Here is a 133,717-nt window from a genome sequence, read left to right on the forward strand (position 1 = left end):
TGATGAGGTTACACTATAGGACTCCTTATAGCCAGTTAGGAGCATTAATATACAAAAGGATCTTGAGGTGAAGTCCATAGTTCCTTGACAGTGGTAACTTGAGTGGATAAACCTGTCAAGAAGGCATACAGCATGCTTGCCGCCTTCAGTCAGGGTACCGATCATAAAAGTTGTCAAGTCACGTTGCAGCTGCATAAAACTTTAATTAGGCCACATTTGAGGTATTTGGGTGCATTTCTGCTGCCACACTGTCGGACAAAAGTGCAGGCTGTGGATAGGATGTAAAAGAGGGTTCTGACGAGGTTGCATGGATTTGAATATATTAGCTAGAAGGTGAGGTTTGACGAACGTGTATTGTTTTTGCTTGAGTGTTAGAGGTTGAGTGTGGGGTGGGGAGGAGCGGGTGGGTGGTGGGGGAATGTGCGCAGGGAACCTAACAGAAGTATATAAAATGATGAGAGGCATAGATAGGGTGAATATTTGGAGTCCTTTTCCCAGGATGGAAATGGCAAATACTAGGCAGCAAAGGTTTAAGGGAGAAAGTTTAAAGGAAATGTGCAAGGCACATTTTCTCATAGATGATGGTAGATGCCCAGAACATGCTGTCAGGGGAGGCAGTTGAAGCAGATACAATAGCAATGTTTAAGATTTATTTAGACAGGCACATGTACAGGCAAGGAATAGAGGGGTATGGATCATGAATAGGCAGCTGGAATTAGTTCAGAATAGCAACATGGGTACAGTCACAGGAGGCAGAAGGGCCTATCCCTGTGCTGTACTTTTCTATGTTCTATGTAATGTTGCCATGGTTGTGGGTATGTTCACCAAGCTGAGAAGTTGATTTTCAGGTGTTTCGTCCCCTGTCTAGGTGACATCTTCAGTGTTTTGGAGCCTCCAGTGAAGTGCTGATCGACTGGAATTTATTTAGTTCCGTTCCTGCTGCTTCAGTGCCACAGTGCCAGAGACCCAGGTTCGATTCCGGTCTCGGGCGACTGTGTGGAGTTTGCACATTCTCCCTATGTCTGCGTGGGTTTCCTCCAGGTGCTCTGGTTTCCTCCCACAATCCTAAGATATGCAGGTTAGGTGAATTGGCCATGCAAAATTGCCCATAGTGTTAGGTACATTAGTCAGAGGTAAATGGAGGGTAGGGGAATGGGTCTGGGTGGGTTGCTCTTCAGAGGGTTGGTGTGGACTTCTTGAGCCAAAGGGCCTGTTTCCATTCTGTAGGGAATCTAATCTAATTTGTTGTAGTGACCGATATATTGGGTCTATGTAATGTACTCAGACCGTGTGAGGCAAAATACACCTCTGAAGGAGAAAGTGAGGACCGCAGATGCTGGAGATCAGAGTTGAATGTGGTGCTAGAAAAGCACAGCAGGTCAGGCAGCATCTGAGGAGCAGGAGAATCAATGTTTCGGGCATAAGCACTTCATCAGCGAGTCGTGAGTTCATGGAATGCCCTGCCAGTAGCAGTAGTGGACTCTCCCTCATTATGGGCATTTAAGCGGGCATTGGATAGGCATATGGAGGATAGTGGGCTAGTGTACGTTAGGTGGGCTTGGATCGGCGCAACATCGAGGGCCGAAGGGCCTGTACTGCGCTGTATTCTTCCATGTTCTATGTTCTATCAGAAATGATTCAGATGCTGCCTGACCTGCTGTGCTTTTGCAGCACCACACACTCAACCAAAATACACCTCTGGCAACTTAGAACATAGAACATAGAACATAGAAGAATACAGCGCAGTACAGGCCCTTTGGCCCTCGATGTTGCGCCGATCCAAGCCCACCTAACCTATACTAACCCACTATCCTCCATATACCTATCCAATGCCCGCTTAAATGCCCATAAAGAGGGAGAGTCCACCACTGCTGCTGGCAGGGCATTCCATGAAATTACGACTCGCTGAGTGAAGAACCTACCCCTAACTTCAGTCCTATATCTACCCCCCCTTAATTTAAAGCTATGCCCCCTTGTAATACCCGACTCCATACGCGGGAAAAGGTTCACACTGTCAACCCTATCTAACCCCCTAATCATCTTGTACACCTCAATCAAGTCACCCCTAAACCTTCTTTTCTCTAATGAAAACAGCCCCAAGTGTCTCAGTCTATCCTCATACGATCTTCCTTCCATACCAGGCAACATCCTGGTAAACCTCCTCTGCACCCGTTCCAGTGCCTCCACATCCTTCCTATAGTATGGCGACCAAAACTGCACACAATATTCCAGATGCGGCCGCACCAGAGTTTTATACAACTGCATCATGACCTCAGGACTCCGGAACTCAATTCCTCTACCAATAAAAGCCAGTACGCCATATGCCTTCCTCACCGCACTATTTACCTGGGTGGCAACTTTCAGAGATCTGTGTACATGGACACCAAGATCCCTCTGCTCATCCACACTACCAAGTATCCGACCATTAGCCCAGTACCCCATCTTATTGTTATTCTTCCCAAAGTGAATCACCTCACATTTAGCTACATTGAATTCCATTTGCCACCTTTCTGCCCAGCTCTGCAGCTTCTCTATATCCTGCTGTAACCTGCCACATCCTTCCTCACTGTCAACAACTCCTCCGACTTTCGTATCATCCGCAAACTTGCTCACCCAACCTTCTAACCCCTCTTCCAGGTCATTTATAAAAATGACAAACAGCAATGGTCCCAAAACAGATCCTTGCGGAACACCGCTAGTGACGGCACTCCATGAAGAAACTTTGCCATCAACTACTACCCTCTGTCTTCTTCCATCCAGCCAATTCCTAATCCAAACCTCCAACTCACCCTCAATGCCATATCTCCGTATTTTCTGCAGTAGCCTACCATGGGGAACCTTATCAAACGCCTTACTAAAATCCATATATACCACATCTACCGCTTTCCCCTCATCAACCTCCTTCGTCACCTTTTCAAAGAACTCAATAAGGTTTGTGAGGCACGACCTGCCCTTCACAAAACCATGCTGACTATCCTTGATCACATTATTCCTATCCAGATGTGCATAAATCCTATCCCTTACAATTCTCTCTAAGACTTTGCCCACAACAGAAGTGAGACTCACCGGCCTATAGTTACTAGGGTTATCCCTACTCCCCTTTTTGAACAAGGGAACCACATTTGCTATCCTCCAGTCTTCTGGCACTACTCCTGTAGACAAAGAGGACATAAAAATCAAGGCCAATGGCTCTGCAATCTCCTCCCTTGCTTCCCAGAGAATCCTAGGATAAATGCCATCAGGCCCAGGGGACTTATCTATTTTCACCTTTTCCAGGATTTCCAACACCTCTTCTCTACATACCTCAAAGCCATCCATTCTACTTATTTGTGACTCAGTATTCACATCGACGACAATGCCCTGTTCCTGAGTAAATACTGAAGAAAAGTATTCATTCAGTGTCTCCCCAATCTCTTCCGCCTCCACACGCAACTTCCCACTACTATCCTTGACTGGACCTATTCCTACCCTAGTCATTCTTTTATTCCTAACATACCTATAGAAAGCCTTAGGGTTTTCCCTAATCCTACCGACTAAGGACCTTTCATGTCCCCTCCTTGCTGCTCTTAACTCTCTCTTCAGGTCCTTCCTGGCTACCCTATAACTCTCAATCGCCCCAATTGAACCTTCACGTCTCATCTTGAGATAGGCCGCCCTCTTCCATTTAACAAGGGATTCCAATTCCTTATTAAACCACGGCTCCCTCGCATGACCCTTTCCTCCCTGCCTGACAGGTACATAATTATCAAGGACACTCAATAGTTGCTCCTTGAACAAGCTCCACATATCATTTACACTCTTGCCTTGGAGTCTACTTTTCCAGGCCACACATCCTAAGTCATGCCTCACCGCATCATAATTTCCCTGACCCCAGCTATAACTCTTGCCCTGTAGTACACACTTATCCCTCTCCATCACGAGAGTAAAAATCACCGAATTATGGTCACTATCCCCAAAGTGCTCACCTACCTCTAATTCTAACACCTGGCCTGGTTCGTTACCCAGAACCAAATCCAGTATGGCCTCACCTCTTGTTGGCCTGTCTACATATTGTGTCAGGAAACTCTCCTGCACACATTGAACAAACACTGACCCATCTAACGAACTTGAGCTATAGCTTTCCCAATCAATATCAGGAAAGTTAAAGTCCCCCATAACCACCACCCTATTACTGTCACTCATCTCCTGAATCACCTTCCCTATCCTTTCTTCTACGTTTCTAGGACTATTGGGAGGCCTGTAAAAGACTCCTAACAGGGTGACCTCACCTTTCCTATTCCTAACCTCAGCCCAAACTACCTCAGATGGCAAGTCCTCATCCATCGTCCTTTCCACCACTGTAATACTATCTTTGACAAGCAATGCCACACCTCCCCCTCTTTTACCCCCACCTCTGACCCTACTAAAACATTTAAATCCTGGAACTTCTATAATGTCTGTGTTGGGAATGGTACTAATGACAATTTGCTGTGTATGTACCAAACTGGCAGAATTGTGATCTTGATGAGCTGTGCCAGCTAACCTGGCATGCATATTCACGGCTTAGATCACACATATTGGGTTACATGTATTCCTCAAGTCATTCACTTGTCACTCACCAAAGATCATTGCAAGAGCACGCTACCATTGTATTATTTGAATGACTAGGCACCAGACTTGTCGTTTGATGCATCCACTAAATAGCACTCCTCCTCTGCAGTATTGATGCATTTCTACCTGGAGTGTTTTGATGAGCTGATTGAATGAATGCTTTGAAGATTTTAAATATAACATCACTTTACACCCAAGAATAAAACCAATGATTGACCCTTTAGCTAAAGTTCACATAGAACTGAAAGGAAAGCTGGGGAGAGGAAATAGGAATGTAGTACTGATAGGAGACAATATAATTAGTAGATAGATACTGTTCTCTGCAGCCATGGGCAGGAGTCATGAAGGCAACATTGCCTGGCTGGTGCCAGAATTAAGGATGCCTCCTTGAGGCTAGGAAAGAACTTTAGAGGGAAGAATTCAGTTGTCATTATCCACATTAGCAACATTGACATTGGTAGGATGAGAAAGGAGATTCTGTTCAAAGGTTTTGAACAGTTAATAGCTAAATTAGAAAGCAGAACATCAAAGGTAATTAAAAAACTGTGGATACTGGAAATCAGAAATAAAACAGAAATTGCTGGGAAGCCTCAGCAGATCTGGAGAGAAAACAAAGTTAGCATTTCAGGTCCAGTAACCCTTCTTCAGAGCTGATTGTGGCTAGGAAAGGGTTAGTACAAATGTTGAAGATGGGATGGGGTCCAAGGTGGAGGGTGGAGGGAGTAAATGGAGATGAAGCCCAGAGAGAGAAGATAGATGAAATCTGAGAGAGGAAATACCTTGGATGTTCTACTTTCCAATAGGTAAAGGTCATCCTGGGGGCAATCAATAATTAGTAGCTGACAATGAGATTGTTGTGGTAGCATCCATGTGATGACAAAGCCTGGTGTGTGTGGGTTCGGGTAAGGACATGGGAGAAGGTGCTCAAGCCTAAAATTATTGAACTCAACAATCCTGAGGCTGTAGGTTCTCAATGCAGCAAATGAGATGCTGTTCTTCCAATCTGCGCTGAGCATCGCTGAACTTCACTGCAGCAAACCCTAGACTGAGATGTTGGCCAGGGAACAAGATGAATTGTTGAGGTGGCAGACAACAAGGCTCAGTCAATTTTGCATTCAGAACATAGGTTTTCTACAAAGTGGTTGCCCAATCCGAATTTTGTCTCCCCCTTGTAGAGGAAACCACATTGTGAATTCCTGAAGAAGGGATCCAACTCAAAACATCGATTTTCCTGCTCCTTGGTGGTGCCTGACCTGCTGTGCTTTTCCAGCAACACACTCAGGCCAGCATTTATTGCCCATCCCTAATCAATCCCCAGTTTTATAAGTCAACCACATTGTTGTGGATCTGGATTTACTTTTACGCCAGACGAGGTAAGGATGGCAGTTTCCTTCCCTAAAGAACATTAGTGAATGAGATAGTTGTGGGGAAGTGTTGGGAGTAGAGCAGGGGGCCCAAAGGGAACTGTTCCTACAGAAAATTGACAAGGGAGGGAAGGGGAATAGGTGGCATCCTGCTGCAGATGACAGAAATAATGACGAATAGTCCTTTGTGTGTGGTGGTAAATGAAGACCAGGGGACCTTGTTTCTTGTGAGAGGGAAGAGAAGGGGTGAGGCCTATAGTGGGTATAAGGAGATCAGTCAGCTGGACCTCATACAATATGGGTTTGTGATTGGGGCTTTTAATCTGGTCCAATCAGGGAGCCCTGGATGACAAATAAAAAGCGAAGTGTCTATATCCATGCCTGGGTGTCCTAGAGAAGGTACCTCACATCTGCACACATCCAACATTGGTGCTGGGGAAAAAACTAAGCACTACCATTAGGCGGTGGTGTGGGGAAAAGGAAAAAAAATTAAAAAGAGAAGTGTCAGAGATTCTGGCACTGAGTCCTGGCTTGGAAGACCTGTAGTCAAGGACTATTTATGTGTAAGTAAGTCTTTACTCAGAGTAGTAAGGGTATGGAATGCTTTGCCTGCAACGGTAGTAGATTTGCCAAGTTTAAGTGCATTTAAGTCGTAATTGGACAGGCATATGGACGTACATGGAATAGTGTAGGTGGGATGGGCTTCAGATTAGTATGACAGGGCGGCGCATCATCGAGGGCCAAAGGGCCTGTACTGCGCTGTTATGTTCTATGTTCTAAGTAAAGAATAACTTGGTGATTGGACACTGGCCTCTGTGGAAGGTCCAAAGTGCAGGAGATGGGTTGGACATGGCTCGGGGCCCTGTCAACCATGACAGTGAGGAATCTTTGGTTGAGGAAGAGGGTGGATATTTCAGAGGTTCTCTTGTAGATACTGGCATCATTGGAACAGATGTGGCAGAAATGGAGAAACTGTGAGAATGGATAGTCTTTGCAGGAATCAGGGTAAGAGGATGTATAGGCTATGTGATGATGGTGATATTTTTGATCCAAGGTAATAAACTCTGGATCACTGCCTCAGCCAGGGATAAGCTAGCATGGTTCAATACACTCAAGTAGTTATATGCATAGCTCAAAGATTGGTTTGGATGAAATGGTTTTTAGTTAGTCAGGTACAAGTTAGGCACTAAACTTGAAGGGGGCCAAGATTAGAAGAAAAGCACAGCAGGTCAGGCAGCATCCGAGGAGCAGGCAAATCAATGTTTCGGGCAAAAGCCCTTCATTAGGATTGAGGCAGTACCCAACTCCACTGAGCTAAACTTGAAGGGAGCAGTTCTGATGTGAGTGGCTTCACTTGAACCATGCAGGGGCCAGTGTTTTCGTGAATCGAATAACGAGGTCTGCAAAAAGGGTTTAGTACTAATCAGAGAAGCAAGGAGAAATATAGGGTTACAAATCAAGAAGATATGGCAACATTATAGGGCAGCTATTTGGATAACGCTATTTAAAGTGGGACAGGAAGGGACACTGTACAAAGGGTCATTTAACCCGAAATGTTAACTGATTTCTCTCCACAGATGTTGCCAGACCAGCTAACAATTTTTGTTTTATTTCTGATTTCCAGGATCCATAGGTCTTTCAGTTTTTATTCAGGTTTAATTCAGCACTCATAGAACTGCAGAATAATGCAGTTAGAGGCCCTTTGGCCTATCAGTCATAGTCATAGAAATGTACAGCATGGAAACAGACCTTTTGGTCCAACTTGTTCATGCCGACCAGATATCTTCTGCACTAACTCTACATTAGTTGCATTTTTCAGCATTTGGCCCACACCCTTGAATGTTGACATTTCAAGTGCTCATCCAAATGCTTTCTAAAGGTTGCGGGTTTTTTCACCTGAACTACCCTCCCAGTCATTACATTCCAGATTCCTATCACCTTTTGTGCGAAAAGATTTTTTCTTCAAATTGCTGCTCAATCTCCTGCCATTCACCTTAAAATTATGCTCCTTTATTACTGATCGTTCAACTGAGGGGAACAGCTGCTTTCTATCCAACTTATCAATCAGTCAATCAGCACCCCTCTCAGCCTTCTCTTATCCAAAAGAAACACAAGCTGAGCCACCTTCTGTTCATAGGTGAAGTGCTCTGTTCCAGGCAAGATCCTGCCGTTTCTCCTCCAGTCCATTTACATCCTTCCTATATTGTGGTGACTCTAACTACAGGAGAAAGTGAGGACTGCAGATGCTGGAGATCAGAGCTGAAAATGTGTTGCTGGAAAAGCGCAGCAGGTCAGACCTGCTGCCTTGGATGCTGCCTGACCTGCTGTGCTTTTCCAGTGACCCTAACTAGACACAATAATCTAGCTGTGGCCGAACCAAAGCTCTTACAACTCCAACATACCCTTTAAAATAAAATGAAACAAAACTAAAATGAAGCAAAGAACAATGAATGCTGAAATATCTGGAAACAAAACAAATTTCGAGATAATCTCAGCATTTTCACAAGACCTTTCTTCAGAAGAAGATTCATCGGACTCAAAATGTTAACTCTACTTTTCACTGAGTCTTCACATAGTGCTAGACATTTGATTTGATTTATTATTATCATGCGTACCAAGATATAGTGAAAAATGATGTTTTGCATGATGTACAGACAAGTCATACCTGACGTAAGTACATCAGGGTAATAGAACAGAATGCAAAAATATAAGTGTTACAGCTACAGAGAAGGTGCAGCTAAAGATCAATTCTAATATGAGAGGTCCATTCATAAGCATGATAACAGTGGGGAAGAAGCAGTTCCTGAATCTGTTGGTACGTGTTTTCAAACTTTTGTATCTTCTGCCCAATGGAAGATGGTGGAAGAGAGTTTAACTGGAGTGGGAGAGGTTTTTGATTAAGTTACACAGAACATAGAACTCTACAGCACAGGAATGGGCCCTTTGGCCCACAACGTTGTGCTGAGTTTCTGCAGCAATTTCTGTTTCGTTTTAATCAACATAATTTCCTTGCTTTGATACTCTATGCCATGACTGATGAAGGCAAGTACTCTGCACGCCTTTTTTTTTCGCTTTTTCTTTTTAGTTTTCTCTTTTTTATCTTTTTTCTTCTTTTTGCCCTTCCACCCCCACATTACCACCTAACAGCGGGAGTGCTTATTTTGCTCGAGCACCCATGTCATGTGTGTGCAGTTGGAGGAAACAGTGAAGAACAAGTACGTAAATCTTTATTCCACCACCAGGAAGAAAAGAAACACCAGAGTGGCCAGTGACAGGCAGTATCCCTTTCGACAAAGAGTAATGCTGCTTGATCAAAAGGTGATAGGGAGGGCAGGGGTTAAATCAAAATAGAGTTGGAGGGGGAAATAAAGCACTCCACTCCCTGTGGTGCCCACCTCTCCCTGAATAGCTCAAGGGTGTTGGTGGACACTGCGTGCTCCTTCTCCATGTAATCATGGAAGAGGGGCAGTCATAGAGATGTACAGCATGGAAACAGACCCTTTGGTTCAACCTGTCCATGCCGACTAGATATCCCAACCCAATCTGTCCCACCTGCCAGCACCTATCCCTCCAAACCCTTCCCATTCATATACCAATCCAAATGCCTCTTAAATGTTGCAATTGTACCAGCCTCCACCACATCCTCTGGCAGCTCATTCCATACACGTACCACTCTCTGCGTGAAAACGTTGCCCCTTAGGTCTCTTTAATATCTTTCCCCTCTCACCCTAAACCCATGCCCTCTAGTTCTGGACTCCCCGACCCCAGGAAAAAGACTTTGTCTATTTATCCTATCCATACCCCTCATAATTTTGTAAACCTCTCAGCCTCCGACTACGAACCCCTCCACAGCCTGCTGCCTGGACATGCTTAAGGGCAATTTGGCCAGGCCCAGGAACAGACCCATGAGGAGATTCTCTGATCTACTCTCCCCCTCCGCACTGGGTGCTCAAAGATCAGAAGCGTGGGACTGAAGTGCAACTAAAAATAGAGGAGAAGGTTTCTAAGAAAATCAAAAGGCGAATGCAAACGCCCAGCTCTGTGTGCCTTCTTAACTGTACTATTAATCTGTCATGCTGCATTCAGGGATCTGTGGACAATCACAGATAGAAGATATAAGATCCCTCTGTTCCTCTGAGCTTTGGAGTACCCTGCCATTCATTTACAGTTGGTGTGTTGCCTCCCAGGGGCCAGGGTCCGTGATGTCTCGGATCGTGATTTTGGGGTCCTCAAGGGAGAGGGTGACCAGCCCCAAGGTTTGGTCCATGCAGGTAGAAAGAGGGATAGGGATGTAAGGCAGGATTTCAGGAAGCTAGGGTGGAAGCCGAGAGCTAGAACAGAGAGTTGTTATCTCTGGTTTGTTACCTGTGCAATGTGATAGTGAAGCAAGGAATAGGGAGAGATATCAGCTAAACACGTGGCTGCAGGGATGGTGCAGGAGGGAGGATTTCAGTTACTTGGATAATTAGGCTCATTCTGGGGAAAGTGGGACCTCTACAAACAAGATGGTCTTCACTTGAAGCAGAGGGGTACTAATATCCTGGGTGGGGAATTTGCTGGTGCTATTCGGGTGGGTTTAAACTAGCTCAGCAGCGGTTTGGGAACCTGAGGTGTAGTTGCAGTGCACAGGAGGATGTGAGTAGGGAGGACAGGGACAGGATTTCATGGTCACAAGAATGTGCTGGCAGACAGCAAGCTGGTTTGTAGTGTGTCGACTTCAATGCCAGAAGTATCCTAAATAAGGTAGGTGAGCTTGCAGCATAGATAGGTACCTGGGACTTCAATGTTGTGGCCATTTCAGAGACCTGGATAGAGCAGGGTGAGGAATGGATGTTGCAGGTTGCAGGGTTTAGACCTTTCATTAAGAATATGCAAGGCGGTAAAAGAGGGGGAGGTGTGGCCTTGTTAGTCAGGGATAGTAGTGGCTGAATGAACCTTTGATGAGGATTTGTCTGTTGAGGTAGTATGGACTGAGGTTAGAAACAGGAGAGGAGAGTCACACTGCTCGGAACTTTTTTATAGGCCTCTGCAGAGGACGAGAGGATTGGCAAAATGATTCTGGGGAGGAGTGAAAGGAACAGGGTGGTCATTATGGGGGACTTTAAATTCCCCAATATTTACTGCAAATGATGTAACTCTAGTATGTCAGATGGATCAGTTTTTGTCCAATGTGTGCAGGAAGGTTTCCTGACACAGTATGTCAAAGGGCTGACAAGAGGCGAGGCCACAATGGATCTGGTGCTTGGTAATGAATGAGGCCAGGTGTTTGATTTATTTGTAGGTGAGCACTTTAGAGAGAGTGACCATAATTCAGTTACGTTTTGTTTAGCAATGGAAAGGGATAGATACAAGCCACAGGTTAAGAGTTATCGATGGGGCAAGGGCAATTATAATGCAATTAGGCAAGAATTGGGATGCATAGAATGGGGAGCAAAATGCAGGGGATGGGGACAATGGAAATGTGGAGCTGGTTTAAGGAACAGATATTACGTGTCCCTGATAGGTATGTCCCTGTCAGGCAGGGAGGAAATGATAAGGTAAGGGAACCGTGGTTTATTACAGAAATTGCAACTCTTGATAAGTGGAAGAAGGAGGCTTATGTGTTGATGAGGCAAGATGGTTCAGATGAGGCAATGGAGAAATACAGATTAGCTAGGAAAGATTTAAAGAGAGAGTTAAGGAGAGCAAACAGAGGACATGAGCAGTCTTTACCAGGTAGAATAAAGGAGAACCCTGACATTTTCTATAGTATGTGATGAAAAAAAGGATGAGGTAGGAATAGGGCCAGTCAAAGACAGAAGTGGAAAGTTGGCCAGGAACAGACCAATGAGGAGATCCTCTGATCTACTCTCCCCCTCCGCACTGGGTGCTCAAAGATCAGAAGCGTGGGACTGAAGTGCAACTAAAAACAAGAGTTGCACTTGGATCCTGTGGAGATTGGAGAGGTGCTAAACAAACATTTCTCATCGGTTTTCACTCAGGAGAAGAAGAATATTGTGGAGGAGAAGAATGAGATACTAGATATTAGACTAGAAAGGATCGAGGTTAGTTATGAAGAGGTGTTATCAATTCAAGTATGAGTGAAAGTAGGCAAGTCCACTAGGCCGGATGGGATTTATCCAAGGATTCTCTGGGAAGCTAGGGAGGAGATAGCGGAGCCTTTGCTTTGATCTTGGAGTCGTCATTGTCTACAGGTTTAGTACCAGAGGACTGGAGGATTGGAAATGTGGTGCCCTTGTTCAAGAAGGCCAGTAGAGATGACCCAGGTAATTATAGACAGTGAGGCAAAAGTGAGGACTGCAGATGCTGGAAACCAGAGTTTAGATCAGAGTGGTGCTAGAAAAGCACAGTAGGTCAGGCAGCATCTGAGCAGCAGGAAAATCAACGTTTTGGGCAAAAGCCCTTCATCGGGAATGAAGGCAGGGAGCCTCAGGGTGGAGAGATAAATGGGGGGATGGGGATGGGGCTGGGGAGAAGGTAGCAAAGAGTACAATAGGTGAATATGGATGGAGGTGATAGGTCAGAGAGGAGGGTGGGGGAAGGTAGCAAAGAGTACAATAGGTGAATAGGGGTGGGGATTGAGATGACAGGTCAGAGGGGAGGGTGGAGTGGATAGGTGGGAAGGGAGATAGGCAGGTAGGACAGGTCATGAGGACAGTGCTGAGCTGGAAGGTTGGAACTGGGGTAAGGTGGGGGGAGAGGAAATGAGGAAACTGGTGAAGTCCACATTGATGCCCTGGGGTTGAATTTGTTCCGAGGCGGAAGATGAGGTGTTCTTCCTCCAGGTCAGGTGGTGAGGGAGCGGTGGTGGAGGAGGCCCAGGACCTGCATGTCCTTGGCAGAGTGGGAGGGGGAGTTGAAATGTTGGGCCACCTGGCGGTGGGATTGATTGGTGCGGGTGTCCCAGAGATGTTTCCTAAAGCGCTCTGCTAGGAGGTGTCCAGTCTCCCCAATGTAGAGGAGACTGCCTCGGCAGCAACGGATACAATAAATGACATTGGTGAATGTGTAGGTCAAACCTTGATGGATGTGGAAGGCTCCTTTGGGGCCTTGGATGGAGGTGAGGGAGGAGGTGTGGGCGCAGGTTTTGCAATTCCTGCAGTGGCAGGGGAAGGTGCCAGGACGGGAGGGTGGTTTCTTGGGCGTGGACCTGACCAAATAGTCACGGAGGGAACAGTCTTTGTGGAAAGCGGTGAGGAGGGAAATATATCCCTGGTGGTGGGGTCCGTTTGGAGGTAGCGGAAATGTCAGCGGATGATGCGGTTAATGCGAAGCTTGGTAGGGTGGAAAGTGAGGACCAGGGGGGTTCTGTCATTGTTACGGTTAGAGGGGTGGTGTTTGAGGGCGGAGGTGCAGGATGTGGATGAGATATGTTGGAGGGCATCTTCAACCAGGTGAGAAGGGAAATTCGATCTCTTAAGAAGGAAGCCATCTGGTGTGTTCTGTGGTCCTCCTGGGAGCAGATAGGGTGGAGGCGGAGGATTTAGGAATACGGGGTGGCATTTTTGCAGGAGGTAAGGTGGGAAGAGGTATAATCCAGGGAGCTGAGGGAGTTGGTGGGTTCGTAAAAAATGTCAGTATCATTTTTACCGTTGGTGTCAGTGTCACCTCCTCTCACAGCTACCTGGATTACACCTCTTCCCACCCTACCTCCTGCAAAAATGCCATCCCGTATTCCCAATTCCTCCACCTCTGCCATAAATGCTACCAGGAGGACCAGTTCCACCACAGATCACACCAGATAGCCTTCTTCTTTAGAGATTGCAACTTCCCTTCTCACCTGGTTGAAGATGCCCTCAAATGCATCTCATCCACGTCGTGCACCTCCGCCCTCAAACCCCACCCCTCCAACTGTAACAAGGACAGAAATCCTCTGGTCCTCACTTTCCACCCTACCAACCTTCGCAATAACTGCATCATCAGCTGACATTTCTGCCACCTCCAAACGAACCCCACCACCAGGGATATATTTCCCTCCCCCGCCCATTTCTGCTTTCTGCAAAGACTGTTCCCTCTGTGTATTTCTGGTCAGGTCCACGCCCCCTACAACCCACCCTCCCATCCTGCCACCTTCCCCTGCCACTGCAGGAATTGCAAAACCTGCACCCACACCTCCTCCCTCACCTCCATCCAAGGCCCCAAAGGAGCCTTTCCCATCCATCAAAGTTTCACCTGCACATCCACCAATGTCATTTATTGTATTCGTTGCTCCCGATGCGGTCTCCTCTACATTGGGGAGATTGGACGCCTCCTCGCAGGGAACATCTCTGGGACACCCACACCAATCAACCGTACCACCCTGTGGCCCACATTTCAACTCCCCCTCGGAACACTTCAACCCCAGGGCATCAATGTGGACTTCAACAGTTTCCTCATTTCCCCTCCCCCCCCCTTACCCCAGTTCCAACCTTCCAGCTCAGCACCATCCTCATGACCTGTCCAACTTGCCAATATCCCTTCCCACCTATCTGCTACACCCTCCCCTCTGACCACATCCCCATTCACCTATTGTACTCCTTGCTACTTCCCCTCCCCCCCCCCCCCTCCCCCGTTTACCTCTTCACCCTTGCGGCATCCTGCCTCCATTCAGCCTCTCCCTATAGCTCAAATCCTCCAACCCTTGCAACATTCTTGTAACTCTTTTCTGAACCCTTTCAAGTTTCACAATATCCTTCCTATAGGAAGGAGACCAGAATTGCATGCAATATTCCAAAGTGGCCTAACCAATGTCCTGTACAGCTGCAACATGATGGTAAAACTTCTATACTCAGTGCTCTGACCAATAAAGGAAAGTATACCAAACGCCTTCTGCACTATCCTACCTACCTGCGACTCTACTTTCAAGGAACTATGAACCTGCACTCCAAGGTCTCTTTGTTCAGCAACACTGTCGGAACTTCCCATTAAGTGTCCAAGTCCTGCTCTGATTTGCTTTTCCAAAATGCAGCACCTTGCATTTGTCTAAATTGAACTCCATCTACCACTTCTCAGCCCATTGGCCCATCTGATCAAGGTCCTGTTGTACTCTGAGGTAACCTTCTTAGCTGTCCACTACACCTCCAATTTTGGTGTCATCTGCAAACTTACTAGGTTCACATCCAATTCATTATATAAATAATGAAAAGTTTTGGGTCCATCCACTGGTCATAGGCCTCCAGTCTGAAATGCAACCCTCCACCACCACCATTTGTCTTCTATCTGCAGGCCAGTTCTGCATCCAAATGGCTAGTCCTCCCGTATTCCATGAAATATAACCATGCTAGGAGAAAGTGAGGACTGCAGACTCTGGACATCAGAGTTGAGAGAGTGGTGCTGGAAAAGCACAGCCGGTCAGGTAGCATCCGAGGAGCAGGAGAATTGACGTCTTGGGCATAAGCACTTCATCAGGAATGAGGCTTGTGGGCTGGGGGTGCTGAGAGATAAATGTGAGGGAGTGGGGCTGGTAAGAAGGTGGCTGAGAATGCAATAGGTAGATGAAGGTAGGGGAGAAGATGATGGGTTGGAGAGGAGGTTGGGAAAGGCAATAGATAGGTCAAGAGGGCGGTGCTGAGTTTGAGGATTGGGACTGGGATAAAGTGGGGGAAGAGGAACTGAGGAAACTGGTGATATCCACATTAATCCCATGTAGTTGCAGGGTCCGAAAGTGGAAGATGAGGCATTCTTGCTGCAGGCGTCGGGTGGTTAGTTGTTGTCGATGGAGGAGGCCCAGGACCTGCATATCCTTGGCAGAGTGGGAGGGGGAGTTGAAATGTTCAGCCACGTGGCAGTCGGGTTGGTTGGTGCAGCTGAAACAATCCACAAGTTGGCATCCAGTCTCCCAGATATAGAGGAGACCACATTGGGTGCAATGGATTGAGTTGATGACATTGGTAGAGGCGCAGGTAAATTTCTGTTTTGTGCTTCCTGCAGTGGCGGGGAAGGTGCTGGGAGTGGGATGTGGGCTGGTGGGGGTGTGTGGTTCTGACGAGGGAGTCGCGGAGGGAATGGTCTCTACGGAATGCTGATAGGGGTGGGGAGGGAAATAGATTCCGAGTTGTGAAGTCTGTTTCTAGGTGGTGGAAGTGGCAGAGAATGATGCGATGTATACGGAAATTGTTGAGGTGGAAGGTGAAGGATGGGGAGTTCTATTTTTGTTGCGTTGGGAGGGGTGGGGTGCAGGAAGTGGAGGAGATGCACTGAGGGCATCGTTTACCACATGAGAAGGGAAATCGTGATCTTTGAAGAAGGAAGCCATCTGGGACTCCTTTGAAGAATGAGGCCATCTGTTCCCAGGATGACCAATTCCACCTTAGACGTTGCATCTGTTCCCAGGATGATCAATTCCACCTTAGAGTCCCTGTACACATCTATCTGCCATGACAAAGGGATCCAAGCCCTCTGTTTCTTCCTCTCACGCCATCCTATTCAGTACCTTTACACTGACACCGTCATCCGTCTGGCTGAACTGGTCCTCACCCTTCTCCTTTGAATCATCCCACTTCCTCCAAACCAAAGTGGTAGCCATGGATACCTGCACAGCTGCAGGTTTGCCTGCCTCTTTATCGGGTATGTGGAATAGTCCATCTTCTGCAGCTATACCGGCACCATCCCCTACCTTTTTCTCAGCTTCATTGATAACTGTATCGGCACCACCTTGTGCTCCCAGGAGGAGGCTGAACACAGTCCGCCAATTTCTCCTACCCCCCCAAACTCTGCCAAGGCCATGCAGGTCCTGGTCCTCCTCCATCAACAAACCCTAACCTCCAGATGCCTGGAGTAAGAACGCCTCACCTTTCACCTTCGGACCTTGCAACCACACGGGATCAAGGTGGATTTCACCAGTTTCCTCAGTCCCCCTCCTCCCACCTTATCCCAGTCCCAAGCCTCAAATTCAACACCGTCCTCTTCACCTGTTCATCGCCTTTCCCATCTATCCGCTCCACCTTCCTCTCCAATCTGTCACCTCCTCCCCCACCTTCATCTACCTGTTGCATTCCCAGCCACCTTTCCTCTAACCCCATTCCCCTCCACTTAGCTCTCATTCCTGATGAAGGGCTTATGCCTGAAATGTTGATTCTGTTGCTCCTCGGACACTGCCTGACTGGTTGTGCTTTTCCAGCACCACACTCTCTAACCTAACTTTGCTAACCAGTATCCCATGGGGAACGTTGTCGAATGCCTTACTGAAGTTCATATAGATCATGTCCACCACTCTACCCTCATCAATCCTCTTGGTTACTTCTTCAAAAAACTCAATCAAGTTAGTGAGACATGATTTTCCACACAAAAAGCCATGCTGACTATCCCTAATCATTCCTTGCCTTTCCAAAAGCTTATCATCCCCCAGCCTTCTCACCTATATTGTTTATATATTTCATGAACCACAGGTGACTTAGCACTGATTCCGGTGGTATGCCACAATCAATCAGATGTACTGCAGATACAGTCACACAAACAGCCTTCTTTACCACCCTCTATTACACATCACTAATCCAATTTTGGATTGAACTCACCAAGTTATCCTAGATCCCAATTGCTTATACCTTCTTTGTCAGTCTCCCATGTGGGACCTCATCAAAGTCTTTGCTGAAAACAATGAATCAACATCAACAGCATGACCGTCATTTATTCACCTGATCAACTCCTTATAAAAATTCAGTCAAATTTGTTCGGAATGAGCTATCTGTGACAAAGTGATACTATCCCTAAAATGCACCTTTCCATATGGAGAATAAATCTCCCTTTCAAAGTTTTCTCCAATGGATTCTCTACTGTTCTTCTGAGATTCACTGATTCATAATTGCCTGCAAGATTTATCTTCACCATCCTTCTTGCAGAATGGCACTCACATTAGCTGTCCTCCTGTCCTCTGTCATCTATGCTGTGGTTTAAAAAATTGGTTCATAGTCTCTGTAATCTCCTTCCTTGTCTTTCAAAACACTCAGGCCCTGAATTTCTGGTTGCCTGCTGCTTTAACACACCAGTATTCCCTGGCCAACATCTCTGTCTTGGGCTTGCTACAGTGCTCCAGTGAAGCCCAGCTCAACCTGGGAGAATAACACCTCATTTTCCACTTTCTGCATACAATATCGAGTTCAATAATTTTAGAGACTGAGCACATTCTTCCATGGCCTGACTCCAAACCCACATACCGGCCTTGTTATCACATGGACTGCTACCACTCTCAGGCTGACCTTTACTCCTTCCTTTTTCTGCCTAATCGGTTTTTCCTCTCTTTGGGATCCATTTCAACCTATCATTTACTCCTTTCCCCTTCACTTATCACTTCTCTAGCTTATGTAGCAATTTTTTTCTAGCTACAATCAGTTCTGAAGTAGGATCATTGGACCTAACATTAACCCTGCGTTTTCTCCACAGATGTTGCCAGACCTGCTGAGTTTTTCCAGCTATTTGTGGTTTTGCTTCTGGTTTCCAGCATCCGCAGTTCTTTGTTCTTTTTTATGGATCAATTGATCATTCAGTTTAAGAATAAAAAACTGTGTTGAAAACAGCTGTGCTAAACTTAAATAATGGTAATCACAAAGGAATGAGTGTAGAATCGGCTGGAGTTGACTGGGAAAGGAGTCTAGTAGAAAAGGCAGTTGATTAACAATGGCAGACATTTTGGAAAATAGTTCACAACTCAGAGCAAAAGATATATCCTAATGAAGAAGCAAGATTCTGGGAAGGGGATAAACCAACCTAGGTTAACCAGGGAAGTTAAGAAAATATCACTTTGAAAGAAGAAACATGCAATATTGCATAGATTAGAGGTTGCAAACTAGCAAGTAATATAACAACAGATAGTAAGAGCTTCTTAAAATATATAAAAAGGAAGACAGAGGCATCAGTGAACATTGGGCCCTTCAAGTATAAGGCCACGAAACAATTATGATGAACTAGGAAATAGCAGAGGAGTTGAATAAATACTTTGCATACGGTCTTACAGTAGAGGATAGCACAAAAGTAGGTGGGGAAAAGGTTATTGTGAGAATTACACAAGGGCTCTGTGGAGGGATATAGAGAGGTTAATTAAGTGGGAAAATGGTTGACAGATGAAGGAAAATGTGTAATATGCATTTTGACAAGAAATATAGAAGAGCTGAATATTATTTAAATGAAAAAGGATTCCAGCAAGCTGTAGCAAAGTGGGATTTGGAGGTTCTATGGGATGAATCAGAACAAGCTAGCATCCAAGTTCATTTGGTAATAGGGAAGGCAAATGGGATGTAGATCTTTATTTCAAAGTGAACTGAGTTTCAAAATAGGTAGGGTTTGGCAAAAGTATACAAGGTATTGGTCAGTCCACAAATAGAAGACTGAATAGTGTTGGTTCCTTATTTAGGGAACGATTCTGGCATTGAAGACAATGCATAGAAAGACCACAAGTTGACCCTAGGTTTAGAGGGATTTTGTTCTGAGGAGAGGATGAATAGGTTGGGCTTGTACTCATTGGAATTTAGAACAATGAGGAAAGACCTTATTGAAACATACAGGGTTCTTAGGAAACTTGATAGGGTAAATATGGAGAGGTAGTTCCCTCTTGTGTAAGAGTTTATGACCACAGGGCATAATCTGACATTATGGAGTCACCCATTTAAGCAAAGATAAGGACATTTTTCCCTGTCAGAGTGTAGTAAATCTATGGAATTCTTTATTGCCGAGGATTGTCAAGCTGTTAAGCATATTCATAGCTGAGCTAGGCAGGTTTGTCATTGTTGAAGAAATCAAGGATCATGGAGATAAGGCAGGAAAATGGAGTTGAGGATTATCAGTTCAGGCATGAATGGTGGAGTAGACTCAATGGTCTGAGTGGCCTAAACTAGTTGCTTAAATCTGATCTACTATGTGCAATGCATTTCCTATTTTAAGTTGTAAGATTGCATGGTTTAACTCTGTAAATAGAAGATTACTATTTAAAAATCCATAACTTTTTCACTTCAGCTTGCAAAGGATTGTATAGACAAAGGGAGACATCTCAGCTGTTCTTTGCAAACATTGAACATTCTTCAACGAGCCTGCAGGAATGATGTTTGCTGGTGAGTTTGGAGATTTAAATTAGAAGTGGCAGGTATACTGTAATGTAATCTCTATTAAATAAATTTTAAGTTCAGAGGAAAGAAAGAAGTTGTATTTCGAAGCACCATTCATTACTTGACGACGTGCTAAAATGTTTCACAATAAATTCCTTTGAAATGTATAAATCTAGGAAAACATATTAGCAAATTTGGAAACAGTAAAGTTTCACAAATGTGAATGAAATTATTAATCAGATAAGCTGCTTGAGTGATGTTAATGAGATACAAATGTTGATTAAGATACCAGATAGAGCCTCCACATTTTTCTTTGAATAGTGCCAAGTGAACTTTTACATATACCTACAGGAGTAGATGTACCTTGCTTTAATGTCTCATCTGAAAGACAGCACCTTCTCAACACTGCTGTGAGCGTCATTGCATTATCTGGAGTGGATCTATGAATCCACATCCCACAGAGGTGAATGATCTACAGATAGCTCAGGCTGACATCTTGTTAAATTCATCATAACCATAACAAACTGCTTGTGACAATATATCCATAGTAATTATTATAAATAATGCTGCTTTGGAAATTTTACTACAAACACTATAAGCTAGAAGGTAGGGAATTCCATGATTTTGACTCAGCAACTGCGAAGGATTGGTAGTACCTTTCCAAGTCAGGATGGAGAGGGGCTTGGAGATAAACTTGCAGGTGATAGTGTTCCCATGTACCTGGTGCCCTTGTCATTCCAGGTGGGTTTGGAAGGTGCTGTCTAAGGATCTTTGGTAAATTTCTGCAGCACAAGAAGGTTTCCATTTTTTTTGATACAGCAATTGACAACACATATATACAAAATTGAGCAAATTTAATTTCATCCAGTAGGAAACATATGTTAATATTCATGTAAATATATTAGATTTAGATTAGATTAGATTACATTACAGTGTAGAAACAGGCCCTTCGGCCCAACAAGTCCACACCGACCCGCCGAAGCGAAACCCACCCATACCCCTACATTTACTCCTTACCTAACACTACGGGCAATTTAGCATGGCCAATTCACCTGACCCTGCACATCTTTTGGACTGTGGGAGGAAACCAGAGCACCCGGAGGAAACCCACGCAGACACGGGGAGAACGTGCAAACTCCACACAGTCAGTCGCCTGAGGCGGGAATTGAACCCGGGTAAATATATTAAAATATTGCATAGAGGAACTTCTAATGACTGGGTAAGCAAAATTTAGAGTCAGAAGAGCAGCTCTGTAGAGCTAGTACAGCAATTATCAAACTGACAGATGCTATAATTGTAGACTGCCTAACATTTGAGGACCATTGGTGAATGCCCCAAGTAATGACTGGAACGTATGAAGCATGTGACAGCATTGTACAATTGCATGTTGATTAGTCCATAGGGCTTTGCTCACCTTTTCATTTGCAAGGAAAACAGGAGATAAAGGCAAAAACAAAAGTGACTACGAATGGGAAAGAAACAGAAATAGTGAAATAAGCTGAAAATAAGGGAGAGCAAAAATAGAAGAAAAGAGAGAGACAATGATAGACAAAAACAAAAATGAAATGAACATCAAAAATCAAGTAGAAAGCAAAAATATAAGTTGTAGTGATTGTTATGTGTCAGCCAGCTGGACTTCATAGAATATGAGTTCCATGATTGGAGCTGTTAATCTGGTCCGATCAGGGAAACCTAGCTGACATAAAAGGATGAATGCTAGGGATATTGAACCCCCTGAATGCCTGTGTCATTGAGAGGCTGTTCCATTGTGAAAGGATTTGCATTTGTAAATAAAGGGTGATTGGTGATGGGATGTCAACCTCTGAGAAGTTATTTCAATGGTGACAAGAGTAAAGTACTATCCTTTTAACAAAGCTAAATCTTGACCAAACAGTTACAGTTTCCTTCAGGATCCTGCCTGGTAAGACATTTTATTTGTTGTTGATTTGCAATTTGGGATAGCAACAGAGTCCCACTAGCTTTAAATAGAGTAAGATAACTCATAGGTCCGTATTCGGGAGGTGTCCAGGAAAGTTCATACCCTGGAAACTCCACCTGCATCTTGTTTGGAATAATTAAATTGCTTAGCAGCATCCAAATCAGAACCAGTCAAGATAGACAGTCTGGTTATGTGGTCATTTGATTCTAATAGAGGTTGTAATTTGTGCAGCCTTATCAGTGATCGCGAAGCAGTTTTTAACAAAATTCTCTCTGGACCCCACCCGTTAAATTTGCACAAATCTTCAGCAAGGCTGAGAACCAGTAATGGGGAGCTTTTGCAGATGAAGCGTACAACCTCTGTTCTGGTCTCTTATGAAAAGCAGCTGGTTCAATTACCAGTGATTGTAGTAAAAGGCTTGATGCCCAAACTTGATGGGGAAAGATTGATTGCAAGAAATTCAAAGAGACTGGCTCAACACTTTTTCAATTAGAAAATGGCTGCCTGAGTGAAGTCCTAATTAAATACCCAGAGGTTTTCCAGGAAGGTCTCGAGATGAGCAGAGGAACAAAAGCAACTTTGCATGTTGATCAGGGAGCAATTCCATGATTCTGAGAGATCTTATGGGCAAAAGTAGAAGCAGAACTCAGAAGACTGGAAAGTGAAGGAATCATCAAACCAGTACAGTGACACAAAAATTGGTGGTATAGTGGATGGTGAAGAAGGTTATGTAATTTAAAAAGAGAGCTTGATCAGTTAGGTAAATGGGCTGAGGAGTAGCAGATGGAGTTTGATATGGGTAAGTGCGAGATATTGCATTTTGGTAATAAAACAAGGACAGAACTTATACAATTAATGGTACGGCCCTTGGTAGGGGTTCAAGTACATAATTCTTTGAAATTTACATCACCGGAAGGCAGGGTGGTTAATAAAACATTTAGCATGCTTACCTTCATTGCTTAGACCTTTGAATACAAGGAGTTGGGCCATTATGTTGAAAATATGGGTTATTGGTGAGGTCTCTTCTGGAGTACTGTGTGTAGTTCTGTTCCCTCTGTTACCAGAAGGATATTATTAAACTGGAGAGGGTTCAGAAATAAAAATTATCAGCATAGACTGGAAGGACTGGGACATTTTTCAGTGGAGTGTAGGAGATTGAGGGGCAACCTTATTGAGGTTTATAACATCATGAGTGACATTGGTAAGGTCATGACAAGGGTCTTTTCCTTCGAATGCAGGAGTTCAAAACTAGCCAGCATATTTTTAAGGTGAGAGGTAAAAGATTCAAAAAGGACATGAGGGGCAATTTTTTTATACAAAGAGTGGTTTGTCTGTAATGAACTGCTAGATACAGTTACAATGTTTAAAAGACATTTGGATAAGGTCATGAAAGGAAATGTTTGGAGGGATCTGGGCCAAATGCAAGTAGATAGTTTGGGGACATGGTCAATGTGGACTGGTTGAACCAAAGAGTCTGTTTCCATGCTGTATGACTTTATGACTCTGTAGTCAATACCCATAAGGGCTTGTACCAATGTAAAGATTGCCATTCAGGGTATTGTCAGTCTGTTCAAATTTTTAGTACACGAAGAGAAGTACACGATGAAGTTCTACCTCAGGTTGCCATTTACTTAGATGATGTCCTGATAACAACAGGGAAAGCTAATAAAGAACTCTGAGAAAGCTTGGATATAGTCTTAAGACATTTTCCCAAGGTAGGTGTACGGCTAAGTGGGAAAAATGTGTGTTCCTGTCCCCTCAAGTGACCTACTTGAGCCTCACCATCAACAGGGTTGGGTTACACCTGTTGGATGACAAAGTAATCAAAGGTGCCCTGCACCCATGTTTGTCCAGGAGCTTACCATTTCTGGATCTGGTAAATAATTACAGAAAGTTCATACATATCCTGACATCTATCCTGGCACCATTGCATTAACTCATTAAAAGAAAAGTCAGACTTGAAAATGTCTCTTAGACAGGCCCTAGCTTTTGATGAAGTAAAGAATTAACTATCATCCTCTAAAGTGTTGGAGCACTATGATCCCAAGAAAGATCGGGTACTGATGTGCAATGCCTCCCTATATGGCATCAGGGTGGTATTAACTCATGGGTGGACCACTAGAGAAGAATGCCCAATTGCTTGTGCATCCAGGACTTTGGCTTATGCAGAGCACAAATATGCCCAAATCAAAAAAGAAGGATTGGCAGTCATATTTGGAGTCAGAAAGTTCCACCAATACATTTATGGTCAAAAATTTATAATCATCATAGACCACAAACCCCTGTTTAGTCTGCTTAAACGGGGCAAGGTGGTGCAGCCCTTAGCTTTGGGCAGCAATCAGCAGTGGCTTCTAATATTAAGAGCTTAACATTACAAATTAGAACACTGTCTAGGATACCGAGTTGCGAATGCGGATGCATTGAGCGGCCTTCCTTTAGCAGATATATTACCCATGGTACCCCCAATGGAAGATTCAGACATGACACTGAATTTTCTGGACACTGAACCAGTCACAGCTAATATCAAACTTTGCTCACAAAAGAATCTGGCCCTTTCCAAATTGAAACATTTGGTATGAGTGGGAAAAACCAAAGGGTTGTTGCAACTAGAATTGAAAACATTTTGCACAAGGAGAAACCTGCTTATGATAGAGAATGGCATATTGTTATAGAGCACAAAAGTGATTGTCCCAAGCAAAGGTTGCCATAAAACTCTGACTGAATTCCACCAGGGTTATCCAGGGGCCTCAAATGTAATTGTTGATAAGTACATAGAACAGAGATAGAACATAGAACAATACAGCACAAAACAGGCCCTTCGGCCCATGATGTTGTGCCGAACATTTGTCCTAGCTTAAGCACCCATCCATGTACCTATCCAATTGCCGCTTAAAGGTCACCAAAGATTCTGACTCTACCACTCCCACAGGCAGCGCATTCCATGCCCCCACCACTCTCTGGGTAAAGAACCCACCCCTGACATCTCCCCTATACCTTCCACCCTTCACCTTAAATTTATGTCCCCTTGTAACACTCTGTGCACCCGGGGAAAAAGTTTCTGACTGTCTACTCTATCTATTCCTCTGATCATCTTATAAACCTCTATCAAGTCACCCCTCATCCTTCGCCGTTCCAACGAGAAAAGGCCTAGCACTCTCAACCTCTCCTCGTACAACCTATTCTCCATTCCAGGCAACATCCTGGTAAATCTTCTCTGCACCCTCTCCAAAGCTTCCACATCTTTCCTAAAGCGAGGCGACCAGAACTGCACACAGTACTCCAAATGTGGCCTAACCAAAGTCCTGTACAGTTGCAACATCACTTCACGACCCTTGAATTCAATCCCTCTGCTAATGAACGCTAATACACCATAGGCCTTCTTACAACCTCTATCCACCTGAGTGGCAACTTTCAAAGATCTATGAACATAGACCCCAAGATCCCTCTGTTCCTCCACCTCACTAAGAACTCTACCGTTAACCCTGTATTCCGCATTCTTATTTGTCTTTCCAAAATGGACAACCTCACACTTGGCAGGGTTGAACTCCATCTGCCACTCCTCAGCCCAGCTGTGCATCATATCTAAGTATCTTTGCAGCCGACAACAGCCCTCCTCACTATCCACAACTCCACCAATCTTCATATCATCTGCAAATTTACTGACCCACCCTTCGATTCCCTCATCCAAGTCATTAATAAAAATTACAAACAGCAGAGGACCCAAAACTGATCCCTGCGGAACTCCACTTGTAACTGGGCTCCAGGCTGAATATTTGCCATCTACCACCACTCTCTGACTTCAACCGGTTAGCCAGTTTTCTCTCCAATTGGCCAAATTTCCCTCTATCCCATGCCTCCTGACTTTCCGCATAAGCCTACCATGGGGAACCTTATCAAATGCCTTACTAAAGTCCATGTATACTACATCCACTGCTCTACCCTCATCCACATGCTTGGTCACCTCCTCAAAGAATTCAATAAGACTTGTAAGGCAAAACCTACCCTTCACAAATCCGTGCTGGCTGTCCCTCATCAAGCAGTGTCTTTCCAGATACTCATAAATCCTATCCCTCAGTACCCTTTCAATTACTTTGCCTACCACCGAAGTAAGACTAACTGGCCTGTAATTCCCGGGGTTATCCCTATTCCCTTTTTTGAACAGGGGCACAACATTCGCCACTCTCCAGTCCCCTGGTACCGTTGACAGTGAAGACGAAAAGATCATTGCCAACGGTACTGCAATTTCCTCTCTTGCTTCCCACATAATCCTAGGATATATCCCGTCAGGCCCGGGGGACTTGTCTATCCTCAAGTTGTTCAAAATGTCGAACACATCTTCCTTCCTAACAAGTATCTCCTCTAGCTTACCAGTCCGTTTCACACTCTCCTCTTCAACAATACGGTCCCTCTCGTTTGTAAATACTGAAGAGAAGTACTCATTCAAGACCTCTCCTATCTCTTCCGACTCAATTCACAGTCTCCCACTACTGTCCTTGATCGGACCTACCCTCGTTCTCGTCATTCTCATGTTTCTCACATACGCATAAAATGCCTTTGGGTTATCCTTGATCCTATCCGCCAAAGATTTTTCATGCCCTCTCTTAGCTCTCCTAATCCCTTTCTTCAGGTCCCTTCTGGCTATCCTGTATCCCTCCACGCCTCTGTCTGAACCCTGTTTCCTCAACCTTATGTAAGCCTCCTTCTTCCTCTTTACAAGACATTCAACCTCCCTCGTCAACCAAGGTTCCCTCACACGACCATTTCTTTCCTGCCTGACAGGTACATACATATCAAGGACATGTCGTATCTGTTCCTTAAAAAAGTTCCACATTTCCACGACATCCTTCCCTGACAGCCTATGCTCCCAACTTATGCTCCTCAGATCCTGTCTTACAGCATCGTAATTACCCTTCCCCCAATTGTAACACCTACCATGTTGCACGCACCTATCTCTCTCCATAACCAAGGTGAAAGTCACAGAATTGTGGTCACCATCACCAAAATGTTCACCCACTAACAAGCCCATCACTTGTCCCGGTTCATTACCGAGTACCAAATCCAAAATGGCCTCCCCTCTGGTCGGACAATCTACATACTGAGTTAGAAAAGCTTCCTGGACACACTGCGCAAACACTGCCCCATCCAATCTACTTGATCTAAAGAGCTTTCAATCAATATTTGGGAAGTTGAAATCGCCCATGACTACTGCCTTGTGGCTTCTGCACCTTTCCAAAATCTGTTTCCCAATCTGCTTCTCCACATCTCTGCTTCTATTGGGTGGCCTATAGTAAACACCCAACAAGGTGACTGCACCTTTCCTATTCCTGACTTCAGCCCATACTACCTCCAAAGGCAGATCCCCCGCGAACTGCCTTTCTGCAGCCGTTATACCATTTCTAATTAGCAACGCCACCCCCCCCCTCCTTTTTTACCACCCTCCCTAATCTTACTGAAACATCTGTAACCAGGAACCTCCAACAACCATTCCTGTCCCTCTTCTATCCACGTTTCCGTGATGGACAAGTAGTTGTGTCTAGAGGCCAGGGTTGAACGCAGACATAGCTGTTTTGGTGGGACAGTGCCCAGAGTGTCAACAAAGACAAAATTTACCACCTACAGCTTCCCTACATCCCATTGGGAATGACCAGATAAAAAGACAGTGAGTGGTAATGGATGGAAAGTATTCCGTCTGGAGGTCGGTGACCAGTGGTATCCGGCAGGGATCTGTTCAAAAACCATTGTTGTTTTTCTAAGTGACTTGAATGAAGAAGTGGAGGGGTAGGTTAGTAAGTTTGCCGATGACACAAAGGTCAGTGGTGAAAATAAATAGTATTGAGGGCTGTTGCAGGCTTCAACAAGACATTGACAGGATGCAGAGCTGGGCTGAGAAGTGGCAGATGGAGTTCAATTTCGATAAATACAAAGTGATTTATTTTGGATGGTCGAATGCTGAATACAGGGTTAAAGACAGGATTCTTGGCAGTGTAGAGGAACAGCAGGATCTAGGGGTCCACGTACTTAGATCCCTCAAAGTCACCAGCCAAGTTGATAGGGCTGTTAAGAAGGCATATGGTGTTTTGGCTTTCATTAACAGGTGAATTGAATTGAAGAGCCACAAGGTTTTGCTGCAACTCCATAAAACCCTGGTTAGACCACGCTTGGAATATCCAGTTCTGGTCACTTCATTACAGGAAGGATGTAGATGCTTTATTGGAGGTGTTGTGGGGAAAATCACCAGCCTTTGAATCAGAGTCAGGGTACAACGACAGAGCTTATTGTACAAGGAAATACTAGAGTTCCGGGAAGAGAAAAACACCAAACACACAGTGGTCAGCTGCGAATCTTTTCTCAACCCAGAGCACATGTCAAGATACTTTTATAAGTTTTGTGATGTGATAGGTCAGTGATGAGGTTATTATCTTTGTAACGTAGTTTGTTGTAAACATTGCAGAATCGTTGATAGTTTAGATGCAGTCATTGTCAGTTCCAGCGCAACCTTTGTTAATTTCAGCGTGGTTGTTGTCAGTTTCAGCACAGACATTGTCAGTTTCAATGTCTGTGCAGAAGTCCCTTGCTGTAGAAATGGGTACTGATTGCTCTTCCTGAGAAGGATAGTTACTGCAGCCCTGGCTATTAGCATTTTGTATTGAGTCAGTATCAAACAGTTAGCATTTCTATCAAAGGTGTTGGCTGGACCCAGACCCCAGACACTTTGGCGGGCAGTATATGCTACTCATGTGTATTCTCTTCCTCCCCCACCCCCCACGCCTTAAACTGACAACAACCACGCTGAAATTAACAAAGGTTGCGCTGGAACTGACAATGACTGCATCTAAACTATCAACGATTCTGCAATGTTTACAACAAACTACGTTACAATGTGAGTGCATTGTGCTGGCATTCTGATGGCCCCAGGCAGTATCTATGTTTGCACTGTTGTCTCTCTCCCTATTGTGGTCCGGCGGCCATCATGTGTGTCAAACGGCCAACTTATGGCTCAGTGGCCATCTTGTGTGTCTGTGTGCCTAGTGTCACCCTGCCCATGCGATCTCCCAGTTAAGAGGGTGCAGAGGAGATATACCAGGATGCTGCCTGGATTGGAGGGCTTGTTTTTAAAGAGAGATTGAGTAAGTTCGGGCTTTTCACACTGGAGAGAAGAAGGAAGAGAGGTGACTTGATAGAGGTGTACAAGGTAATGAAAGGCATATATAGAATAGATAGCCAGAGACTTTCCCCAGGCCAGAAACGGCTGTGACAAGAAGGTTCTGTATGTAGATTTGCTCGCTTTGCTGGAAGGTTCATTTCCAGATGTTTCGTCACCCTGCTAGGTAATGCACTGCGAATGGTGATAGTAGAGTCAGAGACATTAGGGACATTTAAGTGACTGCTGGACTAGCACATGTATGGCAGTAAATTAAGGGGTGCATAGGTTAGGTTGATCTTAGATTAAGATAAATGAAGGGCCTGTACAGTGCTGTACTGTTCAATGTGCTATCTATGTTCGATGTAAACCTTGGACTTGGTTGTGGTCTTTTCATGGGTGCAATTATATTAGTCATTATAAATGCCCATTCAAAGTGGTTGGATGCACTGAAGTCCATCCATCAAGCAGTGGAGCAACATAGAGAAATTGCATGCACCTTTTGCAACACCCAGAGTCTTGGAAGAAATAGTCACAGATAATGTGGGATGGGATGGTGGCTCAGTGGTTAGCACTGCTGCCTCACAGCACCAGGGTCCCAGGTTCAATTCCTGCCTTGGGCAACTGTCTGTGTGGGTTTCCTCCCACAGTCCAAAGATGTACATATTAAGTGAATTGATCATACTAAATTGCCCATAGTGTTTGGTGCATTAGTCAGAGGGAAATGGCTCTGGGTGGGTTACTCTTCAGAGGGCCAGTGTGGACTTGTTGGGCCGAAGGGCCTGTTTCCACACTGTAGTGAATCCAATAAGCTATCGTTTACCAGCAGAAACTTTAGTTATTTCTTAATCTATAATTCTGTGGTTAAATTTAATGGGAATTCAAAATTCTAAGATCGTTCCATCCCACCTAACATTCAATGGCCTGTCTGAAAGAATGGATCAAACTTTGAAGGCTGGAATGATGAATAATCTCACTAGATATCAAATTGTCGTGTTTTTGTTGATTATAGTACCACCCCATTGCAGCTACAGGAATAGCACCAACAGAGTTGGTAATGGGAAGAAGACACCCCACCAGCTAAATCTGATATTAGCAAGTTTTGACAAGATTTGTAGCTCAGGTTGAGGTTCTGTATGTAGGTTTGCTCGCTGAGCTGGAAGGTTCATTTCCAGACGTTTCATCACCCTGCTAGGTAATATCTTCAGTGGGCCTCCGGGCGAAGCACTGTTAATAATTCCTGCTTTCTATTTATATGTTTAGGTTTCTTTGGGTTGGTGATGTCATCTCATGTGGTGACATCATTTCCTGTGGTGATATCATTTCTAGTTTTTTTTCTCAAGGGGTGGTAGATGGCGTCTAACTTGATGTGTTTGTTGATCGAGTTCTGGTTGGAATGCCATGCTTCTAGGAATTCTCGGGCGTGTCTGTGTTTAGCTTGTCCTAGAATGGATGTGTTGTCCCAGCCGAAGTGGTGTCCTTCCTCATCTGTATGTAAGGATACTAGTGAGAGAGGGTCAATTGTTTTGTGGCTAGTTGATGTTCATGTATCCTGGTGGCTAGTTTTTTGCCTGTTTGTCCAATGTAGTCTTTGTTACAGTACTACATAGTATTTTGTAAATAACATTAGTTTTGCTTGTTGCCTGTATAGGGTCTTTCAAGTTCATTAGCTGCTGTTTTAGCTAATGCTTGCAGACAACACATATTCAGAAACCCTATTCACTCTCCTCTACATCAAAGACATCTCGGAAATGACTGCCTGACTACTCGGACCGCTTGACATCATGGTAGTCCACAAACCATCAACACACTAAAATATTGTCCCAGGTTCGATTCCAGCCTACGGCATTTTTTTGTGTGGAGTTTGCACATTCTCCAGGTGCTCCGGTTTCCTCCCACAGTCCAAAGATGTGCAGGTTAGGTGAATTGGCCATGCTAAATTGCCCATGGTGTGCTAAGTGCATTAGTCAGAGGGAAATGGGTCTGGGAAGGTTGCTCTTTGGAGGGTCAGTGTGGACTGGTGAAGGGCCTGTTTCCACACTGTAGGGAATCTAATCAAAATCTTTAAAAAACACAGGAAATTACATCACCAAGGAAATGATGTCACCACAGAAAATGACATCACCAACCCAAAGAAACCCAAACATATAAATAGAAAGCAGGAATTATCAACAGTGCTTCACCCGAAGGCCACTGAAGATGTTACCTAGTAAGGTGACGCAACGCTTGGAAATGAACCTTCCAGCTCAGCGAGCAAACCTACATTTAAATCTGATATTCCCATACATGGGAGCAAGTGAAACAGCATCAATGCTGAACCTAAGACTTCACCAAACGAGAGTGACGGTTTGAAACAAGGAACAAAATTCAGGGCACGAATCAGGAAAATGGCTACACATAGTCAGAGGATTGATTGACAAGAACTTAAAATCAGTGACTTATAAAATTCGGGTTAGTGTGACTGTCCTGAATAAGCATGTGGGCCATTTGAAAGCTAAAAATTCTCAGGCTCTGCAGGACACAACTTACTCTGTCCCTCAGAACCTGCATCTGTGGACTCAGAGGGAGAAGGATTTGTAAGGTGGTCAGCCAGCTGGACCTCATAAAATATGAGCTCCCTGATTGGGGCTGTTAATCTGTTCCAATCAGGAAGACCTGGCTGACATAAGATGATGAATATTGAGCCCTTGGAATCCCTGACTCAGTGAGAGGCAGTATTATTGTCAAAGGCTGTGCATTTCTAAATAAAGAGTGATTAGTGATGGGAACACAGGCCTCTGAAAAGTTAGTTCAGAGATGAGTAGGAATAAATGTTGAGCATCTGAACTGAAGGATGATAGTGATAATTTGAAGTGAATTGTTAACCAATGAAGGTGGGATAGAGAACAGAAATAAATATTGTGTGGAATGGAGGCCTTGATAAGGTAAGCATACGCAGGCTGCTTCATGGAATCGCCTTTTCTGTGATACAAATAATTATCAGCATGTGACAGATTGAAAAAGCAAGATAATACAGCAGAGGAAATATGATGATGTAATGAATAATAATGAAGTAGTTAATTGATAAGATCAGTGCTATGAAACTGTCTGTACACTGCACTCTTAAGAATAGGCAAAAAATGTTGAACATTCCAGCAAGACCCACTCCTATAAATGAGTTTTTAAAAAATCATTGGACTTGTATTTCAATATTTTTGATTTGTTGCAGGGGTAACGACATTTGTCCAGCACGTTTATTGCTGCTGAGACATTGTGCGGCTGATGAAGCTGATGGACATTTTACTCCAGTAGTGAAGAGTTGTGTGCCAGGTAATTGCAAAACAAAAAGCAAGGACTGAGAGAAGACTATTCTTCCAATCAAACTTATCTCTGAATTACAATCTTGGTTATGTAAACAGTACTCTCTCCATCAGGAGTCTCTTTCCTCTAGTTGCTGAGCCATTAATTTAAGATAATTGCTAACCGTTCAAAAGCAGAAATTTAAGAAAGTTCATTTTATACAATGGGTTGTTAGGAGATGGAATAGCTGAAAATAAATTGTGTTTTGCCCTTGTTCAGTCATGGATACAGAATCAATAATAACTTGTAAAAGAGAAGTGAATAATTACTTGAAGAAGGGACAATAATGAGGTATGGAATATTATGATTCAATTAATATTTCCCACCCAGAGTTGAGTTATTCAGTTATTTTCTTTGCAAAGAAAATCCAAGTCTACTGGCATTTATATTGGAATTGGAGAGTTAAACATAAATTGGGAGACCTGCTTCAAGTCCACTCGGAAATTATGATGTTTCTACATGCGATGAAATTACTAATCAGAGACTTGGGCCAAATATGTAGTACTTAGCTAGATGCTTGCCCAGAAATGGTACAACTCAGTGGTTAGCCAGTGTAAATGAAGTGAACCACTCAACTGACCCCACCCCACATCCCAGATTGACTGTTCTGCCTTGGCCAGACTTCAGTCCCCCAGTGGCATGGCCAGCCGCTGACATGAGCATTCCCACTTGACTTGGCCAATCAACTACTTATCTAATCTAACCACTTACCCACCCACCCACTCATCTAGTTAGTAACAACTCATACATTAAAAGACTAATACCTTTAAAATGTATCTGAATACAGTAACTAGTGTCATAAAAAGGGAATGTGTCCTCCATTTCCTCTAACTGTCCTGTGCTAATCAGTCTTCTGTAGTAAGATGATAGTTGTTTGCACTTAGAAAGTAGTGATCAGATTGAGGAGAGTGACATGGATTTGTGAAATGAAATTTACAAGAAGATTCCAGGAATTAGACATTGGGACTCTTCTCCTTGGAGAGAAGTAGAGGAGATCTGATTGAAGTTTTCAAAATCATGCTTGGTTGGATTGAGTAGACAGAGATAAACTGTGCATACTCACGAAAGGAACATGATTGGGAGGACACAGATTTAAAGTTATTTGCAATAGAAGAAAGGGTGATGTGAGAAAATTCTTTTTCACACAGCGTGGAGTTTGGGAATGAAATATGCTCCCCAGAAGTATGGTGAAGGTAGGTTTAACTGAGGCATAGGAGAGTGCATTGGAAGATTATTTGGAAAAAAAATGTTAAAAGGTAGAATATAGATAATGATAGTCATTTGAAGAGGCAGTGGGCCAAATCATGTTATCATGGTCCATGTAGGTGCTAACAATAAAGGTAAAATGAGAAAATAGGTTTAGCTGAGGGAATATGAGCAACTAGGGGCTAAATTAAGAAGCAGAACTAAAAAGGTAATAACTTCTGGATTACTACCTGAGCCATAAACTCACTGACATAGCATCAATGAGATCAAACAGGTGAATGTGTGGCTCAAAGTTTGGTGTGGGGAAGGAGGGAGCTGTTCTGATGAATTATGCTGCTACCAGAGTTCTGGCGAATAGCAAAACTAGGACTGTAGGTAGAGATTTAAACTAAATAGTGTTTGAGAGAGTTCAATTGCATGGAAAATTATAAAATTAAAGAAGGCGGCAAGAGTGCAAGTTAAATGATGAGGCTGGTTGTTACCAAAACATAAAAGGAAAAGATAGAATTAGTGAGTTTTGAGAAGATTTATAGCTCAGGTTGAAGTTCTGGATGTAAGTTTGCTCACTGAGCTGGAAGGTTCATTTTCAGATGTTTCTTCACCATACCAGGTAACATCATCCTTTAGGTTAGGAAACCTAAACACATAAATAAAAAGCCTTCCATATCACCAGTGCTTCACCGGAGGCTCAGTGATGGTGATGGAACCTCTGAAAACAAACCTTCCAGCTCAGCGAGCAAACTTGCATCCAGAGGACAGAATGTATGACTGTGATATTGCACCAAGGAATCATACAAGAGTAGGGAAATATGATCATTGAACAGACTTAAAACCTTTGTATATGAATTCTTGAAACATTTGGAATAAAATTAACGGGTTAACAGCGCAAGTAGAGAAAAATGGGTATGATTTGTTGGTGATTAATGAGATGTGGTTGCTGGGAGACAGGTTTGGGTATTGAATATCCAAGGATACTTGGTTTTTGGAAGGGTGGGTAGGAAGGAAAGGAGGTGATGCAGCTTTGTTAGTAAAGGAAAAGATCAGTGCTGTTCTGAGAAATTATATCAGCACTGAAGAGCAATACATAGAATCAGACTGGGTAGATTAAGAAATATTAAAGGAAAGAAGACCCTACTGGGAGTATGCAATATGTACCAAAGATAAAGTTCAGAAGATATAGGAGCAATATCACGTCATTCAGCCCATCTAGTCTACTCTGCCATTGATCATGGCTGATATGCTCCACATCTCCATTTTCCTGCCTTCTCTCCATATTCCTTCAAGCCATTACCAATTAAAAATCTGTCTAACTCCTTGGTAAATTTACTCACTGTCCCAGCATCCACTGCACTTTGGGGTAGTGAATTCCACAGATTCACAACCCTTTGGGAAAAGTAGTTTCTCCTCAACTCTGTTTTAAATTTGCTACCCCTTATCCTAAGTCTATGACCTCTCCTCCAAGAATTCTCCATAAGAGGAAGCATCTGCTCCACATCTATTTTATCCACACCTTCTATCATCTTGAATACCTCAATTTGATCTCCCCTCATTCTTCTAAATTCCAGTGAGTATAGGCCTAAACTGTTCAATCTCTCTTCATACGACACACCCCTCATCTCTGAGCTCAATCTAGGGAATCTCCTCTGAACTGTCTCCAGGGCCACTGCACCTAGGGTGACCAAAACTGTGCACAATACTCCAGGTGCGGTCTAATCGATACCTTGTATAGTTGCAACAATACTTCCTTACCTTTATATTCTATTCCTTTAGCTATAAAAGCCAACATTCCATTCACTTTATTATCTACTGCACCTGCATGCTAGTTTTCTGTGACTCATGAAGAGTACACCTAGATTCCTCTGCACTATAGTACCCCAAAGTATCTCCCCATTAAGATAATAGGTTGCTTTCCTATTTTTTCGATCCAAATGCATGATCTCGCACTCATCCATGTTAAACACCATCTGCCACATTTTGGCCCACTCTCGTAACCTATCTATATCCATTTGTAAGGTTCTCATTTCCTCATTGCAATTTACCATTACGCCTATTTTTGTGCCGTCCGCAAATTTGACTATAGAGCCTCTACCTCCTTATCTAAGTCGTTAATGTAGATTGTAAATAGCTGGGGTCCAAGGACCGAACCTTGTGGCATCCCACTAGTTGCATTTTGCCATTCAGAAAAAAACCCATTTATCCTTTCTCTTTGTCTTCTATCCATCAACCAATCATTTATCCAGGCTAATAAAATTACCCTTAATTCCATATGATCCAACCTTGTAAATTAACCTTTTATGTGGCACCTTATCAAACGCCTCTGAAAGTCCAGATAAATTACATCAACAGCATCCTTATTATCCACCTTGCTTGTTACATCTTCGAAGAACTCTAGGAAATTAGGCAAACATGATTTACACTTCATAAAACCAAGCTAACTCTGATGGATGGTACTTTGACATTCCAAATGTTCTGATATTGCTTCCTTGACATTTGATTCTAACACTTTCCCAAGAACAGATGTTAAACTAACTGGTCTGTAATTTCCCACATTTTGCCTCCGTCTCTTTTTGAAAAACGGCTTTACATTAACCATTTTCCAATCTACTTGGACCTTTCCCATGTTCAGGGAATTCTAGAATATTGTAACCAATAGATCTACTATCTCCACTGCTACTTCCTTTAATACCCTTGGGGTGTAGGCTGTCATCATGATTATTGCCGTACCTCTTGAAAGCCTCTAATATTTTGTGGTTTGTACTGTGCCCCACTGCAGACTGTTCGGGGACCTGTAGGTTATTCCTGCCAGGTATTTCTTCCCTTTGCTATTTCTTATTTCTACTCCAGACTGATTCCACATCTTAATCTCCCCATGCTTATGTCATTTCTCATTACAGCACTGATCCTTTCCTTCACCAGCAAAGCCACACCACCTCCATTTGTCTATCTTTCCAAAAGTATGAGTACCCCTGGATATTCAATTTCCAGATTTGGTCTCCTTGTAACCATGCCTCAGTAATCACTACCAAATCATACCCTTTTATTTCCATTTGTACTATTAACTCATTGGTTTTATTTCGAATACATCATGCATTTATATACAGTGCTTTTAAATTTGTTCCTCAGTTAAACCTTCCTACTTTTTTATAATTCCTTGGTGCAGAAAGATATTCACCTGTTCTGTCCCTCACCTTTATTATCTGGTAACCTCTGCCACATCACTAACCTGTATTCTTACTTCCTCCTTTAAGTTGGGTGTTCTAATTTGCCCTGTAACTGAAGCCGCGCACCCCCCCCCCCCCATTTAGTTTAAAGTCCTGTCTAATACTGCACTGGGGAACAGTATAAACCAGGAAATACTGGGGGCTTGTACGAAAGGTACAGCAATAATCATGGATGATTTTAATAGAACATAGAACATAGAACATAGAAGAATACAGTGCAGTACAGGCCCTTCGGCCCTCGATGTTGCGCCGATCCAAGCCCACCTAACCTACACTAGCCCACTATCCTCCATATGCCTATCCAATGCCCGCTTAAATGCCCATAATGAGGGAGGGTCCACCACTGCTACTGGCAGGGCATTCCATGACCTCACGACTCGCTGAGTAAAGAACCTACCCCTAACATCTGTCCTATACCTACCCCCCCTTAATTTAAAGCTATGCCCCCTTGTAATAGCTGACTCCATACGTGGAAAAAGATTCTCACTGTCGACCCTATCTAAACCCCTAATCATCTTGTACACCTCTATCAAGTCACCCCTAAACCTTCTTTTCTCCAATGAAAACAACCCCAAGTGCCTCAGCCTTTCCTCATACGATCTTTCTACCATACCAGGCAACATCCTGGTAAACCTCCTCTGCACCCGTTCCAGTGCCTCCACATCCTTCCTATAGTATGGTGACCAAAACTGCACACAATACTCCAGATGCGGCCGCACCAGAATCTTATACAACTGCAACATGACCTCAGTACTCCGGAACTCAATTCCTCTACCAATAAAAGCCAGTACGCCATATGCCTTCTTCACCGCACTATTTACCTGGGTGGCAACTTTCAAAGATCTGTGTACATGGACACCAAGATCCCTCTGCTCATCCACACTACCAAGTATCCGACCATTAGCCCAGTACCCCATCTTTTTGTTACTCTTACCAAAGTGAATCACCTCACACTTAGCTACATTGAACTCCATTTGCCACCTTTCTGCCCAGTTCTGCAGCTTCTATATCCCACTGTAACCTGCCACATCCTTCCTCACTGTCTACAACTCCTCCGACTTTCGTATCATCCGCAAACTTGCTCACCCAACCTTCTAACCCCTCCTCCAGGTCATTTATAAAAATGACAAACAGCAATGGTCCCAAAACAGATCCTTGTGGAACACCGCTAGTGACGGCACTCCAAGATGAACCTTTGCCATCAACTACTACCCTCTGTCTTCTTCCAGCCAGCCAACTCCTAATCCAAACCTCCAACTCACCCTCAATGCCATACCTCCGTATTTTTTGCAGTAGTCTACCATGGGGAACCTTATCAAACGCCTTACTAAAATCCATATACACCACATCTACCGCTTTCCCCTCGTCCACCTCCTTAATCACCTTCTCAAAGAATTCAATAAGGTTTGTGAGGCACGACCTGCCCTTCACAAAACCATGCTGACTATCCTTGATCACATTATTCCTATCCAGATGTTCATAAATCCTATCCCTTACAATTCTCTCTAAGATTTTGCCCACAACAGAAGTGAGACTCACCGGCCTATAGTTACTAGGGTTATCCCTACTCCCCTTCTTGAACAAGGGAACCACATTTGCTAGCCTCCAATTTTCTGGCACTACTCCTGTAGACAACGAGGACATAAAAATCAAGGCCAATGGCTCTGCAAACTCCTCCCTTGCTTCCCAGAGAATCCTAGGATAAATGCCATCAGGCCCAGGGGACTTACCTATTTTCACCCTTTCCAGAATTTCCAACACCTCTTCTCTACGTACCTCAAAGCCATCCATTCTACTTAATTTTGACTCAGTATTCACATTGACAACAATGTCCTGCTCCTGATTGAATACTGACGAAAAGTATTCATTCAGTGTCTCCCCAATCTCTTCCGCCTCCACACGCAACTTCCCACTACTATCCTTGACTGGACCTCTTCCTACCCTAGTCATTCTTTTATTCCTGACATACCTATAGAAAGCCTTCGGGTTTTCCCTAATCCTACCAACTAAGGACCTTTCATGTCCCCTCCTTTCATGTCCCCCTAATGTGCATATAGACTGGATTAGTCAAATTGGCAAAAATAGCCTCATGAGAAATTTTGTTGAATGTATTAGAGATTGTTTCTTGAAGCAATATGTTTTGGAACCAGGCCAGTAGGAAGCAGGCTGTTCTGGATTTGGTATTGTGCAATGAAGTGGGAGTAATGATCATGCAATAAAGGATCCTCTAGTAAAGAGTGGTCATAAGATAGAATTTCAACTTCAGTTGGAAGGCGAGAAACCAGAGTTCCACATTAGCATTCTGGAGCTTAAAAAAAGGTCATGATTTAGCACAAGGACAAATTTGGCCCAAGTGGACTTGGCAGGAAAACTAAAAGGTAGGACATTTAATGAGCAGTGGCTGATGTTTGAGGAGATACTTTGTTGGTCTAAACTAAAACATATATCAGAAAAGAAGAAAGATTGAAGGAGGGATGAAAACCATCCATGGCTCACCAGGAAGATGAACATGTCGTAAAGACAAAAATGAAGGCATACCAGATTGCAAAGGCAAATGGAAAGCTGCAAGATTGGGAAACTATAATGCCATTATTCAAAAGGGAGGGAGGCAGAAAGTAGGAAGCTACAGACCAGTTATGTTAACATGTGTTGTTGGAAAATTATTAGAATCCATTATTAAGGAAATAATAACAGGGCATTTGGAAAGTCAAAATGTAATCTACTAGAGTCATTATGGTTTTATGAAGAGTAAATCAAATTTGATTGATTTTCCAGGGTTCTTATAAGGTGTACCAAACAAGGTTGATAATGGAGATCCTGTAGATGTAATTTATCTGTACATCTAGAAGGTATTTAACAAGATGCTGCACAAAAGGTTAATACACAAGGTAGTATTGAGGGGGTGAAGGGGTAATTTATTAGTTTGGACAGAGAATTAGCTAACCAACAAAAAAAGAATCATGGGGTGCCACTGGTTTTAATCCTTGTGTCTCAACTACTTAGAATCTATACTAATGATTTGGATGCAGTGATAGAAAGTACAATAATTAAATTTATAGATAACACTAAAATAGCTGGGAAAGTAAATTACAATGAAGAAATAAGAAATTTACAAATGTATATGGATAGGTTAGGTGAATGAGCCAAAATTTGGCAGATGAAGTTTAATATGGATAAATATGAGAGGTTATCTGTTTTGGTTAGAGGAGCAAAATGGCAACCTATTATCTAAATGGAGAGAAACTTCAGAGAACTTCAGTGTGGAGAGATCTAGGTGTCCTCATGCATGAATTGCATAAAACTAATATGTAGGTACAGCAGGGAATAAGGAAAACAATTTTGGCATTTATTGCTCAGGGAATAGAGTGTAAAATTTGGAAAGTGTTGCTGTAATTGTACAACTCATTAATGAGACTAAATCTGGAATAGTGCAGACAATTTTGCTCCCTTTAGTTGAGGAGAGTATAGTTTATTGGAGGTAGTTCAGAGGAGGTTCACTAGATTGATTTTAGAGATGAGGGGTTGCCTTATTGAAAAACTTCGAACTATACTCTCTGGAGTTTAGAAGAATGAGAAGACATCTAACCGAGGTATATAAGACATTAAAGGGGATTGACAAAGTAAATGTAGAGAGTATGTTTCCTCGTGTGGGACAGTCTGGAATGAGAATTAGGATAAGGGATAGCATATTTAAAACTGAGATGAGGAGAAATTACTTGAATCCAAAAGAATGTGATTCTGTGAATTTCAGTACCCCAGATTGTGGTGGATGACTGGACATTGAGAACATTTAAGTAGGAGATAGACAGATCTTTAATAGGTAGTTGATTGAAGGGTGATTATGAGTTGGCAGGAACATTGAATTGATGCTGAGATGAAATCAGTCATGATTACGTTAAATGGTAGAGCAGTCTCAAGGGGCTGAATGGCCTGTTTCTGATCCTAGTTCTTATCTTGGGTCTTCTTCTGCACCATAAAACTCTGTGAGTCTGTGAAATTGTTTGACACACCTATTGGAGATTTTGAGAGTATTATTAGCAGAACAGGTAAGAGGGAATCAGTTGATCTACTGTGTTTTGATTTTCAGAAGCCGTTTGATAAGATCCTACATGGGAGGTTAGTAAACCAAATTTGAGTATTGGGGCAAAAACCTGGCAAGGATTGAGGATTGATGAACAGAAAGAAAACATTTGGATGTTCATTCTCAGATTGGTAGGCTGTGACTCCTGGGCAACCAAAAGGATCAGTGTTTTGACCATAGATGTTCACAAATTATATCAATAATTTAGATATGGGGCTGAAATGTAATATTTGCAGTTTTGTAGATGAGATAGAACCCCTACAGTTTGGAAAGAGGCCACTCGGTTCATCACCAAGGAAAGGGTGCTAGAAAAAAATGCATGGCCTGAAGGTGGATAAATAACCTGAACCAGATGGACTGCACCCCAGAGTTCTAAGGGAGGTAATTGAACAGATAATGGAGGCATTGGTGATCTTTCAGAAATCGCGAGAGTCTAATCGCTAGCATAACACCCCTGTTTAAAAAGGGAGTGAGGCAAAACATGGAAAGTTAAGCTCGATTAGCCTGACCTCGGTCATGGATAAGATCCTGCAATCCATTTTGAAGGATGAGATTTCAGAATACTTGGAAGTTTATGGTAAAATAAGGCAAAGTCAGCATGGTTTCATCAAGGGGAGGTCATGCCTGACAAATCTGCTAGAATTCTTTGAGGAAGTAATGAGCAGTTAGACCAAGGAGAGCCAATGGATGTTATCTATCATTAAGAAGGCCTTTGACAAGGTGCCACACAGGAGGCTACTGAGTAAGATGAGGGCCCAAGGTGTTAGAGGCAAGGTGTTAGCGTGGATAGAAACTGGGCTGTCTGACAGAAAGCAGAGAGTGGGGATAAAAGTGTCTTTCTCAGAGTGGCAGCTGGTGACAAGTAAGGCTCAGTTTTGGGACCTCAACTTTTAACTTTATACATTAACAGTCTAAATGAAGGAACTGAGAGCATTCTGGCTAAGTTTGCAGACAATACAAAGATAGGTAGAGGGGCAGGTAGCATTGTGGAGGCGGGGAGGCTGCAGAAGGATGTGGACAGGTTAGGAGAGTGGACAAAGAAGTGGCAGATGGAGTACAAAGTAGAAAAGTGTGAGATCATGAACTTTGTAGGAAGAATAGAGGCATGGACTATTTTTTAAATGAGAAGAAAACAGACATGGCAGACATGCAAAAAGACTTGGGAGTTCAAGTCCAGGATGCCTCAAGGTAAACTTGCAGGTGCAGTCAGTAGTTAGGAATGCAAATGCAATTATGGTATTTAATTTGAGAGGACTTGAATATGAAAGCAGAGATGCACTTCTAAGGCTCTATAAAGCTCTGGCGAAAGAGAATACTGCAGATGCTGGAGATTAGAGTCAAGATTAACATGGTGCTGGAAATGCACAGCAGGTCAGGCAGCATCCAAGTAGCAGGAAAATCGACATTTTGGGCAAAAGCCCTTCATCAGGAATGAGACTGGGAGCTCGGGGGAAGAAAGATAAAATTATCCCAGACTCATTCCTGATGAAGGGCTTTTGCCCGAAACATCGATTTTCCTGCTCCTTGGTTGCTGCTTGACCTGCTGTGCTTTTCCAGCACCACTCTAATCTTGACTCTATAAAGCTCTGGTCAGACCACATTTGGGATATTGTGCACAGGTTTGGGCCCCATATCTCATGAAGAATGTCCTGGCACTGGAGCATGTTCAGAGGAAGTTCACGAGAATGGTCCCAGAAATGAAAAGCTTAACATATGAGGAACGTTTGAGGACTCTGGGTTTATCCTTGATGGATTTTAGAGGGATGAGGGGGGATCTAATTGAAATATACAATATACTGAATAGCCTGGACAGAATAGATGTTGGGAAGATGTTTCCATTGGTAGGAGAGACCAGGACCTGAGGGCACAGCCTTAGAGTAAAGGGAGGACCTTTTTGAATGGAGATAAGGAGGAACGTCTTCAGCCAGAGAGTGGTGAATCTATGGAATTCATTGCCACAGAAGGCTATGGAGACCAGGCTGTTGACTGTCGTTAGGATTGAGATAGATAGGTTCTTGAGTATCAAGGGGATCAAGGGTTCTGGAGGGAAAGCAGGAGAATGGGATTGAGAAACTCACCAGCCATGATTGAATGACAGAGCAGACTCGATGAGCTAGATGGCCTAATTTCTGCTCCTATGTTTTATGGTCTTATGGTCTTATCTTTGCTTCAATCCTCTGAAGCAATCCCAGCCCCCTACCCTATCTGCTTAAATAAACATTTACCATGGCTAATCCACCTAACCTATACAATGGACAATTAAGTATGGACAAAAATAGAAATTGTTGGAAAAACTCAGCAGGTCTGGCAGCATCTTTCGAGACTAATTCGAGTTAATGTTTCAGATCGAGTGACCCGAAACGTTAACTCCGATTTCTCTCCACAGATGCTGCCAGATTTTCTTGCCAGCAATTTCTATTTTTGTCCATACTTAATTGTCCATTGTATAGATTAGGTGGATTAGCCATGGTAAATGTGTGGTTATGCAGATAGGGTAGGGGGCTGGGATTGCTTCAGAGGATTGAAGCAAAGATAAGACCATAAGACCATAAAACATAGGAGCAGAAATTAGGCCATCTAGCTCATCGAGTCTGCTCTGTCATTCAATCATGGCTGGTGAGTTTCTCAATCCCATTCTCCTGCTTTCCCTCCAGAACCCTTGATCCCCTTGATACTCAAGAACCTATCTATCTCAATCCTATCTATCTCAATCCAAAGATATGCAGTTTAGGTAGAGTGGCCATGCTAAGTTGCCCAATAAAAACCCGAAAGGACTGCAGATGCTGTAAATCAAAGACAAAAATAGAAATTGTTGGAAAAACTCAGCAGGTCTGGCAGCATCTTTCGAGACTAATTCGAGTTAATGTTTCAGATCGAGTGACCCGAAACGTTAACTCCGATTTCTCTCCACAGATGCTGCCATATTTTCTTGAGTCTTTCCAGCAATTTCTATTTTTGTCTTTGATTTACAGCATCTGCAGTCCTTTCGGTTTTTATTGGGCAACTTAGCATGGCCACTCTACCTAAACTGCATATCTTTGGTCTATGAAGGAAACCGGAATGCTTGGCAGAAATTCACACAGACGCAATAAAATGTACAAACTCCACACAGACAATCACCTACAGCTAGAATTAAACCTGGCTTCCTCGTGCTGTGAGGCAGCAGTGCTAACCACTGAGCCACTATGCCGCTCTGAATGAAACTTGACAGAAATTTGTGTTGTGAGGAGGATGTAGAGAAATTTCAAGGGGATTTGGAGGGGTTAAGTGAGTATGCAAGAACATGACAGATGGAATTTAATGTGGATAAGTGTGATGTTGTCCACTTTGGGAGGAGAAACAGAGGTCCAGAGTCCTCCTTAAGGAGTGTGAAATGTCATGAGGATTTTGGTCTCCACCATCTTTTCAGGCATTGTCTTCCAGGTGTCCACCAAAATTTTCCCACAAATTTTCCCACTCCCCACTCTTTGTAAACTTACCCTAAAACTATTCACCTTTGTTAAGGATACTCATGACCAAGAGAACAAGTATTAATAACAAAGAAAAAGAAAAATGGTATATAAGAGAAAACTAATGATGAGCTTAAAGAACCATTTAGGGGAAAATCCAACTTCAGTGGGGTAAGAATGTATCTGACTGAAATAATTTGGAGTCTCATATTGGTAGGGAGCACACTAGCTAAACAATGTGCAGCATTCAAAAGAGATAGTTCAGGCAGAGTCAAGCTGAATTCCCTCAGAAGGGAAAGGTAGTGCAAAAGCAAAATCAGAGCTAAAACTGAAATTGTTGGCAAAACTCAGCAGGTCATAGCAACGTAGGAAATATGAGTAGGAGTAACCATCTGGCCTGTCGAGCCTGCTCTGCCATTCAATAGATCATGGCTGATGTTTCCATGCGTTCAGCTTCATTTACTCGCTTGCTTATCATAACCCTGAATTATTTTACTGCTCAAAACTATCTATTTTTGCCTTAAAACATTCAATGAGATAGCCTGAACTGCTTCACTGGGCAGGAAATTCCACAGATTCGCAACCCTTTGGGTGAATAAGTTCTTCCCTAACTCAGTCCTAAATCTGCTCCCCCTTATTTTAAAGCTTTGCCCCTTAGTTCTAGTTTCACCTCCGAGTGGAAACAACTTCTCTGCTTCTATCTTATCTGTTCCCTTCACAATTTTATATGTTTCTATCAGATCCCCCCATTCTTCTAATCTGCAAACTGACCTGATTCACGCAGGTCCCTCTATATAGCTGCATGCTGCAATTATTCACCATTAACATAAGTCAATTTTGCTACTTCTCCTACCAAACTGGATGATCTCATATTTACTAACATTGTACTCCATCTGACAGATGCCTGCCTACTCACTGAACTTACCTACATCTGTCTGCAGATTTTCAGTGTTTTGAGCACCTTTTCCTCTGCCACTCATTTTGGTTTCATCTGTGAACTTTGACACATTACACTTGGTTCCCAACTATAAATAATTTATATAAATTGTAAACAATTGTGGTCCTAGCACAGATCCCTGAGGTACACCACTAACCACTGATAGCCAACCAGAAAAACATCCCATTGCTTTTGGTTAGTTAACCAATCTTCTATCCAGGCTAATACATTACCAGTAACACTGTGCACCTTTATCTTACGCAGCAGCCTTCTGTTTGACACCTTGTTGAATGCCTTCTGGAAATTCAGGTACACCATATCCACCGATTCTCCATTGTCCGAAGACTGTGGTCAAGTGAAATTAGGGATAGGCAATTAATACTGGCCTAGTCAGTGATGAATGGATAAAAAATGCAGTTAGATTGGCTTATGGGTTTATCTTTCTTTATGATATATGGAAAATGGACTATTATCTTGGTTCTGTGACTCGGGAAATATCTACTAGAAGGATAACGATTTACAATTTTTTAATATCTATTTTTACATTTGCTTTTATTTGTCTCTTAGAATGCCGTGCCACTTACTACTTTAGTACCAATACTAGCCTGTGTCCCAGCACATGTCGAAATTACCAGAACAAGATGCAGTGCAAGGGTCCAGGTCTTTTGGGATGTGCTTGTCCTGACGGTAAGAAAGGATATTATATGACAATATAATACTGTGTGGCTGAATTTTCCACTTTTCCCTCTCCGGCAGAAATCTGAACTAGCTCAGAACGGATACTTGGAAGTCTCACATTTTATGAGCCCATGCATTTTCTAGCCTTTGTTGTGAACTCTGCTGATGATAAAACTGAACAACTCAGGTCCCAGAGTGAAACCTGGCTTGATAGACCAGATTTTGTTTCTATGCTATTTGTTTACCATGTGGACAGTCACTTAACATATTAATGAGACACTGCCGATGTACTTTTATCAAAAGAACATAAAAGTTTATCATGTGAAAATAAAAAAATAACTATGTTATTGTATACAGGAACTTTTTGAAGTGGTCTCATTACAGACATCAGAAATAAAGATTCAACACTTGTACTTTTACATTAATCTTAAAAACATTCAGACCTCAGTGAATGAAATCCTGGTGGCGTGATTGGAGTTGGTTCTTGTCAGCAAATTTGTGCATTCACTCAAAGCTATTTTCATTAGTTAATATCTGTTGTTAAACAAGCTGCTAACACAGTTCACCTATTTCCTAACATGATTTCCTTAAGCTCCTCTTTCAAGCCTTCACTTTCTAGGACATTCCTCTTAATGACTTGTAAGTCACTCAAGATGTCCTTTCAGACCATACTAAAGGGAGTAAGTCCTCAGTTCAGCCAAAAGATGTGCTTGTCAGTCAAAGGTGTTATCCAACTGCTAAATCGAAATCATTATTAAAGCTTTGATTAAGCCACAACAAGAGTATTATATCCAGTCCTGGTCACCACAATAAGAATGTGAAGAACCTTAAGAGGGTGCAGAAGAGATTTACCTTAATGATTTCAATGGTAATGAATTTAAATTTCAAGGTTCATTTGAAAAACTGGTGTTATTCTCCTTGCAGCAAAGAAGATTGAGGAGAGATTTGTTAAGAGGTGTACCAAATTATTGCAGTTTTAGACAAAGTAAATAAAGAAAAGCTATTCCATGGGGACTGATGTAAATCCTGCAATCCTGAACAGTGTCGCACATGTGAAGCCACAGTGTTCAATTCCATTACAATGAAAAGTGACTGTTTTCTTGGCAGTGAAAAGTTTTCAAATCTGGATCTTCTTTTGCTAGATAGTGTGATTGAACTCTCATTTAGTGACATAGTTACCTTTGTTTGTGTTGAGTCTGCTGATCTTCCAAGGTTTATGTAGTTATTTTTTTGGCACGATAGCAGCACGTCCCATCATAGTTAATTGCTTTCAATCTGTAGATAGTCTCCATCTTTTGAAAATACACATTTACACTAGATTAGATTACTTACAGTGTGGAAACAGATCCTTCGGCCCAATAAGTCCACACCGTCCCGCTGAAGCGCAACCCACCCATACCCCTACATTTACCCCTTACCTAACACTACAGGCAATTTCGCATGGCCAATTCACCTGACCTGCACATCTTTGTGACTGTGGGAGGAAACCGGAGCACCCGGAGGAAACCCACGCAGACACGGGGAGAACGTGCAAACCCCACACAGTCAGTCGCCTGAGGCGGGTATTGAACCCAGGTCTCTGGCGCTGTGAGGCAGCAGTGCTAACCACTGTGCCACCGTGCCGCCCACTACTTGCACACCAAGCTCATTTTGTTTTAAGTCGGGCATTTACATTTTCAGAATAGCATTGTGTGAATAAATCACACATTTTACTTTGGGACCCAGGAATTATTGACTGCCAACCTCCTGTCTCCAATTTGAAAATCCAGTGCTATGATACGATGACTCCTTTATCTTCTGTACTTGGGCTGATTTTCTGTGCTGGTTAGGAGCAGAGCTGTAGGCCAGTTCTGGACTTTTGAGTATTTATTCTAAATAATATGTAATTGCTTCTCCATCATATTTTAACTCTGCCAAATTATATGTAACCTCTTCACTTTTCTTAACAAACTTGAATTCATCATATTTAGTGATTTAAAATTTATTTGTGAATTGTATTTCTGTTTTGCAATTCCATTGATATCATTTTGTAACTTTATGCATTCCTCCTCTGCAAAAACTATCCCTCCCGGGAAGATAAGTTTAAAATATATAAAAGCTTACTTTGGGAGTTCAGCAGTCTTCATTTTTTCAGCGGCATTTGGCGTGGGAGGAGCAACAGCGAGGACCAGAGGCCCAAAGGGAAGGTAAATTTTAAAATATGTTAGAGCTTACTTTGGGAGTTCAGCATTCTTCATTTTTTCAGCGGCGGTTGGAGTGGAAGGAGCAACAGTGAAGACCAGAGGCCCGAAGGGAAGGTAAATTTAAAATATATAAAAGCTTATCTCGTGCATAGGCGGAATGCACACTGAGCAGGAGTGGACATGGGACTGCTTGGTAAGTGAGACTTTATATTTGGGAGGTTGCTTTACCCGAAAAACTACTCGAGTCGTGTCTCCTACCTGCCCTCCTCTAATTAAGAAAAAGTTTCTGAGCGCCAGATTGGTAAGATGACCAGTTTCTTTTTTTTTTAGTTTTCAGTAGTCTCATTGGTAAATTAGAATAGTGGGAATGTAGGTTAGGGCAGTAAAATGTTCTGCCTACTGAATGTGGGAGGTAAGGGTCACCACAAGAGTCTCTGCCAACTCCTTCTGTGGGAAGTGCACCCAACTCCAGCTCCTCGAAAACTGGGTTAGGGAACTGGAGCTGGAGCCGGATGAACTTTGGATCATTTGGGAGGCAGAGGGGGTTATTGAGAGGAGTTACAGGGAGGTAGTCACACCTCAAGTAAAAGAAGAAGGTAGAAGCTACCATCAGGGGATGGAAAGGGAAAGGGAACCAGCAGGCAATGCAGGGATCCCCTGTGACCATTCCCCTCAACAACAAGTATACCATTTTGGATACTGTTGGGGGTGGAACTTACCAAGGTCTCTGGCACAGAGTCTGTCTCTGTCGCTTAGAAGAGAAGGGGGAAGAGGAGCAGAGCATTAATCATTGGAGATGCCATAGTTAGGGGGGCAGACAGAAGGTTCTGTGGGAACAAGAGACTCATGGTTGATGTGTTACCTCCCAGGTGCCAGGGTTCGTGATGTCTCGGATCATGTTTTCAGTATCCTTGAGGGTGAGGGGGAGCATCTTTAAGTTGTGGTTCACCTAGGCACCAACGACATAGGTAGGAAGACAGATAGGGATTTAAGGCAGAAATTCAGGGAGCCATGGTGGAAGCTTAGAGCTGGAACGAACAGAGTGGTTATCTCTGGTTTGTTGCCTGTGCCATATGTTAGTGAGGTGAAGAATAGGGAGAGAGAAGTTGAACATGTGGCTACAGAGATTGTGCAGGAGGGACCGTTTTGGATTCCTGGATAATTAGGGCTCGTTCTGGGGTAGGTGGGACATCTACAAACAGGACGGTCTTCACTCGAATCAAAGGGGTACCAATATCCTGGGGGAAAATTTGCTAATGCTCTTCAGGTGGGTTTAAATTAATTCAGCAGGGAAATGGGAACCGAAATTGTAGTTTGAGTACACAGGAGGTTGAGAGTAGTGAGGTCAGACTAAAATTTCAAGATCGCAAGAAGGCACCAGCAAGCAAGAAGTTGTTTTGAAGTATGTCTTCTTCAATGCCAGGAGCATCTGGAATAAGGTGGGTGAACTTGCAGCATGGGTTGGTACCTGGGATTTTGATGCTGTGGCCATTTCAGAGACATGAGTAGAGCAGGGGCAGGAATGGTTGTTGCAAGTTCCGGGATTTAGATGTTTCAGTAAGAATAGAGAAAATAGTTTAAAAAAAGGGGGGTGGTCTGGCATTGTTAGTCATGGACGGTAGTGCAGTTGCAGAAAGAATGTTTGAGGACTCATCTACTGAGGTAGTACGGACTGAGATTAGAAACAGGAAAGGAGAGATTACCCTGTTGGGAGTTTTCTGTAGGACTCCAAATAGTTTCAGACATGTAGAGGATAGAATAGTAAAGCTGATTCTTGATAGGTGCGAGAGTGACAGGGTTATGGGGGCCTTTAACTTTCCAAATATTGACTGGGAATACCATAGTTCAATTACTTTAGATGGGTCAGTTTTTTTTGTGTCCAATGTGTGCAGGAGGGTTTCCTGACACAGTATGTAGACAGGCCAACAAGGGGCGAGGCCACATTAGATTTGGTACTGGGAAATGAACCTGGCCAGGTGTTAGATTTGGAGGTAGGTGAGCACTTTGGCGATAGTGACCTCATTCGGTTATATTTACTTTAGTGATGGAAAGGGATAGGTATACACCACAGGGCAAGAGTTATAGCTGGGGATTACGATGCGATTAGGTAAGATTTAGCATGCATAGGATGGGGAAGAAAACTGCCAGGGGTGGGCACAATTGAAATGTGGAGCTTATTCAAGGACCAGCTACTGTGGGTCCTTGATAATTACATACCGATCAGGCAGGAAGGAAGTTGTTGAACGCGAGGGAGTTGGTTTACTGAGGGAGTTGAATCTCTTGTCAGAGGGAGAAAGCTAATGTTAGGATGAGATGTGATGGCTTAGTTAGGTGCTTAAGAGTTAGAAGTTAGCCAGGAAAGACCTAAAGAGAGAGCTAAGAAGAGCCAGGAGGGGACATGAGAAGTCGTTGGCGGATAGGATCAAGGAAAACCCTATGGCTTTCTATCGATATATCAGGAATAAATGAATGACTAGAGAAAGATTAGGGCCAATCAAGCGTACTAGTGGGAATTTGTGTGTGGAGTCAGAGGAGATAGTGGAAGTTCAAAATGAATACCTTTCATCAATATTCATACAAGAGTCTTAGAGATGTACGGTACGGAAACAGACCCTTTGATCCAACTTGTCCATGCCAACCAGATATCCCAAAATAATCTCGTCCTACTTGCCAACACTTGGCCCATATCCCTCCAAACTCTGCCTATTCATATACCCATCCAGATGCCTTTTAAATGTTGCAATTGTACTAGCCTCCACCATTCCCTCTGGTAGCTCATTCCATACATGTACACCCTCTGTGTGAACAAGTCGCCTCTTAAGTCTTTTTTATATCTTTCCCCTCTCACCCTAAACCTATGCCCTCTAGTTCTCAATGAACTGTTATTAAAGTTCTAAAATCTTCACTATCACAGAAGACAGGTACAGCTTGGGTCAGGTACTTACCTTCACATTGTGGCATTAATGCATCTTACCTCAAGTCTCAACAATTGCCATTCACATTAACTGACATTTCAATGGGACAGATTAGATGAAACCCCATTATTTCGTGTGATATGTTGTGACTGACTGATGGAAGAGAGATATTTAAGGCCACAACACAACAACAGCAACATGTTGTTGAACTGAGAAATAACACTGAACAGATTCAGGGCCAGGGACCACCTTTGGCTCAGTGGCAGCAGAAAAAGAAAAGTAGTCAATGAGAATACTGAGATTCAGGCCACTAAACTAGATGGGATTGAGGTTCACAAGGAGGAGGTGTTAGCAATTCTGCAAAGTGTAAAAATAGCTAAGTCTCCTGGGCCGGAATGGGATTTATACTAAGATTCTCTGTGAAACCAGGGAGAAGATTGCTGAGCCTTTGGCATTGATCTTTATGTCATCATTGTCTCCAGGAATAGTGCCAGAAGATTGGAGGATAGCAAATGTTCCCTTGTTCAAGAAGGGGAGTAGAGACAACCCTGGAAGTTATAGACCTGTGAGCATTACGTTGGTTGTGGGAAAAGTGTTGGAAAGGGTTATCAGAGATAGGATTTATTATCATCTAAAAAAGAATAAGGTGATTCAGAATAGTCAACATAGTTTTGTGAAGGTCGTAAGGTTGTGCATCACAAACCTTAGAGTTCTTTGAGAAGGTGACCAAACAGGTGGATGAGGATAAAGTGGTTGATATGCTGTACGTGGATTTCAGTGAAGTATTTGATGAGGTTCCCATTGGAAAGGTATTGCACAAAATACGGAGGCATGGAATTGAGGGTCATTTAGCAGTTTAGATCAGAAATTGGCGAGCTGAAAGAAGACAGAGGATGGTGGTTAATGAGAAATATTCATCCTGAAGTTCAGTTAGAGTGGTGTACCGCAAGGATCCGATTTGGGTCCACTGTTGTTTGTCATTTTCTTTTGTGAAGAGGAAGAAGAAAGCTTATGTTAGGATGAGATGTGATGGCTCAGTTAGGGCACTTGAGAGTTACAAGTTAGCTAGGAAAGACCTAAAGAGAGAGCTAAGAAGAGCCAGGAGGGGACATGAGAAATCATTGGCAGATAGGATCAAGGAAAACCCTAAGGATTTTTATAGCTATATCAGTAATGAAAGAATGACAAGAGTAAGATTACAGCCAATCAAGCTTAGTAGTGGGAAGCTGTGCATGGAGTCAGAGGAGATAGGGGAAGTGCTAAATGAATACTTTTCACCAGTATTCCCATGAGAAAAAGACAATGTATTTGCGGAGATACTGAGATACAGGCTACTAGACTAGATGGGATTGTGGTGCACAAGGATGAGGTGTTAGCAATTGTAGTAAGAGTAAAAATGGATAAGTCCTGTGGGCCAGATGGGATTTATCTTAGGATTCTTTGGAAGCCAAGGAGAAGATTGCTGAGGCTTTAGCTTTGATCTTTTATGTCATTTTTGTCCACAGGAATAGTGCCAGAAGACTGGAGGATAGCAAATGTTGTTCTCTTGTTCAAGAAGGGGAATTGAGACAACCATGGAAATTATAGACCCGTGAGCCTTACTTCAGTTGTGGGTAAAATGTTGGAAAGGGTTATAAGAGATAGAATTTGTAATCATCTATAAAGGAATACATTGATTAGGGATAGTGAACCCCTCTGTTAATTAAACCAAGCACCCAGAAAGCTCACCTTGCCTCGTAATCTGTTAAACTATGAGTGACAGAGAACTCCCAAATTCCACTGTTTAGAGGTAATAACATCAATTTATTTTCTAACTCTAAAAGTGAACAATAAACAAAAACTATTACAACTCTAAGCCTCCCTTTCTCTTAACTGCTTACTACCTGCCTCCAACTCTATAACAATATCTTAGTAGGAGTTATTCACTTAATGGCAAGGTCCGAGGGAGTGTTGCTGAACAAAGAGACCTTGGAGTGCAGGTTGATAGCTCCTTGAAAGTAGAGTTGCAGGTAGATAGGATAGTGAAGAAGGTGTTTGGTATGCTTTCCTTTATTGGTCAGAGTATTGAGTACAGGAGTTGGGAGGTCATGTTGCGGCTGTACAGGACATTGGTTAGACCACTGTTGGAATATTGTGTGCAATTCTGGTCTCCTTCCTATTGGAAAGATGTTGTGAAACTTGAAAGGGTTCAGAGAAGATTTCCAAGGATGTTGCCAGGGTTGGAGGATTTGAGTTATAGGGAGAGGCTGAATAGGCTGGGGCTATTTTCCTTTGAATTGTCGGAGGCTGAGGGGTGACCTTATAGAGGTTTACAAAATTATGAGGGGCATGTATAGGGTAAATAGGCAACGTCTTTTCCCTGGGGTCGGGGAATCCAGAACTAGAGGACATAGGTTTGGTGTGAGTGGAAAGATAGAAAAGGGACCTAAGGGGCAACTTTTTCACACAGAAGGTGGTAAGTGTATGGAATGAGTGCCAGAGGAAGTGGTGGAGGCTAGTACAATTGCAACATTGAAGAGGCATTTGGATAGGTATATGAATAGGAAGGGTTTGGAGGGATATGGGCTGAGTGCTGGCAGGTGGGACTAGATTGGGTTGGAATATCTGGTCGGCATGGACGGGTTGACTCTATGACTCTAATATGCAGTTTCCCTTCCATCCACCTGTCAGATAGAAAGTAGATGCTGGGTGTTCCCAATATGAAAGTCAATGTAAAGGTGGAAATCCAACACCCCCCGCCCCAGTTGTTTGCTTCTCTTAATTTCTATTTGAACACCAGGTCATGCTGAATATGCATGTACCCCTGCCCTCATCCAGATCAGCCTCAGCACATGCTCCTGACACATTACGATCCACTTGGAGCACAGTTCAGCACTTCAATGATGCACTTTGGATCAGCATATCCTATTGCAATAGTGGTAAGAACCTTGGCACACAGGAACAGGCACTCAGTTCATGGATTAGATAAGAGTGCATCTCAGGGATCCTTGCTCACTTTGTTAGTGCACAACTCACTTTACGCCTATTTGAATACTCAGTATCTCTGCTTTGACTTGCCTTTTTTGCACTTTGCCTCTCTCAGGCAGAGCTGCCAGGTTCATGGTACTTTTATCTTGACTTGCCTTTTATAGCCAGACAGCTGGTCATGGTTGTTCTCAGTCATCAATCAAGGCTGGACATATTACTGTATGGCACAAGTTGGCAGAGTGTCATATCAGTCTCACATCTGCAGCATATGCCAGCTGCATACATGCCAATCACACTGTATGTTATACAAGTAAATGGCCATGTCTCAAAGGCTAAGGCAAATAGTCTTCAGCTGCATCAAGGGAGATACTTTGAGATTAGATTAGATTACAGTGTGGAAACAGGCCCTTCGGCCCAACAAGTCCACACCGACCCGCCGAAGCGAAACCCACCCATACCCCTACATTTACCCCTTACCTAACACTACAGGCAATTTAGTATGGCCAATTCACCTGACCCTGCACATCTTTGGATGGTGGGAGGAAACTGGAGCACCCGGAGGAAACCCACGCAGACAAGGGGAGAACGTGCAAACTCCACACAGTCAGTCGCCTGAGGCGGGAATTGAACCCGGGTCTCTGACGCTGTGAGGCAGCAGTGCTAGCCACAGTGCCACCGTGCCGCCCACAGGGGATCTGTGTGTCAGTCGGCTCCTCAGGTCATGGTCAGGATTCTGTCCTCGCAGAGCGTGAGGAATTGAATGTCAGGGACCCCACCAGCCGCCTTTGATCTTTCTATCCTATTGTGGCAGTATTTATTGTGAAATGAGATGAACTGAGGGACTGAGTAAGGTGAAAATGACTGGTACAGCAGCTGGTGCTGGTGCTGGTGCATGTTAGTGATAAAGTATCCAAAGTAAGTGTTATGATACTGATGTGAACCCCTCTGTTAACTAAACCAAGCACCCAGAAAGCTCACCTTGCCTCGTAATCTGTTAAACTATGAGTGACAGAGAACTCCCAAATTCCACTGTTTAGAGGTAATAACATCAATTTGTTTTCTAACTCTAAAAGTGAACATTAAACAAAAACTATTACAACTCTAAGCCTCCCTTTCTCTTAACTGCTTACTACCTGCCTCCAACTTTATAACAATATGCTGTTTCAATAAGACACTTACGAAAATTACAGTTGAGTGTTGGTGGAAAGTGGGTGCAATAGCAAAGATGAAATGATTGTGAGGTAGCAAAGAAAAGATAATGAATAGTGGGCCAGGGCTTAGTGCACTGGCTTCCTCTGGCAGTCCTGGAGAAGAGGATGATCTTCCTCTTCACTACTGTGTCACCAGGACGGCTAGGTCCCTATCCACAAATCCGGGTGCCAATGTCTCCTTGCCTATTCTACAGGGTGAATGTCACAAACTGTACAGGGTAGCTCTGGACAGAACACAATTAATTGGGTGCATGATGGACTTTTAAATATGGTGCTAATGTCAGAAATCCCTAGATGTCTCAGCAGTGGCAAATACTTCTGGCAAATGGAAGTATTTGATGAGGATTGGACAAACAGACATGGCGGGGTGGGGGGGGGTGTACATCATTCATCAGACGAGCTTGGGAAGATATAGTGAGAAACCTTGCCACAAAGGGAAGCCTTCAAGAAATATAACAAAAATGTTACTTAGCCAATTTCTGGTAAGATTAAGCTCCATTTATTTATAAATAATAACTGAAGATGAAGGAGCGTCGCTCCGAAAGCTAGTGTGCTTCCAATTAAACCTGTTGGACTATAACCTGGTGTTGTGTGATTTTTAACTTTGTACACCCCAATCCAACACCGGCATCTCCGAATCATAAACCATAGTATTGCACTACATTTTCAGACTATTTGAAAAGCCCACCCTGCTGTGTTGGTAATCCTTTTTGGTGAATAGGGAAAAGAGACATAAAGGTACGTGCATCTTGAAAGAAAAAGGATGTGAGAGGAATCCGGTTTATTATCTGAAAATGTTTGAGTTTTCAATGAGGTGAAGAGGTTGTTAGAAGTCATTGTTAAACATGGCAATAAGTGAATCAATCTGATGGCCCTGTGAAATGCAGAAGTGTGTTTGGGCATTTTAGTTTTTAATTGAAGATAAATAATGATGTGGAGGAGCCGGTGTTGGACTTGGGTGGACAAAGTTTAAAATCATGCAACACCAGGTTACAGTCCGACAGGTATATTTGGAAGCACTGGCTTTCGGAATGCTGCTCCTTCATCACCTGATCAAGGAGCAGTGCTCCGAAAGCTAGTGTTTCCAAATAAACCTCTTGGACTATAACCAGATGTTGTGTGATTTTTTAACTGAAGATAAATTAAACAGTGGCATTCTAATAACATAGAATGACAATATAAAGCATGTACACATTTCCATGCAGTAGTGGTACAATATCTGGTAATGAGAAACAGGAGATGTCCTTCCATACTCAGAAGCAATTCTAGTTGTTGCAATGCAATTTTTTTTGAGTGTGTCTGATATTGTTGTTCACCTAAGCATTGGTTTTAGGAATGTATGCTCCCAAGTAGTGAGCTTACTTTTCAGGGCCATTAATCAGAAAATAGCACTGCATTCTGTATTATGTTTTTGACTGCTCATTTAAATGGATAGAAATTTGTAGGAAATGTATTCCTGATCTGTTCACATTCCTTTCTAAGAAACAATATTATACCAGTAGCAATATATTGGAAAAATAAGCCTGATAGAAATGTAATACTTAAGCCAAATGTCAGCATATGTGTTCCAGCCACTCCAACACCCACAGCAGACGAGCTCCTTTATCAGATTATGTTGTCAGACTCATGTATGACTGTTTGTATTCAGGTCTTGTTTCGTTCCGTGGAAAGTGCATCCAACCTCAGGACTGCCCATGCTCATACAATGGGGAAATATTTGAAAGTGGACAAAGCATGCAATTGTTCTGCATTAAATGGTAAGAATATTTATCATATAATGTCAATTCTTCTTCAGCCCAAGAAATTCTTATTGAATCATTAATCATAGATTGTCACAATATATGATCAATCCATCAAATTAATGTCAGATATTTCACTTTGTGGGCAGTAATAGCCTAAACTTCTGGATTTTCATTCCTCTTCTTTTAGGCAGTCCCTTGCAATCAAGGATGACTTTTTTATTTTAGTTTGACAGGTTCTTAGATTAGATTCCCAACAAGTCCACCCCGACCCTCCGAAGAGTAACCCACCCACACCTGTTTCCCTCGGACTAATGCACCTAACACTATGGGCAATTTAGCATGGTCAATTCACCTAACCTGCACATCTTTGGGCTGTGGGAGGAAACTGGAGCACCTGGAGGAAACCCACGCAGACACAGGGAGAATGTGCAAACTCCACACAGACAGTCACTTGAGGCTGGAATTGAACCCAGGCCCCTGGTGCTATGAGGCTGCAGTGCTAACCACTGAGCCACCATGATGGTTTTTAGTTAAATCCAGTGTGCTGTCTGTAGGCTCAAGTGGTGCTGAAAGGGTCAGGTGGAGCTCGCTCTCCACAAGAGCAGTTCTAGCTTTTAAATATATCAGAAGTGCATTCTTACCCAATCTCACTTTCGTACTTACAATCGAAAACTGTAGCTCTGTCCATAGTGGATGGCCTCTTCATGATCCTGCATCACTGGGAATCTGTCCATCCTCTTTAATTAGATGGCTACCATGCCCAGTCCAACAAAACAATGTTGAGAGACTGCTCCTGATATAGTGCAGGGTCAGAATCCTACTACTGGTGGAATCCTGACTTTAAATTGATAATCCAGCCAGGACTCTCAATTTCACAGAAAGCATTGATTTCAACATAACCACAATTGGTTCACACTGAATGACATGCAAAGCCATCATCAAAATTAATAAGCTGCAAGAGAAAGTGTCAGTGCTCCTGGCTCTGAAACTTTCAGATCCTGTACTTGTGTTTTAACAGGTTATATCTCATATTTCACTTAAAAGAACTTTGTCCAGAGTTTGCAACTGTCATAGTTTCAGAGTGCCTGTTACATATTTCACCTTGTAAACAATTAAGTATCAATTCTTTGCAGAATCTTTTTCTTTGAAGTCATGTTCTTTTACATAAGTTTCATTATTACAATGAGGGAGTAACTGCATAGAATGACCTTCAATCACTGGCCTATTGTGCAGTTTTCATTTTTTGATGATTGAAATACACCCAATATGTGAAGAAGTCTTTGCATATTGAACATTCTGTCTGCTGTATTATTTCTAGTGATTCTGCTTCCTTCCTTGGCCTAGCTATCTGACCGAAAGCAAAAGACATTGTGATAAACTGCAGTTGAATAGTCTAATTTCCTGTTTTCATGCTTTGGTTTGAATATTTGGCTGTCACCTTATGCTGGAATACTGTGAATTCTGGAAATCTGAAACAAACACAAAGGCCACTGGAGAAATTCAGCAGGTCTATCAACACCTCTGCAGAGAGAAATGGAATTAACATTTTAGGTCCCATTTCAGAACAGATTAGATTAGATTACTTACAGTGTGGAAACAGGTCCTTTGGCCCAACAAGTCCACACCGACCCTTCGAAGAGCAGAATTCTGAAGAAGAGTTGTACCAGCCTTGAAACATTAACCTTATATTGGAGGGTCAGGAGGGGAACATTTAGAATGAGAATAGAGTGGCAAATAGAGGAGAAGTCGGTCCTTGGTCTCCTTCTGAACTATAAAAAATTTGTGTTTCTGGAGAAATCAGGAAAAACAAAGCATTTAAACATTTAAACTGTGGTGCAATACTTAAACATTTAGAATGACACATTGTAACATATTGATTGCAGGAAATACATTTTGATCTACTGTTTTTTTTGCAGCAAATGCAAAAATGGACAAATGGATTGCAATGACCGCAAATGCCCAGGTAGGGCTTATGCCATCTACAAATCAGTGATGTGCAAAGGACTATATCATTTAAAACTTTAAAAAAATATAATTAGCAAATTTTGAGAAGGTTTTAGTTCAGGTTGAAGTTCTGGATATAGGTTTGCTTGCTGAGCTAGAAGTTTTGGTTTCAGACATTTCGTTACCATACTAAGTAACATAATCAGTGAGCTTCTGGTTGAAGCACTGGTGGTATGGCCCACTTTTTATTTATGTGTTTAGATTTCCTTGGGTTGGTGACATCATTTCCTGTGGTGATGTCATTTCCTGTTTTTCTCAGGGAGTGGTAAACGGGATCCAAGTCAATGTGTTTGTAGATAGACTTGCGAGGTGTTTTCAAAATGACATTAGTTTTGCTTGTTGTCTGTATAGGGTCCTTCAACAAGCAAACAGACAACAAACCAAATTAATGTCATTTACAAAATACCTTGCAAGAACTGTAACAAACACTATATTGGACAAACAGGCAGAAAAACTGGCCAACAGGCTACATTAACATCAACTAGCCACAAAAAAGACATGACCCACTCTCACTCGTAACTTTACATACAGATGAGGAAGGATACCACTTTTACCAGGACAACACATCCATTCTGGGATAAGCCAAACAGAGACACACACAAGAATTCCTCGAAGCATGGCATTCTATCAACAAACACATTGACTCGGATCCCATTTACCACCCTGTGAGAAAAAGAACATGAAATGACATTGCCACAGGAAATGACATCACCAACCCAAGGAAACCTAAACACATAAATAAAAATCAGGCCATACCACCAGTGCTCATCTGGAGGCTCACTGATGAAACCTCTGAAACTGAACCTTCCAGCTCAGCGAGCAAACCTACATCCAAAATATATAATTGATTGGAAAATAGATGGAACGCAAATATATATCAGGATTTTCAGATGATAGGTTGAAGAATATCAAAAGAAAGATTACTGCCGAGGTACCTACTGCTGATGGTGTGGGAGGTTTCAGTACTTTTAGCATGTTTTCCTGACAGTGGTGATAACCCTTATCCTTGAACTACTGCAGTTCATTCTTTTGAAGTTCATCCAAATTGCAATTTTAGAGAGTATTACAGAATTTTAACTCAGTAGTAGTGAAGGAACAACTTCTGCTTCTTTTGTGCACCTTTAACAAAATAAAATGTCTCATGGTATTCCACAAAGGGATATTTTAAAGATAAAGAATTGAGCATGGAGAAATCTGAAAATAAAGATGGGAATTTTATAATCAAGATGTTGCTTGATTAGGAGATGTGACATAGGTCAGTGGAGACAGGACCATATCTCCTTCTGAATTGTGACCATTATGTAAGTCTATTCCATAACATTTCTCTTAGTTGGTTGGCTTGTGTATATCTAGATATTCTGGTTTCATTTAATGTAATCATCATTTGCAATTTTCTTTAGAAAAGATGCTTGATTTGATATCAGTCATTGTGAATTTCTTGTCCCTACACCCAGCAATTTGTTCAGTCAGTGGAAGTCAGTATATCATGACGTTTGATGGGAGTCGTTATTACTTCAGAGGAGGATGCGTGCATACTTTGGTGACAACTAACTCATTCACTATCTACCTTGGCACAAACAAATGTGAAGAGGTAAGAAATCACAGAATTGATTTGGTGCATCATATCTGCACTTGCTCTGTGAGCATTATAATATTGTGCCAGACGGACCCACAGGGGAAACAGCCTTTCCATATTTACTCTGTTGAGCCCCCTAAGAATCTTACATATTTCATTAAGGTTGTCTATCACTCATCCAAACCTCAATGAGATCAGGTCCATAAAAAGTCATGCAATATCCTGGATCAACCAAGTGAATCTTCTGTGGACTGTATATCTTTCCTTAGATGAGAGGCCATAAACTGTTCACAAAATTCAAAATGTGGTCTGATGGCCACATTACATTTGGCTTTTTAATCATCCTTGGATGCTTTCTTTTAGTGATTTATAGATGAGGACCGTATCCTTCTGTGCTGTAGCTTTCTGCAGTCTTTCTCGTTGAAATAATATTCAGTTCTCCTCAATGAATGCATAACCTCACATTTTTCCACATTATATTCTATTTGCCAAGTTTTTTTAACCACACAATTCAGCTGTTTATTTCTTTCTTCAGACTCCCTCAACTAAGTCATGAATATGTATTGTAAATAATTGTGCACCCTGAACCTGTGGCACTCCTCTAGTTACCGGGTGACATCCTAAAAATGCCCTGTTTATTCCATCTCTTTTATCTTCTATTAGTTAACCCGCTCTTTATCAATTTTAGACTACTGCCCTCAACACCATAGGTAGCCTAATGCACTCCATTTTACTAAATGCCTTTTGGAAATATAAATTTATTGCATTTACTGTTTCCCCTTTCTCTGTCCTCCTTGTCATCTCCTTAAAGAACTGTAATAGATTTGCAGGCATTATTTCCACCTAATGGAGCCATGATTCTTCATTATATTTTGTTTCTGAATGGTCTTCTATTATATCCTTTATAATAGATTTGAACATTTCCCCAACCACAGATAATAAGGTAACTGCCTATAGTTACCTCTTTTCTTTTTGTTTCCCTCCCATTTGAATAAGGGTAGTCTTCCAATCCTCTGGGACATTTCCAGAATCTCAGTATTGTTGGAAGATTGCTACCAGTGCTTTCACTATCTCTGTAGGTGCTGTTTTTACTACCCTAGGATGCATTTCATCAGGCTAGTGGACATATTGGCCTTTAGTCAAAAAGTATGGTGCTGGAAAAGCACAACCGGTCAGGCAGCATCTGAGGAGCAGGAAAGTCGACATTTCGAGCATAAGCTCTTAATCAGGAATGATGAATACATTCCTGATGAAGAATTTATGCTTGAAACATTGACTTTCCTGATCTTCAGATGCTGCTTGACCTGCTGTGCTTTTCCACCACCACGCTTTTTGACTCTGATCTCAAGCATCTGTAGTACTCACTTTCTCCATATTGTCCTTTAGACCCATTAGTTTCCTGAGCACTTCTTTTCTTGGTACCGTTATTGCTTTTATTTTCTTCTCATCTTTAGGATTTTGATTTAGTACTTTTGGATTGATATTAATGTTCTCTACTATGAATACTGTTTCAAAGTATTTATTGAAATCCTCTGCCATTTCCTAGTTACCCATCATTATGTATCCAGATTCATTTTCTCAGGGATATCTGTTCATTTACAATTCTCTCTTTTTTCAGATTTAATAAAGCCCTTACTATCCATATTTGTATTACTCGGTAGTTTAGAACTTTATGTTTTTTAAGACTTTGCCAGTCTTCTGCTTACCACCAAACATATGGCACATTGAATTTTTTTCCTTTCAATTTGATGCTTTAATTCCATTGGTTAATCGTGGGTTGGTTTATTCCCCTTCCTAGAATCAATCTTCCTCACTGGGATATAGCTTTGCTGTGAGTTATGACCTTTTTTCTTTTCTGTTCAACCTCTTTCCTCGTCCACTGCAGCCAACCTAGCCCTCATTCCTCCGTAATTATCCTTATTTGAGTTTAACTCAGTTATTTCCAAGCCCAAGTATCTCAATCTCAAAGTAACTATTCTACTCACTCATACTATGGTCACTATTTCTGAGGGGATTGTTTTACTCCATGATAATTTATTAAATCAGCTTCTTCACACATTAAGATCCAACTATTCTGATCTGTAATCTTTGGTTGGATGCTCAACATATTGTCCCAAACACACCCTAGCAATTATTCCTTGTCGCTTCTCTGTCAATTCAATTTTCGCAATATATATGCAGATTAAAATTACACTAGATTAATGCATTGTCTTTTTTACATGCTGTCATTATGTCCTGATTCATCCTTTGTCTTACAGTAAAGGTACACTATGCACAACAGCCACTAGTGTTTTCATTCCCTTAAAAGCAACAAAACTACTCCATCACCCTTTCCTCCTGTCTTTGCTTTTTGAAAAACCACGCACACCTGAATACACGTACATCATCCTTGTAACCTTAAAACCATGAAACATAGGAAAAGAAGTAAGCCATTCAGCCCCTTCAGTCTGCACCACCATTCAATGGATTATAAGATTAAGAAAATACGAACTAGCTGTAGGAGCAGGCAATTCAACTTTGAGCCTGTTCTGCCAATTAATATGATTGTAGCTGATCTCACCTTGGATTCAACTCCACTTTCTTGCCCACTCTTCATAACCCTTTAATCCATTACTAATTAAAACCTGTCTTAACCTCCTTAAACCTCCTTAAGTTTATTTAGTGCCCCAGCATCCACTGCACTCTAGATAATAAATTTCACAGATTCATGACCCTTTGAGAGAAGTAAGTCTTTATGCCGAAAACTACTTTTCTATTTTCATACACTATTTTGCATACCTTAATTAGATTTCCTCTCATTATTCTAAACTCTAGAGAGTAAAAGCTGCTGAATTTCTCTTCATAAATCATCTCTGGAATTAATCTAATGGACCTTCTCTAGACTGCCCCCAATGTAATGACATCCAATTACATCATGGATGATCTAATAATCCTTATCTCTACTTTCCTGTCTTTTTTGTATAATCTTTGATTCCCTGGCTGAATCACAGAATCATAGAAGTGTTATGGTGCAGAAGGAGGTGATTTAGTCTGTTATGCCAACACCAGATTGTTAAATGAGCATCATTATCTCATGACAATATCCTGCTTTCCTCCCATATCCTTACACATTATTTTTACCCAAATTCTCACCAGTGTCCTATTGAATGCCTCAATTGAACTTGCCTACATCACATTTTCAGGCAGTGGAACTGAGTACTTCAAGAGTGAAAATGTTTTTGTCACTTCACCCTGGTTTCTTTTGCAGATCACTTTAAATCTATGCTCTCATTCTTGTTTTTCACAAGTGTGAACAGTTACTCCTATCAAGTCCACTCATGATTTTGTAAGCCTGATTTAAAATATGTTTAAAAATCTGTCTGTCTCAGCCTTGAATACATGAAAGATGAAGTTGCGACAACCCTCTGCAGAAAACAGTTTCACAGATTCACTATGTTGTGAGAGAAGGAATTCCTCCTGTCCCTTTCGGTCCCAGTCTGGATATTGTTAAATAAAAAGCTGCCCTGTAATACTGCAGCATATTTTGCTATATGTGCTCTCTAGATCCCTTCCTGACCCCCTTTAGCCAGATTGAAATTGTCTCTAAAGTCTAGTTTTTTGATCTCCCAGGACTTCAGTTCCAATATGGTGTGATGCTGCTGCTAGCTTAACAAGGTTATAGTTGTCCTTTGCTTTTTTTCAGAGATATCGTAAAAGCAGTGATTCTGAAAAGTTTAGCTTGGATGGTTTTTAGGGCCAATTTGGTTATAGCTAATAGATGCTGCCACAGGCAAAAGGCTTTCTTCGAGAAAACATTTGTACAATGAAAGGGGAGTGGCCAGTTCCCCCAGTTCAGTTTTTCTCCAGTTTGATTTGGATTTGGCAGTCTGGCTCTTCACTGAAAGCAGTCAGGCAGTTTTGAGACCGCTGATCCCAGAAACAGCTATATGAAAGAGAGTGTTCCATGCTGCCACCTCTCTCTCTGACATCTCTCTTGTTAGACCCTGTGTTTGATTTTACCTTTTGTGTCAAGGCAGGTTTATGGGGATTGTTTCAAGCATTGGGAACAGCATCATTAAGTTGCGATAATCGGTTGGATTTTCGGCTAGATTAAGTTATTCTGTATTCTGTTCTCTTTTGTTTCGGTTTAATTTGGTAATCTTGTAAATAAATTCTGTTTTGTTTAAAACTAAGTGGTTTGGCCAGCTACATCACTCCTGGAATATTCACATTGCATCTGCTTAAAACAAGTAGCAACGTTAGGGTCTGGGCTACCTTCTTGAAATGTTAAGAGGATCTGGCCTGGTCCATAACAATGGTCAGCCTACACCATCAGAACAACTCCCTTCTACGTATTACTGGTGTGAATGCCCTATGAACTGAAACTCATTCCTTCCACATCAAAAAAACTAAAGAACTCTGGATGTTAGAAATCAGAAACAACAACAGAAATTGTTGGAAAAACTGAGGAGAGAACCAGAATTAACCAGTGACCCTTCAGAACCACATCGATCTTCCTTCCACATCAATCTTTCTGAGCTATGCATATAAATCCTTGACTTTATTTACCTTATATCTGTGAGCCTGAGTGTACCTTAGCAACTCAATTTTTTCTTTCTAGCAATATCAACGCCATTGGGATCAATGTGAATGACAACAACTGGGTCCCTCCCCTCCTTCCCTAAGTTCTCCACCACCTCCAAGGTGATAATCTTGATCCTGGCACCGGGCAGGCAACGCAGCCTTCAGGATTCATGTTTTATTCCTCTAATTTTATTGTTCCCCACCACTGTTTTCTTCCTATTGCTTTTCCCCCACTTGAATGGCTGTCTATACCACAGTACAATGGTCAATTTTCTAATCTTCTCTGTCCCTGCTGTCATTTGCACAGCTTGCAAGAATCTCCTAGCTGTTGGATAATTTCAGGGGCTCAGGCTTCTTGAGGATTACCCTTTGGGTCCCCATACCTGCCTCACTTGCAGTTAAACCTTGCTGTCCCTGAACACATATCAAACTTGAATGAATTAATATGAGGAGTGTGTCTGCCTCCTACAGGTAATGTTCCCCCTTCCCTCAAGGAAATCCAATCAGACAACATTTGGAATATTGTAAGCAGTTTTGGGTATCATATCTAAGGAAGGATATGCTGATGTTGGAAGTTGTTAGATATTGGAAGCATCTGCAGTCCTCACTTTCTCCCTGATGTTGGAAGAGGTCCGGAAGAGGTTCAAAGGAATGATCCTGGATATGAAAGGCTTATCAAAGAAGGAACAGTTAAGGAGTCAGGTCTGTACTCCATCAACAGGAATGAGAGGGATATGATTGAAACTTACAGGGTAGAGTGGACATGAGAAGATGTTTCTATTAGTAGGAGAGACTCTGACTTGGGGGCACTGTTTCAGGGTGAAGGTACAACCATTTAGAATTGAGATATAGAGGAATTTCTTCAGCCAGACAGTGGTGAATCTGTGGAGCCCATTGCTGCAGAGGGTTCTGGAGGCCAAGTCATTGAGTGTATTTAAGACAGAGATAGAAGGGTCCCTGATTTGTAAAGAAATCATGAGTTACAAGTAGAAGGCAGGAGAATGGGGTTGATAAATATGTCAACCATGATTGAATGGCAGAGCAGACTCAGTGGGTTGAACGGCCTAATTCTGATCCTATATCTTATGATCTTTCCTGATGTTGAGCAATGTCTGCAGCTCAGACTGGCAGTTCACAATTTGAATCTGAAATTGTGTTGATCTTGGTGTCTAGCAGCTCCCACATGCCACTACTGCTTGAAGGTTCCAGCCAATGAGAAGCCAGCAGCTTTTGGAAACTGGACGATATTAATGGAAGCCCAAGCTGTGCAGTCATGGCTTTCTTCATTAACAGGAAGAGAATCGTAGAGAAGGGTTCATTGGGTGAGGGATTTGGGGCAGAGGCAAATACCTCACTTGTCAGAAAGGTAGATATTTAGGACAAAGCAATTGAGGCTTTAAGTGGCCATTAATTGACTGCACCCAATTATTTGCCTTGCCCATCTTCTGCCCCGGTATCTTCAGGAAGAGGAAATTCCACTCTGAGCCTGTTGTCATTTCCTGTGATAGCATCAGCTGTCTTGTTGATAGTTACAGCCTTAAATTGTGCTTTGCTGCTCTGCCTCTGCTGGTTGTTCCTGCACAATGATAAAACTCTTTTCTGAGCAGATATATTAGAAGAACAAATAACAGAATAGCACAGTTACAGGTACTTTACCTCACAAACTTGCATCAACATATGATGCCTTTCCAGACTAAAATCCTTTTTCCTCTACATGGTCCATATCCCTGTATTACCTGCAGTTCATGGATCTGTCAAGATGCCTCTGGTTATGGACCACAGCAAACCACCTCAAAATATTTTAAGAAGATAGCCTAGACACCAACATTTTCTTATTTTTAAAGGCAAGTGTAAAGCTTTATTTCCAAGTGTAATTTGATTGGTCAGCCTACCAGGCTTGAAGCAAATCAGTCTTTATTTTTACACTATAATTAAAATACAAACAAAAGAAAGAAGAATCGGAATATCGTAATTCTGTTGGAAACCCTAATAGAAGAATAGATTATTTAACTATTAAACAGCAACTGTTCCAATTTGGTAACATCCCATAAACACGCACTTGGCAAAGGAAAATTCAGTAAAATAGTCTCATATGCAATTCTCGTCTAGGTAGAGAAATCTCTGAAAGAGAAAGAGAAAACTCAAGCATTTTTACTGTAGCAGGGAGAGATGTATTGCAGCTTCCAAAAGCCAGTGACTACTGAACGTTAAACTAAAATCCTGGTTTTGTGGCAACTTGACCCCACCTTTTTGTGCTGCTGTTATTGTTCCAACTTTAAGCAAAAAACAAAGCTAGCTACGTTGCTGGGCTCAGAACAGACAGCTTGGCCCTAAGTCTACACTTGATTTCAAAAGAAACATGATAGAACAAATCCTTAAAGGAAAATCTTGTAACACTCTTGAACATTGTTATTGTATTTGCTTCTACTAACTCCTCTGGCAGTACATTCAAGGCACTTACCATCCTCGGTGTAAAAGATCTGAATCTCACATCTTTAAACTTTATCCCTTTTACTGTACACCTATCTTACCAAGTAATTTACATTTCTCCCTGAGAAAAACTGTGTGTATCCATTTTATCCATGCCTCTCAAAAATTCGTAGACTTCTATCAATTGCTCCTCAGCCTCCAATAGTCAAACGAAAACAAATCAATTTCTCCTCAGTTAATACCCTCTAAGTCAGGCAACATCCTGATGAACCTTTTCTGTACTCTCCCAATGCCTTCATATCCTTCTGGTAGTGTAGTGACCAGAACTGTACACAATATTTGAAATGTAGCCTAAATAAACTTCAATAGAGCTACAACGTGACTTGCCAATTTTTATCCTCTGTGCCCCAGCTGATGAATGCCATATAATTATTAACCACCTTATCCATTGCTATTGCCACTTTCAGGAACTGTGAACCTGTATGTTTAAATCCCCTCTGTATGTTCATTCCTCTAAGGGTTCTGCGGTTTTTTTGTACACTTCCTTCCTGCATTAGACTGTCCAAAATGTACCACCTCGCATTTGTCCGGATTATAGTTTATCTGCTATTTCTCCACCAAATCTCCAGCTTATTCTGCCCTATTCTCTGACAATCCTCCTCACTATCACAACTCGCCCCACCATTGTATCATTTGCAAACTTACTAATCAGATCACTTATTCTTCTCCAGATCATTGATTAAATGTTACAAACAACAGGGGTCTCAGCACTGATCCCATTTTCCATAGATCTCCAGTTAGAAAAAACACATTTCCACTACTCCTTTCTATCTCCTATGATCAAGCTAGTTCTCTATCTGCAGGAATTGCAAAACCTGTGCCCACACCTCCCCCCTCACCTCCGTCCAAGGCCCCAAAGGAGCCTTCCACATCCATCAAAGTTTTACCTGCACTTCCACACATGTCATTTACTGTAATTGTTGCTCCTGATGCAGTCTCTGTACGCTGGGGAGACAGGACTCCTTTTTGCAGAGCTTTTCAGAGAACATCTCCGGGACACCCGCACCAACCAACCCCGCCACCCTCTGGCTGAACACTTCAACTCCCTCTCCCACTCTGCTGAGGACATGCAGGCCCTGGGCCTCATCCATCACCACTCCCTAACCTCCAACCCCTGGAGGAAGAACTGGATTAGTGATCCTCTCTACAGTCAGTCCTGCCTCAGCTGAGGGCCACACTCTCTCAGAATTGCAAAGGACCCCTTCTGTACTACATCCTCAGGAGAATTCATACTCTCAACAAACAGTATTTCAACTCCATCTCAAACATCAAAAACTGTTTTATCTATCCACCTCCATAACCAGCACTTCTCAAACATTCCAGAAGATTCCCCCGGCCTCTGGAACTGCTCGGACGCCATTAGCCATGTGGCTGGTGCAGCCACCATCCCCCACGCCGATTAATGACGTCACTTCCACCCCCATCACGGCCACTTCCGCCCCTCACATCATCGCTGATGTCACACGCTCAGTGACGTCCACCCCCATATTGCCGTGTTTGCCACCACTTCCGCCCCCACCATCGCCACTCACCTGCATTCTGCTGACATGCCCCCCACAGATCCCACTGTCACCATCCCCGCCCCCCAAAACCCTAAGGGGAACACCACCCCTGCTCATGACTCCACCCCCATTCCCCCCACCATCACACCCACTCCAGTTACCGGCTCCACCCCCACTCCCAGCTCTACACCCACACCAGGTCCCAGCTCCCAGCCCTGCTGAGTTTTCACCATCCCTCCAGACCTCCCCCTCACTGAGGAAGAACGATCAGTCCTCAGCAAAGGACTCACCTTCTTCCCCTCCGCCCATTCATCAATGAATTTAATACACGCCGTGAGGTTGAACACTTCTTCCGCTGCCTCCGCCTCCGAGCTTATGTTCACAATCAAGACTCCCGCCCACCTTCTGAGGACCCCTTCGCCCACCTCCAACACACTGCATCCACCTGGACACCCCGTGCTGGCCTATTACCCCCCCTCGACCTCTTCATCTCCAACTGCCGCCGGGACATTAACCGCCTCAACCTGTCTACCCCTCTCCCCCACTCCAACCTCTCACCCTCATAATGCGCAGCCCTCCACTCGCTCTGCTCCAATCCCGACCTTACCATCAAGCCAGCAGATAAAGGGGGCGCAGTGGTAATCTGGTGCACTGACCTCTACACCACTGAAGCCAGACGCCAACTCAAGGACACCTCCTCCTACCCCTCGACCATGACCCCACCCCCCAATCACCAAACCATCATCTCCCAGACCATACAGAACCTCACCACCTCAGGAGATCTCTCACCCACAGCTTCCAACCACATAGTCCAGGAACCCCTCACTGCCTGGTTCTATCTCCTTCCCAAGATCCACAAGCCTGACCACCCTGGCCGACGCATTGTCTCAGCATGCTCCTGCCCCACTGAACTCATTTCTACCTACCTCGACACTGTCCTATCCCCCCTAGTCCAGGAACCACCCACGCCCTCCACCTCCTCCAAGACTTCAGTTTCCCCAGCCCCCAACGCTTCATCTTCACCATGGATATCCAGTCCCTCTACACCTCCATCCGCCATGACCAGGACCTCCAAGCCCTCCATCTCTTCCTCTCCCGACGTCCCCAACAGTCCCCTTCCACCGACACTCTCATTCGTTTGGCCAAACTGGTCCTCACCCTTAACAATTTCTCCTTCGAATCCTCCCACTTCCTCCAGACCAAAGGGGTAGCCATGGGCACCTGTATGGGCCCCAGCTATGCCTGTCTCTTTGTTGGCTATGTAGAACAGTCCATCTTCCATAATTACACCGGCACCAAACCCCACCTCTTCCTCCGCTACATTGATGACTGCATTGGTGCCACCCCGTGCTCCCGTGAGGAGGTTGAGCAATTCATCAACTTCACCAACACATTCCACCCAGACCTTAAATTTACCTGGACCATCTCTGACACCTTCCTCCCCTTCCTGGACCTCTCCTCCATTAATGACGACCGACTTGACACTGACATTTTTTACAAACCCACCGACTCCCACAGCTACTTGGACTACACCTCTTCCCACCCTACCTCCTGCAAAAATCCCATCCCGTAATCCCAATTCCTCCGCCTCCGCCGTGTCTGCTCCCAGGAGGACCAGTTCCACCACAGAACACACCAGATGGCCTCCTCCTTTAGAGACTGTAATTTCCCTTCCCACGTGGTTAAAGATGCCCTCCAATGCATCTCGTCCACATGCCACACCTCTGACCTCAGACCCCACCCCTCCAATCGTAACAAGGACAGAACCCCCCTGGTGCTCACCTTCCACCCTACCAATCTTCACATAAACCAAATCATCCGCCGACATTTCCACCACCTCCCAACGGTCCCCACCACAAGGGTTATATTTCCCTCCCCACCCCTTTCCGCCTTCTGCAAAGACTGTTCCCTCCGTGACTACCTGGTCAGGTCCACGCCCCCCTACAACCCACCCTCCCGTCCTGGCACCTTCCCCTGCCACCGCAGGAATTGCAAAACCTGCGCCCACACCTCCTCCCTCACCTTCATCCAAGGCCCTAAAGGAGCCTTCCACATCCATCAAAGTTTTACCTGCACATCCACTAATATCATTTATTGTATCAGTTGCTCCCGATGCGGTCTCCTCTACACTAGGGAGTCTGGACACCTCCTAGCAGAGCGCTTTAGGGGACATCTCTGGGACACCCGCACCAATCAACCTCACCGACCTGTGGCCCAACATTTAACTCCCCCTCCCACTCTACTGAGGACATGGAGGTCCTGCGCCTCCTTCACCGCCGCTCCCTCATCGCCCGACGCCTGGAGGAAGAACGCCTCATCTTCTGCCTCGGAACACTTCAACCCCAGGGCATCAATGTGGACTTCAACAGTTTCCTCATTTCCCCTTCCCCCACCTCACCCCAGTTCCAAACTTCCAGCTCAGCACTGTCCCCATGACTTGTCCTACCTGCCTATCTTTCTTTCCACCTATCTACTCCACCCTCCTCTCTGACCTATCACCTACATCCCACCCCTATCCACCCATTGTGGTACCTTCCCCCACCCTCCTTCCTGACCTATCACCTTCATCTTCACCCCCACTCACCTATTGTACTCTATGCTACTTTCTCCCAACCCCCACACTCCTCTCTTTTATCTCTTCACCCTTCAGGCACTCTGCCTGTATACCTGATGAAGGGCTTTTGCCCGAAACGTCGGTTTTACTGCCTGAACTGTTGTGGTTTTCCAGCACCACTAATCTCGACTCTAGTTTCCAGCATCTGCAGTCATTGTTTTTACCTGGAGGAAGAACGCCTCATCTTCTCCCTCGGGACCTTCCAACCACACGGCATCAATGTGGATTTCACCAGTTTCCTCATTTCCACTCCCCCAACTTTATCCCAGTTACAACCTTACAACTTGACACCACCCTCACGATCTGTCCTACCTGTCCATCTTCCTTCACAACTATCCACTCCACCCTCCTCTCCGACCTATCACCATTAACTACCCCCTCCTCCACATCTAGGTAAAAACAAGGACAGCAGATGCTGGAAACCAGAGTCTAGATTAGAGTGGTGCTGGAAAAGCACGGCAGGGCAGGCAGCATCGGAGGAACAGGAAAATCGACGTTTCGGACAAAAGCCCTTCATCAGGAGTAGAGGCAGGGTGCCTGCAGCGTGGTGAGATAAATGAGAGCGGGGGTGAGGGTGGAGAGAAAGTAGCATCGAGTACTTTCGGTGAATGGGGGTGGGGATGGAGGTGATAGGTCAGAGAGGAGAGTGGGGGAAGGTAACAAAGAGTACAATGGGTGAATGGGGGTGGGGATGAAGGTGATAGGTCAGAGAGGAGGGTGGAGTGGATAGGTGGAAAGGAAGATAGGCAGGTAGGACAGGTCATGAGGGCATTGCTGAGCTGAAAGTTTGCAGCTGGGGTGAGGTGGGTGATGAGGAAACTGGTGAAATCCACATTGATGTCATGGGGTTGAAGTGTTCCGAGGTGGAAGATGAGGCGTTCTTCCTCCAGGCATCGGGTGGTGAGGGAGCAGTGGTAGAGGAGACCCAGGACCTGCATGTCCTTGGCAGAGTGGGAGGGGGAGTTGAAATGTTGGGCCACAGGGCGGTGGGGTTGATTGGTGCGGGTGTCCCAGAGATGTTCCCTAAAGCGCTCTGGCAGGAGGTGTCCAGTCTCCCCAATGTAGAGGAGATTGCATTGGCAGCAACGGATACAATAAATGATATTGGTGGATGTGCAGGTAAAACCTTGATGAATGTAGAAGGCTCCTTTGGGGCCTTGGATAGAGGTGAGGGAGGAGGTATGGGCGCAGGTTTTGCAATTTCTGCGGTGGCAGGGGAGAGTGCCAGGAAGTGCCAGGAGGGTGGGTTGTTGGGGGGGCGTGGACCTGACCAGGTAGTCAAGGAGGGAACAGTCTTTGCGGAAAACGGGAAGGGGTGGGGAGGGAAATATATCCCTGGTGGTGTGGTCCATTTGGAGGTGACGAAAATGTCTTCAGATGATGTGGTTTATGTGAAGGTTGGTAGGGTGGAAGGTGAGCACCAGGGGGGTCTGTCCTTGTTACATTTGGAGGGATGGGTTTGAGGGTGGAGGTGCAGGATGTGGAGTAGATGCGTTGGAGGGCATCTTTAACCAGGGAAGGGAAATTGTGGTCTCTAAAGAAGGAAGCCATCTGGTGTGTTCTGTGATGGAACTGGTCCTCCTGGGAGCAGATATGGCGGAGGCGAAGGAATTGGGAATACGGGATGGGATTTTTGCAGGAGGTAGGGTGGGAAGAGGTGTAATCCAGGTAGCTGTGGGAGTCGGTGGGTTTGTAAAAAATGTCAGTGTCAAGTCGGTCGTCATTAATGGAGATGGAGAGGTCCAGGAAGGGGAGGAAGGTGTCAGAGATGATCCAGGTAAATTTAAGGTCTGGGTGGAATGTGTTGGTGAAGTTGATGAATTGCTCAACCTCCTCACGAGAGCACGACGTGGCGCCAATGCAGTCATCAATGTAGCGGAGGAAGAGGTGGGGAGTAGTGCCGGTGTAATTACGGAAGATGGACTGTTCTAAGTAGCCAACAAAGAGACAGGCATAGCTGGGGCCCATACGGGTGCCCATGGCTACCCCTTTGGTCTGGAGGAAGTGGGAGGATTCGAAGGAGAAATTGTTCAGCATGAGGACCAGTTCGGCTAAACGAATGAGAGTGTCGGTGGAAGGGGACTGTTGGGGACGTCGGGAGAGGAAGAGATGGAGGGCTTGGAGGCCCTGGTCATGGTGGATGGAGGTGTAGAGTGATATAATGTCCATGGTGAAGATGAGGTGTTGGGAGCTGGGGAAACTGAAGTCTTGGAGGAGGTGGAGGGCATATGTGGGGAGTTCCTGGACTTGGGGGGGGAATAGGACAGTGTCGAGATAGGTGGAGATGAGTTCGGTGGGGTAGGAGCATGCTGAGACAATGGATCGGTCGGGGTGATCAGGCTTGTGGGTTTTGGGAAGGAGATAGAATCGAGAGGTGCGGGGTTCCCCGACTATGAGGTTGGAAGCTGTAAGAGGGAGATCTCCTGAGGTGATGAGGTTCTGTATGGTCTGGGAGATGATGGTTTGGTGATGGGGGTGGGGTCAAGAGGAGGTGTCTTCAGGTTGGCATCTGGCTTCAGCGGTGTAGAGATCAGTGCGCCAAACTACCGCTGCACCCCTTTTGTCTGCTGATTTGATGGTGAGGTTGTGATTGGAGCAAAGGGAGTGGAGGACTGCGCGTTGTGAGGGTGAGACGTTGGAATGGAAGAGGGGGTTAGACAGTTTGAGGCGGTTAATGTTTTTCGGCATATCTACCTATTACACTCTCATCTACCTTACCCCAGTCCCACCCCCTCCCATTTATCTCTCCACCCCCTCGGCTCAGACCCTCATTCCTGGTGAAGGGTTTTGCTCAAAACGTCAATTCTCCTGCTCATCGGATGCTTCCTGACCTGCTGTGCTTTTCCAGCACCACACTCTGAACTCACCATGCCCTTCTCCTTTGTGAATACTGCTCTAAAGTACTAGTTAAGGACCTGACCCACTTTCTCTGACTCCATCCATAAATTCCATCCTTTGACCTTGAGTGGACCTACCCTTTCCCTGGCCTCCCTCTTGCTCCTTAAATATATATATTTATCATATATATACAAAACACCTTGGAATTTTCTTTAATCCTGTTTGCTAAAGACATTTCATGGCCCCTTTTAAGTTTCTAAGTTCTTGTTTCAGCTCATTCCTGTTTTATTTGTATTCTTCGCAGGCTCTATCTGACTTCAGTTTCCTAAATCTTACGTATGCCTCCTTTTTTCTTTTTAACTAAGTTCACAATTGTTCTTGTTGTCTCAAGTTCTCTAATCTTTCTACCCTTATCCTTCATTTTCACAGAAACTCTAAACAACTGACTTTTAAAGGATTCCCACTTGACAGATATGAATATACTCTCAAACAATCACCCCAATCTACATTTCCCAGTTCCTGCCAAATAGTGTTATAGTTAGCCTTCATCCAATTTAGTACTTTAACCCAAGGACTATTGTTATCCTAAATCTGAAGTAACTTAGAACTTACAGAATTATTGTCACTATTCCCGAAATGCTTCCCCACTGAAACTTTGATCACCTGGCCAGGTTCATTCCCCAATACCAGTTCCAGTATGGCCCCTTCCCTTAGAATCATCGTCTCCCTACAGTGTGAAAGCAGACCATTCAGCCTATAGAGTCCACATTGACCTGCCGAAGAGCATCCCAACGAGACCCACCTTTTCTATCCTATCCCTGTAACCCTCCATTTCCCATGGCCAATCCACTTAATCTGCACATCTTTGCACTGTGGGAGGAAACTGGAGCAGCTGGAGGAAACCCCTGCAGACACGGGGAAAATTTGCAAGCTCCACACAGACAGACAGTTGCCTGAATCAAATCCGGGTCCTTGACACTGTGAGGCAGCAATGCTAACCACTGAGCCATTTTGTTTATGGTTTGACAATTTACATATTGATTGAAATATTCCTCTTGGATGCATCTAACAAATTTTCCCCACCCTTATTCAAGCTCCTGACACTAAGAGGTCACAGTCAATATAGAGGAATTTAAAATCATAAACCACAACCACCCTATTTTTACATTTTTCAGAGTCTGCCCATATGCATGTTCCTCTACTCCTCTATGTTCCTCTATTCTTCTGCTGTGCCCTGTTGTCGGTCAAGCATGAAAATTGTTGGTAGCTTTGTGTCTCGTGAACTGATGATTTGTACTTTACTGACCAATTCTATGTTACGTATCACCTGGTATAAAACAATGGGGAAAGAAGATGTATGATTCACTGGCCTCTGTTTTCTCTCATGTGACTAAGCTTCACATTTCCTCTCACCTTTTCAAATACGCTTTCAAACAGTCAGCCTCAAGAGGTCACAGCGATCAGCAACTGTGTCTTGGTTTTCTGTGTTGATGCCCTTCATGTTCATATCTTACTTGCAGGTTTCTAAAGCAGAGCTGTGGATGTTCCACAGGTTTTTCTCTCTTTGGCCAGTCACCTCTACAGAAAGCTCCTGTCTATATGGTCATTTTCCAGCCTGGGACTGTGGCTGACCAGCACAGATGCTGTTGGCTAAGCAATGGATGAACATGGATGGAATTAACTGTTATGGACCTCTGTATTGGTGACATGCTCTGCCAAGAGGCAGAGGAGAGTTGAGAGACATGTTTTTGATCTAGATAATTGAATCTAGAGCACACTGTCTGAAAGTTTAAAAACCCTCATGCATTTAAAAAATACTTTGAGCTGAATATTACATGTTTTTTATGTCAGTTGCCTCAGGTGTTTCAGAGAATTTCTCATCATGTGACCCAGTGAGGTTTCTTGCCATATCCTATTAAACCCACTCATTAACTGTGTACCCAGTCCATGATTACTACCTAAATGGAATCAATTTAGGTAAAGGGGCAGTACAAAGAGATCTGGGTGTTCTTGTACACCAGTCAATGAAGGTAAGCATGCAGGTACAGCAGGTAGTGAAGAAGGTTAATAGCATGCTGGCCTTCATAACAAGAGGGATTGAGTATAGAAGCAAAGAGGTTCTTCTGCAGCTGTACAGGGCCCTGGTGAGACCACACCTGGAGTATTGTGTGCAGTTCTGGTCTCCAAATGTGAGGAAAGACATTCTAGCTATTGAGGGAGTGCAGCTTAGGTTCACAAGGTCAATTCCTGGAATGGTGGGACTACTATACGCTGAAAGACTGGACCGACTGGGCTTGTATACCCTTGAGTTTAGAAGACTGAGAGGGGATCTGATTGAGACATATAAGATTATTAAAGGATTGGACACTCTGGAGGCAGGAAACATGTTCCGCTGATGGGTGAGTGCCGAACCAGAGGACACAGCTTAAAAATACGGGGTAGACCATTTAGGACAGAGATGAGGAGAAACTTCTTCACCCAGAGAGTGGTGGCTGTGTGGAATGCTCTGCCCCAGAGGGTAGTGGAGGCCCAGTCTCTGGATTCATTTAAGAAAGAGTTGGATAGAGCTCTCAAGGATAGTGGAATCAAGGGTTATGGAGATAAGGCAGGAACAGGATACTGATTAAGGATGATCAGCCATGATCATATTGAATGGTGGTGCAGGCTCGAAGGGCAGAATAGCCTACTCCTGCACCTATTGTCTATTGTCTTATTGTCTATTGTCACCCTTCTCACCCGATTCTAGTCCCATTGTACTATCCGCCATCCCTAGAAGAACTGTCCACTGCTGAAATATCCTGGAATGGATCGGCATTGCCTGAAATTGACATGATCTTTAAAAGCCTGCTGTGCACCCAGTTATGCACTGTTCACCTGATGCTGCTCTGCATGGTTCCTGGCATTTTCTCCAAACATAGTAGACAAGGGAAATTTGGCATCCTACGTACTGGGCAGGGACCCAAAGTGCTGCAGAATGGGGTGGCACACAAGTGGAACTTTCTCTTCTCCCAGTGGAGACCATGACATGGACTCTGCTAGCTTGTCCAAGGCTCCCACCCAGGTCAGTGCAGTCTCAGCCGTTGCATCAGTGCAGATCAATGTAGTAAGAAGGTCAGCAATTCTCTGTTGCTTCACATTGAATCTATCTCTGCTACTGTACCCACCTCCCACCAAGGCTCATGTTCGACATTCTCACTACTGCCTGCAGCATCTTCCGTATTCACTGTTACCCACTTGAAGGTCTTCACCACTAGCCCTGCACAGCCTCTACATTGTCTACTCATCCACTTGGGGCACATCCCAACTGCACCAAAAGTTCCCTCATTCCAAAGAAAGTCAAGATGGGTGGTAGCCTGTCCAACTTTCGGCTTCTCACGCCTTATAAGGAGAGTATCCTGGCTCTGACCATCCTGAGCAGCTGACTGTCCATGTCCAAACCGCTGGACTGATATCACAGGTAGACCTTAGCTTACTGTGCTGGGATCGTTTGAGCAAAAGCTATCTCCCTTGACTTGACTGAGGACAGCTGACAATTATGAGAAGTTTTTTGGTATTGTGTCTACACGAAACAACACTTTTTAAAAATTCACTTGAAGTGGGTATTACTGGCTGGACCAGTATTTATTATCCGCCCCTAGTAGCCCTTGAGAAGGTTCTGGTGAACTGCCTTCTTGAACCGCAGTTGTCCATGTGCTGTATGTTGACTCTCAGTGCTATTAATGATGAAATTGCAGGATTTTGATCCTGCAACAGTGAAGGAACAATGATACATTCAGAGTGGTGAGTGGCTTGGAGGGGAATTTGCAGAGTGTGGTGTTCTCATGTATATGCTTCACTTCTCCTTCCAAGTGGTCATGGGTTTGAAAGGTGCTGTCTGAGGATCTTTGGTAAATTTCTGCAGTGTATCTTGTAGATAGTATACATTGCTGCTACTGAGCGGGCAGCTTTGTTCTGGGTGGTGTCAAGCTTCTTGAGTGTTGTTCGAACTGTACCATCCAGGCAAGTGAGGGGTAATGTATCACATTCCTGACTTGTGCCTTGTAGCTGGTGGACAGGCTTTGGGGAGTTAGGAGGTGAGTTACCAGCTGCAGGATTCCTAGCCTCTGACCTCCTCTTCTAGCCACTATGTTTATGTGGCAAGTCCAGTGAATATCTAGTCAATGGTAACCCCCAGGATGTTGATAGCAGGGGGTTCAGTGATGGTAACATTGTTGAATAACAGGGCTGGTGATTAGATTGCCTCTTATTAGAGAGTAATTCCCTGGCATTTGTGTGGCACAAATGTTACTTGCCACTTTTGAACTCAAGCCTGGATTTTGTTCAGATCATATTGCATTTGAATGTGGACTGTTTTGTGAATGTGCTGAACATGGTGCAAATATCCCTACTTCTGACCTGATGATTGAGGGAAGATCATTGATAAAGCAGCTGAAGATGGTTTGGCCTAGGACACTACCATAAGGAACTCTGCAGAGATGTCCTGGAGCTGACATGACTAACCTTCAACAGACACAGCATTCTTTCACTGTGCCAGGTATGACTCCAACCAGCGAAGAATTTGTCCTTGATACCCATTGATTCCAGTTTTGCTTAGTCTCCTTGATGTCGCACTCAATCAAATGCAGTCTTCATGTCAAGGGCTGTTAATCTCACCTCACCTCTGGAATTTAGCTCTTTTGTCAATGTGTGAACCAAGGTTGCAACGAGGTCAGGAGCTGAGTGGCCCTGGCAGAACCTAAATTGGGCCTCACTGAGCAGGATATTGCTGAGCAGGTGCTGCTTAATAACATTGTTACTGACACCTTCCATCATGTTACTGATTATTGAGAGTAGACTGATGGGATGGTAATTGGCCAGGTTGGATTTGTCCTGCTTTTTGTGCACAGGACATGCCTGGGCAATTTTCTGCATTTTTCAATAGATGTCAATGTTGTAACCATACTGGAAGAGCTTGCCTAGGAGAGCCGCAACTTCTGGAGAGTAGGATTATTTCCAGAATGTTGTTGAGGCCCATAGCCTTTGCAGTGTCCAGTGCCTCCAACCATTTCTTGATGCCACAAGGACCAAATTGAATTGCACAAAGTCTGGTATCTGTCATGCTGGGGACTACAGGAAGATCATCCATCTGACACTTTTGGCTGCAAATGCTTCAGTCTTATCTTTCACACTTGTGTTGTGCTCTTCCATCATTGAGGATGGAGATATTTGTACAGCTTGCTCCTTCAGTCAGTTGTTTAATTGTACACCAACATCCATGACTGAATGTGGCAGCACTGCAGAGCTTATATCTGATCTATTGGTTGTGGACTTGCTTAGCTGTGTCTATCACTGCTGCTTATGCTGTTTGGCATGCAAGTAGTCCTGTTTGGTGGCTTCACTAGTTTGACACCTCATTCTTAGATATGCCTTGTGCTGCTCTTGGCATACCCTCCTGCACTCTATGGAACCAGGATTGATCTGGTTTGATCTCAAGAGTTGAGTGAGGGAATGTGCCAGGCCATGAGGTTGCAGATTGTGCTGAAGTAAATTTTTCTGTTGTTGATGGCTCAAAGCATCTCATGGATGCAGTCTTGAGTTGCTAGATCTGTTGAACACTATTCTGTTTAGCACAGTGATAGTGCCACACAACATGATGATGGTATTCTCAGTGTTAATGTGGGACTTTGCCTTCGCAAGGACTGTGTCAGGTTCCTGAAGAAGGGCCTGTGCCCGAAACGTCGAATCTCCTGTTCCCTGGATGCTGCCTGACCTGCTGTGCTGTTCCAGCAATAAAGTTTCAACTTTGATCTCCAGCATCTGCAGACCTCACTTTCTCCTCCTGTGTCGTGGTAACCCTTACCAATGCATCTACAGCTGGCAGACAGGTGAGAATTAGGTCAAGTATGTTTTTCCCTCTTGCTGGTTCCCTCACCACCTACCGCAGACCCTGTTGGCACGGTGGCTCAGTGGTTAGCATAGTGGCTCATAATGCCAGGGATCTGGGTTTGATTCCACTCTCAGGCATGTGTCGTATGGACCTGGCACATTCTTTCCATGTCTGTATAGGTTTCCTCCGAGCATTCCGGTTTCCTCCTGCAGTCCAAAGATGTGCATGCTTATGTGAATTGGCTATGCTAAATTGTCCATAGTGTCCAGAAATGTGCAGACTGAGTGGATTAGCCATGGGAAATGCAGGGTTACAGGGATAGGTAAGGGAGTGGATCTGGGAGTGATGCCCTGCGGAGGGGTCATTGAGGACCCACTGGGCCGAATGGCCTGCTTCCACACTGAAGGGATTCTGTCATTCTGTCTTGCAGCTATATCCTTTTAGACATGACCAGCTTAATCAGTAGTGCTGCTGCCAAGCCATTCTTGATGATGGATGTTGAAATCCTCAACCAGAGTACATTCTGTGCCTTTGCCAGCCACAGTGCTTCCTCCAAGTGCAGTTCAACATGATTCATCAGCTGAGGGAGGACAGAACATGGTAATTACCAGGAGGTTTCCTTGCTCATGTTTAACCTGAAGCTATGAAACATTAATGGTGTCCAAGTCAGTGTTAATATCTCTGAGGGCAACTCCCTCCAGATTATGTATCACTGTGTTGCCACCTCTGCTGGGCCTGTCCTGCAGGTGGGCCTAGGACATTGTCTGCAAGGTATGATTCCATAAGTATGACAGTATTAGGCTGTTGCTTGACTAGTTTCTGAGACAGGGTAAAAACAATGACTGCAGATGCTGGAAACCAGATTCTGGATTAGTGGTGCTGGAAGAGCACAGCAGTTCAGGCAGCATCCGAGGAGCAGTAAAATCGACGTTTCAGGCAAAAGCCCTTCATCGGGAATAAAGGCAGAGAGTCTGAAGCGTGGAGAGATAAGCTAGAGGAGTGTGGGGGTGGGGAGAAAGTAACATAGAGTACAATAGGTGAGTGGGGGAGGGGATGAAGGTGATAGGTCGGGGGCAGGGGGAGGGTGGAGTGGATAGGTAGAAAAGAAGATAGGCAGATAGGACAAGTCATGGGGACAGTGTGGAGCTGGAAGTTTGGAACTAGGGTGAGGTGGGGGAAGGGGAAATGTCCCACTCTGCCGAGGACATGGAGGTCCTGGGCCTCCTTCACCGCCGCTCCCTCATCACCAGACGCCTGGAGGAAGAACACCTCATCTTCTGCCTTGGAACACTTCAACCCCAGGGCATCAATGTGGACTTCAACAGTTTCCTCATTTCCCCTGAACTGCTGTGCTCTTCCAGCACCACTAATCCTAGTTTCTGATACAGCTCTCCTAATTTTGGCAGTCGTCCCCAGATGTTAGTAAGGAGGACTTTGCAGGATTGATAGGGCTGTTTCTGCCATTGTTTTTTGCATCAATGCCAAGTTTGATTTCTTTGAAATTTTGTCGCAATTGAAAGAACTGAGTGACTTGTAAAGCAATTTCAAAGGGCAGCTAAGTGTCAACTGTATTGCTGTGGTCTGAACTCACATATAGATCAGACCAGGTAAGAATCCTTCCCAGAAAAATATAGTGAGCTGATTGAGTTCTTCCGACAATCAACATTCATGGTCATCAGTTGATTCTTAATTTCCATTTTTTTTGTTCAATTCAAATTTCATCCTCAGCTGTGCTGGATTCAAACCCAGGTCCTCAGAACATTGGCTGAGTTTTAGATTTACAGTCTAGCAATAATACTATTTGGCCATCACCTCCCCAGTGACAGTATAGCCTCATATCTTGTTCTGAAAGCGGCAAATGCAAAATGGAAAGGGAAGGCAATGCAAAGCAGGGATTGTGAGGTTCAGAGTGGGGGAGTGCTGTGATACCAAGTGAACAGGCCAGAGATCTTACCTGGCATAATCCATAGCTGGGTGCATATCCCTAAACACAATTGTGCTTATTGCATCATTACAATAATAGTTACTTGCACCCCAAGGTTCAGCACTGAAGTGCAGAAGCACCCTGTAACTAAATCAAAGATGTGTCATGAGGGATATAAGGGAGACTGGATGCACTGGAGTTGTTTTCCTGAGCAGAGGACATGTTTTACACTGAAAGACTGAAGCGACTGGGCTTGTATACCCTTGAATTTCGAAGATTGAGAGGGGATCTGATTGAGACGTATAAGATTATGAAAGGATTGGACACTCTGGCAGTAGGAAACATATTTCCACTGATGGGTGAGTGCCGAACCAGAGGACACAGCTTAAAAATACTGGGTAGACCATTTAGGACAGAGCTCAGGAGAAACTTCTTCACCCAGAGAGTGGTGGCTGAGTGGAATGCTCTGCCCCAGAGGGCAGTGGAGGCCCACTCTCTGGATTCATTTAAGAAGGAGTTGGACAGAGCTCTCAAAGATAGTGGAATCAAGGGTTATGGAGATAAGGCAGGAACAGGATACTGATTAGGAATGATCAGCCATGATTATATTGAATGGCGGTGCAGGCTCGAAGGGCAGAATGGCCTACTCCTGCACCTATTGTCTATTATCTATTGTCTATTGTCTATGTTTGAGGTGTATAAAGTTAAGAAGGGTATATATAGAATAGACAGAAAGGAACCTTTCCCTTTGGTGGAGGGATTAATGACTAGGAAGCATGGATTTAAGGTAAGGGGCAAGAGGTTTAGAGGGAATGTGAGGAAAACATTATTCATTCAAAGGTTGGTGGTACTCTGGAACTCAATGCCTGTAAGGTTAATAGAGGCAGAAACCCTCATAAATTTAAAAATGCATCTTGGCTACCAAGTAGGAAGCACTGCTGTGCTACTGTGAAATTATTCTTAACATGCCCAAACATGTCGTTGTTCTCTATGCGTTCTCTCTTTTGTCTCTAGTTGGCACAGATGGTATTAGCACAATCCCTATGGCCAAGAGGTCTATGCCGCAAGAAAGGAAGGATGGAAGCCTCCTTAGAGTAAGGAGGAAATGTGGAAACACATCACTGAGGTATCTCGACAATTAGTTAAGGAAGAAGAGCCCCAGATTTGTTGGGGCACTAGGCACAAAGGTTGCAGGACGACAGTAGTGCCATATGAAAAGTGCTGCCTCTGGTATGTCAGTGTCCAGCTGCATCCATGGACAGGCTGACATGGACAGCCAGCTCATACACTGTCAGAGCCTAACTGGTTTGCATACAGATCTACACTCCATCATTTTAGCCATTGGTGCTCAGTTCCAATGACAAGGAACCAGGAGGAGCAAGGGACCTTGACCTCACTCCAAGTGTTTCTTCCACACAAGGAAATAGAGGGTGCCAGTAGGCACCCAGCTGGTGGAGGAAACACTTACAGGCCCTCCAGACGTCTCCTCTCAGGATGCTGAACAGGAAGTACGTCTTCCACCTCTGTCCTGCCTCATACCCTCAGTCCTGTGGGAGTTAAAGCAGAGGAGAGTGCACCTGCCTGTAGGCAGGACACAATGAGCATGTTTGTCCCCTCTGGAGGCAAATGCTCCAGGTGTCGATTGGTCAAATCTCCAAGGCCAACTGCTCCACTGTGGGGCAGGCTCCCTCCATCCCAACGCATACTCCAGAAGTGCACTGGGACGTAGTGGGAGGAAAATGCATATTTTTAAGAGTACATGGGTTGCATGGGTGACGTAATTGTAAGTCCTTTATCATATCTGTTAATATATGTTAACTTTTCATCATCAGTTGTCTGAATATCTACCTAGCTAGTCACTTCAATATTCAAGGTACAGAATCTAGCCATCTTTAGTGCTACACGAGGTTCAGTTGTCCAGCATATGAAATGCAAATCTCTTGTGTGCAGGCTATGAAAATTTGGAAGAAGTTTGCTATTTCCTACTGAGTAAATCTTTCCATGCTGCAATATATAACTTGTGCGTCACACCTATTATTGCATTGATTCCTGATGCTGCATGATGATTCTAGCTGGAATTGCTGGCTAATGGCTGACTTTTATGTTGGGAATTGTTGCTATCTAGTTTCTATCCAGCAGGTGGGAGATATGGGAAACTGCATGCTAATGAAGGGACATTAACTAATGATGAGATTTTAATTCATGCTGATGCATACAAATAGGCCTCTCAGTGCCCACTAGTGAGAATCTTGTTCTGCAATTCAACATTTGGTTGGAAAATGGAAACTTTGATGGGCTGAAGAGGCTGTTGCTTTGCTGTACTGTTCTATGTTCTTGTTTTGCTCTCAACAACTGGCTACTAAACAGCATAACCCACTCTCCCTCAAGTCCGTCCACACAGACCAAGAGGACCATCAATTCAGCTGTAACAAAGTTACTATCCTAGGACCGGCCAACCAGAGACTTGCAGATAAACCCAGTGTACAAACCGCTGCACAGAAGACTCAGAAGTGACACTCACCCCAACAGACCGGACCCACATAAAAACCAAGTGGGACAGATCAGCAGCGCTTCATGAAAGTCGCATTGATGAAATTACCCAGTATGGTACTGAAACATCTGCATGATAACCCAACAACTTAGCAAGCTAACCAACTACCTCAGGAAAGAAATAGTTTAATCCTTTAAACAAAACTTAATTAAAACTTCTCCAATCTGTTTTTCTGTTTTCCTTAGGCTGATAACGGTAACTGTATTGAATATGTCATTCTGACATTTAAGACAATTGGAGTATCAGTAAAGCTTACAAAAACTGGCCATGCCTTTCTGGAACAAAATGAAATTGAGCTTCCTTTTGTCCATGGATCAGGTAAGAATGACTGCTTCAGAGTTCAGCTTGTGTGTTTTTGTTTGAATTTATTTACCTTTCTTAATATTTCTACATCAGTTTCAATAGATCCAATTTTAACAGAGTGGAAATCAGGTGGGTGTGTGGTACAAATGTTACTTGGTACTTGATCAACTCAAACATGATTCTTGACCAGATCTGGATACACATAGTGATGGCTTACTAAATATTTGAGGAGTTATGAATAAGAGGATGTTCTAATTGCTTGTTAAGTCCATTTGTACTTGGTACTGCAGGTTTTGGCTTTGATAACTTAATTGCATGAAGAAATTTCACCTGACTCCATTTTTACTCAGAACTTGTTAATTGTCTTTGTGTGCAGCTGGTACCTTGAGTGTTCACCTGGTTTCCTCAATATTTCTTGAGATACTGAGTGTAAGTGGTCTTCATATCCAGTATGATTTCAAGGGAGGTAGAATCTATGTAATACTCCAACCAGATCTGATGACAGAAACTCGAGGGCTCTGTGGAACATACAACAGGAATAACTTGGATGATTTCATGTAAGTAAATATTTTGCTGCTTTTCAGATTTATGAAATTCACAACAACAACTTATATATTCTGAAGAAGTATCACTGAGTTTGAAATGTTAATGTTGTTTTCTTTTCACAGATGCTGCCAGACCTGCTGGGTTTCTCCAGAAATGTCTGATTTTTGTTTGTTTCAGATCTTTAACATCTTTTGTTTTGTTTTGTTTTATATTTATATATTGTCTTTAACATGGTTTGTTCAGGTTGTATTTCAGTGTCATTGATTGATAATTATAAAAAACGGGTGGTATTTTATAAAGGTCTGAGTGACATGGGCTATGGCAAGATGTGCAGCAAAATCAGCCAAGGAGTGCAATGAGGCTAATCTCAACGTTGAAGTCATCTTTCGATCTTTTATGCTTTTCAAAAGCAGTGTGGCAAGATTCTCACCAGTAGTACTGCATTACCAGTTATAGGGATTAACACTTGTTGAACTCCTTGTTGACGATCCAAATCATTTCATTAATATTTAGGTTCCAATCTTATCAAACTCATTTAATAAACTAGACATTGAGAAAATTCAACATGGAAACCAGATTGATTCAGCTTGCTACTTTCTCCAGATGACCTCCACATTGAAAACTGAGCACCAACATAGAAGAATAGAAGCGAGGAGCAGGGTATTCAGTCCTTTGAACTTTCTATGCCATTCAGTATTATCCCTTGATGCCTTTAATATCTAAAAATCTGTTGTGGTTCTTTTCGCCGAGCTGGGAATTTGTGTTGCAGACATTTTGTCCCCTGTCTAGGTGACATTCTCAGTGCTTGGGAGCCTCCTGTGAAGCGCTTCTGTGATGTTTCCTCCAGCATTTATAGTGGTTTGAATCTGCCGCTTCCGGTTGTCAGTTCCAGCTGTCCGCTGCAGTGGCCAGTATATTGGGTCCAGGTCAATGTGCTTATTGATTAAATCAGTGGATGAGTGCCATGCCTCGAGGAATTCCCTGGCTGTTCTCTGTTTGGCTTGTCCTATAATAGTAGTGTTGTCCCAGTCGAACTCATGTTGCTTGTCATCTGCGTGTGTGGCTACTAAGGATAGCTGGTCATGTCATTTCGTGGCTAGTTAGTGTTCATGCAATTTCATCAACAGATGCCTAAGGGAAAGACAACGGAATGAGGACATGCCACAACCCAAAGGACTAGCCACACTACCATACATCAAAAACATTTCTGAACTGACAGCCAGACTACTGTGACCACTAGGACTCATAACAGCACACAAACCAACAGCCACCCTCAGACAACAACTCACCAGGACGAAGGACCCGATACCCAGCATGAGCAAAACCAATGTAGTGTACAAAATCCCATGCAAGGACTGCACAAAACACTACATAGGACAAACAGGAAGACAGCTAACGGTCCGCATCCATGAACACTAACTAGCCACGAAACGACATGACCAGCTATCCTTAGTAGCCACACACGCAGATGACAAGCAACATGAGTTCGACTGGGACAACACTACTATTATAGGACAAGCCAAACAGAGAACAGCCAGGGAATTCCTCGAGGCATGGCACTCATCCACTGATTCAATCAATAAGCACATCGACCTGGACCCAATATACTGGCCACTGCAGCGGATAGCTGGAACTGACAACCGGAAACGGCAAATACAAATCACTATAAATGCCGGTGGAAACATCACAGAAGCACTTCACAGGAGGCTCCCAAGCACTGAGGATGTCACCTGGACAGGGGATGAAACGTCTGCAACACAAATTCCCAGCTCGGCGAACAGAACCACAACAACGAGCACCCGAGCTACAAATCTTCTCCCAAATCTAAAAGATTTATCAATCTCTTTTTCAAATATATTGAGTGACATGGCCTCCTTTGCCTTCTGTAATGGAAGATTCCACAGGTTCACTACACTTTCAAAGAAGCAATGTTTCCAAATCCAAAAGAGTCATATCCACCGGTTCTTTTTGACCTATCTACTAGTTACATCTCAGTTTGCAACCTGGATTTGTTAAAAATGACTTGCCATGTCCAATCTTATTAATGCTTCCCAAAATGTCCTATCATCATGTCTTTTACAAATTGACTTGCATTTTCCCCCATTACTGATGTTAGAACAAAGAGCAAGAACATTAAAGCACAGGAACAGGCTCTTCAGCCCTCCAAATCTGTGCTGAACCATATCCTGTAACTAAATCTACCACCTGTTTTCTAAGGATCTGTATCCCTTTGCTCCCTGCCCATTCATTATCTGTCTAAATACATCTTAAATGACACTATCGTTCCCACCCCTACCACCTCCACTGGCAATGCATTCCAGGCACCGACCACCCTCTGCACGAAGGACTTTCCACGTATATCTCCCTTACACTTTTACTCTCGCACTTTGAACTTGTGATCCCTAGTAATTGAATCCTCTGCTATGGGAAAAAGTTTCTGACTATCCACCCTGCCTCCACCTTTTGTGATCTTGTAGGCCTCAATCAGGTCCCCCCTCAACCTCCTTTCTAATGAAAATAATCCTAATCTACTCAACCTCTCCTCATAACTAGCACCCTCCAAGCCAGGCAGCATCCTGGTGAACCTCCTCTGCACCCTCTCCAAATCAACATCAGTTTTCCCTTTACTGTATAGTTTGCTCTGGAATTGCATCTTCCAAAATACATCACCTTGCATTTGCCTGGATTGAACTCCAGCTGCCATTTCTCTGCCCAACTCTCCAATCTATCTATATTCTGCTGTATTCTCTGACAGTCCTTTTCACTATCTGCTACTCCACCAATCTTAGTGTCATCTGCAAACTTGGTAATGAGGCAACCCACAACTTCCTCCAAATCATTTGTGTATATCACAAACAGCAATGGTCCCAGCATCGATCCCTGTGAGACACCATTGGTGACAGGTCTCCATTTTGAGAAGCTCACTTCCACTACTAATCTCTGTCTTCTGTTGCCCAACCAGTTCTCTATCCATCTGGCTAGAGCACCCTGGACCCAATGCAACTTCACCTTCTTCATCAGCCTATCATAGGGAACCTTATCAAAAGCCTTACTAAAGTCCGTGTATATGACATCTACATCCTTTCCCTCATCAATCAACTTTGTGACCTCTTCAAAGAGTTCTATGAGGTTTGTAAGACATGACCTTCCCTGCACAAAACCTTGCTGCCTATCTCTGATAAGCTCATTTTCTTCCAAATGGGTATATATCCTATCCCTTAGTATCTTCTACAGTAGCTCCCTTACCACTGTCAGGCTCACAGGTCTGTAATTATCTGGATTATCCCTGCTAACCTTCTTAAACGAGGGGACAAAGTGAGCAATTCTCCAGTCCTCTGGGACCTCCCCTGTTTTCAAGGATGCTGCAAAGATATCTGTTAAAGCCCCTCTCTCACTTCCCTCAGTAACCTGGGATAGATCCCATCCTTGTGCGCCTTAATGTCTTTTAAATATACAACACTTCCTCCCTCCTTATGCCACCTTGACCTAGAGTAATCAAAGATCTATCCCTAACTTCAACATCCACCATGTCCCTCTCCTCTGTGAATACCAATGCAAAGTACTAATTAAGAATCTCACCCATTTTCCCTGACTCCACGCATATCTTTCCTCCTTTGACCTTGAGCGGGCCAACCCTTTCTCTGGTTACCCTCTTGCTCCTTATATATGAATAAAAGGCTTTGGAATTTTCCTTAACCCTGCTCGCTGAGGATATCTCATGACCACTTTTAGTCCTCTTAATTCCTTGTTTCAGATTGGTCCTATATCTCGATATTTTTCCAAAGCTTCGTCCGTCTTCAGTCGCTTAGACCTTATGTATGCATGCTTTTTCCTCTTAGCTAGTCTCACAATTTCACCTGTCATCCATGGTTACCTAATCTTGCCATTTCTATCCGTCATTTTCACAGGAACATATCTCTCCCGAACTCTAATCAACCCCTTTTTAAAAGCCTCCCTGCTGGCCTCTTCCTGCTCCTATTTACTTTGTTTTCTTAATATTATTAGTAATCATAGCTTTATTTTGCAAGGTAACCCCTTTTCTTCCTAGAACTTTTCTGCCTCCGTTTTTGCTTTTTAACCTTCTATATTTTGTTCTATCCTCGTTTCCCCTTTCTCTGTCTCCCATCCCTCTGCCATTAGTCAAAACCTTCTTGAGCAGGACTAGCAACTAACATAAATGGAAACCACAGGCATAAAAATAGAGAGTGGTTAAAGAAAGAGTAGGGCTGATCAGAGTCTGGAGAAATCCAAACACTACAACCTTGGTCAAGAAAGTTGTAAGGATAATCCCAGCAATTACAGACCAGTTAGTTTCATTTTTGTAGTGGGGAAACGTCAACAAAGGAGGTTAAAATTGTGAAAGGAAGCATTGGGCTGATCAGAGACTAAAAAGGGGATTTACACATGGAGGCAGGGATAAGGGGTATGCATGACTGAGATAGAACATAGAACATAGAAGAATACAGCGCAGTACAGGCCCTTCAGTCCTCGATGTTGTGCCGATCCAAGCCCAACTAACCTACACTAGCCCACTATCCTCCATATGCCTATCCAATGCCCGCTTAAATGCCCATGGTGTTAAATTAATACTTTGTATCTGTCTTTAGAAAAGTGGAGGATGCTGCCCAGGCCATAATGACAGAGGAGGGATCAGAATTAATAAGGACAAAGACTAAGATAGATCATTGGCACTTAACAATGCACCTGAACCAGATGAGATGCAATCAAGGCTTTTAAAGAAAGTGAGGGAGAACTTGCGTGAATTGAATTGAATTGAATTTATTGTCATTTGTACCGAGGCACAGTGAAAAGCTTTGTCTTGCAAGCAATACAGGCAGATCACATAGTTAAGTCGCACAGATAAGTAAATAATAGGTAAATATCAGCAAAAACAAAAGCACAGGTACAGGCAAATGTTAAGAGTTTGAGCGTCCATTCAGTATTCTAACAACAGTAGGGTAGAAATTGTTTCGAAATCAGCTGGCGCGTGTGTTCAGACTTCTGTACCTTTTCCCCGATGGTAGAGGTTGTAGAAAAATATTGCCATGGTGGGATGGATCTTTGAGAATGCTGGCGGCCTTTCCTTTACAGTGGGCCTAATGGATGGATTCTCTAGATAGGAAGTTGGCCTTTGTGATGGTCCGGGCCGAGTTCACCATTCTCTGTAACCGTCTCCGATCTTGAATGGTACAGTTGCCATGCTCGGTAGTGATACATCCAGACAGAATGCTCTCAATGGCGCACCTATAAAAGTTGGCCAGAGTGTACACCGTCATGCCAAATTTCCTCAGCTGCCTGAGGAAGAAGAGACGTTATTGGGCCTTTGTAACCAGTGCATCCACATGAAGAGTCTAAGAAAGCTTGTTGTGGATGACTACTCCCAGGAGTTTGACACTCTCCACTCATTCCACCTCTGTGCTGTTAATGTGGAGGGGAGCATGAGTAACATCCCGCAGAAAATCAATAATGAGTTCCTTGGTTTTGCTGGCATTGAGAGCTAGGTTGTTCTCAGTGCACCATTTTTCCAGGTCTTCCACCTCCCATCTGTAGTCTGTTTCATCGCCATCTGAGATTCAACCAACTATGGTGGTGTCATCAACGAACTTGTAAATGACATTAGTCTGGTATTTGCCGACGCAGTCATGGGTATACAGTGAGTACACTAGGGTGCTGAGTATGCACTTTTGGGGGGCTCCACTGTTGAGTGTTAGTGAGGATGAAATATTGTCCCCAGTCTTCACTGATTGTGGCCTGTGATCAGGAAACTGAGGATCCAGTTGCAGAGAGTGGGGCTTAGTCCGAGATCACTAGTAATTAGTCTTGAGAGGATAATAGTGTTGAAGGCTGAACTGTAGTCAATGAGTAGGATTCTTACGTAGTTGTTCTTGGTGTCAAGATGTTTCAGGGAGGAATGAAAGGCATGTGATATGGCATCTGACATGGATCTGTTGGTACAATAGGCAAATTGAAGTGGGTCAAGAGTCATAGGGAGGCTGGAGTTGATTAATGCCATGACCAGCCTTTCAAAGCACTTCATAACCACTGAAGTTATGGCCACTGGGCGGTAGTCATTGAGACATGCTGCATGAGCCTTCTTAGGCACAGGGATGATGTTGGCTCTCTTGAAGCAAGCAGGAACAGTGGCCTGCTGCAGGGAGAGGTTGAAAATGTCCGAGAAGACCTCTGCTAGTTGATCTCCGCATGCTCTGAGTGCACAGCCTGGTACTCTGTCTGGTCCCAACACTTTCCTTGGATTCATACAAAGGAAAACGGGTCTGACCTCTGATGCAGTGACTGTTGGGTTAGGTTTGTCAGAATAGGTGTTACCTCTCCGCTGAAAGTCTGGTCAAAGCAAGCATAGAAGGCGTTGAGACAATCTGGGAGGGATATGTCATTGTCTGCTATCTTACACTGTCTCTGTGATGTCATTCAGTCCTTGCCATAGTCACCGGGTGTCTGTCTGGGTCTCTAAATTGGATTGGTATTAGTCCTTGGCTGTTTTAATGGCTCTGTGAAGGTCATACTTGGATTCCTTATATTTGAGTGGGTCTCTTTACCTGAAGGCCTCATGTCTGGTTTTTAGCAGGTTTTTAATGTCCTGATTCGTCCAGGGTTTCCTGTTGGGGAACACCCGGATTGACTTCCTTGGTATGCAGTCCTCCACACACTTGCTGATAAAGGCTGTGACGATGGTGGCGTACTTTTCCAAGGTACCTGTGGACTGTTTGATCATGACCCAATCAGCCCATTCCAGACAGCACTGGAGTTGATCCTGTGCCTCCTCTGACCAGCATTGGACCTGTATCTGCGAGGGGATCTCCTGCTTGAGCTTTTGCCTGTAAGCTGGGAGAAGAAACACGGCATTGTGGTCAGAGTTCCTGAAATGAGGGTGGGGGATGGAGCAGTAGGTATCCTTCACTGTGGTGTAGCAGTGGTCTAAAATGTTCGGGCCCCTGGTCGGCCAGGTAATATTCTGGTCGTAATTGGGCAACACTTTCCTTAAATTGACTTGATTGAAGTCGCCAGTTCCAATAAACAGGACCTCAGAGTGTTCCGTCTCCAGGGTGTTAGTGGTAGAGTACAGCACATTAAGAGCTTCCTCAACCTTTGCTTGTGACAGTATGTACACAGCAGTTAGTATAGCAGTGGTAGATGGAAAGGTAGATGGAATTCAAAGTTTGGGGAGCAGTGGCTGCCCAGGATTGCAATGTCCGTGCATTACAAGTTGTTGATTAAAAAGCAAACTCCTTCACCCTTTGTTTTACCTGAGGTCACTATCCGGTCCATACAATGGATAGAAAACCATCAGCCTGAAGTGCGCAGTCGGGAATGGATGGATTGAGCCACTGGCTGTAATTTTTGATATTCTCTGGACTAGGAGAAGTGCCAGAAGACTGGAGAATTGCATGCATTACAACGTTGCTCAATTAGTCATATGTAAAAAGGTGGCATTTGATACAGTGCCTCACAACAGTTTTGTGAGAAACTCTGTAGATCACGGAATAAAAATGGACAATTTCAAAGTTTGCAGATGACACAAAACTTGTCAGAATTGTAAACTGTGAGGACAGTCTGGAACTCTGGAAAGAGGACATTGACAAGTTAGTGGAGTGGGCAGAAAGGTGGAAGATAAGGTTCAATGACAATTGTGAGATGTTGCACTTTGGTTGGAAAAACATTGAAAGACAATGTAAAATAGGGGGTACAATTCTAAAGGGGGGTGCAGGAGCAGAGGAACCTGGGTGTGTGTGTGTACTTAGAATTTAAAGGTGGCAGGACAAGTAGAAAGCAAGGTTAATAAAGCATACTGTGTTTTCATCTTTATCAATAGTACCATAGAGTACAGAGCAAGGCAGTGATGTTAAACATTTATAAGACACTTGTCAGACCTCCGCTGAGTATTCTGTACAGCTGTGGATGTCACATAATAGGAAAAATATGAATGCTTTGTGGAGAGTGCAGAAGTGATTCATCAGAATAGTTCCAGGGGTGAGAAACTTCAGGAATAAGGATGGATTGAAGAAGTTGGAACTGTTGTCTTTGGAGAGAAGAAGGCTGCGAGGATAATTGTTTGAGTTTTTCACAGCGCATACGTTTTAGAAAAGGAGAGAATAAGTGGTGAAGCAGTCAGTTTAATGTGCAAGTCAAAGAGGGTGCTTTTCCATTCTTTAAACCAATAGTTTGCATATCTTTTTTTCAATTTCATAGGTCCTCGAGTAACCAGATTGAATCTACTCCAGTGGCCTTTGTGAACTCCTGGAAAGCAAGTGTACTGTGTGTCAATTCATCTTTGTTTCCAGTTCATGAACCTTGTAAGGTCAATCATCAAAAAGGTAAAGATTGGTCAATATGTTTTGTTTAAATTGAGGAAAGTACCTAGTATATGGAATCTTTCTGATTTTGTCAAGGAGGCTTGAAGATGAAATCATACTGGCAACAGTTGCCATTTCCACTCTCCTAAACCGTCTGAACCCCAGAAGGTAGCTGGAGTGGTTTTCTGACAACATGCCTGGGGATCGGCATTCCATTCACAATGATGGCTTGACAACTGTGACCTCATTAATTTTCAATCATTTTACTGTCTTTGGAGGGATTCTTCAAGAGTCCATTCTTTTCTCTAAGTATTCCTTCTGAGATTTTCTTGTGGATTACTTTTTGCTTTTCTCAGGCTACATCTTTATACTTTTATTTAAGGCAGTGTAGTCATGCCGTATTGTTGCCTTCTATGTTGATGTCTAATGTTCCATGTATTTTTCTACATAGCTAAAGTAGCACAAATGCTCAAGAATGTGGACGTTTGGGTATATTTTCATAACATTTAACGTGGAATGACTAAAGGAGATGTTTTTTGTATTTTATGAAAAGTAAGTTTCTTCATCCCTAAGCACACAGACATGCCCCTCTTGCCAATAACCTCCCCCCCCCCCCCAACTATTTCTACACTTGATAGGCAAATAAATGCTAATGCTGAAAATGTGTTGCTGGAAAAGCACAGCAGGTCAGACAGCATCCAAGGAGCAGGAGAATCAACGTTTCGGGCATGAGCCCTTCTTCAGGAATGAGGAAAGTGTGTCAGCAGGCTAAGATAAAAGGTAGGGAGGAGGGACTTGGCGGAGGGGCGTTGGAAATGCGATAGGTAGAAGGAGGTCAAGGTGAGGGTGATAGGCCGGAGTGGGGGTAGGGTGGGGGTGGAGAGGTCAGGAAGAAGATTGAAGGTTAGGAAGGCGGTGCTGAGTTCGAGGGATTTGACTGAGACAAGGTGGGGGGAGGGGAAATGAGGAAATTGGAGAAATCTGAGTTCATCCCTTGTGGTTGGAGGGTTCCTCGGCGGAAGATGAGGCGCTCTTCCTCCAACTGTCGTGTTGCTATGGTCTGGCGATGGAGGAGTCCAAGGACCTGCATGTCCTTGGTGGAGTGGGAGGGGGAGTTGAAGTGTTGAGCCACGGGGTGTTTGGATTGGTTGGTCTGGGTGTCCCAGAGGTGTTCTTTGAAACGTAACTCCGCCCCCACGCCGATCTCCGTCACCACGCCTAACCCCGCCCCCATGCCGATCTCTATCACCACACCTAACCCCACCCCCACGCCAATCTCTGTCTCCGCCCCCACGCCCAACCCCGCCCCTTGCCGATCTCCGTCCCCGCCCCCACGCCCAACCCCGCTCCCACTCCCAGCTCCAGCCCCACACCAAGCCCTAGCTCCCAGCCCTGCTGTGTTTTCACCATCGCTCCAGAACTACCCCTCTCTGAGGATGAAAGATCAGTCCTCAGCAGAGGCCTCACCTTCATTCCCCCTCGCTCCCGGATTAACGAGTTCAACACACGGCGTGACATCGAACAATTCTTCCGCCGCCTTCGCCTCCGCGCCTACTTCTTCAACCAGGATTCTCGCCCACCCTCTGACGACCCCTTCTCCCGCCTCCAACACACCCCATCCACCTGGACACCCCGTGCTGGCCTCTTACCTGCCCTCGATCTCTCCATAGCCAACTGCCGCCGCGACATTAACTGCCTCAACTTCTCCAACTCACTCACCCACTCCAACCTCTCACCCTCGGAACATGCAGCCCTCCACTCCCTCCGTTCCAACCCCAACCTCACTATCAAACCGGCAGACAAGGGAGGCGCGGTAGTAGTTTGGCGCACCGAACCTTACACCGCTGAGGCTAAATGCCAGCTTGTCGACACCTCCTCCTACTGCCCCCTTGACCATGAGGAGAAAGTGAGGTCTGCAGATGCTGGAGATCAGAGCTGAAAATGTGTTGCTGGAACAGCGCAGCAGGTCAGGCAGAATCCAGGGAACAGGAGAATCGACGTTTCGGGCATAAGCCCTTCTTCAGGAATGACGCAAATCGACGTTTCGGGCATAAGCCCTTCTTCAGGAATGAGAGAATCGACGTTTCGGGCATAAGCCCTTCTTCAGGAATGAGGGAATCGACGTTTCGGGCAAAAGCCCTTCTTCAGGAATGAGGCGAATCGACGTTTCGGGCAAAAGCCCTTCTTCAGGAATGAGCCTCATCTTCCTGTAACCCTTAGTCCAAGAACTCCCCACCTATGTTCGGGACACCACCCACGCCCTCCACCTCCTCCATGATTTTCGCTTCCCCAGTCCCCAACGCCTTATCTTCACCATGGATATCCAGTCCCTGTACACCTCCATCCCCCATCACGAAGGACTCAAAGCCCTCCGCTTCTTCCTTTCCCGCCGTACCAACCAGTACCCTTCCACTGACACCCTCCTTTGACTGACTGAACTGGTCCTCACCCTGAACAACTTCTCTTTCCAATCCTCCCACTTCCTCCAAACCAAAGGAGTAGCCATGGGCACTCGCATGGGCCCCAGCTATGCCTGCCTCTTCGTAGGATATGTGGAACAGTCCATCTTCCGCAGCTACACTGGCACCACCCCCCCTTTTCCTCCGCTACATCGATGACTGTATCGGCGCTGCCTCGTGCTCCCATGAGGAGGTTGAACAGTTCATCCACTTTACCAACACCTTCCACCCCAACCTCAAATTCACCTGGACCGTTTCAGACTCCTCCCTCCCCTTCCTAGACCTCTCCATTTCTATCTCGGGCGACCGAATCAACACGGACATTTACTATAAACCGATCGACTCCCACAGCAACCTAGACTACACCTCCTCCCACCCTGCCCCCTGTAAAAACGCCATCCCATATTCCCAATTCCTTCGTCTCCGCCGCATCTGATCCCAGGAGGACCAGTTCCAATGCCGTACAACCCAGATGGCCTCCTTCTTCAAAGACCGCAATTTCCCCCCAGACGTGATCGACGATGCCCTCCACCGCATCTCCTCCACTTCCCGCTCTTCCGCCCTTGGGCCCCGCCCCTCCAATCGCCACCAGGACAGAACCCCACTGGTCCTCACCAACCACCTCACCAACCTCCATATAGAGCGTATCATCGTCGTTATTTCCGCCATCTCCAAACGGACCCCACCACCAGGGATATATTTCCCTCCCCTCCCCTATCAGCGTTCCGAAAAGACCACTCCCTCCGTGACTCCCTCGTCAGGTCCACAACCCCCACCAACCCAACTTCCACTCCCGGCACCTTCCCCTGCAACCGCAAGAAATGCAAAAATGCGCCCACTCCTCCCCCCTTACTTCCCTCCAAGGCCCCAAGGGATCCTTCCATATCCGCCACAAATTCACCTGCACCTCCACGCACATCATTTATTGCATCCGCTGCACCCGATGTGGCTTCCTCTATATTGGGGAGACAGGCCGCCCACTTGCGGAACGTTTCAGAGAACACCTCTGGGACACCTGGACCAACCAACCCAACCACCCCGTGGCTCAACACTTCAACTCCCCCTCCCACTCCACCAAGGACATGCAGGTCCTTGGACTCCTCCATCGTCAGACCATAGCAACACGACAGTTGGAGGAAGAGCGCCTCATCTTCCGCCGAGGAACCCTCCAACCACAAGGGATGAAGTCAGATTTCTCCAATTTCCTCATTTCCCCTCCCCCCAACTTGTCTCAGTCAAATCCCTCGAACTCAGCACCGCCTTCCTAACCTGCAATCTTCTTCCTGACCTCTCCGCCCCCACCCCCACCCCCACTCCGGCCTATCACCCTCACCTTGACCTCCTTCCACCTATCGCATTTCCAACGCCCCTCCCCCAAGTCCCTCCTCCCTACCTTTTATCTTAGCCTGCTGGACACACTTTCCTCATTCCTGAAGAAGGGCTCATGCCCAAAACGTCAATTCTCCTGCTCCTTGGATGCTGCCTGACCTGCTGCGCTTTTCCAGCAACACATTTTCAGCTCTGATCTCCAGCATCTGCAGTCCTCACTTTCTCCACATAAATGCTAATACCTATTCACGAACAAAATAATCAGTTAGCAAAATATGGTTCTTTTTATTTTAAAATTAAGTTCAGGATTATGATCATCAGGTTTTTGAGTTAAAAGGAACAATTGAGAAGAAGATTTGATCCTATCCTGAAACACATTATGGATGTACAAGATAAGTGTAGTGTGATTATCACCAAGACCAGTATTTTCAGTGCTCAATATTCAAGTTATCAATGTTTATGTACCAAAAATAGGAGCCAAAGCAAATAATGCATTCTCTGTAGTCTGAAGAATCCTATGACAAAAATCAAAGTAGCAATGGTGTGATATAGGCTGTCATCCCACCAACTGGCTGAAACCTGCATCCAGTAATCCCCCTCCCAGATGACATGATAGCTCCTCCACACTTGCTCCAATTTTATTAAAGTCTTCTGACAGGACCAGTCAGAATAGGTCCTTCAATCATGGGTGGCTTTCCTTCCATCCTTGCCACAGGCTGACTGCTATCTGGATGAAAACATTTCTCCTCATCTCAGTCATAGAGTCATAGAGATGTACAGCATGGAAACAGACCCTTCGGTCCAACCCGTCCATGCCGACCAGATATCCCAAACCAATCTAGTCCCACCTGCCAGCACCTGTCCCATATCCCTCCAAACCCTTCCTATTCATATACCCATCCAAATGCCTCTTAAATGTTGCAATTGTACCAGCCTTCACCACATCTTCTGGCAGCTCATTCCATACACGTACCACCCACTGCGTGAAAACGTTGCCTCTCAGGTCCCTTTTATATCTTTCCGCTCTGACCCTAAATCTATGCCCTCTAGTTCTGGACTCCCCGACCCAGGGAAAAGACTTTGTCTATTATCCTATCCATGCCCCTCATAATTTTGTAAGGTCCTCTATAAGGTCACCCCACAGCCTCCGACGCTCCATGGAAAACAGCCCCAGCCTGTTCAGCCTCTCCCTGCAGCTCAGATCCTCCAACCCTGGCAACATCCTTGTAAATCTTTTCTGAACTCTTTCAAGTTTCACAATATCTTTCTGATAGGAAGGAGACCAGAATTGCACACAATATTCCAACAGTGGCCTAACCAATATCCTGTACAGCTGCAACATGACCTCCCAACTCCTGTACTCAATACTCTGACTAATAAAGGAAAGCATACCAAACATCTTCTTCACTATCCTATCTACCTGTGACTCCACTTTCAAGGAGCTATGAACCTGCACTCCAAGGTCTCTTTGTTCAGCAACACTCCCTAGGACCTTACCATTAAGTGTATAAGTCCTGCTACAATTTGCTTTCCCAAAATGCAGCACCTCGCATTTATCTGAATTAAACTCCATCTGCCACTTCTCAGCCCATTGGCCCATCTGGTCCAGATCCTGTTGTAATCTGAGGTAACCCTCTTCGCTGTCCACTACACCTCCAATTTTGGTGTCATCTGCAAACTTACTAACTGTACCTTTTATGCTCGCATTCAAATCATTTATGTAAATGACAAAAAGTAGAGGGCCCAACACCGATCCTTGTGGCACTCCACTGGTCACAGCCCTCCAGTCTGAAAAACAAACCTCCACCACCACCCTCTGTCTTCTACTTTTGAGCCAGTTCTGTATCCAAATGGCTAGTTCTCCCTGTTTTCCATGAGATCTAACCTTGCTAATCAGTCTCCTAAAAGATTTATGCCTTATCCATAAACTATGAACTCCGGTTTTGGACTCCACCATCAGGAACATCCTTTCTGCATCCAACCTAGTTCTGTTAGAATATTATAGATTTCTATGAGATCACAACCATCATTCTTCTAACCTCCAGTGAATACAATCCTAACTGACTTAATCTTTCATACATCAGTCATGCCATCCCAGGAATCTATTTGGTAAATCTTTGCTGGACTCCCTCAAAAGCAAGAAAATTCCTCCTCAGACCAAAACTACACACAATATTCCAGGTGTGGCTGAACCAAAGCCCTGCATAATTACAGCAAGACATCTTTGTTCTTTACTCAAATCCCCTCATTATGAAAGCAATGTACAGTGTGCCTTTACTGCCTGCTCTACCTGCAGGCTTACTTTCAGTGATTGGTACATGAGGACTCTCACGTCTTGCTGAACATTTATGAGACCGCAATTTCCCTTCCCAAGTGGTTAAAGATGCCCTCCAACACATCTCGTCCACATCCCGGACCTCCGCCCTCAGATCCCACCACTCCAACCGTAACAAGGACAGAACGCCCCTGGTGCTCACCTTCCACCCTACCAACCTTCGTATAAACCAAATCATCTGCCGATTATTTCCGCCAACTCCAAAAATACACCACCACCAGGGATATAGAACATAGAACATAGAACAATACAGCACAGAACAGGCCCTTCGGTCCACGATGTTGTGCCAAACATTTGTCCTAGCTTAAGCACCCATCCATGTACCTATCCAATTGCCGCTTAAAGGTCACCAAAGATTCTGACTCTACCACTCCCACAGGCAGCGCATTCCATGTCCCCACCACTCTCTGGGTAAAGAACCCACCCCTGACATCTCCCCTATACCTTCCACCCTTTACCTTAAAGTTATGTCCCCTTGTAACACTCTGTTGTCCCCGGGGAAAAAGTTTCTGACTGTCTACTCTATCTATTCCCCTGATCATCTTATAAACCTCTATCAAGTCACCCCTCATCCTTCGCCGTTCCAATGAGAAAAGGCCTAGCACTCTCAACCTATCCTCGTACGACCTATTCTCCATTCCAGGCAACATCCTGGTAAATCTTCTCTGCATCCTCTCCAAAGCTTCCACATCTTTCCTAAAGTGAGGCGACCAGAACTGCACACAGTACTCCAAATGTGGCCTAACCAAAGTCCTGTACAGTTGCAACATCACTTCACGACTCTTGAATTCAATCCCTCTGCTAATGAACGCTAATACACCATAGGCCTTCTTACAACCTCTATCCACCTGAGTGGCAACTTTCAAAGACCTATGAACATAGACCCCAAGATCCCTCTGCTCCTCCACCTCACTAAGAACCCTACCGTTAACCCTGTATTCCGCATTCTTATTTGTCTTTCCAAAATGGACAACCTCACACTTGGCAGGGTTGAACTCCATCTGCCACTCCTCAGCCCAGCTCTGCATCATATCCAAGTCCCTTTTCCCTCCCCACCCCTTTCCGCCTTCCGCAAAGACCGTTCCCTCTGTGACTACCTGGTCAGGTCCATGCCCCCCTACAACCCACCCTCCCATCCTGGCACCTTCCCCTGCCACAGCAGGAAGTGTAAAACCTGTGCCCACACCTCCTCCCTCACCTCCATCCAAGGCCCTGAAGGAGCCTTCTACATCCATCAAAGTTTTACCTGCACATCCACTAATATCATTTATTGTATCCGTTGCTCCCAATACGGTCTCCTCTACATTGGGGAGACTGGACGCTTCCTAGCAGAGCGCTTTAGGGAACATCTCTGGGACACCCGCACCAATCAACCACACTGCCCCGTGGCCCAACATTTCAACTCCCCCTCCCACTCTGCCGAGGACACGGAGGTCCTGGGCCTCCTTCACCGCCGGTCCCTCCCCACCAGACGCCTGGAGGAAGAACGCCTCATCTTCCGCCTCGGAACATTTCAACCCCAGGGCATCAATGTGGACATCGATAGTTTCCTCATTTCCCCTTCCCCCACCTCACCCTAGTTCCAAACTTCCAACTCAGCACTGTCCCCATGAACTGTCCTACCTGCCTAGCTTCTTTTCCACCTATCCACGCCACCCTCCCCCCGCCCCCGATCTATCACCTTCATCCCCTCCCCCACTCACCTATTGTACTCTATGCTATTTTCTCCCCACCCCCACCCTCCTCTAGCTTATCTCTCCATGCTTCAGGCTCTCTGCCTTTATTCCTGATGAAGGGCTTTTGCCCAAAACGTTGATTTTACTGCTCCTCGGATGCTGCCTGACATGCTGTGCTCTTCTAGCACCACTAATCCAGAATCTGCAGTCATTGTTTTTACCTAGGGATTGGTGCTGGGTTCACTGTTGTCTGTCATTTATGTAAATGGTTTGGATGAGAACTTAGGAAGCATGGTTACTCAGTTTGTGGGCGACACCAAAATTAATGGTATAATGGACAGTGAAGAAGGTTATCAAAGTTTACAAAATTTAATTCAGATAAATGTGAGGTGGTTGCATTTTGATAAGGCAAATCAGCGCAGGACTTATATAGTTAATGGTATATTCCTGAGGAGTGTTGCTGGACAAAGAGACCTACGGGTACAGATGCATAGTTCCTTGAAAGTTGAGATGCAGGTAGACAGGGGGTGAGTAAGGCATTTGGTATGCTTGCCTTCATTGGTCAGAACATTGAATATAGGAGATGGGATGTCATGGTGCAGCTGTACATGACATTGGTGAGGCCACTTTCAGAATTTTGCAAACAATTCTGGTCGCCCTGCAAGAAGGAAGGACATTATTCGATTGGAAAAGGTACAAAAAGATTTACAGAAATGTTGCCGGGACTGGAGGGTTTGAGTTATAAGCTGAGGCTAAATAGGCTTGGGATTTTTTTCCTGGAATGTCTGAGGCTGGGGGATGACCTTATAGAGGTTTATAAAATCATGAGGTGCATGGATAGGGTGAATAGCCAGAGTAGAGACAGGTACAATTACAATATTTATAGTGCATCTGGGTGGGTATATGTATAGGAAGGGTTTAGAGAGATATGGGCTAATTTCTAGGTCCGATTGGGATATTTGGTCAGCACAGACGAGTTGAACCGAAGGGTTTGTTTCTATGCAGTATGACTCAATGACTGTATAATTGGGTCAAAGAGTGTCAGATAGAGTTTAATTTGGATAAATGCAAGGTAGAGTTGGTTCTGCTATAATGTGTGTTTCTTCAGCGTGAATTGGCAATAACATGATTGAAGGATTTAGGCCATAATTGTAGAACGTGTACTTTCCTTACCTAGGTTGGCTATAGCACTATTCAGGTCCCATTGGTTTGAATGGTGCTGCTATAACGGGATTTTCTTATAACGCGGGATCACTTAGGACCGGAATTATTGCTGTCTACCAGAACAGACGGTATTGCATTTTGGTAAGACAAACACCCTGGGAGTATTTTCGAACAGAGAGACCTAAGGGTTCAAGTACATAGTTCTTTGAAAATTGCATCACAGGTTGACAAGGTGGTGGAGAAGGCATTTGGCATGCTTGCCTTCACTGCTCAGACCACTGAGTATAGGAGTTGGGACATCATGTTGTGGTTGGATATGACATTAGTGAGGCCACTTTTGGAGTACTGTGTACAGTTCTGGTAACCCTGTAATTGGAAGGATATTGTTAAACTGGAGAGGGTGCAAATAGATTTACAAGGATGTTACTGACACTGGAGGGTTTGAGTAATGAGGAGAGGCTAGATAGGCTGGGACTTTTTTTATTTGAGCATAGGACATTGAGTGCTGATCTTATGGAGGTTTACAAAATCATGATGTGCATAGGAATACAAAAGGTCTTTTCCCTTGACTAGGGGAGTTCAAAATTAGAGGGCATAATTTTAAGGTGAGCGATGAAAGATTATAAGGCACCTGAGGGGCAACCTTTTCACAGGGAGGGAAATAAAAGGGGGGCTGGAGTTGCATTGCTGGTCAGGGATGATATCACGGCTGTGCTAAAGGAGGACATGGGTCGTGAGGCATTATGAGTAGAGCTGAGAAATAAGAAGGGTACAGTTACATTGTTGGGGGTGTATTACAGGCTTCCCAATAGTGAGTGTGAGGTAGAAAAACAAATAAGTAAACAGTTTTTGGAAAGATGTGGAGGCAATAGGGGAGTGCTGATGGGAGATATTAATTTTCCCAACATTGACTGGGATACACTTAACGTCAGAGGTCTGGATGGGATAGAATTTGTAAGAAACATCCAGGAGAGTTTTCTAGAGCAGTATGTCAATAGTCCAATGAGGGAAGGGGCCATATTGGACCTAGTATTGGGGAATGAGCCAGGCCAGGTGGTAGAAGTTGTGGTGGGGGATTTCTTTGGGAACATTGACCACATTTCTGTAAGTTTTAGAATACTTGTAGACAAAGATGAGAGTGATCCTAAGGGAAGAGTACTAAACTTGACCAAGACCAATTATATCAAAATTAAGCAGGAGCTGAGAAATGTGGATTGGACACAGCTACTTGAAGAGAAGTCCACATTTGGCATGTGGGATGCTTTCAAAGATAGATTAAAGATAGTGCAGGATAGGCATGTCCCGTTGAAGGCAAAGTATAGGAAAGTCAAGATTCGTGAACAGTGGACGACAGGAGAAATCATACGACTAGCCAAGAGGAAAAAGGAATGTCCAGGCAGCTAAGAACAGAATGAACCCTGGAGGAATGTCGGAAGAGTAGGACCAGTCTTAAACAAGGAATCAAGTGGGCTAAAAGGAGTCATGAAATAGCTCTAGCAAGCAGAATTAAGGAGAATCCCAAAGCATTTTATTCTTATATAAGAAGCAGGAGGTTAACTAGAGAAAGGATTGGTCCACCAAAGGGTTACAAAGGAAGTCTGTGTGTCGCACCTGAGAGAATGGGTGAGATTCTGAATGATTACTTTTCATCAGTGTTCACTGAGGAGAGGAACATGATGAATGTTGAGATTAGAGATAGAAGTTTGATTAGTCTGGATCACATTGACATAAGTAGGGAAGTTGTGTTGGGTAGGCTAGAGATTATTAAGGTGGACAAATCCCCAGGATCGGATGTGATCTATCCCAGGTTGCTGAGGGAGGCGAGAGGGGAAATAGCTGGGGCCCTGACAGATATCTTTGTGGCATCCTTAAATACAGGTGAGGTGCCGGAGGACTTGAAGGTTGCTCATGTTGTCCCCCTATACAAGAAGGGTAGTAGGGATATTCCGGATAACTACAGACCAGTGAGCCTGATGTCAGTGGTGGGAAAGTTACTGGAGAAGGGATAGGATCTATTTATATTTAGAAAAGAATGGGCTTATCAGTGCTAGCCAACATGGCTTTGTGAGGGGGAGAGCATGCCTTACCAACTTCATAGAGTTCTTTGAGGAAGTGACCAATTTGATAGATGAAGGAAGGGCTGGTGATGTCATATACATGGACTTTAGTAAGGTGTTTGATAAGGTTCCCCATGGTAAACTAATAGAGAAAGTGAGTCACGTGTTCTAGCTAGGTGAATAAAGAACTGGTTGAATAACAGGAGGCAGAGAGTAGTAGTTGAAGGGAGTTTCTCGAAATGGAGAAAGGTGACCAGTGGTGTTCCACAGGGATTAGTGCTGTGGCCACTGTTGTTTGTGATATATATAAATGATCTGGAAGGGAGCACTTGTTGGTATGATCAGCAAGTTTGGAGATGACATGAAGATTGGTGGAGTCGTAGAAAGCATAGAAAGCGTAGAAAGAGACTGTTAAAGAATACAGGAGGATATACATAGACTGGAGAGTTGGGTGGAAAAGTGGCAGATGGAGTTCAATTCTAGAGCGAATTATACTGTAAAAAGAAGAGCCTTGGGAAAAGTTGATGAGCAGAGAGATCTGGGAGTTTAGGTCCATTGTACCCTGAAGGTGACTGCACAGGTGGATAGAGTGGCCAAGAAGGCATATGATATGCTTGCCTTCATTGGACAGGTTATTGAGTATAAGAGCTGGCAAATCATGTTAAAATTGTACAAGGCATTGGTTCAGCCACATTTAGAATGCTGTGTACAGTTCTGGTCGCCACATTACCAAAACGATGTGGATGCTTTGGAAAGGATGCAGAAAAGGTTTACGAGGATGTTGCCTGGTATGGAAGTTCCTAGCTATGAAGAGAGGTTAAGTAGGTTAGGTTTGTTTTCATTAGAAAAAAAGAGATTGAGGGGGGACCTGATTGAAGTTTACTAAATCATGAAGGGTATAGACAGGGTAGGTAGAGATAAGCTTTTTCCAGGGTGATGGATTCAATAACGAGAGGTCACACTTTCAAGGTGAAAGGTGAAAAGTTTAAGGGGGGTACACGCAGCGAGTTCTTTACACAGAGGGTGATGGGTGTCTGGAATGCATTGCCAGCAGAGGTGGTAGAGGCAGACACAGTAGATTCATTTAAGATGCGTCTGGACAGATGAATGAGTAGGTGGGGAGCAGAGGGATATAGTTATTTAGGATTTGGGCGACAGGTTTAGACAGTAGATTTAGATCAGCTCAGGAGGGCCGAAGCGCCTGTTCCTGGGCTGTAAATTTTCTTTGTTCTCTTTGATCTTTGTTCACACAGAGGGTGGTTCATATGTGGAATGAACTGCCAGTGGAAATGGTAGATGCAGGTACAGTTTTAACATTTAAAAGACATTTGGACAGGGTACATGAATAGGAAAAGGTTTAGAAGGATATGGGCTAAACACTGACAAATAGGGCTAGTTTAGTTTGGGAAACTTAGTTGGCACAGACAAGTTAGACTGAAGGATCTATTTAGATTAGATTAGATTACTTACAGTGTAGAAACAGGCCCTTCAGCCCAACAAGTCCACACCGATCCGCCGAAGTGCAACCCACCCAGATCCATTCCCCTACATTTACCCCTTCATCTAACACGACAGGCAATTTAGCATGGCTAATTCACCTAACCTACCCACGGTGGGTGGCACAGTGGTTAGCACTGTTGCCCCACAGAGTCAGAGACCCGGGTTCATTTCCCGCCTCAGGCGATTGACTGTGTGGAGTTTGCACATTCTCCCCGTGTCTGTGTGGGTTTCCTCCGGGTGTTCTGGTTTCCTCTCACAGTCCAAAGATGTGCAGGTCAGGTGAATTGGCCATGTTAGGTGAAGGGTAAATGTAGGGGTATGGATGGGTTGCGCTTCGGCGGGTCGGTGTGGACTTGTTGGGCCAAAGGGCCTGTTTCCACACTGTAAGTAATCTAATCTACTCTATTTCTGTGCTGTCTAACTCTATGACTCTGTAACTTCACATTCTATTGCATCTTCTATACATTTGCTTACTCACTCAATCTGTCCAAATCTCACTGCAATATCTCTGCATCCTGCACACTGTAAGTAATCTAATCTAATCTAAATAGATCCTTCAGTCTCCTTTCCATCCAGCTGTGTCTTATCTGCAAAGATATTACATTTAGTTCCCTCATTCAAATCATTAACATATATTGTGAATAGTTGGGCTCCTCATACCAATCCTTGCATTACCCCACTAGTCATTATCTGCTATTCAGTAAAAGGCCCATTTCTTCTTACTTTTTGTTCCCCATTTGCTAACAAATTTTCTATCAATCTTGAAACATTAACCCAGTCCCATGTGCTATAATTTTACACATCAGTCTCTCATGTGGGACTTTGTTGACAGCATTCTGAGTTTCTGAATAAATCACGTTCAATGGCTCCCTGATCATTCCTATAAGTAATATCCTCAAAGAATTCCAATATATTTGTCAAGCACAATTTCCCTCTTGTAAAATCGATGCTGAATGTGTTTAATTCCACCACTTATTTCTAATTCTTGATAATAGATTTGAACATCACCTGCATGACTGACACCAAACTCACTGGCCTCTAGTTCACTGTTTTCTGTATACCTACCTTTTTAAATATTAGGTTATATTAGTGACTCTTCAATCTGTAGTCTACAGAAACTTGTAAAATGGCCACCAGTGCCTCCATTATTTCTAACGGAGGAATAATTCCTTCAGATCTGCCTTCTTGAAAGTGAACATAAGGAAAGTAACTGGCCTAGGAGTGCTTTCAGATTCTGTGTGGACTTGCTGGTGGGATATTCACTGACATCTTTAACCTCTCCTTGCTATAATCTGAAGTCCCCAACTGCTTCAATAAGACCACAATCATGCCGGTACCAAAGAAGACACATGCAGCATGCCTCAAACACTACTGCCCAGTGGCTCTAATTATGAAGTACTTTGAGAGGTTAGTCATGGCTCATATCAATTCTAGCCTCCCAGCCTGCTTTGATCCTTCGCAGTTTGCCTACCAGTGTCACAGGTCCACAGCAGATACCATTTCCCTAGCCCTACTGTCATCTCTGGAACATCTGGATAATAAAAATACCTATGTCAGGCTTCTAGTAATCAACCACAGCTCCACCTTCAACACTATAATTCAACCAAACTAATATCCAAACTCTGAAACCTTGGTCTCTGCTCCACCCTCTGCAACTGGATCCTTAACTTCCTGATCCATCGACCACAATGAGTGAGAATAGACAACAGCACCTCCTTCAAGATAATCCTCAACACTGGCGCTCCTCAAGGATGCGTTATCAGTCCTCTACTGTACACCCTGTACACTCATGAATGTGTGGTCAAATTTCAAACTCCATCTACACCACTGTTGTACACCAGATATCAAACAATCATAAGACAGTAAACTGGAAGGAGATAGAATGCTTGATGAAGTGGTGCAAAGATAACATTATCTCCCTCAATGTCAGCAAAACTAAAGAGCTGATCATCAAATTCAGGAAGCAAGAAGGGGGACGTGTTCCTAGCTACATCAATGTTGCTCAGTTGGAGATGGTCCAGAACGTCAAGGATTTAAGAGTGATGATAACCAACAATTTAACATGGACCGCCCACATTGATGAATGCTGATCCAGTTGCAGAAGGTGGAGCAGAGACCTTCGTATCGGAGTTTGGAGATTAGTTTGGTCAAGAAGGTACAACAACGCCTCTTCTTTCTCAGAAGGCTAAGGAAATTCAACATGACAATAAGGATACTCACCAACTTTTATAGATGCACCATAGAAAGCATTCTATCTGGATGCATCACGGTTTGGTACAGCAACTGCTTTGTCCAGGACTATAAGAAACTGCAGAGAGTTGTGAACACAGCCCAGACCATCACACAAACCAACCTCCCATCCATTGACTCCGGCTACACTTCTTGTTGCCATGGAAAAGCAGCCAACATCACCAAAAATCCCTCCTACCCCCAGTTATACTCTCTTTAAACCTCTTACGTCAGGCAGAAGATATAAACCTTCAACACTCGTACTGACAGGTTCAAGAACAGCTTCTTCCCTGTTGTTATTAGATTGCTGAATGGAGTTCTTAAATTTCAAATCTAATGTTTATTTTGCTTTTTATACATCTTTGCAGCTGTAACTTTGTATGCCTCGCTCTGTTCAGTCACACGATGATTTGCCTGTACTGCACACAAAGCAAAACCTTCCGCTGTACTTAGGTACATGTGACAATAAATCAATTCAAATTATGTACTCTGGAGTTTGTCAGGTCCTGGGGATTTATCAGCTTTCAATACCATCAATTTGTCCAATAACATTTCCCTACTAGTACAGATTTGCTTCAGTTGCTCCCTCTCACTAAGCCTATCATTTCTGGCATATTATTAACATCAACTCTTGTGTTATGAAGTTGAAGACATGTGCTGTATCTTTAAGAGAGAAAGAATGCTGTTCTGAACTGAATGATTACAAATACTTGTGTATACACTGAGATTACAGCCTTTGAGGTCCTACTTTCACTATCCTTATAAGTTTATTTTTATACTGTGTTTGCTCTTTCTTGGTCCTTCTTCACTGAATTCTAAACCGTTCCCAGACCTGAGGCTTGCTATTTTTTCCAGCAACTTTAATGTCTCTTTTTTGGATATATTACTGTCCATGATTTATTTAGTTCACCAATGTTGAACTACATTTACTGCTACGTTTTTCATCTGAAAGGAATGTATAACTATTGCAATGCATGCACTCATTCCTTAAATAGTGCTCATTCACTGTCATGCCTTTTAATGAAGTAACCAGTTTATTACAACCAAACCCTTGCTTAGATTTAGGATCATAGTTTTGGATTGGACTACTTCATTTCCTAGCCCATGAAGAATTCTATTTTTTAAAATTCATTTGTGGGATGTAAGTGTTGGTGGCTGGCCAACATTTATTATCTTCCGTCGTTGCCCTTGAGAAGGTGGTTATGAGCTGCTTTCATGAACTGCTGCAATCTATGTGCTGTAGATTGACCCACAATGCTGTTAAACAGGGAATCCCAGGATTGTGATCCAGTGAAGGAATGGCGGTCTATTTCCAAGTGGTAAGTGCTTTGGTCCCTTTCTCCAGAGGTGCCTCTTGCAACAATATTATTAATTAACACTGCCTCATTCCACAAAATCAAATCTAGTTTTGCTTACAGTCTAAATGGTTCCTCAATGTGCTGACGTAAAAATCCATTTCCATTCATTCATCCACTGCTAGTGTGATTAGGCCTGTCTACATGTAGATTAAAATCACCATGATGACAGTAGCACCGTTGTTATGTGTATCACTAATTTCTTGTTTAGTGCAATTCCCTATCTCACTGCACTGTTTGTCGACCTGTATGCTGCTCTTGTTGTTTCTTAATTCCATCCAGACTGATTCTACATCTAAATGTGCACCATTATTCTTTTCACGATTGCACTGATTTCGTCTTTCATTCACATCACTGTCCCACCTCCTTTCCATTTTTCCTGTCCTTTCTGATGATTGAATGCTCTTTGGTGCTCAGTTTCCAGGTACCCCACAGACATGTCGCTGTAATCACCATCATAGTGGACTTGCATTCAAGTGTTTGTGCTGTTAATTTGTCGATATTATGTGAATGCTCTGTGTGTTTAAATGCGATACTACTAGAATTGTCTTTTTTAACATTTGTACATTATTTTGTCGTCCAACCTTAAGTGTTGTGAGCCCTTGTTTTCCACTTTTCCTTTCTACTTTTCTATCATTCATTTCCCTTTTGTTTCCGTCACTCTTGTCTCCCCACTCAGGTTCCTGCTCCCCTGCCACATCTGTTTAATCCCTCCCCCACTAGTGAATGAAGTGTATTAGTGAATGCCCCTGTGAGAATGTTGTTCCTGGTCCTGCTGGGGTGCAGTCTGTCTAGCTTGTCCAGATTCCATCTTCTTCAGAATCGTTCCCAATGCCTCTAGAATTGAACTCACTCGCCCCATGCCATCATCTCCAGCCATACATTCTTCCCATCAATTATCTTATTCTTGTTGTGGTTCTGTTCGCCGAGCTGGAAGTTTTTGTTGCAAACATTTCGTCCTCTGGCTAGGCGACATCATCAGTGCTTGGGAGCCTCCTGCAAAGTGCTTCTTTGATGTTTCCTCCAGTTTTTATAGTGACAACCGGAAGCGGCAGGGACAGACCACTATAAACACCGGAGGAAACATCAAAGAAGCACTTCGCAGGAGGGTCCCAAGCACTGATGATGTCGCCTAGCCAGGGGACGAAACGTTTGCAACAAAAGCTTCCAGCTCGGCGAACAGAACCACAACAACGAGCACCCGAGCTACAAATCTTCGCACAATCTTATTCTTGATCGCAGTAACACATAGCACTGGGAGTAATCCTGGATTGTGATCTTTGAGGTGCTGCTTTTTCAAATTTATTTCCTAGCTCCCTATATTCTGCTTGCAGGACCTCATCACTTATTGTATCTATATTGTTGGTACTCACATGGACCAACAGAAAGGCAGAAAGGATAAAAACAAAACAAACCTTCTAATTTTGAACAGGAGAAACTGGACAACAGCAATGAGACATGATATAGACATAGACATAGAACATTACAGCGCAGTACAAGCCCTTCAGCCCTCGATGTTGCGCCGACCTGTGAAAATAATCTGATGCCCATCTAACCTACACCATTCCATTTGTGGGTGGCACGGTGGCACAGTGGTTAGCACTGCTGCCTCGCAGCGTCAGAGACCCGGGTTCAATTCCCGCCTCAGGCGACTGACTGTGTGGAGTTTGCACATTCTCCCCGTGTCTGCGTGGGTTTCCTCCGGGTGCTCCGGTTTCCTCCCACAGTCCAAAGATGTGCAGGGTCAGGTGAATTGGCCATGTTAAATTGTCCGTAGTGTTAGGTAAGGGGTAAATGTAGGGGTATGGGTGGTTTGCGCTTCGGCGGGTCGGTGTGGACTTGTTGGGCCAAAGGGCCTGTTTCCACACTGTAATGTAATCTAATCTAATCTAATTATTATCCATATGTATGTCCAACGCCCATTTAAATGCCCTTAATGTCGGACAGTCTACTATTGTCTCCTTTGAATCCTCCCACTTCCTCCAGACCAAAGGGGTAGCCGTGGGCACACGTATGGGCCCCAGCTATGCCTGTCTCGTTGTTGGCTTCATAGAACAGTTGATCTTCCGTAATTACACCGGCACCACTCCCCACCTCTTCCTCCGCTACATTGATGACTGCATTGGTGCCACCTCGTGCTCCCGCGAGGAGGTTGAGCAATTCATCAACTTCACCAACACATTCCACCCTGACCTTAAATTTACCTGGACCATCTCTGACACCTCCCTCCCCTTCCTGAACCTCTCCATCTCCATTAGTGACGACCGACTTGACACTGACATTTTTTACAAACCCACCGACTCCCACAGCTACCTGGATTACCCCTCTTCCCACACTATCTCTTGCAAAAATGCCATCCCATATTCCCAATTCCTCCGCCCCCGCCGTATCTGCTCCCAGGAGGACCAGTTCCACCATAGAACACACCAGATGGCCTCCTTCTTTAGAGACCGCAATTTCCCTTCCCATGTGGTTACAGATACCCTCCAACGCATCTCATCCACATCCCGCACCTCCGCCCTCAGACCCCACCCCTCCAACCGTAACAAGGACAGAACGCCCCAGTGCTCACCTTCCACCCTACAAACCTCCGCATAAACCAAATCATCCGCCGACATTTCCGCCACCTCCAAAAAGACCCCACCACCAGGGATATATTTCCCTCCCCACCCCTTTCCGCCTTCTGCAAAGACCGTTCTCTCCGTGACTACCTGGTCAGGTCCACGCCCCCCTACGACTCACCCTCCCATCCTGGCACTTTCCCCTGCCACCGCAGGAAGTGTAAAACCTGTGCCCACACCTCCTCCCTCACCTCTATCCAAGGCCCTAAAGGAGCCTTCCACATCCATCAAAGTTTTACCTGCACATCCACAAATATCATTTATTGTATCCGTTGCTCCCGATGCAGTCTCCTCTACATTGGGGAGACTGGGCGCCTCCTAGCAGAGCGCTTTAGGGAACATCTCCGAGACACCCGCACCAATCAACCAAACCGCCCTGTGGCTCAACATTCAACTCCCCCTCCCACTCTGCCGAGGACACGGAGGTCCTGGGCCTCCTTCACCGCCGCTCCCTCACCACCAGACGCCTGGAGGAAGAACGCCTCATCTTCCGCCTCGGAACACTTCAACCCCAGGGCATCAATGTGGACTTCAACAGCTTCCTCATTTCCCCTTCCCCCACCTCATCCTAGTTTCAAACTTCCAGCTCCACACTGTCCCCTTGACCTGTCTGGACTTGTCCGACCTGCCTAGCTCCTTTTCCACCTATCCACTCCACCCTCTCCTCCCTGACCTATCACCTTCATCTCCTCCCCTACTCACCTATTGTACTCTATGCTACTTTCTCCCCACCCCCACCCTCCTCTAGCTTATCTCTCCATGCTTCAGGCTCTCTGCCTTTATTCCTGATGAAGGGCTTTTGCCCGAAACGTCGATTTTGCTGCTCGTCAGATGCTGCCTGAATTGCTGTGCTCTTCCAGCACCACTGATCCAGAATCTGGTTTCCAGCATCTGCAGTCATTGTTTTTACCTACTATTGTTACAGGCAGGCCGTTTCATGCCCCTACTACTCTCTGAGTAAAGAAACTACCCCTAATATCTGTCCTAAATCTATCATCCCTCAATTTAAAGCCATGTACACTCATGTTAGCCTTCACCATCCCAGGAAAAAGTCCCTCACTCTCCACCTAATCTAACCCTCTGATTATTTTATATGTCTCAATTAAGTTACCTCTCAAACTTCTTCTCTCCAATGAAAACAGCCTCAGTTCCCTCAGCCTTTCCTCGTAAGACCTTCCCTCCATACCAGGCAACATCCAAGTAAATTTCCTCTGAACCCTTTCCAAAGCTTCCACATCCTTCTGATAATGCGGTGACCAGAACTGCATGCAATACTCCAGGTGCGGCCTTACCAGTGTCTTGTGCAGCTGAAGCATGACCTCGTGACTCCGAAACTCAATCCCTCTACTAATAAATGCCAACACACCATGTGCCTTTTTAACAACCTTATCAACCTGGATGGCAACTTTCAGGACATCGAAATAAAGAACAAAGAAGAAAGAAAATTTACAACCCAGGAACAGGCCCATTGGCCCTCCAAGCCTGAACCAATCCAAATCTACTGTTTAAATCTATCGTCAACTCCTAAGGATCTGTATTCCTCTGCTCCCCACCTATTCATGCATCTCTCCAAAAGCATCTTAAATTAATCTACTGTCTGCCTCTACTACCTCTGCTGGCATTCCAGGCAGCTACCACCTTCTGTGTAAAGTACTTCCTGCGTGTATCCCCCTTAAACTTTTCTCCTCTCGCCTTGAACGCGTGACCTCTCATTATTGAATCCTTCACGCTGGGAAAAACCTTATCTCTATCTGGGCTGTCTATACCCTTCATGATTTTGTAGACCTCAATCAGGTCCCCCTTAATCTCCTTTTTTCTAATGAAAACAATCCTAACCTAATCAACCTTTCTTCATAGCTAGCACCTTCCATACCAGGCAACATCCTCGTAAACCTTCTCTGCACCCTGCACTCCTGATGAAGGGCTTTTTCCCGAAACATTGATTTTCTTGCTCCTTGGATGCTTTTTCAGCACCACTGTAATCTTGACTCTAATCTCCAGCATCTGCAGTACCCACCTCTGCCTACCCTCTCAAAAGCATCCACATCCTTTTGGTAATGCGGCGATCAGAACTGTACATGGTATTCGAAATGCAGCCGATTCAAGGTCTTGTACAATTTTAACATGACCTTCCAGCTCTTATACTCAATACCCCATCTGATGAAGGCAAACATACCATATGCCTTCTTGACCACTCTATCCACCTGAGCAGCCACCTTCAGGGTACAATGGACCTGAACTCCCAGATCTCTCTGCTCATCAACTTTTCCCAAGGCTCTTCCATTTACAATATAGTTGGCTCTAGAATTAGACTTCCCAAAATGCATCACTTCACATTTGCCTGGATTGAATTCCATCTGCCACTTTTCCGCCCAACTCTCCAGGCTGTCTATATTCTCCTGTATTCTCTGACAGTCCCCTATGCTTTCTGCTACTCCACCAATCTTCGTGTCATCTGCAAACTTACTGATCATACCAACAATGCTCTCTTCCAGATGATTTATCTATATCACAAACAACAGTGGCCCCAGCACTGATCCCTGTGGAACACCACTGGTCACCTTTCTCCATTTCGAGAAACTCCCTTCAACTACTACTCTCTGTCTCCTGTTGCTCAACCAGTTTTTTATCCACCAAGCTAGAGCACCCTGCACACCATGTGACTTCACTTTCTCCATTATTCTACCATGGGGAACCTTATCAACACCTTACTAAAGTCTATGTATATGACATCACCAGCCCTTCCATCATGTGTCAACTTGGTCACTTCCTCAAAGAACTCTATGAAGTTGGTAAGGCACGATCTCCCCCACACAATACCATGTTGCTTATCACTGATAAGCCTATTCCTTTTCAAATATAAGTAGATTTTATCCCTCAGTACCTTCTCCAGCAACTTTCCCACCACTGACATCAGGCTCACTGGTCTGTAGTTACCTGGAGTATCCCTATTGCCCTTCTTGTACAGGGGGACAACTTGAGCAACCCTCCAGTCCTCCGGCACTTCACATGTGTTTCAGGATGCTACAAAGATATCTGTCAGGGCCCCAGCTATTTCCTCTCTCGCCTACCTCAGCAACCTGGGATAGATCCCATTCAGTCCTGGGGATTTGTCCACCTTAATATCTTTTAGCCTACCCAACACATCTTCCCTCTTTATTTCAACGTGATGCAGAGTAAACAAATTTCTGTCTCTAATCTCATCATTCATCCATGTCCCTCTCCTCAGTGAGAACTGATACAAAATAATCATTGAGATTTTCTCAGGTTCAACACACAACCTTCCTTCCTTACCCTCCAGTGGACCAACCCTTTCTCTAATTACACTTTTCTTATATGTGAATATGAGGCTTTGGGATTCTCCTTAATTCTGCTTGCTAAAGTTATTTCATGACCCCTTTAAGCCCGCTTGATTTCTCGTTTAAGACTGGTCCCACTGGTAACTGAGCTCCAGGATAAACATTTCCCATCAACCACCACCCTCTGTCTTCTTTCAGCTAGCCAATTTCTGATCTAAATCGCTAAATCACCTTCAATCCCGAAACTCCATATTTTGTGCAATAGCCTACCATGTGGAACCTTATCAAATGCCTTACTGAAATCCATATCCACCACATTACCATCATCCTCCTGTTTGGTCACCTTCTCAACAAATTCAATAAAGTTAGTGAGGCACGACCTACCCTTCACAAAACCATGTTGACCAACCCAAATCAAATTATTCCTTTCCAGATGATTATAAATCCTATCTTATAACCTTTTCCAACATGTTACCCACAACCGAGGTAAGGCTCACTGCTCTATAATTACCACGGTTTTCCTGACTCCCCTTCTTAAACAAGGGAACAGCATTTGCTATCTCCCAGTCTTCTGGCACTACTGTCGACAATGATGACATAAAGATCAAAGCCAAAGGCTCTGCAATCTCCTCCCTGGTTTCCCAGAGAATCTGAGGATAAATTATCGTTAGAGTTTCAAATGAAACTACAGCACAACAGAAAGCTTGATTTTCTTGAATGCGGCACGGTGGCACAATGGTTAACGCTGTTGCCTCACAGTGCCAGAGACCTGGGTTCAATTCCCGCCTAAGGTGACTGACTGTGTGGAGTTTGCACATTCTCCTTGAGTCTGTGTGGGTTTGCTCCGGTTTCCTCCCACAGTCCAAAAACATGCAGGTGAGGTGAATTGGCCATGCTAAATTGCCTGTAGCGTTAGGTAAAATGTGGGGGTTGGTTGTGCGTCGGTGTGGACTTGTTGGGTTGAAGGGCCTGTTTCCACACTGAAAGTAATCTAATGATCAAATGAAAGACAATTTCAAAGATTAAGATTGTTTTAATCCATAATATTTCTAAACCGAATGATTTCAAAGATGGAGTTTGGCATTTTGTTATTGTGATCTGTGATAAAGTAATGCTGCAACTTGTGTCATAATATGCATTCTGAAGTTTGGAAATGGTTGAACTCAATGCATGAACAATAAATCACACTTGTGTTTTTTTTTCTGTGTCACAGAATTATATGCAAAAGAAAAATGCAGCATCATCAAAAACCAAATATTTAAGAACTGTCATTTCATCAATCCTGAACCATTCTATGATCAGTGCATAAGTGATGTTTGCAGCTGTTCACATTTTGAAACCTGTCTGTGCACAGCTCTAGCTAACTATGCTCATATTTGTCTTCTGTACGGCGCTTTCATTGACTTTCGTGCCTCAGTTCCTGAATGCAGTAAGTGTTTTCTCTGATATTGTCACAATATTGTTAGCAATGGTTTGCATAAGGGAGAATCCACCGATAATAATATAGTTTGTTTACTTGAAAAGGTTACTTTCCATTGCAGCTATTCACTTGGTTTGTTTAAGTTTAAATAATTCAACTATTCATTTTAAAACTTCTATTGATATGTGGAAGAAAAAAAAATGAGCAAGGATAAATGTAGGCCTATTACAGGTGAGGACAGGTAGACCAATTTGTATGAACAAGATGCAGGTAAATTGTCAGTCTTGTAACTAATTATTCCTTCCTTTCTGTTCCATTTGTAGCAATGAGTTGCACTGAAAACATGGTGTATACCATAACCAACCGAACATGCAAACTGAACTGTTACTATACCAGTACAAGAAATAGCTGTCTCTCTCTTCCATCATCAGGCTTTTTGGAAGGATGCCAATGTCCTAAGGACATGTACTTCAATCCACATGATAATACATGTGTTGCTGACATGTAAGAAAACTTTCTTACCTTTACAGTGGATCAGAGTCTTGAGGAAATCAGAATTTCTAGTCCTCAGTGGTTAAACACATACTTTTCATCTGACTTTCTTTATTTGTGATTTTTAAAATATGTTTGTTCATGGATGCCTCCCTAGCTGGGCCAGCATTTTCTGCCCATCCCTGATTGCTTTTGAGAAGCCCACTTGACAGGCACCACATCATAAGCATTCATTCCCTGCATCACCAATGCTCAGCAGTAATGGTGAGCTGCCGTATTGAACCACTGTTGTCCTTGAGGTATAAATACACTTGTAGTGTTGAAAGGATGGAGTTTCAGGATTCTGACCAGGGCAAATGAAGACCATACCTACATTGTGAGAAGGCAGTGGTGTTGGGTTATTAAAACTAGATAAGAGATGAAGGCTGATGCTCTTGGTACATGGATTTGAATGCCATCATGGCAGATAGTGAAATTTGAATTCAGTTAATAAATCTGAAATTAAAAACAAGTCAAACGGTGACCGCAAAGCCATTGTCAACTGTTGTAAAAAAATCATCTATGTCACTAATATCCTTTCAGAAGGAAAATCTGCCATCCAGAGTATGGCCTACAAGAATTTCCAGATTCACCGCAAAGTGGTTGACTCTTAAATGCCCTCTGAAATTGGATACAAGGCCATTCAGTTGTATCTAGTTTTCACAAAGTTTGGTAAAAATCCAAAGCATCTGAAATGACAATGGCAAACACAGCTACCCTGCAAAGTCCTCCTTGCAAACATCTGGGGACCTATGCCAAAATTGTGAGAACTGTTCCACAAGCTAGTCAAGAAAGGTCTTCTTGATCATTCTCTTGGAATCATAACTTATTGACAATATCCCAGCTATCATTACTTGAGATTGTGGCAGAATAATACAAAGTTGGTGAAGGCTGGCCTGGAAGTACCAAAATTTGACTCCAGACCCTGCAGTCTCATGACATCAAGTCAGACATGGGCCCAAAAACCTCCTGCTGATTGCCACTTACTCTCTGTTTTCACCAGCCTTTTCGATGATGAATCAGTGCTCTTCCATACTGAACACTGTAAGTTTATGCACTGAGGGTGGTAAAAACATAGAATGTACTGTATGTAGGATACTTGAACTTATCTAGTTAGCTGAGTTCTAAATGATGCTAGACTGGGTCTGCAGCATGTGGTGAGAAACCAACATGAAAACAAAAAAACATACTTGACCTTCTGGTCAATAAACTATAGGAAAACAATACATCTATTGATGACAGCATCAGGAGGAATGAATACGTCATAGCAATGAGGTGATGAAATGCCACCTCCTCTTTCTTATTTCTTGCAGTATGGAGTGCCCATGCTATTTGAATGGATCGGTGTACAGACCTGGTGACAAGACACCATCACTTTTACCAATGAAACAACAAGAATGGTGAGTGTATGTTGTCTGTGAAGCATTTACCGATATCATTTTCTGTCTCTAAAAGTATTTGCAGAATCTTTGGAATCATATTGGAAAATAGCCATACAGTTTTGGAATATTTTCATGGAAGAAAAGGCAGCTGTTTTGTCTGAAATTGAGATATTGTATTGCATTTGGTTTTTTGAGACTTCTGAATTGTTTAACTGTCTCAGAAAATTGGAACAATTTTAACATTTTAGCTCATGACATGAGCACTACTTTCATTTCTATTTGATTTTACTTTAAAATGTAAATGATTTGTTTGGTTTGTGGGTGATAATTTCTCTATTTTAGTTGATACATGTTAAACGAGTGATAAAACATATTAAAGGAATATAATATGGGAAAAATGTGAGGTTGACTTTGGCAGCAAGAATAGATGATCATTATTTAAATGAAGAAAGATTGTGGAAAGATACAGCGCAGATGATTTTGGGAGTCCCTCTGCTAAATCACAAAAAAGCTAGCATTCAAGTTCAGTGGGTAAAAGGGAAGGCAAAAGGAATGTTGACCATTTTTCAAAAGGAATGGAGTTGATAAATAGGGAGGTCTTGCTAAATCGATCCCAGGAATGGAGGGACTGCCTTAAGAGAAGAGGTTGAGTAGATTTAGCCTACTCATTGGAATTTAGAAGAATGAAAGTCAACCTTACTGAATCATAAAAGATTCTTAGGGGACTTGACAGAGAAGATGCAGAGAGGTTATTTCCCTTGTAGGTGAGTTGAAGGCTAGAGTGCATAATCTTAGAGTAAGGGATCACCCATTGAAAACAGAGATAAGGAGGAACTTCTCCTTTCAAAGGGTAGTGAATATGTGATTTCTTTTTTACAGAAAGAGAATGTAGAGGCTGGATTGTTAAGTATGCCCAAGCTGAGATAGATTTGAAATCAGTACTGGAATAAATGAGAGTGGAGTTGAGATTATCAGGTCAGTTATAATCTCATTGAATGGTGGAGCAGATTTCGAGGAACTGAATGGCCTATTTCTGCTCCTAAGATTTACGGTCTTATGGACAGCAATATATAGAGTTAGCTTGTTTTCTCCCTGACCATTATCTGTACATGTGAGTAGACAACAATATGCTTATAGAGTACAGAGGCCTGATTCTGGGTAATCCAAGATGGAGGATGGAAAACATTTCTGTCTGTAACAGCTGCTGCTTTTTTGAGGTGTTTTAGGTGTTGGATTTCCTCGAATCCCAGGAACAGCAATTACTGTTTTATTGCAATTGCATTGTTTTGGAACTTTGGAGAAAGAAAAAGTCAAAACAACAGCACCTTTAAAAGGGAGAGGAACAGACAAAGGCAGCACATGGTGAGGTCGGTGCAGGAGAGAGAGAGAGACAGAGAGAGAGAGAAAGAATCCCACATTGCTAACTGACTCAGTAGTGAACCTGCACAGTTACTGCCTTTGCTGTTGAATTCATTATTGCTGGACATCAGAGTACATTGGGAAAATTAACAAACAGTGAAATTCACAACTGATCTTGGAGGAACCTGTTTGGGAGAGGTCACAGGACAGAGCCAGATAAGTAAATAGTTTTAAGTGTGGCCTTCGGGCCTTGCCGTAAGTCTGCAGTAGTGAATAGAATAGGTTCTTTCTTGATTATAAGCTTTATTGAGATATGTCTCTTGATTAAACTTAAAAATATAAGCCATAAGTATTAAGTTAGCCTGGAGCAGTGTTTTGTAGAGAAATAAGACGGGACTATTTTCTGGTTTACCAGGATGCTGCCTGGACTGGAGGGCTTGCCTTATGAAGAAAGGTTGAATAAGCTCGGACTTTTCTCTCCGGAGAGAAGGAGGAAGAGGGGTGACCTGATTGAGGTGTACAAAATAATGAGAGGAATAGATAGAGTCAATAGCCAGAGACTTTTCCCCAGGGCAGGATTGACTGGTACGAGAAGTCATAGTTTGAAGATATTAGGAGGAAGGTATAAAGGAGATATCAGAGGTAGGTTCTTTACACAGAGAGTTATGAATGCATGGAATGCGTTGCCAGCTGTGGTGGTGGAAGAAGAGTCATTGGGGACATTTAAGTGACTGCTGGACATGCACATGGGTAGCAGTGAGTTGAGGGGTGCGTAAGTTGTTACTATATTTTACATTAGGATTTAATCTCGGCACAACATTGTGGGCCAAATGGCCTATTCTGTGCTGTACTTTTCTATGGTCTATATCTGGTCAGCATGGACATGTTGGACTGAAGGATCTTTTTCCATGCTGTACATCTCTGTGACTGTATGACTCTATTTAGGAAGGAGAACTTCAGCCATTTACAGAGTTCTGAGTGAAACTTCACAGATCTAATGTTCAAGACAGTGAGTCAGGCCAGACAGCAGTTTGGACTACCATCCCCCAAAACAGGCCCAGCATTCTCTGGAGAATTGGTCCAGCTGCATGAATAACTGTTATGTCCCTTTGTGCTTATCCCTTATCTCCTCCTATTTGACAGGCCCATCCTTGCCCCTGTGCATCCCATACCCACCTAGACAGTATCTACTGTGGATAGAATGCATAAACCTTTTAATATCACTTGGAAAATTTGCAATGCTTATGGATTTAAATAATAGACATGAGGAGAAAGGGATTGATTAATAAGGAGAAGAGAGGATCTGAGAGTAAGCTATGGGGAACATACAAACTGACTATAAAAGCTTCTTCAGTATATGTAGAGAAAAAGATTAGTGTAGATAAATGCAGACCCCTTGCAGTCATAATGGGAACAAACAGACCAAATAAATGTTTACTTTTGAAGCTGTCTTCACAAAGAAGGACTAAATAAGCCCCAAAAACTAACGGGAGCGTAGGACCAAGTGAGAGAGATTTACTGAACAAAATCAGTAATCGGGTATTGGTATTGGGGAAATTGATGGGATTGAAGTCGATTAAAACCCCAAGGCAAAGTAACTTACTTTGCAGAGTACTTCAGGAAGTGGCCTTAGAAATAATGGATATATTGGTGGTTATTTTTTTAACATTCCGTAGACTCTGAAACAATTCCTATGGATGAGAGGCTAACTAATCTAACCATCCTATTTCAAAAATGAGGCAGAAAACAAGGAACTATGGACTGGTTAACCTGATACCAGTAGTAGGGAAAATGCTAGGGTTTAGGGTCAATGATAAAAAGTTTAAAATGAAGCCGGGCAAGACAGTGGGCAAAGACACATCCCCCTCTGATGCGCTCGATTCGCGCAGGATGCCAGTGACGCAGTGTCACCTGCCCTGTCAGCCCTGGACGCACCTGTTTCCTCGATCACCACTGCTGATGTTATATCGGTCTTCATGGGAGTCAGCCCAAGGAAAATGACGGGCCCGGACAGAGTCCGTGGCTGTGCGCTTAGACCCTGTGCGGGCCAGCTGGTGGAGATATTCACTGACATCTTCAACCTCTCCCCGCCAAAAGCCGAAGTCCCAACCTGCTTCAAGAAAACCACATCATCCCAGTACCAAAGAAAGCAAATGTAATTTGCCTTAATGACTTCTGACCAGTGGCTCTGATCTCCATAGTCATGAAGTGCTTTGAGAGGCTGATCATAGCCTGTATCAACTCTAGCCTCCCAGCCTGCCTTGATCTCCTGAAATTTGCCTACCGATGTAACAGGTTCACAGCGGATGACGTTTCCCCAGCCCTGCACTCATCCCTGGAACATCTGGATAACAAATTTACCAATGTCAGACTTCTACTCGTTGACTACAGCTCTGCCTTCAACACGATTATCACCTCCAGATTAATCTCAAAACTCCGAGACCTAGGTCTCTGCTCTGGATCCTCAGCTTTCTGACCCACAGACCGCAATCAATGAAGGTAGATGACTGCATCTCCTCTATGATAACCCTCAACATTAGAGCCCCCCCAAAAGATGCGTTCTTAAACCCCACTGTACTCCCTGTACACCCACAACTGTGTAGCCATATTCTGAACAAATACCATCTACAAGTTTGCACTTGTTGTTGCACTGCCAACATCCATGCACTGTGGTCCTCAATGAGCCTGACTCTTTCCTCATAATCCTTTTACCCTTGATGTATCTGTGAAATGACTTTGGATTTTCCTTTATTTTACCTGCCATTATTCTTTCTGACACTTTATTGGTCTCCTAGTTTCCCTTTTCATTTCACTCTTGCAAATTCGACACTCCTCTAGGGCTTCTGCTATCCTGAAGTCTCATAAGCTTTCCCTTTTCCATTTTATCAAGCCTGCGTATCCCTCAACATCCAAGGTTCACTGGATTTGTTGGTCCCATCCTTTATTGGAACATGTCAGTGTCGACTCTCCTTATGTTCTTCTTGAATGTGTCTTAATATTCTAACACAGATTTACCTAAAGGTATGTGCTCCCAGTCCTCTCTGCACAAATCATATCATATCAGATCAGATCTTGGCTTTCAGATAGTTTAATATTTTGATTTCAGGCCCATCCTTGACCTTTTCTGTAACAATCTTGAATCTAATGACGATATGATCACTGACTGCAAAATGCACCCCCATTGATACTTAAATAACTTGCCTCACCCTCCATTATTTACAGTTAAGTCCAGGACCACGCACTGTCTTGTAGGACCTTCTACATACTGGCTTATGAAGCTCTCCTATATGCATTTTAAGAATTCTGCATCCTATGGATCTTTAACACCATGACCACCCTAGTTAGATTTGTAGAAGTTGAGATCCTTATTATCACTATCCAACTATTTTTAAGCTTCTCTGAAATGTGCCTACATACAGAGGAACCTCAATAATCCGGCATTCGAAATATCTGAATATCGAAATATTCGGCAAGATCACAATGTCCCGATGCTTGGCTAACCTATGTTATCTGGCATTTGATTATCCAGAATTTGATTAACCGAATGATATACTCCCCTCCTGTGTCCGTCAGATAATCGAGGTTCCTCAGTATTTGGTCTTCTATTTCCCTCAGACTAGTTAAGGAGCCTATAGTAAACTGGTAGCAACGTGATCGTTCATTTTGGTTTTTAAGTTCTACTTATATGGCTTCATTTGAGGAGTCTTGTAAGATGTTTGCGTATAAACGTGTTCCCGATTTATGAATGTCCGACTTATGAATCCATGTACTTAAGAATATGATCTCACACAGGAATGTCATTCTAAAGAGCTGACATACACACATTTTCTGTACTTATGAACAGATCCTTTTTATTGTCCTGTTATATGTTCCATACACATCTTGCATACAAATTGACAAAATTGATTCCAGAATGGAACCCACTCGCAACTCGAGGACTGTCTCCATGCATATCTGCATAAAATTATGAGGGCCAGAGATAGTGAAGAAGCTTTCCCCCTTAATTGCGGGATCAATGACCAGAGCATATATTTAAGGCACTGGGCAGAAGGTGGAAATGAAGTGTGAGGAAAAACGTTTTCATCCAGAGGATGGTAGGAATCTGAAACTCACTGTCTGTAAGGCTGAAATCCTCATAACATTTAAGCACTATTTAAATATGCACTTATAATACCAAGCATACAAGGCTATGGACCAAGGGCAGGAATCTGAGATTGGAAATTAAGTGGTTGTTTTTGACTGGCACAGATCTGATGGGATGAAGGGCCTTTTCTGTGCTGTAGATTTCTTTGACTCCATGCCATTCATTCTTACTGCTGTGTTTGATTCCCTGAAAAATATTGCAACACGCCTCCTATTTTACCTCCTTCCCTGGCTCACCTGAAGATCCTACATCCTGGAATACTGAGCTGCCAATCCTGTTCCTCTCTCAACATGTCTCAGTGATAGCAATTAGGAGAAAGTGAGGACTGCAGATGCTGGAGATTAGAGCTGAAAAATGTGTTGCTGGAAAAGCGCAGCAGGTCAGGCAGCATCCAAGGAGCAGGAGAATCGACATTTTGGGCATTAGCCTGAAGAAGGGCTTATGCCCGAAACGTCGATTCTCCTGCTCCTTGGATGCTGCCTGACCTGCTGCGCTTTTCCAGCAACACATTTTTCAGCTCAGTGATAGCTAATTTTGCACCTTCCCCTGTTGAACCTTCTCTCAGAATTCCAATCCCCCACCAAGTTAGTTTAAACCGGTGAAGATTTAAGTATGTTTTCTCATCAATAATTCAAAATACATTCATTTAATAAGATATGCAACAAGTGAGAAAAAATATTGATTAATACATGTTTCCTTGTTAAATGCAGTATCTGCAGTGGAGCTGACATCAAGTGTTCAGGAATTTCAGTTCATCAAAAAGGTAAGAAAATATGTCCACACTATAATGAATGCACTTATTGTGAACTACAGTGTCAATTTACATCTGAAGACTACATTACATTTCTGTCAGGATTTTCTATACCTTGCGGGAACAGCATAAAGCAGCCACAGTCTATCTTGCAGTATTGTTTCCATTATTAAAAAAAAATCATACTAATGATCTCATGCTTGAAAAAATAAATTTTCAGCACAAAGTGCTTTCTCTAGAATAAAACAAAGAACTGTGGATGCTGGGAGTCTGAAATAAAAAGAGAAATTGCTGGATGTTGCACCTGTGGAGAGAAAAGAGCTGGAAATGTGTTGCTGGAAAAGCGCAGCAGGTCAGGCAGCATCCAGGGAACAGGAGAATCGACGTTTCGGGCATAAGCCCTTCTTCAGGAATGAGGAAAGTTTGTCCAGTAGGCTAAGATAAAAGGTAGGGAGGAGGGACTTGGGGGAGGGGCGTCGGGAATGTGATAGGTGGAAAGAGGTCAAGGTGAGGGTGATAGGTCAGACTGGGGTGGGGGCGGAGAGGTCGGGAAGAAGATTGCAGGTTAGGAAGGCGGTGCTGAATTTGATGGATTTGACTGAGACAGGGTGGGGGGAGGGGAAATGAGGAAACTGGTGAAATCCGAGTTCATCCCTTGTGGTTGGAGGGTTCCTAGCCGGAAGATGAGGCGTTCTTCCTCCAACCGTCGTTTTGTTGTGGTCTGACGATGGAGGAGTCAAAGACCTGCATATCCTTGGTGGAGTGGGAGGGGGAATTCCCCCTCCCACTCCACCAAGGATATGCAGGTCTTTGGACTCCTCCATCGTCAGATCACAACAAAACGACGGTTGGAGGAAGAACGCCTCATCTTCCGGCTAGGAACCCTCCAACCACAAGGGATGAACTCGGATTTCACCAGTTTCCTCATTTCCCCTCCCCCCACCCTGTCTCAGTCAAATCCATCAAATTCAGCACCGCCTTCCTAACCTGCATTCTTCTTCCAGACCTCTCCGCCCCCACCCCAGTCTGACCTATCACCCTCACCTTGACCTCTTTCCACCTATCACATTCCCGACGCCCCTCCCCCAAGTCCCTCCTCCCTACCTTTTATCTTAGCCTACTGGACAAACTTTCCTCATTCCTGAAGAAGGGCTTATGCCCGAAACGTCGATTCTCCTGTTCCCTGGATGCTGCCTGACCTGCTGCGCTTTTCCAGCAACACATTTCCAGCTCTGATCTCCAGCATCTGCAGACCTCACTTTCTCCTGTGGAGAGAAAGCAGAGTTAATGTTTTGGGGCCAGTGACCCTTCTACAGGACTGATTGTAGCTAGGAAAAAATGACACTGTACATAGGCTGAAAGAAGGGACTATGATGGAGCTGGAGGTCGCACTTAAAGGAGTAAGCATTATGTGGAGATAGAGCTCAGAGGGAGAGAAAGGTAGATAGGCAGAGATGGATAATTGTAATCCAGAGAGAAAGAAGAACTGCCAACAGAGAACATAAGTGGGAGAAAATGGGTTGGTTGTGCTGAAAACAGCCATCTGATGACCAGACCTGGTGTGTGGTGTGAGTAAATGTCATGCAAAAAGGTGTTCAGTCTGAAGGCAGAAGGAGACTAGTGCCCATCATTGTTACAGAACAGAGAACAGACAGGTCTGAAATAAATGTTCTAAACTGCAGAAGGCTGAGTTTAATATGATCTGTCATGATTTGTCCAGAGAGGACTCACAGCAGATACTTATGGCAAATAAGGGCAATACATTTAATGTAGTCTTCTTGGACTTCAACAAGACTTTCAATAAGGTTTCACAAGAAAGAGGCCATTTGACCCATCAAGGGACAGAACGGTGGCTCAGTGGTTAACAATGCTGCCTCACAGTGCCAAAGCACCATGTTCGATTCCATCCTCAGGCTACTGTTTATGTGGCGTTTTCACTTTCTCTCCGTGTCTGCATGGATTTCCTCTCAGTGCTCTGGTTTCCTCCCACAGCCCAAGGATGTGCAGGTTAGGTGGATTGGCCATACTAAATTACCCATAGTGACTAGGAATTGCAGGTGAGGTGGGTTAGCCACGGGAAATACAGGGAGACAGGATAGGGTAGGGGAGGGGGTCTGAATGGGATCCTCTTCAGACGGTCAGTGTGGACTAAATGGGCCGAATGGCCTGCTTTTACACTGCAGCGATTCAGTGGTGATTCTATGATCAGTCCACACTGACCCTCTGAAGACCATCCCATACTATTCTCATAACACTGCATTTATAATGCACATGTACAATCCACTTAGCCTACACATCCTGGGACACTCCAGATAATTTTGCATGTCAACCAAGAGAGTCATATGTACAGCATGCAAACAGACCCTTTGGTCCAACTCATCCATGCTGACCAGACATCCTAAATTAATCTAGTCCCATTTGCCAGCATTAAACCCTTCCTATTCATATACCCATCGAAATACCTTTTAAATGTTGTAATTGTATCAGCATCCAACACCTCTGCTAACAGCTCATTCCATACTTGGACCACACTCTACATGAAAAAGTTGCCCCTTAAATCCCTTTTAAATCTTTCCCCTCTCACCTTAAATCTATGCCCTCCAGTTTTAGACTCCCCTACGCTGGGAAAAAGACCTTGTCTATTCACCCTATGCATGCTCCTCACTATTTTAAAAACCTGTATGAGATCACCCCTCAGCCTCTCCCTATAGCTTAAACACTTCAACCCTGGCAATGTCCTTGTAAATCTTTTCTGAATCCTTTTAGCTTCACAATATCGTTCCTATAGCAGGAGTCCCAGAATTGAATATGGTATTTCAAAAGTGGCCTAACCAATGCCCTATACTGCTGTACCATGACCTCACAACTACTATACCCAATACACTGACCAATAAAGGCAAGCATACCAAGTACCTTCTTCACTATCCTATCTGTCTCTCTGAGCAACCCTCCAACATCACTTTCAAGGAACTATGAGCCTGCACCCCAAGGTTCAGCAACACTCCTCAGTATCTTACCATTAAGTGTATAAGTCCTGCTCTGATTTGTCATACCAAAATGCAGCACCACATATTTATCTAAATTAAACTCCATTTGCCACTCTTCAGCCAATTGGCACATCTGATCAAGATCCCATTGTACTCTGAGCAAACCTTCTTCCCTGTCCACTGCATCATCGATTTTGGTGTCATCTACAAACTTACTAACCATATCTGGGCTGTGGCCCAGTCAATATGTGATAGCAGCAGCCCAGTGCAGAAGCGACAGCAGTGGCCCAGTGCAGTAGGTAGCAGCAGCCAGTGGTCAGATGTCATGGATGCCCTTTGCATTGGTCTGCTGTGGAGAGCCCTTGGAGAAAGACTGCGATCTTTTTCTTTGAAACTGTATCTTGCATTTATAAACTATGGATATGCTGTTTATAGCTGTAATGTAACTTTTTTTCTTCATTTCTCTATTCTGTACTTAAGGATTGTACCAAAGTACTCTGTACCTAAGAGAGCGCCATGTGTTGGTGACATTATTACACTGTAACTAATCTTGTAACTGTAGATTCTATACCTTGGTACTTTTGTGCCTAAGATGGCACTATAACGGGTGACTTACAAACTTTTGACTGTACTCATTTGAGTTCATGTGACAAGAAAGCTAATTCAATTCAATTCAATCTTATATTCACATCCAAATCATTTTTGCGAATGACAAAATGTAGTGAATCCATCACTAATCTTGTGGCAAACTGCTGGTCTGGTCTGAAAAGCAACCCTCCAACATTATTTTCTGTCTCCTATCTTCAAGCCAATTTTTTATCCAAATAGCTAGTCCTCCCTCTTTTCCATGAGATCTAACCGTGCTAACCAGTCTATCATGCAGAACCTTGTCAAACGCCTTGCTAAAGTCCACATAGACAATGCCCACCACTTTGCCTTCATCAGTCATCTTCACCACTTCTTCAAAAAATCTCACTCAAGTTAGTGAGACACTATTTCCCACGCACAAAGCCATGTTGAGATCCCTAATCATTCCTTTCCTGTCCAAATGCATGTCAATCCCGTCCCTCAGAATCTCCTCCAGCAACGTACCTGTCACTAACATTAGGCTCTCTGGTCTACAGTTCCTGGCTTTATTTTACCACCTTTCTTAAATATTGGCACCACATTAGCCAACCTGCAGTCTTCTGGCATCTCACCTATGGCTATCGATGATACAAACATCTCAGCTAGGGGCTTAGCAATCATTTCCCTAGCTTCCCATAAGAGTTCTGGGGTATACCCGATTATGTCCCAGGGATTTATCCACCTTTATGTGTTTTAAGGTATCTAGCACCTACTCCTCTACAATATAGACATGTTTTAAGATATCACCCAACTTGCACATCCTTGGACTGTAAGAGAAAACTAGAGCACCCATTGGAAACCCATGCAGACAAGGTGGGAATGTGCAAACTCCACACAGCCAGTCACCCAAGGATGGAATCGAATCTGGGATTCTGGCATTGTGAGGCAGCTGTGCTAACCACTGACCCAGCGTGATGCCCAAAAATTAATTCCACCTTGCCCCAAAATTAATTGGTGTAGACATAGTGTGAATGGTTTAGAGGGAGTGGAATTCTTAAAATGCATCCAAGAGAACTTTTGAAGTCAGTATGTGAAGGTCCGACAAGTGAAGGAATGAATTAATTATAGATAATGAAGCTGAGCAAATTGTTGAAGTATCAGTGTGGGAATATTTTGCCGACAGTGATCATAACTCCTTTAGATTCAAGATGGTGCTTTTTCCAGAAACTAGAAATACAGGATGAGAAAATGAGCTCAAAAGATCCCATTTCCAGTGTTATGAGTGCTGGTAGAATTTCCAAATGGCATCAGTTACACAACTTAAACCACTGGCCTTAAACAACTAAACATATATTGAGCATGAGGAAGCTCTCTTTAAGAAGATCTTCAACTGTCGTCAGGTATAGTTGCTGTTTTCTTTGAGCTGCTGTTATATGTTACAACTGTTTGCTACTTCTGTTCGTTGTTAACAGGTTCAGGAATATTTCTGTTCAAAGAGTAGCTCCCAGATAATGGTGCGCTAGTAAGCTCATACTTTGTAATGCAGCACGATTTGGAGAGTGAACATCAGCCATGTGTTGAAAGACAAACTGCTGGAAGAGGCAGGTCCAGAAGGAGGAATAGAAAAGTAAGGCAGATTTAAAAGAGAGGCCTGCAGTCACCCTTGCAGCAAGCAGGTTGGGAAGAGTGGCCTTTGGAAAAAAAAGCCAAAAGTGACATTATAGAAAATTCATTGGCTGATGTAGGAAGGGAGGATTTGAATCATAGAGTCCGACAGTGTGAAGCCAGGCCAATTAGCTCCTCAAGTCCTCAAGAGCATCCTACCCCCCTAACCTATTCCTGAATTTCCTAGCCTGCACATCTCTGGACACTACAGGCAACTTGGCTTGGCCAATCCACCTAGGCTGAACATCTTTGGACTATGACAGGAAATCAGAGCACCTGAAGAAAACTTACGCAGACACAGGGAAAATGTGCTAACTCCACACAGACATTGGCCAAGGGTAGAATCAAGCATGGGTCTTTGGCACTGTGAGGCAGCAGCACTAACCACTAAGCCACTGCACTGTTCTCAAAAGCAAGAAGATCAAACCAAGCATGAAATCAAGGCCTGACAGATGCAAACATATCTGTGGTAGGTTTTTGAAGTTTGAGCAGCTTCAGCTCAGAGTTTATGACCTGGAAGCTGACTATAGACACTATGATGCATCAGGGCCAGGGTGGGGAATTTACCTGGATTCCTTGTACCAGAAGTTAATCAAACCTGATTTGGTGTTCTGATGTGGTCATTAGTCAAGGACGAAGTGGGTGTGACTGCAAATAACACAATTCAGGGGACCTAGGGAACAGGAGTGCAGGAGTATCAGCCTCTGCAATTACCCAGCAGATGTGGGGTTTTCTCGGTGTGTTTGGATGAGAGTAGGGACTGTGAGATGGATGAGCTAAATGACTGTGGGTACAGGAAGCCATCCAATGGAGGTGGGGGCAAATGTAATGTACTGGTAGCAGGGGCAGCATTGTCACAGGGGTTTAAACAATGTTCTTTGCAGCAATGTGTGCAAATCCAGATGGCTATATTGTCTGCCTGGTGCCAGGCTTCAGAAGATCTTTTCTGGGCTGCAGTACAGGAGGGGGATCATCCATTTGTTGTAGTCCATGTAGGCACCAATGACATGGATTGAACTGGGAAAGAGTTTCTGCATAGCCAAAATGACGAACTAAGGCAAAAGAATTGAACAGAATTGAATAGATTAAAATAAACCATGACCAATGAATGAGTTCTTTCATAGAATCATAAACCATGGTCAATGAATGAGCTCTTTACTTAAAAATATTTGTATTTCAGTAAGAATTTGCTGTAAATGTAAGGGTGTGACTAATATTGTCACTACTGTTAATGTTTAAGTTGGATGGTAACTTCTAGCAAATACATTTCGATATATCAATCGAGAAATTGAAAAGAATTGTGCTGCTCCAGAACTTTAGTAAAAATGTTTCTCACTGAGAGACTTACCATTCAGATGTATCTTACTGTGAAATTTCTGCAATCTGGAAAATGCTGCAACTACTTATTTAATATAGAAATGAGGGGGAATTTCTTCTCCCAGAGGGTAGTGAATCTGCAGAATTCTTTGCTGCAAAGGGCTCTCGAGCTGGGTCATTCAAGCCTCAGACAGATTTTTAATCAGTAAGGGCAGTGAGAATTACTGGGAAAAAAGCAGAAACCGGAGTTGAGAATTGTCAGATCAGCTATGATCTCATTGAATTGCAGCGCAGACAAAAGGTTTATTTCTTGTATAACTTTATGGTCTTTTGGTTTTATGGAATAAGCCCATAAGAAAGTCAAAGGCAGGTATTGTTTTATGCTGAATACAAAATCTGATTCATTGTTTTAAAAATGAACAGGTTTCCGGTTCCTTTCTAAACGTCATCCTGTTTAGACGGAGATGCATTTAGCAAGTATGCTCATCTAAAGACGATTATCTTCATTTGCAAATTAGATATGGTGATGATTGTATGTTGTAGTCTTTTCAATTCCAAGCATAATTTTTTTTAATTCATGGAATCAAGGAAACACCCCGAAGTGTTATGGCACCAAAGGAGGCCATTCAGTCCAAAATGTCTGAATTGATCTATAGTTCTACATGACTTTATGGCATTCTCCTCCCTTTTCCCTGTACTATTGCATATTGCTTCTATTCAAATGATCATCTCATGCACATTGGAATGCCTCAACTAAATGAAGAAGAATTCTATTTGATTCAAATTTCAACAACGGGATTCGAGAGAGCGTGAGCCAGGGGCCAGCTGTGAAGGTAAGTTTGAATATAAAGTACCTACCTCGTGAATCAGCAGCCTCTATTTCAGCAACAGGAGTCAAGAGAGCACGAGCCAGAGGCCTGCCAGGAAGGTAAATTGGTATATAAAATACTGACCTTGTAAATTAGTGGAGCGAAGGCCGAGCAGGAGCGGAAGCGGACACAGGGACTGCTACAGAGACGGTTACAGAGAGTGGTGAACTCAACCCATACAATCACAAAGGCCAATCTCACATCTATAGAATCCATCTACCAGGCCCACTGTCAAGGACAGGCCGCCAGCATTCTCAAAGATCCATCCTACCCTGGCAATGTTTTTCTACAACCTCTACCATTGGGGAGAAGGTACAGAAGCCTGAACACACGCACCAGCTGGTTTTGCAACAGTTTCTACCCTACTGTTGTTAGAATACTGAATGGACTCACAAACTCTTAACATTCGCCTGGACCTGTGTTTTGGTTTTTGCCGCTGTTTACCTATTATTTACTTATCTATGCTATTTAACTCTGTGGTCTGCCTGTATTGCTTGCAAGGCATAGCTTTTCACTGTGTCATGGTACTGTTAACAATAGATTCAGTTCAATTCAATAATATGTTTGGGCAGTGGCTAAACCCGAAACACTGCATGTGTATTGTCTCCCATTAGATTAGATTAGATTAGATTAGATT

The 133,717-nt window shown here is 43.7% G+C and overlaps 1 protein-coding gene across 1 annotated transcript; it reads left to right on the forward strand.

The window, feature by feature from the left end:
- Window positions 1-60,384: 60,384 nt before the first annotated feature.
- Window positions 60,385-118,016, forward strand: LOC122539520 (otogelin-like). The gene is made up of 6 exons (XM_087994164.1): window positions 60,385-60,570; window positions 85,089-85,221; window positions 85,583-85,763; window positions 93,961-94,085; window positions 117,302-117,517; window positions 117,832-118,016. Exons 1-6 carry the CDS (start codon window positions 60,385-60,387, stop codon window positions 118,014-118,016), a joined length of 1,026 nt encoding a protein of 341 aa, XP_087850290.1.
- The last annotated feature ends 15,701 nt before the right edge of the window (window positions 118,017-133,717 follow it).

Source organism: Chiloscyllium plagiosum, unplaced genomic scaffold (genome assembly GCF_037043375.1).
Source record: "Chiloscyllium plagiosum isolate Xiang-an unplaced genomic scaffold, Cpla_swu_hap1 HiC_scaffold_2, whole genome shotgun sequence".
NCBI classification, from domain to species: domain Eukaryota; kingdom Metazoa; phylum Chordata; class Chondrichthyes; order Orectolobiformes; family Hemiscylliidae; genus Chiloscyllium; species Chiloscyllium plagiosum.

Excerpts from the sequence above, each read along its gene's own strand:
- LOC122539520 (XM_087994164.1), top strand. The coding sequence starts at position 60,385 with ATGCTTGATTTGATATCAGTCATTGTGAATTTCTTGTCCCTACACCCA. Across the intron at positions 85,222-85,582 it reads TCCTTTTGTCCATGGATCAG|CTGGTACCTTGAGTGTTCAC; the intron begins GTAAGAATGACT and ends CTTTGTGTGCAG. Across the intron at positions 94,086-117,301 it reads TAAGGTCAATCATCAAAAAG|AATTATATGCAAAAGAAAAA; the intron begins GTAAAGATTGGT and ends TCTGTGTCACAG.